The sequence below is a fragment of the Rhododendron vialii genome, chromosome 7a, assembly GCF_030253575.1.
Source record: "Rhododendron vialii isolate Sample 1 chromosome 7a, ASM3025357v1".
Classification (NCBI taxonomy): domain Eukaryota; kingdom Viridiplantae; phylum Streptophyta; class Magnoliopsida; order Ericales; family Ericaceae; genus Rhododendron; species Rhododendron vialii.
This window is the reverse complement of record NC_080563.1, coordinates 33139041-33262851: the sequence shown is the minus strand read 5'-3', so window position 1 is coordinate 33262851 and position 123811 is coordinate 33139041. Positions and strand designations below refer to the sequence as shown.

General features: G+C 38.0%; 7 protein-coding genes across 14 annotated transcripts; 4 read left to right on the top strand and 3 right to left on the bottom strand.

Moving 5' to 3' along the window:
* Window positions 1–21351: 21351 nt before the first annotated feature.
* LOC131333042 (diacylglycerol kinase 7-like) lies at window positions 21352–34304 on the top strand. Its single transcript, XM_058367350.1, has 12 exons — window positions 21352–21921; window positions 23554–23676; window positions 24049–24186; window positions 24279–24364; window positions 25441–25528; window positions 26575–26650; window positions 27923–28005; window positions 31055–31125; window positions 31840–31917; window positions 32260–32347; window positions 32919–33035; window positions 33878–34304. The coding sequence occupies exons 1-12, from the start codon at window positions 21613–21615 to the stop codon at window positions 34034–34036; spliced, it is 1416 nt and encodes a 471-aa protein (XP_058223333.1). The 5' UTR covers window positions 21352–21612; the 3' UTR covers window positions 34037–34304.
* A 1550-nt stretch (window positions 34305–35854) lies between these two features.
* On the bottom strand, window positions 35855–36823 carry LOC131333445 (VQ motif-containing protein 8, chloroplastic-like). The gene has a single exon (XM_058367974.1). It carries the CDS (start codon window positions 36720–36722, stop codon window positions 36105–36107), a length of 618 nt encoding a protein of 205 aa, XP_058223957.1. The 5' UTR covers window positions 36723–36823; the 3' UTR covers window positions 35855–36104.
* A 20100-nt stretch (window positions 36824–56923) lies between these two features.
* On the top strand, window positions 56924–62186 carry LOC131334408 (agamous-like MADS-box protein AGL66). Of its 2 annotated transcripts, none has more exons than XM_058369397.1 (9): window positions 56924–57249; window positions 57634–57684; window positions 57805–57823; window positions 57910–57971; window positions 58292–58319; window positions 58424–58485; window positions 58905–59001; window positions 61147–61203; window positions 61437–62186. In XM_058369397.1, the coding sequence occupies exons 1-9, from the start codon at window positions 57038–57040 to the stop codon at window positions 61521–61523; spliced, it is 675 nt and encodes a 224-aa protein (XP_058225380.1). In that variant the 5' UTR covers window positions 56924–57037; the 3' UTR covers window positions 61524–62186. The 2 variants fall into 2 exon arrangements, with proteins under 2 accessions (XP_058225380.1, XP_058225379.1); XM_058369396.1 differs by having other exon boundaries at window positions 56937–57249; window positions 61431–62122.
* Window positions 62187–63149: 963 nt separating this feature from the next.
* LOC131333052 (probable methyltransferase At1g29790) lies at window positions 63150–65871 on the bottom strand. The gene is made up of 2 exons (XM_058367368.1): window positions 65435–65871; window positions 63150–64898 (listed from the first exon to the last, which is right to left on the bottom strand). Exon 2 carries the CDS (start codon window positions 64717–64719, stop codon window positions 63310–63312), a length of 1410 nt encoding a protein of 469 aa, XP_058223351.1. The 5' UTR covers window positions 64720–64898; window positions 65435–65871; the 3' UTR covers window positions 63150–63309.
* Window positions 65872–71809: 5938 nt separating this feature from the next.
* Window positions 71810–80822, top strand: LOC131333981 (uncharacterized). Of its 7 annotated transcripts, none has more exons than XR_009201981.1 (6): window positions 71810–71967; window positions 72125–72178; window positions 75353–76147; window positions 76898–78926; window positions 79014–79151; window positions 79741–80822. XR_009201981.1 is itself a non-coding variant. In XM_058368844.1 (4 exons), exons 3-4 carry the CDS (start codon window positions 75353–75355, stop codon window positions 78479–78481), a joined length of 2379 nt encoding a protein of 792 aa, XP_058224827.1. In that variant the 5' UTR covers window positions 71810–71967; window positions 72125–72178; the 3' UTR covers window positions 78482–79722. The 7 variants fall into 7 exon arrangements, 1 of the variants encoding a protein (XP_058224827.1); XR_009201984.1 differs by having other exon boundaries at window positions 80154–80259; XR_009201985.1 differs by lacking the exon at window positions 79741–80822 and adding an exon at window positions 79246–79722.
* A 1867-nt stretch (window positions 80823–82689) lies between these two features.
* Window positions 82690–103600, bottom strand: LOC131332471 (E3 ubiquitin-protein ligase JMJ24). Its single transcript, XM_058366732.1, has 14 exons — window positions 103350–103600; window positions 100066–100603; window positions 98825–98967; window positions 98652–98751; window positions 98371–98503; window positions 96559–96613; window positions 94354–95038; window positions 91200–91529; window positions 90086–90505; window positions 89906–89978; window positions 89309–89394; window positions 86026–86145; window positions 85160–85230; window positions 82690–82970 (listed from the first exon to the last, which is right to left on the bottom strand). The coding sequence occupies exons 2-14, from the start codon at window positions 100582–100584 to the stop codon at window positions 82871–82873; spliced, it is 2835 nt and encodes a 944-aa protein (XP_058222715.1). The 5' UTR covers window positions 100585–100603; window positions 103350–103600; the 3' UTR covers window positions 82690–82870.
* Window positions 103601–106707: 3107 nt separating this feature from the next.
* On the top strand, window positions 106708–122351 carry LOC131332055 (acyl-CoA-binding domain-containing protein 4-like). Its single transcript, XM_058366092.1, has 18 exons — window positions 106708–107041; window positions 108512–108582; window positions 109908–109971; window positions 110062–110133; window positions 111958–112170; window positions 112280–112357; window positions 112737–112847; window positions 112940–113009; window positions 113684–113745; window positions 114183–114322; window positions 114874–115000; window positions 115081–115195; window positions 116934–117022; window positions 119501–119584; window positions 119668–119844; window positions 120497–120640; window positions 121019–121078; window positions 121825–122351. Exons 1-18 carry the CDS (start codon window positions 106877–106879, stop codon window positions 122014–122016), a joined length of 2034 nt encoding a protein of 677 aa, XP_058222075.1. The 5' UTR covers window positions 106708–106876; the 3' UTR covers window positions 122017–122351.
* The last annotated feature ends 1460 nt before the right edge of the window (window positions 122352–123811 follow it).

Sequence of the window (123811 nt, the reverse complement as noted above, 5' to 3'; positions counted from 1 at the left end):
TAGAGCAAGAGGGAAAAGTTGATCAATGGTATCTATCTCATGCACGTAAGTTGAGAGAACACTTTAGGTTTCTCAAGGGCGGTCGTGGAGGCGGAGGGGGCTTCAGCGGAGGCACGTCTATGAAAATGAGTGGCAGCGGAGGTGGAGGAGGAGGCACAGGAGGAAAGCAATCTGCTGCGTTCAAGGCAGAAGTACCGACATTGACATTGTTCTTACCCTGCATGAGTCTTGTTGTTCTGACTCTAATTCATCTTATTTAATTTGCTGCCATAATTCTTGATTTTTGGAGGCTAAAATTTTCGAGGAACGACATATTTTGTATGCCTCATTGAAATGGTTCATATATGTATGAAGTTTATAATCGATATGGTGACTGGACAGAGCGGCAACTCAACTATTTATGCGATTTTACATTTTTACGCGATTTCACATTTTTTTGGAGATGGAAAAAGATATGACCTCAAATTTTTCGAAACACTTGTTTAAATGTCTGATGGATATCAGATACAAGTAAAAAATAATACAAAGAAACCTCATTCACAATTAAGGAGTAACATTTTTGGGGATTATGAAACATACCTTGGATGTTTGGTGAAAAAAAAAAAGAAAAAAGGAAACTATCTAATGCGATCGCCAATTGGAGAATTCACATTTTGAGGCGAAACAATGTTTTTTTTGGGGGGGTTGGAGCGCTCCACGGTAAGAACCTCTCAAGGGTCCAAATGGATTGGACCTGAGTACGGAGGATGAAAAACAACGTAAAACTTGACTAGAACAGCAGTCCACAGAAAATATGAACCATGCTTGTTTTAGTTTGTTATATTATTTGGGTGGCGTAGCTACAGAAATTTGGAGAAATTTTGTCTCCCGCTTTTGAAAAATTGATATTTGCTCATCTTCATCCTCACCATTATAATCTTCACTACAAACCAAGAAAAATCCACGGAAACTGGCGACCTTTTTTTTTTTTTTTTTCCAGCAAAAAAGATTTATTAATTTTTATAAAAGATTACAAAGATTAAACGGATCAAAGACACACCGGTAGAAAATCACCCGAGACCGAAAGAAAAGCAAGACGCCAACCGAAACCCCAAAGAGACAACACAAACAAAATGCCTAACAATACCCAAAAAGACAACGTAACCCAAAGCACCAAACTAACCCAAAGACCAAAAAGCAAACCCCTTGCTGCAACACCAAAAACCAAAACACCAGAAAGAAAAATCGAACAAACTAGAAAGCCAAACACCAAACCATAAAAAACCTAAGCAAAACCCACAAGGCAAACAAAAAACAGAACCTAAAACTCCGGCAAAATGGAAGCATCATCTTCCCCATCAGAAATTTCACCCTCTTCTACCTCAGCGCAATTCTTTAAAGCTTCCTCCCTATCAGCAATCTCCTCTTCTTCCATCTCAACCAAGCGCTTTAAAGTAAATTTCCTCTCCCCTACAAGTTCAATTGTAGAGACCCATATATTTCTAATTATCGAAATGTCTTATTAAGAAAATAGGATTTATGTGGTAGATAATTGAATTGGGATTTAAAGTGAATGAATGAGAATTAGAGGGAGTAAAAGTGTGATTTGCTTTTAAGGTAGTATAAATAGTGTGTGTGTGGTTGTAGGAGATAGAATTATCTCCTTGTATCTCTCTCTCTCTCTCTCTCTTTCTCTCTCTCTCTCTCTCTCTCTCTCTCTCTCTCTCTTGTTCTTTCACACAAAACTCCACCAAAAAACCTCAAGGTTCCATCTTCATTTCACCTCCAGAACGCAACCCCGGGCTTGTATCGTGTTGGGTGGAGCTCGGAGAGAAGATCTCGGTTGATTTCAAGAAGCTTGGAGCTAGGGCTCGTTCAAATCGCTTGAACTTGGTTATGGTCGCGAGGTGGGGACTTCTTTACCTCTTTTATGTGTTTATGTGTTGGTTTGGTGTAAGAATCGAGTTTTGATCGTCTCCCTTTATTCATTTCGAAAGCTGTCGAAATCTGCAGAAAATCGATAAAAATCGCGCAGGGATCGATCCCCCTTTTCATTTCTGGTCCAGCAAGCCCAAGGATCGATCGCTGGTGATGGGGGGATCAATCCCTCCCATCTCTGGAAATTCTGCTTGTCTTTTGGGTTTCAGCCCAACTTTAAACGGCCATAACTTTCTCGTTCGATGTTTGATTCATGCAAACTTTATACCGATTCGAAGGTCTTGAAGTTAGCTTTCCATTGCCAGTTAGCTTTCCATTGCCACCAAAATCACCTTAATACTCTGAGTACACAGAAAGTTATGACCATTCGAGTGAGGGTGTGTTAGTCTGCCAACATTTGTTGGCTACTCCTAAGATCCTCGTTCTTTCGTTTTGACTTCCTATGACTAGTGGATGTTATTCTTGACCCGTTGGCCTTCCATTGGTGAGGAACAAATAAGGAATTACTTAATTAAAACTTCATTTAAATACTTTTTATTGATTGTTGGCACTTGTGAATATTTGTTGCATATTGGTGATAACGTTGGCATGTTGTATGAAATCTCATCTATGAATGTGAACATGAGGGAGTCTTAACTTGCATATCGTGTAAGAAAGTGGTTGTTTGAGTTGGAAGTTGGTTTGGGGAATCTCATAACGCAATAAGTGGTAATACAGAGACTTAGACGGGTCTCGTAACGCAAGTAATAAGTGCCAAAATATATATATTTTAGCCCTCCAATCTACATTTATTAGTCTTTTATATTTGATAACTGATTTTTATTTTATGTTTTTTTTTGTAGGTTGCTTGAGCCCGTTGTTCGAGACTTTGGATAAAAAGAAGATTTAAAGAAGTTTGGGATTCAAACACGTAATGATTCAAAATTGAATCATTCATTTATTATTTCATGAAGTCCAAAGAGCCTTTGTGTGATTAAAGGCTTCAATTCCTATATAAACAATTTACCCTAGTTGTTACAGGGGGCCCCTGCACGAAAAAAGAAAAAAAAGTTGCTGTTGCCGTGGAAAAGAACGGACGAAGAAAAGTACGAAGGGCTACCATTCTTTGTTTTGAATATTGTTTACAGTATTTTTCTTTCGAGTTTTTTCCTTCAAGTTTTTGAAGTTTTGTTCAATTATTCGCACTCTGGTAATTTATTTTAATTTCTGTCCTTTATAAAAGTTATTTACTGGTATTTGATTAGTTTATATTTCTTGTTTGTTTTTCATCTTGCATAATAGAAGCATGTTTCAAGTTAGGGTTTCTTTTATTTCATATGCAATGATTAGTAAGTAGTCGTATAGGTAAGGTCGCAGGGTGATTAGCACACCGTGACCAGTTCGAGCACTGTTCACTGCTCATATTTTCAAATAATGAAAAAGACAATTTTAGATTAAAAAAAATACTTCCTACAGACGAACCCAGGCATTGTCGGAGTCCATGTGAACGGGGGAATGGGGGTCCAAAACTTATTCTCCGCTACGCACTAGTAAACGGCGACCATAGGGTCTCGCATCTTGCAGGGTATCTTTTTCAATCTAAAGTTGAACGTTTTTAAGAACACCAAATGGAGCAGGTTAATCCGGACTGGTTACGAGTGCTTTGAACCCTACGACCGTACCTCTTTTTAATTATTCGAAAAGAACAATCAATTTCTTAGGATTTAGTTCATCTCAATCAATCAACAAGGGGTGGCTACTTAAGAGCCAGTTTAAGTAAGTAACAACCCGAGTTTTTAGTCAGCACATATTACTGTCTCTGTGAATTCGACTCCGGACTTACCGGATATTGTGCTACATCGGTTTCCGCCCTACGCTTGGGGCAACCCATTAATTTAGGACTAGAAAATCGTCAAGCAGCAAGGGGTGGTAATACGGTGACTCGAGTCGTTAGGGATCACTATGACGCAGGGGGTGGTAACACGGTAATCCTCGTGGTGTTATACGGTAAAGCAAGGGGTGAAAATACCAATGGTGGAAATTTGGGATAACAAGTCGTGTTGAAATAGTAGAGTGCATGAGTCTTATGAATTGTGTGGTCATTTGTGATAATGGCATATCCTTGAATGATCGTAAAGAATGTTAACACACCTATGAGTTCATTGTTATCTCCTGATTGAATTATATCTCATTGTCATCTTATTTTGCACCTAGCTTCATATTTATACATAGAATTAGTAAATATTTTCCTACTGGGCTAGTGTAGCTCAACCTAATCTTTCTTTTCAGGATAAAACGCTAGACAATAGCTCGCATGCAATGTGTGTTTGAGAATGAAAGACTTTTTGGAAGCTAACCTATGTAGTTATTTAAGCATCTTTGTATTAACATTATTTTGACTGAGACGTATTTGTAACATATCATTTCAATCCTTTTGACTATACATTTGTAATATTCTAAACAGGTTCGAACTTGTATTTCTGTATATTTGGGGCCGGAGTACCTAAGTTGTAAGACTTTAACCTTGGGGACTTGATTTGTAATTTAAGACATGTGGGAACTATTTTGGCTAATATGTAAGATATGCGAGGCTCTTTTATTAAAATGTATTATTTAATTATGTTAAAAATCAAGGGCGTAACATCAATACCAGCACAGAACCTGTATCCAACATTTTGCGAGCATTCTTGAATAACAAAGAGCTTCTATATATTCTGAATGTCGGTTGAAGATAACAAAGAAGACGAAACCAATCTTAGCTTGGAACCTAAAACTTGCAACGTTTTGAACAAAAAAAATATAACACGAAACACCTCTGTTTTTTCCCTCGATGTACCCCTTTTGAGTTATATATAAAATGTTTCATTTGCCGAGTAAAAAAATTACGAAAGTTTTCAAAATATCATCTAAACATCTATCTTGTGATCTTTGTGTATCATGTAACCCTTAACTATGACGTCTTCAGTAATGTGTTGTCTCGTGTTATGTTTATGTTCTCATATTTGTAGCTTTAGAATCCGGTCATATCGTCGAGAGAACTTTGGCTTTGTGGCATCACCGTACAGTACTTAAGTGTCGAGAGAAAGGAGATCAGGAGTTTAACTCCTGTTCCCATATGCTGTTAGTATTCTCTCTCTCTCGCTCTCTCTCTCTCAAAATTCTCTTCGGCTCCCCTTTCCCCTGAGTTTCTAGGGCATGCCACCTCCGCCTAGGGGGAGGTGCCTTCCTCACCCGGGCTTTTCCCCTTGCGCTCTCCCTCTGTCCCATTTTGGTTGTTCATTTTTGTTTTTTGTGTTGTTCTTTGAACACTTATATCTTCCAATTTACAATATTTTTCATAATTTTGAAAACTTTGTATTATAGATCTAATCGAAAACTATCAAATAAAATCTATATTGCATATTTTTGGAGATTCATATTGGAAGATATAAGCGTTAAAAGAACGACACAAAAAACGAAAATGGACAACCAAAATGGACAGAGAGAGTATTTTATTTTCCCTCTTCTCTTTTCCCCTATTTCCCTTGCGATGGCTTTGATTCTCCAGTCGGTTCCTTGCCTTTCTTCCTAGTTTTTCTTCGTCTCTTTTCCCATTGGTCGATCGTCCAGCCGGTTAACTTCTTGTGGTTAACTGGTTTCCTAACTGGTAGGTGCGGTGGCAGCGGTGGGAGGCGGCGTCACGAGTTCTCCCTCCGATCTCAGCTCTTGGGCGGTTTCAGGTAGTCCTAACGGCATGGTGGAGTTCTCATTCAACCTCTGCAATCCTCTATTCTCTGGTTCCTGTTTTTGTAGTTGGTGTTTTGTAGGTGTTTGGTGGTGGTGGTGTTGGCAAGGTTCGGATCTATGGAGGTTTTGGGTGGCAGCTTGATTTGGCCGGTGGAGGTTGGGTCGTTTCGTGGTGGTGTTTCGTTGCTGGTGATGGGTGGTGTTGATGGCTGTGGGTGGGTTGTGGTGGGGTGGTTGGGTCGTTTCTCCGGGTAGCAACATGGGCTTGTTCCCCGTGCTCTAGGGACGATGGTGGTAGCAGTCCGTCTCACTCCAGGTGGCCATGGTTGGTGGTGGGTAAGGTTGCTGTTTAGGCTGGCTCATGTTGTCTATGGATTGGTCTCCGGTTATACCTATGTTTTCTATGGGTTATGCCTTTTAGTTTTTGGATTTCAATATTTTGGACTTAATTGTTGTATTTGGGTTTTGGATTTCTTGTGGGCTTCATTATTATATTTTATACCTATTTAGACCCCTTTGGTGATCTAGGCTTGGCCCATTGTTGCTCTGTTAGTTTCTTGCCAATTTGAGCTTTGCTTTGTAATCATTTTTCTTATCAATAATTTTTTTTGTTTTACTGTTCAAAAAAAAATTATATTAACTAACCAGTGGCGGAGTCAAAAATTTAGATCGAGGGGGGCAGACTTGATAAAGTATTTTCATTCAAAAATATGCTCAGCTTATTGTATAGCTTTTGTACTACATTACACTAGCAGTACTATATTGTATACAACATTGTTTTTTTTTTTTTTTTCCTTCGATCGACAATTGCAACACTCATGTGTGATTATTTTCATCTATTAAACAAAGTGAGAAAATTTTCCATGGCAATGTGGAATAAATATGATTTTTGATAAGATCACATCAAAATTATTTAAATTTTTAGAGATTTGTATACTAATTATATAGTAAATACTAATTAAATTATATATGATATTAATAAAATTCTAAAATTGGGGGTGGCCGGGGCCCGAGGGGCCCTTCCTTCACACCTTCACCAGTGATATTAACAATACTAACTTTCATCGATCAGAAAAAAAATAAAAAATGAATCTGGGCAATTATCTAATGCCCTAATGATCAAGGATGGACGCTGGAGCTTAAGTTAACTATGGTGCCATGGTAGATATATATGGCGAATATAGTTTGAAAAATTTGCATCCAAGGAATGAGTATTTTTTCCGCTTCGTTGAAGAGTAATTATTTGACAGTCCTAGACTACCATGTGGCGTGTCTACGCAACGCAAGGCTAAAAGTTATATCAGAAAGTTGAAAATTGCAACATTAATTAGAATGAAGGATATGTTGGGAGTTTGTTTCATGCATTGATACGCCCTTGCTTGCACAAAGCTGAATCCCATAGGGAGTAACTACAAAGATTCCATCGCATAATATAAATTAAATGAAATAAGACCTACGTTAAAGCTTAAGTTTGTAAGTAATGAGACATACATAATTATACTAAAACCCAAACTTTAATCTGTTTATCCACTCGGGACTCAATTAACATTCACACAAGCTCTAAAAGGATCTCGCGATGTCCGTCGATGTTCTATTGTTAGCTTTAGTAGGGATCTACGCCTTCCTGAGGCAACTTAGTGTCTGGGTTTCTAACTCCACGTTACCGATCCTTGTTGACGGTGTGAAGAGAGCGTGATGCTCGTAATTAATTAGGATCTAGACATTAGAGCATCCGAAGTGGAATAAGCAAAAGTAAATAATCAAAACATGGCACATCAGATTTTGATTATCCGTTTAAAAGTTGCTAAAGTTAGCAATGTCAAGTCTCACATTGGTTATTTTTTGCTCATAATCAAAACCAATGGGACTATTGCTTCCTTCTCTGAGTTTTCTCCAAACTTTTTCCCTTCATTTCACGTAAATCTTTTGAAAAACTAGTTTATGTTAAAAATAGTTTTTATAAAAAAAAAAATTTGTTCTTGAAAAAAACCAATTTATTAAACAGTTTTTGGAAGGAAAAAAATAGTTTAAGTTAAAAATAGTAGGATAAAAAATTGTTTATGAAAAAAAATGTGTAAAAAAACAATTTTGTGTAAATACAATTTTTTTAAAAAATAGTTTTAAAAAAATTGATGAAACAGTTTTAATAAAAAAAAAATTTTAAAGTTCATATAAAGACGTGTTTTTTTTTTTAGAAAAAGTTTTTGAAAAGAATAATAAGAATAGTTTTTTATAATTATTTTTTGAAAACATTGTTGAGAGAGAGAGAAGATTTTTGTGTAATGATGAATGTACTTGATTGAGAAAATGTGGGGATCACTAAATTTGGTTATTGGCAAAAGGTTTCTAGTTTTGATTATTCAAAAGCCAAAATTTGATGAGTTGCTAAGATGTTAAGTTTGGTTATTATAATGTAAGCACTTTTTTAAGAAAACATTGCTAATTTCAGCAACCTTTTGTTTTGCTTATTCCACTGTGGATGCTCTTAGCTTTCGCCTCTCTGTGTTTTCTTGTATATGGTGAGTTTTTTTCGGGCTTGGCTATTGTTTCTTATCTCTGTACATATTCAATTGGATATCATTGTAAGTGCGCAGGATGACTTTTCCATGAATGGAATTCTGCTTAGGATAAAAAGAAAGTTCAAAAAGCATATTCTCTAACTGTTTAAGCTGGCAAGGGCGACCTCCGTTAAAATATAACATGGCAATATCTCAACATCTTGACTGTAGGTAAAAAATATAGTCATTAAAATGGATGGTTCTCCGCGAAACAAGAAAGCATTTGGCCTATAAGAACTATCGAAATTCTATGAAATTTACGCCAAAATTAAGAATGGGAATCAAATTTGAAAAAGTTTTCTTTCTCGTAATCGTTTTGGTTGCCGCTCAACTCTTCATAAGTTTAGCCGTTGAAAGCTCGTTGGACGGGAAAACCTCCTCCTGTGCTTCTGTGAATGAATGCCTAGTACAGCAAGAGGGAACAGCTGATCAATGGTATCCATCTCATGCGCGTAAGTTCAGAGAACACTATAGGCTTACCAGGGGCAGCGGCCTCGGAGGGGGAGGGCGCAGCTTCAGCGGAGTAGGAATGAAAATGAGTGGCAGCAGAGGCGGAGGAGGAGGAGGCGCTGGAGGAGGAAAGAAATCGGCTGCATCCAAGGCAGAAGAACCGACATTGTTCTTACCCTGCATGATTCTTGTTGTTCTGACTCTAATTCATCTTCTTCTTTTTATAATTTCTTTTTATTTATTTATAAGAACTCTGGAGGCTGAAATTTGCAAGGAACGACATATGAATTTGCATGCCTCATTGGAATGAATGGTTCATATATTTACGAAGTTTACAATCTGTATGATAATTGGAAAATAAATGTGTTGGTCAGATGATTTATGTGAAGAAAAAGCGAAATGATGTATTATTGATTATGTACAAATCATAACCGTAACATGTCTTTATAAAGGTTGCAAGACTTGGTGTCTAAGAAACTAACCAACAAGAAAACATGATCAATAACGAGAAAACATAAATATTAATCTAGCCTAAACAGGAAATATAATATTGAAACCTAAAAAATATGGTAACATAAATATTTTCTAATATTATGTTAACAATTTAAATTGTATTATGGTGAGTACTGGACAGAGTGGCAACTCAGCGAGGTGGGTTAACTATATTTATGTGATTTTACATTTTTTTGGAGATGGGAGAAGTTATGAGCTCAATTTTTTTGAAACACTTGTTTAAATGTCCGATGGATATCAAGTACAAATAAAAAATTATGACTGGTTTCTATCTCAAAAATATTCTCTCCAAAATTTTGACTGTTTCACCATCTATGTTTTTTTGCTTTTAGTGATTTTTTTAATCAAATTTTCTATTTAATTTTTACTTTTTGGATGTATATAGCGTACTCTTATTCAAAAAATAAAAAAGTTTATTAAAATGTTAATTTTTTTTGACTAAAGACGTAAAAATACATGTAAACCTATATTAAAGCATTTTTATCTCAAAAATATATCTTAAATATATCTCAGAACTGACAACCAAATAAATGCGACTTAATAGAAACCTCAATTACAATTAAGGAGTAACATTTTTGGAATTATGAAACATGCCTTTTTTTTTAAACGGCGAAGCAAAAAATTTTATTAATGAAAAAGGATTACAAAACAAGCCCTTGTTGGCAACAAGGGAGGAAACTATCTAAATGCAATCGCCAATTGGTGAATTCATATTTTGAGGTGAAAGTCAAAACAATGTTTTATTATTTTATTTATTTATTTATTTATTATTATTATTATTTATGATTTTTTTTTTTTTTTGTTGGTTGGGGGGGATGTTAGAACCTCTACGGGGTCCAAATGGATTGGACTTGATCAGTATGCGCGCAGGATGAAAAACAACGTAGAACTTGGCGAGAATGACATTCCACATAAAATATGAACCATGCTTGTTTTAATTTGTTATAATATGTGGCCATGCGGGTGGCGTAACTATCGAGCTTAACTCAATCAATTACATCTCTCATAGAAGTTGGTTAGTTACCTCTTATTTTGTTAGGTATCCAGAATGCTATAATCAAAAATTGATAACCAAAAGTTGTCACATCAGTTTTTAATTATTCATTTAAGATATTGCTGAGGTTAGTAATGTAGATGTCTACAATGACATAATCAAAATTTGTCACATCAGCTTTTCAAACTACAAAAAATTAAAAACTGTAAATGTAACGCCCCGAATTTTGGGAACGTTAAATAAGACATTTTATTACAAAAACAAAGTGAGTCTGGCTCAATATTACATCATAATTCTCATAAGAGTACTTTATTAAACAAAAGGAGGGAAACTAGGATTCTTATCTACAGCTCTACCTGCTTCTCCATCCTAGCCAGCTCCAAAAACCTCCAAGATGTACTGTTCATCTTGATCATTTACAAGGTCTGACACATTATACCAGCGTCGCCACCGATATAATATGTCAGGGTTACCGAAGATAACATCGTGAGCCACAAGAGCTCAGCAGAATAATCCTATACCCACCAACCTTTAATTTACAAATAGCAGGTCATAGATATAGCACACAAACTCATGCATAAATGAATAACAATGACACATCCACATTCGCTATCTTCCTAGCGTTGGTGTCCATGACTTTCTGAGTTTCTCCTATGTGACTCATCGTAAACTGTGTCTCATTTTCATATACCATTCAACATTTCCAAAATCCGTTTTTACACACCCAACCTTGGTTCCGCCGTTTTGGGTTCCCGAGTATCCTCACAATGGTTCCGCCGCACCGGGTTCCCATTGGCACACAATTTGCATTGGCTCCTCTCCGTGGATAACCAAGCCATATCTCACCATGATTCCGCCGCTCCGGGTTCTCATGGGAACGCACACAACCTCACAATGGTTCCGCTATTCCGGATTCCCAATTGAACACACACAAAACTCACACCACACAATGGGCTACCACGTCCGGCCACATTGCAGTTTCCAAAACATTTCACCATTTTCAAACACGCATTTTCATTAACCACACCCTAGGTGCCATGTTTCTACTTTCTCAATTTCCGTGTCTCGTTTTCATGCATAGACTCCGCGGTAGGACTTTTCACAAACATAAATCATTCATTGTAATCTTGAAACTAAACTAGTAAGATCATCCAACTCTATATTAGTAATCAAGCTCATAACCATCCTAAAGATCAAAATACGAATACTTCTATTAACGATAGTCTTATCTTTCGAAAACCGTTCTTTCTGCCTTTGTGGGAAATTCAAAACAACACATGTTTATTAGAGTAAAAATTGATTATTCCAACATGCTCATACTTTCATTAGCGAAAACAAGTTTGTTAATTATCATGCATTCCAAACCTTATAGGTGAAAGATAACCTTATATACTTAAAGAAAACGATTAGGGACATTCTACGTATACTTAGAGATAGGGGATAAGGATAATCTACCGTTCTTCTTGGCTGTAGGGCAGCTATGGAAAGGTAAGTCGGCGGTCGAACGGAGTAACTTCCTACGGTAAGCTTCCGGTAGCTTCGAAAGAGAAAGGTTTCTCTCGAAACTTGATCTTGACTAAACTACTTAAACTTTTTGGATCGAAAGGGTGGTCGAGTGGTGGTTTAGTGGCGGCCTAGGATGAGTTTCTTGAAGAACTTAGGAAGAACTCAAGAACAAGAAAGAACTAGGAAAAACAAAGTAAGAACACAAGGATTCTAGAGAGAGAAGTTGAATGAGTGAAAGTGTGAGTTGAATGGCAAAGATGGGGTGCTATTTATAGCCAAACTAACTTGTATTACCCAATGAATAAAATTTTCCCTAGCAAATATTGTCCAATGGTTAAAAGGGCAAATCATGATTGAAAGCCTTCTATGACTTGTCAAATCCAATCTTTAGGCATAAGGCTATAAAATCAAGTAGGATCTTAGGCTTTCTAGGTAAATCTAGGTGATCATAGTCTAGGTTGGCAAGTCTTACAAGTCTAGGGTAGAGTTTGATTAGGCTAAGGCATAGCCTTCCATGTTTAGTCATTCATAGGTCTAGGTTGTAGTCAATTTCTAGGATGATTAAAGGCTACTTTGGAATCAAATCTAGGATGATTAGGGCTAGGATTCTATACTAGAAATTGACTAGAATGAGTTATCTAGTCAATTGGACTTAAGGCTAAAACAGGGCTAAAGAGGTAGCTTGTGCAAGTGTACAAACACATGCACACACTCCACCCTCTCTCTCACTCTCTCTCGGCCTCTCTCTCCTCTCCCCCTCTCGTCTCTCTCTCTCTCTCTCTCTCTCTCTCTCTCTCTCTCTCTCTCTCTCTCTCTCGTTCAATGAATATATATATATGACTACATATATGGTTATATATATGTATATATGTACATCTAGGAAAATCTAGGAAAGTAAAACCTAAAAATAATTAGGCTTAAGGCTAAAATCTAGGTGTGCATGCATGGCATAGCTAGACTTGCTTCTTTTGAAAGCAAAATAATGACTATGACTTGTCTTGTCTTGTCCAAGTCATACACACATGGGCAAGTCAAAGGTCCAAAAACAAAGGGATAATAATCTCCCTAACATTTGTTACCCAATGGGTAAAGAAAAAATAAGGTTGACATGACATGACATGACCCAAGATTCTTTTCTTGACTTGTCACATCTAGCTTTATTGGCCAAGCCTAATATTTATTGTCCAATGGATAATATTTCCCCTTACATTTATTGACCAAAGTGTAAAGGGATTTTGGATATAATTAGGGTTTGAAATGACTAGTCATGGGGTAATAATGATTACCTCTATGGTTTAATGGTTCAATAGGGTTTTGCGGGGTTCATAAGGTTCAAAGATGTCAAAAAGGTCCAATTAGGGTTAAAGTATTGTAACTAGGTGGATTGGTGGTCCGGTTCTTCCAACTAATCGGTTAGAAACTAACCTTACTTGCCATGTAGGACTTCTTGCCAAGAAATATAATTTTAAAGGGCTAAAATCTAATTATGACGGATTATTAGAAATTAAAAAGAAATTTTAAAAGCAATCCAAGTAATTTAAAAATAAAATTCAAATATTTAACGAAATTTTTATTTATCGAAAATCAAGGTCGTTACAGTAAACAGTAGAACATAGTTTTTTTAAAAATAGATTTGAAACTAATAAAACTATTTACTTGAAATAGAAAATAGAACTTTTTTTTGAAAAAAAAAACTATTTTAGAGGAAAATGGCAAAGAGATAGAACATTTTTGTATAATAATTCGTGTATTTGATTTAGAATATGTAGGGTCTATTAAATTTGGTTATTGTCAAAAGGTTGATAGTTTTAGTTATCCAAATTTCAATATTTGATTATTTCTAAGGAGGTTGTTAAGTTTGATTATAGCATTATGAGCCATATTTTGCATCAGCATTGTTAACTTTTAAAATCTTTTACTTTGATCATAGCAATGTGATACTCTCATAGTATTCTTCTCGATTGTTTACCCTTCAAGAACAGAAGGGTAGCAATGTAGCATATATGTTGTGTTTGGATCGTGGATTTGTAAACAAGTAAAGGCAAAAGAATATATTGTAAGAGAAAACATAGTTCTCAGTCTTCCTCCATTAATTCGTTTCAAAATCTATGATTCAAACAAAGCCTCCTATTTATAGGGAGTTTATTTTCGGAGAGAATGACGTTCTAGCCTAACTAGGAATATTGGGCTTAGAATTAGAAACTCCTTCCAAAACCCATTTCCATTGGTCTTCAAAAGCTTTTCACTGTTTCACCATCAAAGGTGAATATTATGGGAAAACGTTCAAACAATTGAAAAGTAACCATCAGGAGAAATTGTATTCTTTCATGATTTGTTCAACCTCTAAATAGAATGGGGGATGCTGCCTAGCAGCCCCCTGCAAAGCACGTGCAGAGTAGCTGATCCGACCGTTCATCTCGACAACCGACGGTCAATGACTCAGATTCAATCCGAGCCATCTGTGCCAAGATGAGTGGCCGAATCGGCCGCTTGGCACCACTTTGCAAAGATGCCGCTCTGTAGCATCCCTTTGTCCACAAATATGACATCAGTTAGGTAGGTTAAATTAAGACTTTATTTCGGTTGAAAAGATAGTGGCGAGAATAATTTTAAGACCTTTAATTGATTCAATAGCTACAAATGTTCATATTGTCTAGATACAATCTCGCAACCCTGTGTGAATTTGTTGGCATTAATATAATTTGAAATGCGAATATGCCGCTATGAAGCTTTCACTAGCACATATCGAAATCTATCAACTTTAGCATAAGAAAAATTAGTTTTAGTAACTGGAATAGATGTTACAACAAGTTAAAGAGAATGGAGAACAGCTCTATTGTTAAGAAGAAATTTGGAAAATGTAGAAAGGCTCTATTAGAACAAATCTTGTCTCCCAGAGGCGGCTCCATTCATTACCTTTCATGGTTAACTGACTACCCAAATTTTTTTTCCTTAGAATACAGGTAAAATTTTTGGACTAATCTTATTTTGAACACCAAATCTAAATGTCAATGAACACCCAACCCAATTGTTTGAACACCCAACCCAAATGTTAACGAACACCCATCCCAAAAATAGCCCACAAATTAATCCACTTGAAATTGAAAGCCCAAATTTCAGCCCACTAAGTTTCAATAGCATTACAAAAGAAGTTGCAAGATATTGCAAATGCCATGGCACTTGTTGAAATGTCTAAGCGACGGTTGCAAGTGATGAGAGATGATGGGTGTGATTCTTTGTTGGCCGTAGTGTCTTAGTTTTGTAGCAGCAATTATGGCATTCCTTTTCCTAACATGAGTGAAATGTTTGTATCTAGTGATTGGCCAAAACGCAAAGCCTCACAAATAACGATTTCTCATCATTATCGTGCTGAGCTATTCTGTACAGTCTTGGATTTGCAATTTCATGAGCTGAACAATTGCTTCATAGAGGCAAATACGGAGTTGCTACTTTTTATGAGTTGCTTGAATCCTAGAAATTCATTTTCTACTTTTGAAAGGAAAAAGTTGATTCGTCTTGCGAAACTCTACCCGTGTGACTTTTCTAAGGTGGACCTAATAGCATTGGACATTCAACTTCAAAATTACATTGTTGAAGTTATATACTTTGCTATTTTGGGGGCATTTTAGATGTTATGTATGACTTTTTGTTTATATATAGTTGTGGTTTCTTGAGATAGTATAGTGCATTTTCTGAACACCCTTAGAAAAATTTCTGGAGTTGTCACTAACCACCTTAAAAATTGCTAGTTGCTCGTCTTCACCCGCACCATCATAATCTTCACAGACTTCACTACAAACTAAGAAAAATCCAGAGATTGGTGACGTTTTCTACAAATAAAATAGAACACAAAACATCTCTGAATAAGAGCAGACAAATTTTTTCCAAAAGAGGAAACTTTCGAGATTTGGAGACTTCAAAAAAAATTCGTAAATGGAATTTGAAGATGTATTGATAGGTGCAACATGGACAAAAGTCGCGTGTATAATAGGTAGCCTTCCTCCCTGCCTCAGGATACCCCTTCTAGTACTTCTACCTCCGCTCTTTTACTTTGAGAAGGCTCTTAAAGAATCTCTCATAAAAATATTCCTATGCTAAGCCCTCCAAAAGTCCAAGAAGTTATTGGAAAAAGTGATTGAAATACTTATAATAGCATGACAGTGTCCCTACACTGGCAATGCGGCGCCGTCAAAACGATATCCTAGCAATTGAGTTTGAAGGAAGTATACCACCCCATGTCTAAGTGTGCTGGGGTGTGTGTTACAGAAGTGTGCGTTCGTGAGTAGCATGTATGTGTGTGTGTGTGTGTTGCAGAAAGGTGTGCGTGAGTAGCAGGTGTATATGTGTTTATTTTGTGGCATAGGTATGTGTGTCTGTGTGAGGTGCTAGTGTGTGTGTGTCATTTCTATCCACTACAACATTTGATTATGTTGTTAATGCTGGTGAAACCAGCAAATGAAGAGACTTATACTGATTACGGTCCTGGTGTGTTGTTGCTACTCCCAGAGGCTCATTTCTTGTTGCGGTTATTAACACGGCTCCTATGGTTGCGTTAATTGCAGTTGTGTTGCAAGGTAGGGGCACTTTCTGTTAGGGAAGAGAATCTGGTCATGAGGAAAAGTTATGATCTTGAGGAAAGGCTTTGATAAAATTGTGACTAGTTCGGTGCTCAATTAGTTCCTACAAAATTTGGGCAGTTGTTGCTGATGTTGAAGATTCATGCAGTAATCTGCTTTTAGTCTAGCTTCTTGCGTTCCTATCAAGGTGGCGTGGTCATGGTCTTCTGCTGCTGGAATTTCTGCCATGCATGTTGTTACATAATGTTCCTTAGTTGAGATGCTACTACTACTGATGTAAGGATGCTGCTGCTACTAATTGATGATTCATGCCACTCTTAGAGCATGTGACAGAGACTCCATCACATCACTTGAGCCTAATCTAAATTGAATGAAGTCAGACCAACATTAAATCTTAAGTTTATAAGTAATGAGACATCCATATTATACTAAAACACAAACTTATTCTCTTTATCCGGTTGGGACTTAATTAACATTCACACAACCTATAAAAGGATCTCGTTTTGATGTCCATCGGTGTTCTATTGTTAGCTTTGGTAGGGATCTATGCCTTCCTGAGGCGACTTAGTGTCTAGGTCTCTAACTCCATGTTACTGATCCTTGTTGGCGGTGTGAAGAGAGCATGAGGCTCGTGCTTAATTAGGATCTAGACATTCTGTGTTTTCTTGTATATCATGAGTTTTTTCGGGCTTGGCTGATGTTTTTTATCTCTGTATTCGGATGGATATCATTATAAGTGCGCCAGATGACTTTTCCAATCTAGGCATTAGCTTTAATCCGTCTCTTTGTGTTTTCTTGTATATGGTGAGTTTTTTCGGGCTTGGTTGTAGATCTTTATCTCAGTATTCGAACGGATATCATTGTAAGGGCAATATTGCAACATCTTGCCTGTAGGTACAAAATATAGTCATAAAATTGGATGGTTCTCCGCGAAACAAGAAAGCATTTGGCCTATAAGAACTAGCGAAATTCTATGAGATTTAATTTACACCAAAATTAAGAATGGGAATCAAATTTGAAAAAGTTTTCTTTCTCGTTATCGTTTTGGTTGCCTCTCAACTCTTCATAAGTTTAGCCAATGAAAGCTCGTTGAGGATAACCTTCTCCAGTGCTTCTGTGAACGAAGGCCTAATAGAGCAAGAGGGAAAAGCTGATCAATGGAATTTATCTCATGCACGTAAGTTGAGAGAACACTTTAGATTTCTCAAGGGCGGCCGCGGAGGAGGCGGAGGCGGCTTTAGCGGAGGCACGTCTATGAAAATGAGTGGAAGCGGAGGCGGAGGAGGAGGCACGGGAGGACAGAAATCAGCTGCGTTCAAGGCAAAAGTACCGACATTACTCTTACCCTACATGAGTCTTGTTGTTCTGACTCTAATTCATCTTATTTAATTTGCAGCCATGATTCTTGATTTCTGGAGGCTAAAATTTGCGAGGAACGACTCATTGAAATGAATGGTTCATATATGTACGAAGTTCACATTCAATATGATAATTGGAAAATAAATGTGTTGGTCTTATGATTTAAATTGTATTATAGTGACTTGAAAGAGCGGCAACTCAGCGAGGTGAGTTAACTATTTACGCGATTTTACATTTTTTGGGGATGGGAGAAGTTATGACCTCAAATTTTTTGAAACGCTTGTTTGAATGTCCAATGGATATCAAGTACAAATAGAAAATACAAAGAAACCTCATTCACAATTACTTAAAGGAGCAACATTTTTGGGATTAGAAACATACCTTAGATGTTTTGGTGCAAAAAAAAGGAAACTATCTAATGCGAATTGGAGAATTCATATATTGAGGCGAAACAATGTTTTTTGGTTTGGGTTGGAGTGCTCCGTGGTAAGAACCTCTAAGGGGTCCAAATGGATTGGACCTGAGTACGTACATAGGATGAAAATCAAGATAGAACTTGGCTAGAACGGCAGTCCACAGAAAATGTGGACCATTCTCGTTTTAGTTTGTTATATTATGTGGGTGGCGTAGCTACCGAGCTTAATCCAATCAATTACGTCTCTCTCAGAAGTTGGTTAGCTACCTCTCATTTTGCCGTAGTATTCTTCTCGTTTGCCCTTCAAGAACGGTAGCATATAGGTGTTGATTGTGGATATGTTAACGAGTAAAGGCGAAGGAATTGTAAGAGATAACGCAGTTCTCAGTCTTCCTCCATTAGTTCGTTTCAAAATCTATGATTCAAACAGAGCCTCCTATTTATAGGGAGTTTTTCTTCGGAGAGATTGACGTTCCAATTAAAAAAGCAGCCTAGCTAGGAATTAATGTTGGGCTTAGAATTAGAAACTCCTTCTAAAACCCATTTCCATTGGTCTTCAAAATTAAGCTCTTCACTGTTTCATCATCACAGGTGATTATTATGGGAAAACATTCAAAAAATTGAAAAGTAACCACCAAGAGAAATTGTATTCTTCATGATTTGTTCAACCTCCAAATAGAATGGGGGATGCTGCCAAGCAGCCCCCTGCAAAGCGGGTGTAGAGCGGCTGATCCGACTGTTCATCTCGACAACCGACGGTCAACAACTCAAGTTCAATCCGAGCCATCCGTGCCAAGATGAACGGCCGAATCAGCCACTTGGCACCGCTTTGCAGGGATGCCGCTCAGCAGCATCCCCTGTCCGCAAATATGACATCAGTTAAGGTAGGTCAAATTAAGACTTTGTTTCGATTGAAAAGACAGTGGCTAGAATAATTTTAAGACCTTTAATTGATTCATAGCTACAAATGTTAATATTGTCTAGATACAATCTCGCAATCATGTGTGAATTTGTTGGCATCAATATAATTTGAAATGTGAATATGCCACTATGAAGCTTTCACTAGCACATATCGAAATCTATCAGCTTTTAGTATAAGAAAAATCAGTTTTAGTAACTTGAATAAATATTACAAGAAGGTAAAGAGAATGGAGAATGGCTCTATTGTTAAGAAGAAATTTGGAAAATGGAGAGTGGCTCTATTATAACAAATCTTGTCTCCCGCCTTAAAAATCGCTATTTGCTCATCTTCACCCACACCATCATAATCTTGACTACAAACTAAGAAAAATCCTGTAGAACTGGCGAAAATATAACACGAAACATCTCTGAATTAGAGCAGACAAATTTTATAGAAAAGAGGAAACTTTCAAGATTTTAAATGGAATTTGAAGATACTTTGATTGGTGCAACATGTACAAAAGTCTTGTCTATAAAAGGTAGCCCTCCTCCCTGCCGCAGGATACCCTTCTAATGCTTCTCCCTCTGTTTTGACTTTGAGAAGGCTCTTGAAGAATTTCTCACAAAAGTCCAAGAAATTATTTGCAAAAGTGATTAAATCACTTGTAGTAGTGTGACAGTGTCCCTACACTGGCAATAAGTCGCCGTCAAAACACTATCCTAGCAAAAAGAGCAAGAAGCAATGGAGTTTGAAGGAAGTACCACCCATGTCTAAGTGTGTGGGTGCGTGTATTCCAAAAGTGTGTTCGTGAGTAGCGTATGTGTGTGTGTTGCAGAAAGGTGTGTGTGAGTAGCAGGTGTACATGTGTTCGTTACTTCGTTTCGTGGCAGGGGTATGTGCGTGTCTGTGTGAGGTGCAGGTGTATATGTGTGTCATTTATATCCACTGCAACATTTGATTATGTTGTTAATGCTGCTGAAACCGCGAAATGAAGAGACTTTTCCTGCTGTCTATGACGGTCCTGGTGTGTTGTTGCTACTGCCAGAGGCTCATTTCTTGTTGCGGTTATCAACATGGCTCCTATGGTTTCTTTAACTGAAGTTGCATTGCAAGATTAGGGCACTTTCTGTTAGGAAGGAGAATCTGGTCATGAGGAAAAGTAATGATCCTCAAGAAAGGCTTTGATCGCAAAGTTGTAACTGGTTCGGTGCTCAATTATTTCCTACAAAATTTGGGTAGCTGATGTAGAAGATTTATTCAGTTATCTGCTTTAGGTCTAGCTTCTTGCGTTCCTATCGAGGTGGTGTGGTTCATGGTCTTCTGCTTCTGGAATTTCTGCCCATGTTGCTACATAATGTTACTTAGCTGAGATGCTACTGCTACTGCTACTGATGTGAGGATGCTGCTACTACTAATTGATGATTTATGCCACTCTTGGAGCAATGTGATGCGCTACTGCTGGGTTGTTTATGTTTGTGCGATTGATATAAGGTGTGTTGGGGCCACTAACAATTAATTTGGCTCAAATGCTGCTGCTGCTGCTAAGGATGCCTATGATGATCTGTTGATGTTAATGTTTTTCTCTTTGTTTTGTTGTATTGGTGTATTTGGCCTTAGTACCTGGTTTTCACCTTTTTCTATCATCGGGTTTGTGTCGGTTTTTTTCCTCATTGGGTTGGCTCCTTACCAACTTTGTCTTCAAGGTTTGCGAGTGGTATATGATTGTCCGAGCAAATATGTCACCTTCGTTATGGTGTTTGGTTTTGGTTGTAATGTCGTAGTGCCCCTAGTCCTCTCTTGAAGCCATCCTGTTTTGCAACGCCAACCAAAGCAATTCCTTTCCAAACCATGCTCCCGCTGATCTAGGGTGCATATCCAAAATGACAAATTGATTGGCCATTGGCTTTGTTATTATTATTCGAAATTGCTCGCCTTTTTTGGGAACCATGTATTTTACATTCAAAATAATGTTCTTATGAGATTTTTTTTGATTATTCTCAATGAGATCTTTAAATTGGTATAAAAAAAATTCATGCTAGTTAATTATTCTTTGTGTGCAAAATACACAATCCGCAGAAAAAGGTTGGCAATTTAGGACGAAGGAAGTTTCTCTTAATGAACCAACAAAAAATTAAAATTTTGTTGGCATCCTTTTGTAAGTTCTCATTTTTTGTTTTGGATCTATCTTATAGTGACCACTACCACATTTTGGGTACTATGTGGTTTATCAGTTATCACTATTACATTAGTGGAATGTGTTGCACTATGCGACGTATGAATTACATTCTATCTATATATTGGTGAGACGTTTCATAGTATCCATAATGTAGTACCTAAATATGACCGCCGAGGCATTAAGCTTTGTTTGTTTTGAGTTTGGAGAAAGATTTTTGGATAAGTAGATAAAATTTACTATTAGGTACTGTGCATTAGACAGATGGTTTTAGGCCCAAAGTGAGACAATCCGCCATTCATTTGAAAATTTCCCCAGGAAAAACGGTTATGCCAACAGAATTCGCCTTCGGATACCGATCCTTCCTCATACCACGTTAAAACCTTCGTCTGAACCTTCTCTCCCCATTGGGAAAACATCGGTTTTCCCTCTTAAATCCCTCTCTGTACGCATACATTACGTTATACACAAATTAATTTAGAGAGAGAGAGAGAGAGAGAGAGAAAAACAGAGGGAGGTAGGACAGAGAAGGAGAGGAACATCGATGGACTCGCCGGGGTCGTCGGGCCGGTCGTCGGTGCTGGAGTCGCTGAGGGGGATGGGTCGGATTCGGAGGGACGACCTGAGGCGGAGGATCACGATGCCTCAGTACCAGCGCATGGCCATGCGAGACGCCATTGACTCCAGCGACGTCGTCGCCACCGGAAACCGGTACATCGCCTTCAAGTACGGCGGAGAATCCGCCCGCCCCCCGGAGGAGGCTCCCGTCGTGGTTTTCATCAACTCGAGGAGCGGCGGGCGGAACGGACCCGAGCTCAAGGCTAGGCTTCAGGAATTGATGGGCCAAGAGCAGGTGCGTGCTTTCATTTCCCTTAAGGCCCCGTTCTTCCTAAATGTTTGATACTCCGTACTTTTTCGTAATTTATTGTTAAAGCTTTTCGTCGTATTTTTTAGATTGATCGTACGTCCCAACGGAAGGATAGAAATATACTACGTATAAACATGTGGATTAAAGTTAAAAATTCAAAGACGATTGTTTCAAACCTCTTTCGCCATTAGTGAATTTTTTTTTCTCTTTTGTTCATAATTTTTTACTAGTACCTTTCGGACTAAGCGTGTAGTGAATTTTTTCCAAACTTTTGGTCGAAATGTTTTACCGGTACTTTTTAGACGCCTCTCGCTGACACCAAAGACTAACCCAAAAAATATAAGGTGTATCTAAAAAAATTCAAAAGGAAATAACAAACAAAATAAACAAAATAAAATTTTTGAAAGAACAGGGCTAAGTCAGAAAATGTACGAGGGTGAGCGGGAACGAAAGGGCGAGTGTGTGAAGTGTATTTCGAGAATATTCAAACTACCAAAATTAAGATCATAGATTTAAATATTGGCCGCTAGGTGTAGCTGTTTTCTGACATTCCGATACCGGTGCCACCCAAAGTTAACACATGGACGTCTCTGACACATATGGCTTCAAATTTGATGTTTTGCCCTCTTTGGAGCCGCTAAAGCCGCTTCAAGTGCTTTGGTGCAAAAAACAATTGAAGAACTTCATGGCCCCTACACCCAATTCCTAGTACAAATCATTTGATACTCCCACTAGGCCACTACCATTACACAGCTACCGATATGCAGTCTGCTACTTTTGTTTAAACCTTGGCGAAGATTGAGAGCAGAATAAGCGAGGATTGAGCGCGGGAGTGAAAGATCATGTGACCCCAATTTCACCACCCCCCACCCCCCCCCCCCCCCCCCCCCCCCCCGCTCTCTCTCGGCATAACCATATATTATGAAGTGGTTTTTGTGTATTTATGTCAAATACGTGTTTATGTACAGGGGTGGAGTCGCCTAAACTGAGGGGGAGAAAATTAGACAAGTGCAATAATCCATTTTCTATATTGTTTGCTTCCCTATTGCCAAATACGGGCAAATGTACATAAATCTTGGCAATTGTGATGTGCATTGGGGTTGAATTGTGCTGGTTCTGCTGAACATGCCATTTTTGTTTATAAGGATTCATTTTTCTGCTAGTTTATTCTATAATTGTTACGAAAACACTGGGTAGGGTCCGGACACCTAAGTTGTTGAAAAAACATTGGGTAGCTGCATCTATGCACTTGAAGTTTTAGTCCCACGAAAAAGAATGTTAGAATTAAGCTATTCATTTGCATTTTCAATTATTTTGCAACACCATCACCTATTAAGAACAAAGAACTACAAAATTCCAATTGTCTGATTGGGTTTTAGTAACATTTACTTGGGCTGCCTACATATCTTTTCTTCTGGATGGTTATTTGGCTCAGGCATTTAACATTTGCGGAACACAATTGCCTGTATGTTGGCTGTCACGTATTTTCTATTTTTTGAAAACCTTTTCTCAACTCAGTGTAAAAGTCACACTATTTAAAATAGAAGTTTTTACTTCACTTCGGTGACACAATTGTAACTGTAAATTCTGGTTTTCTTTTCCCTTTCTTCATGCTAGGTTTTTGACCTTCAATCTGTGAAGCCTCATGAATTTGTTCAATATGGGTTGGGATGCTTGGAAAAGTTGGCTGAACTTGGGGACTCGTGCGCCAAAGAGACTCGTGAAAAGCTGAGGGTTGTGGTACGCATGCAGGCAGATGAAATGCTCAGTTTCTTGTTGACGTACAAATATTTGTGATCTTCCATTTTATTTCCTCCGCAGATGGAATTAATTAGAAAAGGGTAGTGTCGTAGTGATTTCTGATTCCGTTTTTATATCTGCAGCCCTTTTTTTGGTCCTTATGCATGTTCATATTTCCACGGATAAGAGGACATTGTTGTAAACTCACATGAATAAAAACAGAAAGGTGACTAGTGGTAAAGACGAGTGGGAAAATCACTTACCAATCAGAACAGTGCAACTAGTCAAATTAATCAATTACATGCAAAGATTTTGCGTGACTGAAAATAACATGAATTCTACACGTTCTGGGTTACTAGTTTGGTTTGACAGGTTGCAGGAGGAGATGGCACTGTGGGTTGGCTCCTAGGAAGCCTTGGAGAGCTTCACAAACAAGGGCGCGGGCCTGTTCCTCCAACAGCTATCATTCCCCTCGGGACAGGAAATGACTTGTCTAGGAGTTTTGGTTGGGTAAGCTTCTCAGTTTATTTGGGGGACAACTTCTCAATTTTTCCACTTCTTTCTGGTCATTTTGAGGACTGGTTCCTTAATTTTCTTTCCAGGGTGGTTCCCTTCCTTTTAACTGGAGATCAGCAACCAAAAGAACTCTTGACAAGGCAAGTACAGCTCCAACTTGCCGTCTAGATAGGTGAGTATTCTTTTCCCTGGAGTTGCATTTACTCGTTCTTGTTCACATTGGATGATGCTGGTAATGTCAACATCTGGTTATGGAACCATACAGTAATTAAAGGGTTCTCTGGCTTCTCTCTCATAGACATTTGTTTCCATCATGTACATATAAGGTGTAAAGATATTGTATATCCAATCGTTACATCTTCAAATACTTGTTGGGTAAAAATCAACATTACTAGTCCCAGTCGGACATCTGAGGTGGCATGAAGGCCACACCCAAAACCTGTAGGCTCTTGTTTGAGCCATGACCTCGTTGCTTTATCACTGTTAGTGTATCAAGTTCTTATTTAGTCCTAAAATCTTATTACATTGCTGGTTTTTTGAGTTCTTAAGTGTTGAATTAATTTGATACGGAAAAAATGAATCTTGTTACCAAGTTTCTACGCCGATGGACTTGCATATATTGCTCAATGGGTAGCCAAAAAGCACAAGTATTTGGAGTGTTTTGCTCGATGCCAAAAGAGGAAAGTGATTAAGATAGAATGGACTGAAACAGAGTAGGATTGCTGAAGTGGTTGATTATTCCAAGAATGATGATTTATACTCAACAATTTTGGTTTTCTATATCTATCAAATAGTATTTTTCCAATTAATATTGGATTTGCTTGTTGGCATTTGAGCATCACTCTAAGTAAGGGTAGCACATGGCTAATAGCATTGCCTAGTCGCTAGATGGGTCTGGTGGTTTTCTCATTTTCAATGTTGGATTCAACTTGGTACACTTAGTTCAAACATGTATGGTATATAAACGTAATGATTTATTCACCTTCTGATTGTCAACCATTGCAATTGTCACATGCTTTCTAGACATTAGCATTCTCATGGTAAATATTATGCTTGGCTATCGGCAGGAAGCATCTGGATTCATGTATATGCATTCTGTGTGGGTATATAACATGTTACCATGACAATCACCAATTTCTAGAAGATTTAGTAAACCACATACTCCAATTGAATATTCATGATTGTTTCTGGTCACAAATTCTTTTAAATGCTTAGCAGTTCTACAGAACACAACTTTGTTTTCTGCAGTTGGAATGTTTCAATATCCATGCCAGCACAGGAAGTTGTGGATCCACCCCATTCTCTGAAGTCTGTGGAGGGGTGCTCCCTTGATCTGGTAACGATTGAGTATGTCTAATTACATCTTGTTTCAGTTGGTTGTTTTTGCAGGACTGCTTTTGGTTTGTTCATGAGTATCCTTGTGAGCATCATGATCATTGGCATGGAGTTCTCTCGTAGTTGGCTAGGAGCTCATTTTTTAATGACCCCAGGATTCCTATAAATAACTGTTACGTCTAGACTGTTTATTTTGAGACTGTTGTCCATTTTTTGTTCTACTTTACATCATCACATCTTATTGTTACACAGTCTAGGGTAGAACTCAACCTCAAAAGCTAGCTGTTGAAGTGAGGTGCCCTCACGCTTATATACTTCATAGTACCTTGGTACCCAGGTGATGTGAGATTTCGCTTCACACCCACCCTCACGCGAAGCTGGCATCCTCACTCGGCAGCACTTGCTGCATGCAGGCCAGAGACATGCACCCTACCCATCTTTGGTACCTAGCTCTGATACCATGTTACACGGTCTTGGGTATAACTCAAGCCCAAAAGCTAGCTATTGAAGTGAGGATGCCCTCACACTTATATACTTAATATTATTTTAGTACCCAGACGTTCCCTCACCCAAACACATGCCAAGATGCACCGTCCATGTGGGCTTGAGAGTCCCATGGACGGTGCGTCTTGGCATGTGTTTTTGGCACCCCAGATGTCAACCCTTTGTGTTATTGTCCTAGCTGAATGGAGTATCGAGGCCACCACCTTAAGACCTCATGTGCCAACCTATGGGAATTGGCTTGTGCCTGCCATCTTTATGGGGATCTGTGACTTAAGCCTTGGGCAAGGAGACAGCGCTATACTTGCAGATAATGCATGAAGTCATGCTACAAGTCTCGTACCATGTACTTGGCAAGTGGCATGGTGCAATGATACTTGTGGGCTTCGGATTGACACGTTGCCTTACTCGAGCAGCACTTTACTACAACACGGACGAACATTATTTATATTTTGACACATATCAATACAAGACCCAACGTACCGATGTGGTACAACAAATAAACAATATTCTAACAAATGTTTTGAACATTGATGGATTGAGCAGGCAGGAGAAATAGAAGGGCAGTTGCCTGAGAACCGGTCTTGTTATGAAGGCGTTTTTTATAATTACTTCAGCATAGGTATGTAATTTTGATCTTACGAAATGCATGATGCATTTCACCTGTTTCATGTTTGCCTAATATAGTTCTTGTATAAAAAATATTGACCTTTGAACTTGTTGGTTTTGGTGTTGTGAAACCTTGAACCTTCAATAGTGAGCCTTAGCCTTTTGTTTTTGTTAAAGCATCCAACTCAAAATCAATTGGCAATGAGTGGAGAGGCTGCCCAATCTCATATACTAGTTTTCAAGATGATAATTAGCCGATGTGGGACAAATTCCAACACTCCCCTGCACGTGCAACCCCCGACTCGCACGTGGAGAGGTCAACAAAGGATCTAAAACGTATCACAACGAAATAAGGTGCAACTATGGCATAAACAAAGGAGAAAAAACTCTGAAAACCTAACTCGGATACCATGTTAAAGCATCCAACTCAAAACCAATTGGCAATGAGTGGAGCCCAGGCTCATATACTAGTTTTCGAGATGATAATTAACCGATGTGGGACAAATTGCAATAGTTTCTTATGGAAGAGACCAAAATATAGCTTATGATTTTCAAATCATTGGCTATTGCAAGTGATTTGGATTTCATGTTTGTTTGCTTATCATCTTCATAGACCCATATCTTCTTGTTCTTTACGACTATGTCAGATGAACTCTGGTAAGAGTGTCAGGTGCAAGTGCAGGTCTGTTTGTCTGATTTATCGTATTCCCACATTAAGGTTTCATATCTTAACATACTACTACTGTTTTCCAGGATAAAACAGTGTTTATAAGGTGCCATTGAGTGTTTCATGCATAAGATGGGGTCCTCATACATGTTTTCTTAGTAAACTACAATTAGTAATCACTGGTTTGTCTTTTTTGGGTGAGTAGTCAACTACAATTTTTGGGCATGCATCCCATTATTCCCATACTTTTATCCTAGTGTTCACTGTCCAACATGGGTACTATATATGCTTAGATAAGTTCTTGTAATATACTCGATTGTAAGAGATCTGTGCTTTCACTGAACAAAACACACCCAACACTGAAGTGGTTCAGTTAGAAGTTTGCCTACCATGTAACTTTTAGTCCATCCGTCCAATATTCATCTTTGGACTGTAATTTTGTTATGCAAGAAGCAACTCTTACAAATGGCAAAAACAAAAGACGGAAGATAGTTAAGTGATGAGTAAGAGAAAGTTTGTCATCGCAAGATTGTCTCTAGATTTAAGCACAACCTCTTGTGATTGGCTTGCTCTCCTTAATATGTTGTTCAGTCTCTTACCTCTAATGTCTGGATGCAGGAATGGATGCACAAGTTGCCTATGGCTTTCACAATTTACGCAATGAGAAGCCTTACCTCGCACAAGGACCTATTTCAAACAAGGTGATCTCTCTCTCTCTCTCTCTCTCTCTCTCTCTCTCTCTCTCTCTCTCTCTCTAACAAGACATAGCTTTAATCCTTGGTTGTAGTTAAGTACATATATCTATGATTATATCATACTGCTTCGTTTGTGAGACAAGTGAAAGAAGCTCCCCTTCCTAAAGATTTGGTCCGCTAGTGTGATCTACCTAGGCTTCTGATTTAACATGCATTGGCATATCTTTAACAAGTTGAGTTGGTTTACAATCCCCCTTATCACTTTATCATATTGTTTACACCCATTTTTGGCCAAATTCTAAAAAGGAATTTGTTAATGGATTAATGGCCCAAAATTAACATTTTGGGCATTGCTTGAATTAGGCCTTGATTGATTTAGGCCTTTGGTCGAATTTATAGTGGGCCATAATTGGATTTGGAAAGGCTAAAAGGGATTAATGGGCTGCATTAATATTGGGAGCATGGCTTAATTAGTCCAGGCCCAAATTAGTTTTCGGATCTGGGCCCATTCTTAGGCTTATTCGGCCCAATTGAGTTAAAGCGTAGATTAGGTTCAAGCCTTGGCCCAACTAATCAAAGCTCGGGCTAGTTTTTCGGGCCTATTTAGCCCAATTAGGCCAAAATTCATTTTCAGGTCTTGGCCCAGTTTTTCAGATTTATTCGCCTGAAAATGAAGAAGTCAAGAAGACCATAAGTTGCTTAGTCATGCTTGGGAAGCAAGATGCTCACAAGCAGCTCAAAGGCCTAGAAGGTTCTCTCTAGCAGGTCTAAGCAAGCAGCTCAAGGCCTGCAGCAGTTTTCCTTCAGCATGAAGCAAGGACACATGGCATTCATGCAGCCCATGTGGCCTAAGCAACTCAATCAAGCCTGCACAATCTGCTCACAAGCAGCTTACTTAGGCTTGCTTGGTCTTTTATTACAAGAAAAATAGGGCACAAGTTCCTTTCCTTTTGTCTTGAGTCTTCTTGCTTAAGGAACCAACTTAGAGCCTTCAAGGGCCCACAAGGGACGAAAAGTGGCTAAAAAGTCTTCTCCTTTACAGAAAAGTTTCAGCCTTTAGCCTTAAAAGGTCCCAAAACCCTCCTTTTCTCAAGTACCTATGCAAAAAGAGAGAATAAAGGCCTGAAATAGTTGATTTCAGGCCTCAAGCAGAGCTTGTAGCCGAAGTCTTGGAGTAGGAAGCAAGGTCAAAGGTTGGGACAGAGGCAGCATAGTTGGTGGTGAGTTAAGTTGTTTACCTTTCGCTACTAGAAATGTTGCAGAGTAGGGAACGGATCTGGTTGCTTACTTACTGGAGCACTAGAGAATACCCTAACTAGCAGCATGGACACATGGCAGCCATGCAAGAAGACACGTGGAGGTCATGCAAGAACCTCAAAGCCATGCAAGACCTATGTTACTGCCTATAAATACCAGAATTGAAGGCCTTAGCAGAGGTCCACGACCTCAAGAGTCCATGGCTTATGCAACTACATTTACATTCCTTTTATGTTCAAACGCTGCTTATACTCACTTCAAAGTAGTTTAAGTTTTTATCGTATTCCTTGTACCCAACTTCGTTAAACCGTTAATGGAGTTCTTTTGATCCAAATTCAGCTTTGTTTTATCTTTCTTTCTATTTTCTAACAACGGTTAGGAAATATTAAGTCTTTATCCTGCAAAGGCAAACAACAAACCATCTCACGGCCTTACCCCTTAGGCCGAGCCCAATCATTAAAAGAAGTCAGATTCAGGCATTCAGGCCTTGATATCGAGTTTGGACTGCCATTCGGTCCTAGCACGCCCGCAACACTAGCCAACTTGGTTTTGCACTTTTTGTGGAAAACACATATCCTTCTCATATTATGATTCAAGCTTTTGGGCAATTGGTGCCAGGATGTATTAACGATTGTTCATCAATCTGTGTGGCTATGAATACACGCCCAGTTAGCGGGTGGTAACATGAAAGAACAATGCTTCTTCAGTTGTTTGTTAACTGAAAGTGACAAACAAACACTAGTAGAGTCCATCTCAATTATAGATCTAGTCCATTGGTTCTCTTCCTCTTGGAAATGGACTTGATAGCACATCTTCGTGTGGTGTTACTAAACCTGACCATTCCTACTTTGAATTAGGTAATGATACAGTGGCAGTTTTCAATGGCATTGGGTGAAAATTTGATATATGATTCTGGAAATAATATGCAGATGACTTGACTTTTTAAGCAATAATATTTTTTCCGCTTTCTCCCTTTACTTCCAAATCAATTTTTTTCTTTCTTCTCTGCTTTCATCATATACAGGCTACAGCCAACAACTCATCCCAGTTATCAGTCCCTCCATCAAATTGTGACTGAAGTACGAGGGGGTACATGCGTGAACCATCTTGTTTGTTAGCTTGTGAGCTTTTTGGAAGACTACCACTAGACAATCTCACTAGTTTTCGGGTAGCATGGGGAATCTTTGAGCACAAGCCCGACAGGGTCCACAAGACGCCAGTTTCACTTATCAACCCCATACTACCAATAAGATATCTTCCTGTTCCTTTCAAACCAAAACAATTGACGACGGTCACAAATATGTAAAGCTGGAAAAAACTGCAATGACTGCTTGAACGTATTTTTAGCTTTTCCTTATGCACCAAATTTGAATCTGTGTTTAAGGTAAACTATTACCACGAGAGAAGCTAGAGTGCTAGACTTTCACATCCATACAAAAATTCAGATAAAGAAAACATGATTACTGGATTTCAGAGGCTTCAAATGCCATGATTTGGGAATGTAAGTAAAGTACTGAGGGAGGTTGTAAATACATCTAATAAACATAGTACTAAGGGACAGTTTCTGCCTTGTCCTTGGGTTGCTTCATACTATTTTTCTAGGTCGAGTTGTTACACTAGTGCAAAAATTGTCTCAAGCCACCTATATTTGTGTGGCCGCAACTGCTCTCGATTGGTTAGATGTGAGAATTTGCAATTTGGGTGTTAATTTCTTTATTTAATACTCTCTTTCAATATATGTTTTGTCATGCAAATAAAGCATTTACTTACTTGACCATTTGTGGTCCTGTTTTTACAGGTGATTTACTCTGGCTACAGTTGCAAACAAGGTTGGTTCCTCACACCGTGCATTACTGATCCAAGTTTAAGGTCAGAACACCCCAAGCAAAGAGTTTGTTAGTGTTTCTTTATCTAAGTTATATGCCTTTTGACGTTTTTTCATCTATTATTAAATTTTTAAATGTGACTGATGTCAACATGATATCTTTTCTGCTCCCTAGGATTGTTTCATATTTTTATCAACTGTTAAGCACTGGCAAATGATATATAGGCAAAATGAAGCATATTAATTAGCGAGGACCGTGAAAGCCTACAAGGTAATCACTTGTACAGTACAGAGATTGGGTTGGTGTAGATAGAGCTCAGCACCAATATTCAGGATGGTGTTTTCTGGAGTGAAATCAAATTGTTGTAGAGCCTGATTTGCATTTCTTCGATGTGTTGTGAATAGTAGCCTTTGTGGTTTTTGATTCTCTTACAAGGTAGGGTGCTGAGAGTTTGGAGAACATGATGTTTGGGGGTTTGATTGAGCCTAATGCGGAAATATTCATAGGGTTGTAAGAAAATAAAAGTGTCGAACAAATTGAAAGAAGAAGAAAACTCTACAGAGTATCTTGTCTGCAATATATCGATTATTATTTCTTGCTTACTTTAATATATGGGCACATTACTTTTGTCCTTTTCTGTATTTTATTTTCTTTTGTCCTTACTCTTACTATACGTTGAGTTTTCATGGTGAAACTTTTTACATTCATACCTACCCTGTCATTATTCAGAGCTTTCTCAACAATTTATGAAATGCAGGGGACTAAGGAACATAGTAAGGTTGTATATTAAGAAGGCCAACTACTCAGAATGGGAACAAGTTTCAATCCCTTCATGGTTAGTTCCATTATGTTGCTATTTGTCTGGTTACATGTATCCCAATCAGAGTGATGATTTGTTGCTAGGTTCTATTACTGAAGAAAGTAAATGCCTCCAATCTTGCAAGAAACTTTTGAATTTGAGTATTGGATTGGATTCTCCAAATATTATGTCGTCAACTTATTCGCCGAAGCATATTGCTATAGTAACATTACACATTCAGCTCGTTAGTAGTACTTTTCTTCTTGCAGCATATTGCTATAGTAACATTACACATTCAGCTTGTTAGTAGTACTTTTCTTCTTGCCATATTTCTATTTCTCTATAGTTAATTTGCCCTGACAGTTTCTTTTTCTCCAGTGTCAGGTCAATTGTTGTTTTGAATCTTAATAGTTATGCGAGTGGAAGAAATCCATGGGGTAATCTGAAGCCAGAGTATTTGGAGAAGGTAAGTTTTGCAGTTGCATTTCGGCAATACTTGCATTATGGACACTTTCCCTTTTCATAGTTAATAAAAAGCGCTCATATTGCTTTGAAGAAATAAAGCATTGAATTGTTATTTGGTTACTCATGAGAGTGTACGGTGAGTTTAGTTGATGTCAAGTGTTCTTCTATTGATAATGCTGTTTTGTCCTCTGACACCTCTCGTTCAGGAGTTTAGCATCTTGGGTATTGTTTTCATGATTCTAGGCCTCGTTAGAATAGTTCACTTGCGCTGGATTTAATGTCATGTATGGTGTAAAAATATTGTTGCCCATTTGACAGAGAAAACAGAAAATTAAGGAAAAATAAATTTTACCAACCTGCTTTGCCTCCTGTTTATTCTCTGACAGATAACAAGTTTAAAATTCAATTTTGCCCAATTTTTTATGTATTGAGGAATTTTCAAACATATTCATCAGTTTGTTGTTCTCTTCTGGTTTTTCTCTATTGGCTTTCTTGTATACTCTTAATCTTAACTGAAACTATTTTGAATTGAGCTAAAATTGAATTTTGAATTTTTTTTTCTTGCCTCGCAGAGAGGCTTTGTTGAGGCTCGTGTTGATGACGGTCTCCTAGAAATTTTTGGCTTAAAACAGGGATGGCATGCTTCCATGGTCATGACTGAACTTATTTCTGGTATACACATTGCCCAGGTACTACGATTGTAACTTATTACCTTTTTATTAGTGTTGATCCTTCAATCAACTAGCCTTTTTGAGCTCTCGTCCGAATTACTTAGGAATTTGAAGTGCACGATGTTTAACCCCGGGAAACCATAGAGCTCTAAGTTAAGATGCTATAGATTATGTTTTCCAATATGAGGAAATTAAAATTATATGGCATTAATTAAAAAAAAGTCATTAAAGAACTCAAATTTCGGTATATAATGGGTGAGGATTGTAGTCTACGGAAATGAAACTAATTTCATGTTACATACTGTATTGGTTGGGCTATTAGGCTTCATATATAGCAACTCTGATAAGCACTTGACAGAAGTGTGGGGCTTGAGGCCTTCAAACTTTTCCTTCTATGGTGCAAATGAAATGGGCCATTAATTCAGAAATCAAACCATTTCCTAGAAAACATAGAACGTAGTGTAAGGTGTTGCGGAATATGATCCCATTTCTACGTCTCGGATCCATTTACTTTAAGATAACTGGGGTTTGATCCAGTATGTCAACATGTTTTCTTCCCAAGGTAAATGGATTCTGAAACTATGTTAATTGATATCCGATCGATATATTTTTGGTATGGCTCATTTTTTTGATGAGATGTAAAAAGTGAATGGTTTTGATAAGCTTTGTGGCTGTGCCACAGAAGGGTTCAACCTGGGGTGAAAGTAATTTTTTAGGAACTGCAAACTAGCCATGTTCATCTTAAAAAAGGCGCATAGTTATGATTTCTACTTTGGGAAAGAAGCTTGTGATTTTCTTGAATACTAGTAAAACTTTGATATTGCTGCTCTATGCATATGATTGTATCGGGCATTTCATAGGGTGCGGCAATACAATTCGAGTTCAGAGGCGGGGAGTGGAAAGAAGGGTTTCTGCAGATGGATGGGGAGCCATGGAAACAGCCAATGAGTAAGGATCATTCCACGTTTGTAGATATTAAGAAAGTTCCATTTCAGTCTGTTATGGTCAATGGAGAGTAAGATGGACACACACCCCTTTCACCAATTGGTGTCAATATAAATCACATTCATTTCCTTGTGGATTGTATATTATTAGCACAAACCGTTGTATTTAATCCTTTCCTTGCTTGTATAACTTGATTCATTTTACGAAACTATGGCATTATTGGCGTAGAATTCAACTCATCTGTGTTTCTCTGGTGACTCATGGTTTCGCATGGGCACTTGCAATTGTTTACATGGTGTTGGCTTTCTTTTATAATACACCGAAGGCTTATTTGTTTGGGCAGATATGAACATCAGAAAGGGAATTATGTTATTGGTGTTTGGTTAAAATATTTATGGGCCGGATTTAATTTACATTTGATAGATAAATATATAATGTCACAAATGTGAGCATTTAGGGTTGTGCATGGCCATCCTTGCTAGGGTGCTCTGAGTTGGTTGGAACAAGTACAATTCTAGACAATCTGCATAACGACTTCTCTAATTCCGAAGCATACAATTGGTGAACCAAAAAGCTACGGGTACCGACCATTTCAGCACCGATGGTGCACAGACACCACACGGGTCCCCTTTGAGGTCTCACGCAAGTGATCCAAACTGCTCATTAATTTTTTACTTTTTTGATTGCGCTGCAAAAAAATCGTTTTAGCAAGACCTCAAAGTGAGTCCGCATGCTTTCTGTGCACTATCGTTGCTGAAATGTCGGTACCCGTAGTTGGATTTGGTGAACTCTATAGGTCAGAGATTGTTTCTCTCTTTAGAATCAAATTGCCTTCATATAGCATGGCCATCACCAACAAACTTTTAGACCATGTTTTGTTCTTGGATTTGTCAATAGAATGCAAAATGAAAGGCTCTAAAACTATTTGGAGAGATATCTGGAGGTTTCTAGAATAGATTTACGTACGATCAGCCGCTACATAGCAGGTTTTCGGTCCTCCAATACCGCTATTTCCAAAACTTCATATCTGTATCGCCCAATTCCCGATCAGTATCTCTTTGAATCCGATTTACTAGCTTCACGGCCACGATGGTCGCAACAACCACGGCGGCCGCTTCAGGTGCTCTGGCTTCAAAAATAAATTTATACACCCTATTCCCGCTACGTATCATTTGATACTTCCGCTATCACTGCACCATTACAACTTCCGCCATGCAGTCCGCTACCGCTATTTAAAAACCTTGGTTTAATTGGAAACTGATTTGGTCTTACAACTTCAAACATAGGAAAATATTTCATTTTGGTACAACTTTTACATCTGTTGTACGTAGAAATTAACAACACTACTCCTCAATTCCGTTATGTTTGGACCATGCCAATGTACATTTTGGACCATCTAAACTAAAAATCTAAAACAAAGAGGCTATATTTGGAGCATGCCAATGTACTAGCTTTTTTAATTTTTATTGGATATCTATTTTTTATTTTTTACAAACGGCTTTTGTTTTGTTTTGGTTTTATATCTTTTTTACTTTTTAAGATTTGTCTCGATTAGAGGAAACTGAAACATTTAATTGACAAAAAATTGGAAAAGGATCAATAAAGACGATAACAACCATTTTTTTTTTTTTTGCCTTTGTAAACCATCCTTAAAATTGGTCCATTATCTTCTTAATTTTCTAATTCGTCTCGTCGAGAGAGTTAGCAAAGTAAAACACCTTTAACATCTTAAAAAATTATTAATGCTAAAAATAATGTAAATTAAGGAATATAATCTAAGATAGTCCAAACTGTACTCTAGAATTGGAGCTAGGGTAAAAGCAAAAACATTAAACAATCACATCCACAGAAGAGAAAAACAAATTAAGTAACCATCTAGTGTTTCCTCTCTCTTTTTGTTCAAATTGTTATAAAGCCAACCAATCTTCTTATACAATAATAAACACATAACCAAAAGAGAAAAATAAAATAAAAAATAAAAAGGAACGAAACAATGAAAATCAAATAAATAAGGAAATTATAAAATCAAATTATCTGGGGACCAACTCTTCCTGTTTCAATCTCTGAATCCCTTCATCTCTTCCATAATAAGCAAATTCCATCTTTTACCCTTGAGCACACCAGGCCAACACTCTCTGTCGTTCAAAGTCCGAATCCATTATTTATCGTTCCAATATCTAGAAATTCATTCCTAACAGGCGATATCGAGCTTCCAATGTTTGGCAATGCGGAGAAAGAGATTGTCTCAGCATATGTATACACAGGCAGAGGAGATAAGGACAAATACGTCGAATTTGGTGTAAGACTCAAGGACAAATCCGTCAAATAATTTGGTATGTCGTGACCCAAATATGGATAGGGCATGTCAGCCAAATACGGATGAGAAGTCAAATAACACTCATGGATTGGATTGAAAGATGATGAGGACCCTTTACAACGGTGATCAACGACGTTGTTCATAGGCCTTTTCCCATTATCAATTACTTCATTGGGCCGCGAAAGACCCGTCAATCTTTGAACCAGGGTCTTGAATTCCCGGGCATTGGCATGGATGATTTTGGGAGGAGGGGCATTAGTGAATAGGTCACAAAGCTTTGGCGACTGGGTTATTTTTTGCGAGGAAAATGATGATTTTTTTATAACATGGGAGTCCTCTTTGATCCTCAATAGAGTTGGATGCAGATCGTTGATCGGTCTTTTTCTCTTTTCCTGGACATGAATTGTTGTTGTGCTCATGGCAATCTCCCCACCAGCTAGCATGCACAACAAAAAAAAATGCAGAGAGAGACAGTACTAGATTTGCCCAATAAACTATGAAGAAGATTTGCTAGATATGCGCACATACACACAAACAGGGAGAGAGAGAGAGAGAGAGAGAGAGAGAGTTGAAATTTCGTACCGTTAAAGTATGGTAGGCTATAAAACGATTGGTTTCACTAAATCTTTGGCTTTTTTGTTGGCTTTTTTTAAAAAAAAAATTCATTGTGATATATGGGTCAAATTTTCCTTGAATAATTCGTCTCAGTGAGACAATAAAAAGCACAATGACAAGTACATTTTAAAATTTAGTACAATACCGATGCAAGTTTCTAGCTTATTTTGGCTTATTCGATCAGTACTTCGAGAACTTTTTAAATTAAGTTATCATTTTATTATTCTGGATTTCTCTCATTAAAACTAATGGATTCTCCTGAAATATTGACCAGATGCTAAAAGAACCTCACTAGAGATGAACAATAAGTTCCAGAAAAGGTCAAAAAAAATTAAGACATCCAAGGGCGGAACCAAGAATTGATTCTAGCCCGGGCTAACCCAAAACCATTATTTTCAATTATATAGATCGTATCGGGATATATATCACATATCTTAATATACGTTTATAATTGGAAGGGTAGGAATTTCTATTGTTCACTTGAACAAAAAAATTTGAAAAGAGAGAATACTAAAGACAAGAGTGGGGAATTAGACACTTGAACTCAACCTTTTTTTTTTTGGTTGATACAAAATAGCTAGAACTCATCCCTATTTATACTACTCCTTGGAAGACTCTAGTACAAAGATATTTTCATGCACGATAAACTTTGAGGTAATTCTAGAATGACTAATTCTCACAAAAATTCTAGATATTTCACAAGGATATTCTAGAGTTTCTAAAGCTAGATATTTTAGAATTTTTAAAAACTAGATACCATTTATATCTTCTTCAATAATATCTTCTATCTTTGGGTTTTGTCAATTGGACTCGTTTGGACTTAACTTTCTTGTGTCAAATACTAAATTTAGTTTATGCTTCAACAATGTTAATCATAATTAATAGACAATATATTAAAAAGTAGATACACCTAATACCACCAACGTTATGCTTACATTTAAAAAAAATTAAGATGCAAAATATCAAGTCTCTCAATTGGGACCTATTACATTAAGGTTTTCTATACCCTTTGTTAAGGAAAGAAAAGTCAAGCAAAATTCAATCAAAGTATGGTTCTTTCTTCTACACAAGTCATACATTGAGGTTGAATATCTATCAAATGGTTTGAATGATTCCATAATTAGATCAAATGACTTAGATTAATGCATTCGGGGTTCCGCTTCTTGAAATAAGGTCCAATTTTTTCCAAATAAAAAACCAGATGATACGTAGTGAATTAAGATACGCAGCCGTATAATGTAATTTTTATACAAAAAGGATACAGGGTGGATACGTATCATTCTCCGAATGAGATGATACAAATCATAGGTACGTATCATGTATTGTAGGTATTTAACAACTATAGGCAAAATAGTGTATATAATATGCAATCTCTAATAAATAAGATTTGTAATCTAATTTGTAGAGACCTGTATTTATTTTATCAATATTAATATTTTATAAATGCGTGATTATTGGAAAAGAAAATTGAAATAATGGTGTTTATACGATTTGAGGCTAAAGTGGTAGAATTGAATGTGAAAGGGTGCAAGTGGAATTTGTGGATTTGTGTGTATATATACCTCCGTCCCTCTCTCCCTCTCGTGGCGTCTCTCTCTCCCTCTCTTGCTCTCACTCAAACTCCACCCAAATCACTCAAAACCTTCATAAAACTACCTCCAATCTTTCATTCCTACGGGTATTGGAGCTCGTTTCTAATCGGGTTGAGCTCGGTAGAGGCGTATTCCATCCAGTTTCAAGATTTGGGGCTGGGGCTTGGAAAACCTTTGATTTTGTTCTTCAATTTTGAGGTAGGGAGTTCTAACTCTCAATATATGTAAATGACTTGTTTCCTGTACCTTGAATCTTGCCATTTTTTGTTGTTGTTGTTGTTGTTGTTGTTGTTGTTGAGGTTGATTCAATTCAGAAACCCATGAAATTCAGCAGAAAATCTGCTCGAACAGCCCAGGTATCGATACCATTTTCCTTGGGTATCAATACCCTTGCATTACCAAACCCAGAAAACACACTGGTATCAATACCATTCTTCATGGGTATCGATACCCTTGCGTTTGGAACGCTTCTTAACCCAATGGTATTGATACCATTTTGCTAGGTATCGATACCTATTGCTTATTGACAATTTTTGTTGTTTTGCTTCGTACTTCACCGTTTTGGTTTCCACTCACTTCTAACCTACTCAAACACCTCCCAAATAACTCTTAACTTGATTTCTCGTATTTTAATGACTTCATTGAACGTCTACGTAACTTTAATGCTCGTTTGAGCTTGACTTCATGAAAATCACTTTATACATCAAAGTTGGGTTTGAACGGTATGAACATGACGGACAAATGAATTTGAAACTTTACGGACACAACGAGAACATTCAGGACTCATCGATGGGGTGAGTGTCTAGCAGAGGACATCGGATCCTTTAATTGGCCTGGGAGGAGCTATATGCTCGTATTGGATATTTCAGGACCTCCCACTCGGTAAGGTGCATGGTAGAGGACATCGGGGTCCTTTAATTGGCCCGGCAGGAGTTTCGGCTCAAGACACTTGGACGAGACACAAATGGACACGAGGTATTTTCAAAGGTTACTCATGAGTCATATGGTTGGTTTTGAAATCGAAGTGTTGGTTTATTGGTTGATGTTATCGTCCTTTCTTCGAACCTTGCTATCATTGTTTATCATGAGATTATCCCTGCATTTCATGGCATACATTGTTAGATTAGATCTTCCTATTGGGTTAGTGTAGCTACATCATTTTTAGGTTCTAACTCAGGGCAATAGCTGCATGTTTGGAGTGTTTGGACGTGGACACTAGTTTGAAAGCTAACATAGAGGAGTTTACTTTGTCATCTTTGTAAATTTCTTTTGGAAGATGTATCCGTAACTTCATTTGATAATTCTTTAACTTAAGAGTATTGTAAACCCTTAACTTTTGAATACTTGGGACTTATGTTGATTTGGCCCTTAGAACCAAAGCTGTAATCTTTTGGAAACTGTTGAAGGTTGAAGTGTGACAATGGGAATGGAAACGTCTAACTCTTTTGGGGTATCGTATGTATTAATTTGAGGTTTTATTTATGAAAATCATTTTATATTTACGTTGAAAATCGAGAACGTGACATAATCCATGCACCGCGCGTTTGGCTAGTATCTGATAAGTGCCAAAATATGTATATTTTGGCCCTCCAATCTATATTTTCTAGTCTTTTATATTTGTTAATTGGTATTTATTATGTGTTTTTAAGTTTACAGGTTACTCGAGCTTGATTTTCATTATTTTCGGTAAAGATGGAAGTTAGCAAAATTTTTGGATCAAAGTGCAAAGAGCAGTGGAATTTTGGATGGCCAATTTAATATTAGACAAATCTCAAAAGACTACCATGTGATTAATACCATAAATTCCTATAAAACCAACACCAATGTTTTAACCTACTGGAACTTCGGCAGCTTTTAAAAAAGAGGATTTATTCCCACAGAGAAAACAACAGACGTGGCTGCCGAGAGGAACAAACGGGGCTGCCATCAATATTGTTTAATTTTCTTCGAGCTCTCTTTCTTTCATGTTATTTGAAGTTTTGTTCAATTATTCGCACTCTGGCAACTCGTTTTAATTTATGTTCTTAATAAAAGTTATTCGCTGGTATTTGATTAGTTTATACTTCTTGTTTGTTTTTCATCTCGCGTAATAGAAGCATGTTTCAATTTAGGATTTCTTTTGTTTATTGTTTAATGATGAGTGAGTAGTCGTCGGGGTAGGGTCGCAGGGTGATTAGCATGCTGTGGCCGGATTGGATGCATTCTGCTCCTATTTTGAAATAAAGAATGTTTAAAAAATAATTTTAGATTGGTAAAATACTTCCCGTAGACGAATCTGGGCATTGTTGGAGCCTATGTGAGTGGGGGAATGGGGGTCCAAAACTCATTCTCCGTTGCGCATGGATAAACGGCGACCATAAGGGTTCGCAACTTGCGGGATATCTTTTTCAGTCTAAAATCAAACGTTTTAAAGAACACCGATTGGAGCAGATGAGTCTAAACCGGTTGCGAGTGTTATGAACCCTACGACCGTACCTTTCTCTTAATTATTTGAAAAATACCAATCAATTTCTAAGTTTTAGTTAATCTCAAACAACCGACAAGGGGAAGCTACCTAAGTGCCTGTTTTTATTAGTAACAACCCGAGTTTTTAGTTAACACACATCACCGTCTCTGTGGATTCGACTCCGGTCTTACCGGATATTGTGCTACGTCGGTCTCCACCCTACGCTTGGGGCAACCCATTATTTTAGGTCTAGAAAATCGTCAATCAGTAACATCATACCATTGACCTTGCATATTGTGAATGTTCATATTGTAACTAGTCTGAACATTGGATATCTATTTCTAAGGAGTTAATATAGTTGTGTCTTTAAATACACAATATGAAAATGTCGCTCCCACAAAAATTCTTGGACATTAACAAATCTCAAAAAATGCTTCAAATTTTTTGTTGTTATTACATTATAATTTAAACCTAAAAAATAAGATTGTAAGAACCAAAAATTTAAAATTTAAGCACACTAGCCAGCATTTTGGATGACTGCATCAACTAAATTAGTTAAAATCTAAGCACATCGGCTAGTGCTCTGCATTTAACAATATAAGAGCAAATTTAAGCATACCAACCAGTGCTTTCCATAATAATGGAATACTTACAGATTTGAAGCCTCGTAATTCAACGTACTTGAATAGTATTTCTGCTCAAACGTAAAAATAAATAGACTAGATAAGAGATTAAAGAAATTCTAGTTTTCCTCATCAATGAGATATTCATGGATTTTAATAGTAGCATGTTTACTTTGTTGGAGACCAAGATAATGTTCCAGCTTTATTAAGAGTGATGGACTCTAAGATTGAAGAATGAAAGCCCAATTTTTTGGTTTAGCATAAACCCTAGATATCAGTCATTCGCCCGATTTGGAAGATGGTAGTGTAATGAACCCATTTTGATCGACATCTTGACCAATGGGTAGCTTGAAGTAGCTTTTTAGGGCTTTCTGTGTGGCATCCGAATCAAAAGATTGAGCACCATAAGGTTTCATGAAATTCCTTGAGTTAATTTAACTGGGTTTTCAGCTATGAACAATCAACAAGAACCCCAACCCTTGACGGTAGTAGAGAGGGAGAGTACGAGAGAGAAAGTAGAAGGAAAGAGGGAGAGAAAATAGGTTGGTGGAATGGGTTGGACTAAAAAACAATAAATTGAACAAAATTTGTACATATAATTTTTTATTTTCTTCAAAGTGACCTAGACTATAGCTCCACCTTAGCCCTCAAGTACTTCCGCCCCTGAAGACATCTCAAACACAGAAAGTTGAATGGCCCACATTTTTCTTTCCATGGTTTTTTGTCAGCTGCAAGTGACTGCACAGTTGGCAGTGAACGAGGAGGAACTGCTCAATTCATTAATGGTTAAAATAATCTCTATATTCTTAAGGTTTCTAATATAGAGCAATGTAAGGGTGATTTTCGGTGAATTGTGTATTATACAAGAACAATTTTAAGAAAATATCTAAATTAAAAAATAAAAATAAAAACCTTTGGGTTAGTGAAGTCTGGTGGGGGCTGGAGAGGTTAGTCATGTGGTGCGCGTAAGTTGACCCAAAGACCACTCTTCATTATCAAGTATTCATAACTGGCAGGGGCGGACCGAGTAAGGGGCACGTGAGGTCACGTGCCCCCACCCCATCCCCCCTTTTTTTTTTTAAATTTATAGTTTATTTTTATGCAAAAATGAGTATTTTTTTTTTTTTGGAAAAAATGAGTGGGAGAACGAGAAACCTACACAGAAAACTCGACGGGGAAAACTTGATCGACGCTTGGTTTACTTTGTCGTTATCAGTCGCTCGTCTCTGTGGTCGTCACCCGTCACCTCATCGTTTTCCTCACCAATCATCAATTAAATTTGGAGCTACAGAGCAAAAGTAATATTTTATTGCAAGGACTTTTAATTTTGGACTACATAATTTAGGACTTTTTATTCTTTTCTTTTAAGGTTCGTAATATATATCTTGATTGTTTGGAAAAATTAGGTCATTTCTTTACTTGGTTTTCACTCAATAAATGAAATTTACTATTCAATTTTTCATAATTTGTGCCTCTGCGCTTAATTTCGATTTTCACTTAAAGTTATTAGTATAATGTGCCCCCACGTAAGGCAAATCCTGGATCTGCCACTGGTAACAGATAATTGTTTGCTTTACCTTCTGCGTTTGGTTGTGGAACGAACTGGAACCAGGGTCCAGTCCAGTCCAATCTGTTATCATTAAATTTGGTTCAACTTGGGGCCGCCATGAGACCATTCCTACTACGACAAATGTCGTCTTTTATATGTAGAATGCAATATTGAATGCTCTGTAACTTAGTCGTCTTTTATATGTAGAATGCAATATTGCATGCCCTGCAAAGTTACAGATAACGTTTATAAGAATGCTACGTTAGCCAACATCTATGTACTGTAGTCGTTCTTAGACCAACATTTTAGAAAAGAATGAAAATGGACAAGTGTGTATAGTTACAGAAATTGATCATAACAGACAAGTAGATCAAGTTTCTTCACTTCAAGGTTCAAAACTTATACTAGAAAATGGAATATAAATATGGAAAAATGTAAGCCTTGATCGATTCCAGCACAAAGCTTGTTCAAAATGAGAGTTGTCGATGCAATTCACTTTCAACATCTTCTGCAACATATCAGTAAAAGTGTTGAAGTCGATCTCTCCAGCGCTCCGATAGTTGTTGCAGTTGGCAAAGTTGGTGCGACCAACTCTTCTAGTAACAGCTCCATCTCCTTGGCATAAGTTATGTTGAAGCATAAGTTTCATTTAGTTTTTTGCCACAGTCCATGTACGAAGCCCATATGGAGATATTCAAGTCCAACCCCATGTTCTAGAATAATCTCTAGAAGACTTTAAAATTATCTCTGTGTAGAAGAACTAAAGACCAGTTCAAAATATCTAGATATTTTATTTGGAAGAGTCTAGATACTTGTCACTTGTTGAATTACCAAAAAACTAAAAAAATCTTTGTATGATATATCTAGAGTCTAAAACCATTCATATGAGTTGTATAAATAGGAATGTTGTCTAGTCATTTTGTTTGAGAGAAAAGGCTTAACTGTTCAATATAAAGTTTCAACGTTCCATTCACCTCTCCTACTTCGTAATCTCTTTTGCCCCCTTACAAGTTTATCTTTAACATTCTTCATCCAACATCTCCAACAAGTCTCTCCATCATCTAATTTTGACACTATCTTTGATGTTCTTACTTCTCCTATATATATTATAGTTCAACTTCCTTCTGTCCCTTTCTCTTTCCCTCAGCATTCTACTTCTACTACTATTTCAGTTACAGTTTCTAGTTCAATTCCAACTACTGATTCACATGTTCCTACTTCTATTTCTACTTCTACTTCCTATACTCTTCCTTATCCCATGACTACCAAGTCCAAGTCTGGAATTTACAAAACAAGACATCTTCTGTCCTTCTAATTTTACCTTCTACTAAACCTAAACACTTTACTGAAGCAGTAAAACACGTAGAAAGCCATGGCAGAGGAACACAAAGCTCTTGTTGATCAAGGGACATGGACTCTTGTTCTTCCACCTGAACATGGTCATGTGATTGGTTGTCAATGGATATATAAAATAAAAAGAAACTCAGATGGAACCATGGCTAGGTACAAGGCTAGATTAGTAGCCAATGTTTATCAACAATCTGAAGGAATTGACTATTTTGAGACTTTTAGTCCAATAGTTAAGTAACCTACAATAGGGTGGTCTTAAGTATTGATGTTCATCATAATTGGCCTCTCAAATAACTTGATGTCTCTAATGCCTTTCTTCAAAGTTTGTTGGATGAAAAAAGGCTTATCTACTATTCTAGTCCTTATAAGGTGTTTGGTTAGGGCATTTTTGCATTCTCATTTTTACATTTTGGTTGTTTGGCTACCCAATTAGGAAAACTCATTTTATAAACCCACTCTTAGATTTTGACAAAAGAAGCAAAAACCCAGAATGAGCTCTGGAGCTCCCTTTCACAGTTCCCCAATTTTTCCATTTTTCGTGCAATTACCAAAATACCCATACTATTATTACCTATTTACCACTTTTACCCTACCTGAAGAAGCTAGACGAGGAGAAGGGAAGAAGCCAAACAAGAAGGGTGTAAAATATGTAAAATATTTTTACATATTTTAACACCATAATAAAGGCCAAAGGCAAAAAGAAATAAATATGTGTACACAACACAATAATAAATGCCGAGGGCAACTTGGTAAAAAGTCAATCCATAATTCATTTTCATCAATCATCTACCAAACACTACTATTATTCCAAAATACGTTCTACACATATATCTCAAACACTCCTTCATTCTCCAAAACACATTTTGACCATAATCCAAAAAGCTGAAAAGCTGAAAATGAAAAACCAAAAAGTAGGCTCCCAAACACCCCCTTAAATATGACCAGGTTTCATTTTCGTCCCTACAAATTTAATGATGTCAATTTCGTCCTTATAATATTAATTTTAGTTCAATGTTAACTTTGCCATTAACCAAGTGACAGAATGAGGTGACATGTGTAACGAAAAATGATGTGGCGATGATGTGTATGATCTAAAATTAACTTAATACTCCCTCCGTCCCATAAAGTTTAGCATTTTTAGGAATGCGTGCCATTTTTAAATTGCATGTATCTTTCAATCCATAATGTTTTAGGCAAATTTTTGAACTTTGTTTAATAAAACAAATTAAATTCTACCAAACAAAATCCATATTGCTCATAAAAAATATTATGGATTAAAAGATATAGTTAATTTCTTCATAGGGCTGGAATAGTGAAAGTGTCAAACTTTATAGGACAGAGAGAGTACAAAATAGGGATGATGTGGAAGGAAAAAGATTCAGTATGACCCAAACCCCTATCCAAACCTTTAAACCATACCACAACCATTGTTCACAGCACAACCCTCTGCACCAAACCCCAACCACTTGTCGTCTCACGTCCATCATACCCTCCCCAAGTTAATTTGAAACTCTTGGTAATTCTCTTTTTGAACCATGAATACTTCAATTTAATGACAAACTATGCAGGATTCGATGGTGACCAGAGTGACCTATTTTTTGACATTGTGTAGCCGAGGAAAGAGAGAGAGTAGAATGGCATTCATGAAAATAAAAGAGAATCCGGACAGTCCACTATGACAGGCTCATCCAATCTGGATACAATTTAAACTCTTCCTTCGAAGCCCTCAAGATCCAGGGAGGCTTGCTGTGAATTCATTTGTTCGGCATTGAAAACCAAAACTTTATCAAGTTCTACACTTGTTGGGAATTGGGTTGGTCATCATCTTCTAATACTGTTTATCAAGTAGGGAATAATTGAGAGAGAGAGAGAGAGTGTGTGTGTGTGTGCGCGCGCGTGCGAGCGATGAAGACTGGATGGAGAGTGGACGCTTGATAGAAGAAACAATTGACGAAGTTGTAATACCCGTAATTTGAATAACATGATTATTGGTGCACAAAGTGGACATGCCGTGTACACGTGTATGTGTGTGTGTTGCATGGGTATTACATATGAAAGATGGATCAAAAATTAATCCCTTTTGATAAAAGAAAAGGACAAAAATGGAGAGAACGGTCCATTAGTTTTTTTTTTTTGTTAATTTCTAGCAGTGGGGCAATGAATTGGGTGGATATATATGTTTGTTGCATGGAAAGCATAAGGTGGCTAATAAGTGTGCGTGTGTGCCCACGTGAAGTGCCAAGGGAATTGTGCATGGCCTATATATATTTGAGAAATAAGACAAATAGAAGGGGAGGCTAGGAGAGCCTATATATATTTGAGAAACAAGACAAATAGAAGGGGGGAGGCTAGGAGAGCCGGGGGTGTTCTCTTAGGCAGTAGGGTCATGGGTTGGAAAGGGTATGTAACAAGGTGGATATGCAAATTTATGTAAACTATAAAAGAAAGTGGGGGAAAAGCCTTTCTTGATTTGAATTACTGGCGTAAATCTTTCGATTTGTTCTTTGGGTTCATTAGATAAGTAGAGGTGTTTGAGAATCCGAGTTGTTACAAGAAGTGGTGGGCCAGATAAGAGGAGCTAGTTAGACATTCTAGGAGAGTTTGAGTCGGGTGGGTCATGTCCTTGCATATGGGGTCAGTATGTTTGGTGGTTAGGTGGCAAAAGTAAGCTCCAAGTCATGCCCCTATTTTACACATCAGCAAGATCTGTTAGTCAATTACAAGTTCTCTTAGTCAATTAATGGTAAGGTTAACATTGAACCAACATCAATATTAAAAGGACAAAATTGACATCGTTAAAATTGTAGGGATGAAAATGAAACCTGATCATATTTATAAGGACCAAAATAGTAGATAAGCCATGAAAAAGTGTATATGAAACAAGGGTATAAAGATTTAGCATATCCAGATCATGTATACAAGTTAACCAAAGCTCTATATGATCTCAAACAAACACTTAGGGCCTGGTTTACAATGCTCTCCAGTTTCTTGCTTAGCAATGGTTTTACCAATAGTTTTGCAGATTCTTCCTTATTCATTCTATCCAAAGACACCATTGTTATCTACTTGCTTGTTTATGTGGATGATATCATACTCACTGGAAATAATTCAGAGTCACTTACTGATCTCATTAAGGTTCTTAGGTCTAGATTTGCATGAAGGATTTAGGCTCTCTTAACTACTTTCTTGAACTTGAGTTTCAAAGAGATGCCTCTGGTTTGGTCTTGACATAAACCAAGTTTTCCACTGACCTTCTTCACAAAGTAGGGATGGCTGAGTGCAAACCTAGTCCATCACCTTCATCTATCAAGCCTACTCATCTAAATCCAGATCCTTTGTTTCAAGATGTGACTTTGTTTAGAACTTTGGTGGGAAGTTTATAGTATTTGACACTAACAAGACCTGAGATTTCCTATCCTGTTAATCAGGAGTGCCAGCACATGCATACTCCACATTTGAGTCATTTTGTGGCAATTAAAAAAATCTTGAGCTATATTAAGGGCACACTTCATTATGGGTTTCATTCCACTTCTTGTCCTTTATCTTTGGTTGCATTTTCTTATGCCAATTGGGCAGGTGATCAACTTAACAGGCGTTCTACTACAGGTTATGGGGTTTTTCTTGGTTCCAATTTAGTATCTTGGTTCTAATGTCATCAATGTGTGATGACATTGATGGTAAGTTAAAACTAATTATAGCTAGTGAATTATGTGTATTGTATACTATTCTAATAATTTCCTTAACTGTTCTTGCAGTACTAGCTTTGTGAACACACGAATGTGCTTCAACACCCAAGCAGCTAAACTGGGACACCTCAGAGCTAGAAACAAGATTGGAAGATGTTCAAGATTTGACTTAGATCGATATTTTAACCTAAAACACTACTCATAGGACTTAACATGGACCAACGCATAGTTCACATAGATCAACACACAGTTCACATAGATAGTTCACATATAAGTCACATATACATTTCCTAACAAATCATTTTCCCAGGTAAATGACAATGAATTTCAACAAACACGTGAAGAGACTAATATCTACAACATAACACACCCTGAAGTTGTAAATGAAGACGACCAGGTGACTCTAGTGTATATGCTGCAGTCTCTAAGGTATACACCAGCTTCTCAAACTTTGCCACCTAAAATGCCAGTAAAAGGACTCGACGACATACAACAAAATGAACAAGACCAAATACCTCCCGGTCTCCCAATCTCCTGTTCTGAACAACAAACACCATTTGAATCACAATCAGGATTAGGAGAGACACTGGTTCCAAATACCTACCTTGCTCTAGATTATATGAATTTCAGTGAAGGAATAATTGCAGAACACGAAGATGGGTGAACTCCGTGATTTCTTGCAGACAATGATGAAGCTGTGATTAATGAACTCCAGCAACAAATCCAAGAGATTCAAAGCGAAAGGGATCAATTGAAAGACAAGCTTCATCACACACAAGAAACCCAAAAAAAAAAAACAATGAAGATGCAATCAAAGACCTCTAAATAAAATAACATTTCCTTCACCAACAAAACCAAGAATTTCAAATGGACAAGGGATGCACTGAAAGACCAGCTTTGAAATCCAAAAAGAATGGATGCATTTAAAAAGCAGCTGCAACAAAGGATACTATGTCCTTCATATCATATGTAACAACCTGCTCCCACCCTGTACAATATTCTCCACTTTGAACGCCAAACCCCATCAGACTTCCCAATAAGGTCAGCCATCCCAGGATTATTCCAGGGTGAGCACGTTTAACTGTGAAGTTCCAATGAGTTTTGGTGTCCTCACGGCTTTAAAAGGCCTTGTACAAGTTAGGATGACGATTTATTAGTTATAGCACACAACTTACACTTTACCAAGCGATGTGGGACCACCCGCGGCTGACCTCTCTAGTCCTTGGTCAGATAGCCCCCGCACGGGTCCCAACAACCCTCAAGCCAATCGACCACTACCTGAAACTCCCCAGGGGCGGGGCATCACAATCTCCCAAAGGATACTATGCACTCTGAAAAGACTAGCTGCAACAAATCATTCACCAATTATTCCTCTTTGTAATACTTTTACCCTCCATTTTAAAATGCACTGACTACTTTTTAGGCTCTAATACATTTTCAGTTTCAATTTTGTGTTTAAATTTGAATATGGGAAGTAAAGGGCAAAAAAGAAAAGAGATCAATCTTTCCTCATTGACTTGTCAAAATGGATTATAATTTTAGGACATCCAAAAAAGAAAAGATGGACCAATATTTTGGGACGGATGGAATAATTAACTAACTGAGGGTTTCCAATTTGAAGAGGTTAAACCCGCTGGCAAAGTGTAGACACTCCATTTGATAATCCGTAATGCTTAGGCCTCCCGCCAAACGGCCGTCCAATGATGAGAATGTTGCTTTCGATTATGGTTATCCTAGAGAAGTAATCTTAATGCATTGGTGTTCAAAGATAGCCTTTCGTCGTTTCTTTCAAAATGTTTTTATTAAAATTCCAAACTTTCTTTTAAATAACGTTGCATTCCATTTTAAATTATTCTTTTGAAAATGTTTGAGTCTTTTTAATCCATAGAACAATTCATTTTAGTCCATAAAAGTCCTATTTTTAGTACAAATCGTCGCTTTTTTTACCCAAAAAGCCCGAAACGCATCAAAACAAACCCGAACGAGACCCGGACTGAGGGAGGCCTGCCCGAGCCCATAAGCATGGGCCAAGGCCGGGCCGGCCTTCGTGTGGTGCCACAACGCCATTTTGTTATTTTTCCTCGGTGTTCGCATTTTTCAGTATTTTTCATAGTCCCACATCAAAATTTTAACTCATTTTTCCCCACGGACAAGCCTATAAACTCCTTACCTCCATAAGTTTCAACTCATTTAGAAAGTTCAAAATCGTTTGGTTCATTCACTGCTTGAGAGCAAGATAAGGTTTCTTAGCTAGTATTCGGGCACAGTAAAGTCTTTCCTACACCGTTAGGCTGCCGAAGGCATCTTGCATCAAGGTTGCTCCCCTACAGGCAATCTAGTTCACATAATCGCTCAGTTTCTAAGGGCAATCCGCTTGATCTTGTGGAATCAAGGTAGGTCGTTCTTTTTTATTTTCTTTATTCTTTAGTCTAGTGTAGCTACTAGTTAATTGTTGCTTAGTTTAATTAGCTAGTCGCATGTTTCGGATTTATTTTATATTCTTGTTTAGTTTATGCAAGTTTAGGTTTTTCGATTTGTTTTAATATTGCATGCTAGCGTAGCTTTCATGAATGATAAGTTAGGGTTTAGATAGTTCATGCATAATGACTATTTTGCCCTTCGTGCATGTTTAGTCGTAGTGTTGCTCGTTTTAGTTCTTTAATAGATTATCCTGCTATTATTCGATCTGTATTCACCTGCACGTGTATCCACGTAGTCGTTACTCTGCCCGCATGCACATTTATCATTTTACCCCTGTCGTTATGTTGTCCGCATGCACCTTGATCTGTTAGCCCATACCGTTATGCTGCTCGATTACGGTTGTTACTCTATCCGATTACAGTAGTTATGCTACCAATTTCACCCCAGCATGCCAAATTACCTTTTTACCCTTGCATGTCACATATTAGTATGATGTTCGTTTAATTAGCTGTTTTGCCCTCATGGTCTATCCATGAGTAGCCTGTCGATGCATATAGTTTTCTAATCGGGTTACTTTCCTAATTTGACCCGACTTCCTAATTTGGAAAGTTTCCTAATCCAGTCAGATTTCCTAATTGAGTTACTTTCCTAACTTGGTTGGGTTTCTTAATTTGGAAAGTCTTCTAATTCGGTCAGGTTTTCAGTTTTAGCTAGTTTTCTAATGTGTTCTTGTTGCATGCTAATTCAACGTAGTTCAATTATATCATACATGTTTTCTATTTCTATGTAGTTGAATGTCTAGTTTAATATCACATGTTGCATGCACCCATTTAATTCAGACCTTTGTTATGCTCGTTAGCTTTAGGGTAACTTCCCCTATAAGCAGGGGCGGACCCATTCAAAGGCACGTGGGATCACATGCCCCCACAGCTGCAAGTTTTTTTCCTTCTTCTATTATGCTTTCACGCATTGTAAAACAAGTTTGGCAGTTTCTATTACGCTGATACCCATCTTTGATTCTCAAGAGGTCTGCTGACATTTGGGGAGACTGTGGTGACAAATAGAGGTCTTGCCTTACGTGCTAAGGTGTCTTCTATTGTTGGTCAAGGTGGATGGAACTGGCCAAGGCAACGAAACAGAGCTGTGTTGAACATTATACGGAATACTCCTGATACCTTTTTGCCTACCGTCTCTGAGTGTGATAAGGTTGCCTGGACCTTAACTGCTGATGGTTCTTTCTCTGTAAAATCTGCTTGGGAGGCATGTAGACATCGGTCTCCTATCCAACCTTGGCATCCCTTGGTATGGTTTAGTCAAGGTGTGCCACGGTGGAGCTTTATTGAGTGGCTTGCTATCCTGGGCAGGCTGTCCACTAGGGACAGATTGGTCAGTTGGGGTGTAACTGCGAGTTCCCTGTGTGTGTTGTGTTTGAATGGTATGGAGTCTCATAATCATTTATTTTTTGAGTGTGACTTTTCTGCTGCTACTTGGGGGCAAATTATGATACGTAATGGCATTTGTAAGGCTGTTGTGCCTCTATCTCAAGAGCTTGAATGGGCTGGGCAGAATCGTGCGGGTAAGGGTTTCCGGAATTACATTTATAAGCTGTCTTTGGCTGCTTCAGTTTATTTTCTATGGGGTGAACGGAATTCCAGGATCTTTCAAGGTAGTTCCAAAGGTATCCCTGAGGTTGTTCGTGCCATTTTTGATGCCATTCGAGCCAGGTTAAGTTCTTGGACTACTGTGAAGTTTACAGCCCAAAATAGGGGGTTGTGTGATGATTGGCTTCTAGATTCTCGAATTTTTGGGATCAATACGTGTAGATAGGAATCTGTATTTTTTCATTTTTGAAACTGCTGTATAGGTTTGCTAGGGGTATGCCCCTATGAGGTTTTGTAGCTTCTTGCGGTTTTTGGTGTTATAAAAATTTTTACTTACCAAAAAAAAAAAAAAAAAAAAGAGGTTTGCTGACACACTATCCATGTACCCCACGCATCTCCCACCACACCATCTACTCTCTCTCTCTCTCCAAGGGCTTTTGATTGGCTTTTTTCTATAGATTGAATATTGCAACTTCAAATTGAAGATTTAAACTTGAGAAACTGCATCCAAAATACTTTGCATCTAAACAGTTAAATTAGATCTAGATAAATTAGGACTTTTTATTAATTTTTCCATTAGAGTTTGGGATATAGCTTTTGATTGTTCGAAAAAATTAGTCCTTAATTTGTTTGGTTGTTTTTTGCTCTATCACGGATAGTTACATTCTGTTTTATACAATTTTAATTTTTTGTTAAGGTTGTTAATGTTATATATGTGCCTCCATTTGGCACAAATCCTAGGTCCGCCACTGCCTAGAAGTAAAGACCCTTCCCGCATTCGCAACGGCGGATTAATCTTTCTTGTGTGCTAGTTTAGATCTAAGGACCGTATGAGGACCTAAGGATGGCTGTCAATCATCACATGTGGATACAGGATGATAATAGGTTGTTCATCTCTAGGCCTTCATCCATAAGTTGTATGCTTTTGTTTTCTTTTTTGTGTATTGCATTCGACGGAGGTAGTTTTTCAAATGATTTTTCCCTTTTACAAAAGACTCCTTTTTCAAAAACATGTTTACTAAAACCTACCTATCTGTTTGCTTAAGTCTCATGCATTTAGGATAGAGATGATTTAAACCAATGGTGATGAGTAGAGGCCAATTGTCAGATTTGGCAGAGTGGGTGCCTAACACCTTCTCACTCGGTACCTTAGCCCCCGGACCCGTCTGTGGTGATGCAAGGATCAAGCCTTTCTATAAGAGTCATTCATGGTTCTTGGACCTAAACCAAGTACGACTCTGAGTTTTGTCAAGTACTTGTTTAATTGCAAGTCTTTGACAGTGTTTTATGCCAAAAATCGTATTTTCAATAAAGTCTACCCACACGTGCAACGGTCACACGAGTGCCGGGTGGTTGCGCTCTCACAAAGCTTAGCGATATAATTGAAATTTAAGGAAAGTGACAGAAAAGAACAAAAAGAAAATGGGTAGAAATGCAAAATGCTACGTAATGTGCACAAATATTGAATTCGCTATTTTCTCCCCTTTTTCTCTCCCAACCGAACAATGGAAGAGCAAATTTTTTACGTTCCCTTTCTTTTCTTTTCTTCTTCATAACTACCAAACAAAGTGTTGTCCGAGTAATTAAGATGCCAAAGAGTGACAGATCAAGCATAAATCATCTTTCTTGCATCTAGAGAAACAAACACTCAAATTCGAGATGAGATGCATCACCTGTAACACCCCGTTCCACATCGGAAGTCTACATGGATGATCTTGGGCATATAACAAACCTTGTGGGCTACTACTAGTACCTTGTGCTTAAGCTTTTGGGCCATGTGGTGTGGCTTGTGGATCAAAATCAAGGTACTGGGCCAGTGGTATGCTCGGGGCGTTACAGGTGGTATCAAAGCCATCCATGTACACGGCCATGTGGGCCTTGGAGTTTGGTTTGATTTGGTTGTTGGTTTGATTTGTATTGGTGATTATAGTGCTCAACCCCTCGCGAGGGTATGAGGCTATAAAGTTGGGGAGATTGTAACACCCCGTCCCACATCGAAAGTCTACATGGATGATCTTGGGCATATAACAAATCTTGTGGGCTACTACTGGTACCTTGTGCTTAAGCTTTTGGGCCATGTGGTCTGCTTGAGGCGTTACATCACCAACCTAATGAGATTCTAATGCCTAAGTTGTCTTTGTGACATCCCACTTTTTCAGTTTAAAAAAAAAAGAAAGTATTTTGACGCAAATAATTAAATCTTTCATTTTTCTTTTTCAAACTTCGTCATAATAAATAAAAAGAAGTAGGTTGTCATTTACTACACTTATTTTGAAAATTCATCTAAACTCGAGTAGCTTATATTTTATTTTTATATGTAATATTGGGCTGATTTGGATGTGTATATTATACTGTTGGGCTGCTTAGTTTTATTTGGGTCGGACTTAGCTTTTAGTACTTGAGTCGGGCCGGTTAGTAGAGTATTTAATTAGCTGGAGAGAGAGCGCCTTTGATTCTTAATACATATTTTACCCTATACAAAACTACGGTTCTTTTATTCTAAGCACTGAGGTAACGAGAGAGCGCTGCGGCAGTCGAAGACAATACGGTGGTTTTACAACTCTTCTAGTATTGGCTTCTTGAAGTGGTACTTTATTATTTCATTAATCCCCTTTTTCCTTTTGTCGTTATAGGGTTATCTGGAAACAATTTTGGTTGGGTTTTTGTTTGGTACTTCAGAGAGAGAGAGAGTGTGGTGCGTGTCGGCTGATGGTGTGCATGGGTGATGGTGGGTAGAATTATGAGCATATAACTGTTGGTGCCATGGTAATTTAGTAGTATAGTGTTGGCAGACATTAAATGTAAATACTTATAGTTATTCATTTACTTCCATTGTGATTCAGATTAGGAGGTCTTATCATCCGTTACATTGGCTATCGTATTTCGACTTAAGGTGAGTGGTTAAGCATGTGATCCCTTTCTTTGGAATTCTCTTGAGCCAATCTATTCTTGACAATTCGCTGTTTGTTGTGATCCGATGATTATTATTCTTATTCGTTGCTCTCATAATTATTGACAATTGACGTACCCTTCGGCATACAAGGTTAATTGAGAATATTTGTGATTGATCGATTGTCCGGACTTTTATTGTCGTCTATTCGTTGACTCCATAATATTATTGTGACTCTGCAACAGTACAGGGAATAATTCTGGTGCAGGTGCCTCCGGCTCACCGTTGTTCTATTTGTGTTTGGGACCATGGACTATATTTGTATTTATTAAAGTCCAAGGAAAAGACCCATGACATATCGTGGTGACTTTGGCCGTTAGGGAAAAGACTTGAGAAATACCCTGTGACTCTAGTGCTCAACGGATAGGGAAAAGACTTGTGGAATACCCTGTGACCCTATTCCGGATCGGCTTGGGGAAAAGGTCCCAGGCGCCATCCTGTGGTGACTCTAAGTACGGTATTGGATCCAACGGGCTAAGCCCTGAGAAAATATTTGGCAGTTGATGATTTGGTAATTGGTTAATATGGTTCCCACTCCGGTTTATACTTCCGTTTATCGTTGTTCAACTTTTGGATATTATTGGACGACTCATTGTTTGGTATAATTATTGTGGTGATTCGATTATTGTTGTTGCTATTCATTAATCCGTTATTCATCATATGGATACTATTTGTTGAGCTGTTGATCTCTTTGTTCAATATTTGGTTTGCTATTAGTATTCGTTGAACTATCTATCTCCCTTATTAATTTGAAACCACTTTTTGGAACCCTCATTATCGTTTGTTCAAAAGTATGCCACTTTGTATTATCACCCTTAGCATGCTTAACTACTCACTGAGCTCGTCAGCTGACGAATTTATTCCACATTTTTTTTCAGGTTAGTTCATGGAGCGTTATAGTGGACTCTGTGGCTTTGTCAGGACCTTCTGTTTGGACCTCTAGGACGTCTGCATTTTTATTTCTTTTCTATTGTCACAAAGCTTCCGCACTTTTATTTATTAGCTTCCACACTTTTATTTATTGGCAGTTCATTGTGGAATTTTGAGATTGAAATATCGCATATCGTGTCATTTGCTTAAGAAAAAAATTGGTTTCGTGTCGCACATTTATTGTAATAAAATATCCAGTTTTTTCTTTATTTGTTTCAAGTTGCTAAAAATATTTTTAATTAGGCTTCGTGTCCCATGATTGCTTCATGGTACACGGCCGGTCATGCTCCCGGATTTGGGGCGTGATAGTCTCAGTGTGAGCAAATAATTTTTGTAAAATTTCCTGTAGGTTTCAGTGTGAGCAAAATTTTTGTAACCACCTCTCATATTGGAATATTCTGGCGCCCGTTTTTTGGAGAACCAGGTAAAAACTTGTGTCTCTGTGTTTGTGTGTATTTTGGTGTGTTTGGTTTTGATCATTAGGGCACAACAACACTATGGAAAGCTTCAAATCAAAGGGTAATGGAAAGCTTTAAAATTGTTCAAGCTTGTCTTGTTATGTAACGAACCATTAAACAAGCTTTTAACAAACGAACACGAGCTTGAATTGTAGCAACTTGGTTTTAGTAGCCTTTCTCAAACCAGAGAGATTACTCAGTGCTCCTAGAGCACCACTAGAGGTCTTTTCACCACACATTGGCATGTGAGCCACACACGTTGTGGTGAAGCTCATACTAATGTGTGGCAGAAAAAGCTTCTGGAGCACCACATTGCGTTACTCCAGGAGCAAATAATAATTTTCCCCCGAAACCAAAATATTGCATAATGTTTCAAAGCGAAAGGGGGAAGAGAGAATCTTGCACATTCACCACTTCTAAAGACCAACTTTTCCTCTCTTTTAGGGGCTAAAAATACCAGAACTCCCCAACACCAACCCTCAACTCCTCATTTCTAAAAAATCTCCCTTCCTCTCCCCTTATTCCCTTATCGATCGAATGGGAGACGATGTAAATAAACGAAAAACGGATCGTGTTAAACATCAAGTCGTAAAGATTGAGAACGATGCCAAGAGACAACTAACCTTCTCAAGACGAAGAAATGGACTCATCAAGAAGGCCTACGAGCTATCAGTTCTATGCAACATTGACGTCGCTCTTGTCTTCCACTCTCCTAACGGCCATTTCAGTCATTTCTCAGCCAAGAGCAGGTCTCTCTCTCTCTCTCTCTCTCTCTCTCTCTCTCTCTCTCTCTCTCTCTCTCTCTCTCTCTCTCTCTCTCTCTCTCTCTCTCTCTCTCTCTCTCTCTCTCTCTCTCTCTCTCTCTCTCTCTACAGAAGTATATGTATACACATCTATAGGTAAATGTATATTCTCTTCCTGATTACCGCATTGACAGACCTGCGATAGACAAATCAAAATTTCTTTACTATATTATCTTCATCTTATCTTCTATCGATGCTACGCATCATACCATCCCACGAAAATTTTCATTATGACATAAATCCGATTAGGAACGCAATGGTTCTTTCATTATACTAATTTGTTTTGGTTCCCATTATAAAGCTGAAGATAATTACTCCATTTTTCTGCAGGATAGAAGATGTTCTTTATCGTTTCGTATCTCTTGATCATGACAAAAGGCGGTACGGTCTTTTTAATTTTATGTTGGTTTTGATATTCCTTCAGCTGTGTTGATAGCCCAATTAATTAGTTATTTTCACATTTACACATAAATTAATTTAATCCATTGTTTTGATTTGCAGCGCTCTTGAAAACCAAGAGGTATATATGATTGTAGTTGCCCTTGAAATGAATTTTTTTAAAATTGAATGATAGGATTTTGTTTATTTCTTTACAATTATATGCAGTATTTGATAAGAACGATAGACGAAATAAGAAATGAAGATGACATTGCCCTCAAAACATTTAGGTACCTCTCTCTCTCTCTCTCTCTCTCTCTCAAATTCATAACATTTACACATGAATTCGTAACAACCTTGTTGTCTCCATCCGGATTGTCCATTTCGGCGATAGACAGCTCAAATTTCATCTCGGCTGAATAGTTCATCTGTCCATCCATGCACAGTCGAGATGAAATCCAAGCCGTCCACTGCCGAAATTGGACGGCCCAGATGGGGACAACACTCATGTTGTCCCAGGTTCGACTGATCTCCCACCATTGGTAAAACGTCAATCCCTAAGTTGAAGTTAGTTTCTAACTACATAATTCTCTTTTTCCCTATTCAACAGTCCAACGGATTCTAACTCCATTGCAAAGGTACAAAACAATTTCGCCCCCTGGATTAATGACGGCGTAAATTAAACAACCCTTTTGAATTAATTTGTTGATGATTATATTTATTTCTCCATTTTGTGTTTCAGAAACTCCATGAGGAAATCATTACTTTGGAACAACAGATACAAATGGCTCAGGAACAACTGAGGTTAGAGACAGTACGTGTATTAATTTTCACGAAAATGCTACTAATATACATAATTTCGATTTCATGTAACGTTTTACGTAGAAATTGATAATGTTTTGTATAAAAAGCTTTACAATATTTATTTAAAGATTCATAATATTTTTATAGAATTCCATTACATCTGTTTAAAAATTCAAAAAATCAACACAAAATCTCATAATGCACCAATGTTATGAATTTAAAGTTGATTTTATGAATGTACTTCCTAATGTTTATGAATTTTTATACAAAAGATATGAATTGAAGACTGATATTCTAAATTTATGTAAAATACGAATTCGTATCGCGCGATTCTGAGGTGAATATCAAATAAATGTGGATTATAGCAATTTCCAAGCAAAAAGAAATGAACCATCAACTTGGTTAATTGTTTGGTGAAGTATATATGAGCCCAACATTTCATATGCATCTGCGGAGGAACTTGAGTCATGCGAAAAGGCGCTGTTGAAGACGATGATCCGTCTCATACAACGAAAGGTACGCAATCACTTACAAGCCTTTCAATGAGCAATCACAAGAAAAATACAATGGCATTTGGGAATCCCTTGTTATTCACTGGCACTCTCTTTTTTTAACCGTATTCATGTACATATTAATTAGTTTTGTGATTTCATATGAATAAAGAGAAAAACAGAAGTGCAAACGGATAAAAGGGAAGTAAATTCTCAAACTACAATACAATTGTTACTACTCCCTCCGTCCTTTTTTTTGTGTCCAGTATTCCATTTTGGGCTGTCCCTTAATAAGTGTCCATTTTGTAAAGTTAGGGGGGTAAAAGTTGGTGCATTGTCTATTTTGTCCCTAAAAGTAGATTTCATTTTGAAAAGTTAGTGAATAAAAGTGTAATAATGATGGGTAAGTAGGGAAAGTGGAGGAAAAAGTTGATGTGAAAGGTGTAATGATGATGTCTTTTTAATAAGTTGAAATTACGAAACAGGACACTTAAAAAAGGAAGGGACGGAGGGAGTACTATTTTAAAGTGGATCTCATTTCAACTTAGCACACATTTTTAGCCATTTTATAGGAACTTCTTTTTACTCTACGGCGTAGCAACTAAATAAAACTCAATAAATATAGAGTAATAATTTTGGCACTCCACTTTTTGTAACCACATTCCAATGTTTATCCTTTAGTATTCTTGTTAAGCGTATTTTAAACACTGAAAGACAAATATTGGAGTGCGGTTATCAAAAAATAGATTGTCAAAATCTATTACCTAAATAAATCTCATTTTTTGTTGAAAATTACACTTTAGTCATCCCATTGGGGATATGTATGTTGCTGTTAGAGAACTACTAAACTGAAAGTCTAACTACACAGATTCTGTGCATAAATTATGGTGTGAGGCCCACTACAGATTCTGTGTCTAAAGTGTCCCTTAACAGAACGAGTGTTGCTACAGGTACCGAAATTGGGGGACCGAAATCGGACCGACGGCCTCCGGCGGGCCGTCTCCGGCCACCGGACGGCCGATCCGAGCCGTCCAAAAATTCTAAAAAAAAAAACCGAGGGATTTTTACATATACACACGAAAAGGGGTGCTCCGATCAAGCACCCTACACACCTCGGATGACGTTGATTCCCGCGGGGGGCCCCTCGGTTTTTTTTTTTAGAATTTTTGGACGGCTCGGATCGGCCGTCCGGTGGCCGGAGACGGCCCGCCGGAGGCCGTCGGTCCGATTTCGGTCCCCCAATTTCGGTACCTGTAGCATTTTTGTAACAGAACAGTGGTCTTGTAGGGGGAAACCAATTCCAATGGCTGCCCAAAAAAACAGAGCAAGTGTGAGAGAGATGAGTGATGCAAACCCCAAAACACCCAAGTATTTAAACGCTAAAAAGACCAAAAAGAAAAATGGAAGAAAGAAGATTTGGGGCTTGAATTTCCCTTTCTTATGGTGGAAGTTCAATTATCAAATTCAGAAGAAACAACTCACTAACAAACTAAAAAGCAAAAGGGCAGCTAGGAATTCCCAATCCCAGCAATAAAATCCAGAGAGAAACAATCTGAAGTAGGCTTGCTACTAGACTTGCGAATTTTCTCATCTGGGTTTTGAGAAAGTCTCCTATGTAACGGGTATGTATCTCTTCCTCTCGCGAAAAGAAGGGGGGATAGATACCCGTAACATGAATGGGGTATACATCCGTTATGTGAAATTGGAGTGATAGGATGGAGAAACACGAGCAAATACATGGCCTGTTGCGTAAGGTACAGAGGTGTCGTCGTTCCAAAGATGATGTCAATGCCGGTGAGGCCCAAAACCAAAACAAAAAGAACAATCCCATGTGTACACAATACGAATAGTTTTGGTAGTATTTTTACAACTTATATTGGCAAAATGAATATCCCCATTTATACGTTACAATTTTTTAATGGTCGCCCACCCAACTTTGAAATCCTACATGCGCGAATAGGACGTTGGGGCATTGGTATGTGGGTTTGCTTCACTCTTCTCTGCCTCCACAGTTGCTCTGTTTTCATGGAAAGGTTCCAAAGGCTTATATAGATGGAGTTTGTCTTGTAATTTTTCCTTTAAAAATAGATGGATTAGTAGGAGAAATATTTCCAACTCGTAGCCATTTTAACATCTTTTCCCCTCTCCACTGCCTTCTTTCCTATTTCAGAATGATGTTATCAAAAAAGAGCAAGAACTACTGACACATGATCCACGAGGGGAAAAGGTATGCAAGTACTTTTGGATCCTGTCCGTTCCTTAATTTGGACAGGAAAAGACAGTCTAAATCTATAACATCCACCGTTGCCATCAATGGTTTTGGTTTACTTGGAGACTCTCACAAGAATGGTCATGTTTTGGAATGTTTTGTCCGGTCCAAGTTTTCGACTTCAGAGAATCCGAACCCATTGATTTACTTATAGAGTTGTAAATTTATGACAGTTTCGGTTTTAGATGCAGATGGATCGAATGGGACAAATCATCTCTGAGGGAGGAGTGGAGATGCCGTCCAGCTCATTCTTTGAGGGTCTGCCTGATTACGATTAATGCAAAAAATGGTAGAAAATGCAAGGAGGAGAAAGAAAACAAAAAAAAAAAATCATTATCTGGTGAGCATGAAAATAGTAAAAAGAGCTAAGAGATTATCTTTCTTGTACAGCTTATATATTCGCCGTTCACAACCTATATGTATGAAAGACAATAACACAAAGCATAATGGCGGGAAATCAATTGCGATATAAGACTCAGTTTAGGTTGGTTTACACTCGGACTCAGCTGCCAGAAAAAATGGCAGCCAGTTAACTTCGGCCTGAACAGCATCATCTTCAAAATCGGAACCTTAGAAAAGAACCACTATGCGAATTCAATTCAGAAAGTCAACATCTATGGATCACCAGCATCAATAGCATAAAATTTGCAACTCAGAAACCAAAAAGACCATCATCAGCATTAAACAGCAGACATCACACTACAAGAGAGTCCCCCATTGCTTGGGTATAAACAACTGGGTTATGGCGTTAATCTAATGTCGACTCTCCACCTAATAGTCTCAAGCTTTCAGATTGCATACAGCATTTCTCCATAGTATCAGAGCCAAGCCCATTTCGGCCTACATCTAAAACTCTACCCTCTTTTTCCATTTTTCTGATGTAGTAAAATGTTCGTTTGATTAGACAAGTCAAAAAACCAAAATTTGTGAAACCCCTTACTACCCTTTTTGTTTTCAATTAAGTAACAATTCGAAAAGGTCAAACGTCAAGGAAAACACCTTGTTGAGTATTCGTTTTGTTTTATGTTTTCATTATGCAGAGAACACCCAAAACTTGTTCGGTAAATTCTCGGACAAAATCATCACTGTAACGATCATGTACATTTCATTGTTTTTGTGAACTAAAGCACGATAAACAAATCAGACCCTACCCAGTTCCTGTTGCGCTGCTACAAATGATCAACCATAACCTGCACAACTCCAGCAACCTGATTAAATGCAGAAGCCTAAAGAGTGCTCACTTAACTACCTAACCTAATACCTTGAACACTTCAAAGGCAAACAGTATGGCACATCACTCCATAATATTCCATCTACAATGTTTTCTCCACTTTATGCAAATATTTTTAGGTAAACTGCATGCTCTCGAGAAGAAACTTCTTGTTGAGTAGCACTGATACCAGTAGAACTTGAATTTTCACTGAATTCTTAATTCTGGTTTCATAAATGGTATTCTTATAGTACATATTTATATGTCCATGCATATGTTCTGCTATTTCTTTAAGCCGTGATTTATAATTCAAGATCAGTTCAAATCATAGATATTTTTTGTATGTTCTGCTAAAATGCTTTCTCCACTTGATGGGAAATCTTAACAAGAAAATTCCAAGCTCTCAGGGAGAAAATGGTTTTGTAACCGGTAGTAGACCTCGATACTGAATTCTTAATTTGGGTTCATGCACATGTTCTGCTATTTCTTTCATACTGACTTAAGACCAATTCAAATCCAACATATTGGTACATATTCTGCTACCAATAAGTCTACTGACCTTGATTTTCTTCTTCTTCCAGAGGAGCTTACCTTCTAATCTACAACACCTCTAACTATTCATCACAAGTACATGCTTTTCAGTGAAAAAATATAAACACCACAAAAGAAAAAACTCTCAAGGAAGCACTATCAATTGGCAGGTCATTAACTGAATCATTCGCCATAAGAATATCACTTTATCAGTTAATCAGAAAAAGAAAAACATAGGAATTGTCACATCAAGCAAGAAGACATGGCATGCTAATGTATTGTTAACAGCATGGAATTTAAACAATATAGGCCTCATGCAGCGATCATAAAGATCTAGGAGGTTTCTCCAACACTGCAGAAAGAAAGACTTCATCCTTAGATTTAGGAGAAAGAGCCCACTTGTGTTTCTTGTACCTGAACTGCAGGAACATGTACATGTAATCATCTAGATCCTTTCTGCTGCAGAAGAAGCGGTCAACCCATAACAACCCTCCTGGCCTTAAAACCCGGTCCCAATCAAATAAGATAAAATCCATCAATTGCAAGTCAATCCACCCATCCATAAACCCCGTTGTATGAATCAAATCCAATGTGTTGTCAAAAAACGGGAGACGTTGATTCAGTGTCATATACAGAGGAACCAAGCCTCTAAGCGCAATCGTCTCACTGAAAGGAGCCCCTAGGTTTAAAGCGGTTGAGACGATTGTAACATTTTGTTCTCTCATCCGCGCAGCAAATGTCCCCGTTCCAATACCAAAATCCAGCCCTATCCTTATCTCCCCAGGCTTAATTGCCAAAACATCTTTGATTAGGACATCAACTGGCAAGGTAGCATTTCCCACCCATTTGAGCTTTTCTTTATCCATTTCAAAACATCCGGTGCACTTGGAAAACCCCCTCTTTGGGTTCTTACTGGATAAGCACTCGAAATTTCTGCACTTGTAATTGGCCCACCGGACATTTCCTCCATCCGGAAGCTTCCATAGGGACTCATTTATGGGGTAAGGCTTTTTGTAAAGCTTAGAAGCCCTGGTCAAGCACCGCCTTCTGGGCACTGGATCACACCCGTTAATCATAAGCTTCTGGGCAAGGGGCCAGTCATCTTTACAGTAAGATCCAATATCGTAGTCCATGTACTCTTCCAATTCTTTCTTCAACAAGACGCACGAATGCCCTATTGTGTTGTATACCCTTTCCATTCCATATATATTGACATTCCCATTTTTGTTCTCTTTTGGAGTTATATACTTCCGAATCTCCTCAACCACAAAAGAATTAATCAAAGGCTCCTCCTTAAGCGTCGAATTTCTAATTCCTTCAACTTTAGGCAGCCGAATTTGTCTAAGACCAATATGAGCACTGTAAAGAGGTTGAATCACCTCCTCCTCTAGAAACTTCTTGTACTCTGATCTAGGAATGTTAGCTTTAGCCAAATCCTTGTTCTTTTCCATTTGTCGCACAACTAATTCAAGCTTTTCTTGCAAATTAGCCATCTTATCAAGTACTTCCCCAACCCGAGCAGACAGTGCATTTATATCAAAACCACTAACATCCTTCATGCCATAAAAATGGCGGCAAATATCACCGTTGTTTGACAAAAAACCCGCAGAGTAGAATCTAAAGAGACTCAAAGTGCTTACAATTATAACAAGCACTCCCAACACAAGCTGAAGGCAGCCCATTGTCTTCCCTATTCTACCTTTTGGGACACTGGGACGAGGACGACTCATCATTTAGAACTTGAATCTTACCCAATTTTCTCTTCTTTTTGTCTCCAAATCCTCAAGATTCCAACTTAATCGAACTCAAACTCCCACGGGTTCCCCAAAACAAATCATAAAAGATTTCTACTTGAGTCTTGGCAACAGCTCACGTCGCCCCAATTCCCACGAAATTGATATTCTTGCTGAATCTGAAGTAATAAAACATAAAACAACTCTATATTTAATATTATTAATAAACCTAGAGATTCAAGTCAATAAAAATAAACTCTTATGGGTTTCCCCCTGATAGCAAATAAGGCAGGTAATACAAAATAGGGATTACACAATATGAATGATCGAAAGATTGCTTTTCGAGCTCCTACCAATAGGAGTCCTGCACTAGTTTTTGTAAAAAAATCTAGATTCTTGACTCAAAAACACTCAACCTGCACAATTGCACAACATAGAGAGATTTTTATTTTTATTTTTTTGGTAAGTAATTTAAAATCAAGATTCCTACAAAATCTTGTGTTTTTTGCACGATGAGTGTATAGGGAAAAAATTTTCAAGTGAAAAAGTTAGAGACGTAGGTCCCACAACTTATGCACACCAAGAAAATATAGCAACATAGAGATTCAGTATGAATCTAAAGTAATTCAACAGATGCGAGCAACTCTGAAGATAAGTTAAAGTAATTCAACAGATGCGAGCAACTCTGAAGATAAGTAGAAGATTTGAAGCTTACCCATTTGAGAAAATCCCCCAATATCTTGAAATCATGATTTGGGACTCCAAAATCAGCCACAGATAAAGCTCAAAACAAGGGTTCGATTTACATATGAAATTTTGGAACATCCCAAATGGGTATTTGAAACCTTAACAATGTGACGAGGCCTTGCTTGAAACTGCTGAAAGTATGAAGCTTTAGAGCTGGAAAAACGTGAACTTGAATCCCTGTTGCAAAAAACTTCTGAAATCCCAAGTGGGATAACAAGTTGAAGAGACGGAGAAAGGCGAGAACCTCGTGAAGGAAACCCAGAAACAGCTCGAGAATGGAGCACTAGTGGAGTTGTATTATATTCATGCAAGCGTTGACTCTGAGGATGGTGGTTGGTTGGGTTCTCCATGGCAGCAGCACGAAGTGCGGCGGGTTTTTGAAAGGATTGACCGTTAAAGACGCATTTTGGAAGGAATCGGAGAAGAGTAGAATTATTAAACATTGGGGGGGGGGGGAATGAATTATTTACTCCGTACGTGGCATTTCCAAATTAAATGACCATTTTACCCTTGTTATGGGTGCAAGTCTCGCAAAAATAAGAAGCAACTTCGTAAAGTTTTTAGACGTACAAGGGGCAACTCCATATCGAACAAAAAGCAAGTCCGAAAAGGGACACCCAAAGTGAACCCATGAAATGATTACTCTTTAATGTGTCATTTCTAATTATGGACAAAACGGTTTCAATTAAAAGGGTAAAACAATATGAGAATTTCATGTTTTCGTCATTTTAAAGGGACTTACCATGTTTATGTGATTTTGATACTTGGGACCATAAAAGTGGTAAATAAAGCCAATGAGCCACTGACTACTACGATTTTCTCTTCTTGGAATTTATCATTCTTCCTTTTAATTATATACAAAAAAAAAAAAAAAAATCAATCAGTCTATAATCAGGCACAGATTTATATATATGTGGAACAATGCTCCGGGCACACATATATCGAACGATTCTTGATCCAAATCATCCAATTTAATCAGGATTTGTGTTTTAGTTGAAGTTGTCTTTCCAAATTTTTTGTTATATGTGTGCACTTGTATATGACACTACTAACTAGCACATATCAGTGTTTGAATCTGTGCATAATGTATCTGTGTCCATAGTGTTTTTGTTTTTCATTTTGAACTGACATGTCACGTTGACCTCATCCACAGTGGATGTGGGGGTGGATAACTTATTTAAGTTGATTTATTTTGATTTTTTTAATAGATCTTGTTAATTTGATGCTAGTTTTTTTAAAAGTATTTCTTTGTCTCAATTAAAGAAATTGGACAAGTAATATGAAATTTAAAAGTATTATGTTTCTTAGGTCCTAAAATCCGGACCTAGAATATAATCACAAACCGATAAAACCATTCCCAAGACTGTTATACTTCAAACAAAAGGATGGCCTTTTTTTTAGATTTATACATTCTAAGGCTGCGTTCTTTTAAACTTATAAGTTTGGAACTTATTTCAATATTTTTTATTTTTCGTAACTTTTTGTTTAGCTTTTTGACGTAATTTTAGGAGTTAATGGGATCATATATTTTTTCAAAATTATAGGAGCCTGAAGTGATTGCTTCTTCAACTGAACTAGCTCGGATCGAGCCTAAGAGTATCCCAATGGCATAACCAAAAGTAAATTTAATAGGTATCACACACTCTCTCTTTTCTTTCTCTCTTCCTCTCTCCTCATATCACCATCAATGAACCTCACACACTTACATTATTCCCAACTATCCCTATCTCTCTCTGTAACGACCCAAATTTTCAAGTCATTTTTTAATTAAATATTGCATTATAATTCTTTTACTAAAAAATTATTTTATCATTTATTAAAGTGATTGTATTATAATTTAACCTTAGGAACTAGCCATTAAAAACCCTTTGATATCATAGGATTTTATTTTCATATCTTGAACCATGACATCCTTGTACCCAACAATTATAGAACCCTAGCCCTACTTCATAATTCTAAAAATCTAGGATAAGATTAGATTGGATTTTATTAAGATGTGAATGGATAAGATTGGACTAGATTAGATTTTATTAGATATGATAAGATTTGATTGAGATTTTATTAGATATGATAAGATTTGATTGATTTTATTAGATATTGTATAGATTTTGTTGGATATTATTAGATTATATTAGATAATTCTAGAAGATATGGTGAGATTTTGTGAAAGATAATGTTAGATATGGTTAGATTTGTGAAAGATAATGTTAGATTTCATCTTGATATACCTAGATTTTGAAAGATTATTCTAGATATTCTTAGATATACTTGGATTCTCTCTAGATTTTATTAGATTATGTTAGATTATCCTAGATATTAAAAGATACGGATAGTTATCATTAGATGATTCTAGATTTTATTAGCCTCCTATAAATAGGCCTTCCCTCCACTCCACTCTCCACCACACACCTCACTTCTCATTGTTAGCTTAAAGAGAGAGAGAGAGAGAGAGAGAGAGAGAGAGAGAAGTTTGAGAATTTATAAATAGCTAATGATGTTTTGGATTGGTGGGCTAGTGGTGTATTTAGTCGGAAGATGGAAAAAAAATGTTTTAGGGCATTGATTCGTAGACGTAACGGCCAGCATAGTTGAGGTAATCCGGGGAGTATACGATATGCTTCCTACTTCCGGAATTTTTTCTTCACTCTCATATTTGTACTCCTTTTGATTATCTCGTGAATTTCGTTCAATCCTGTGGAATATTGTTGAAAAGTGGAATAGTTGGTATTGAATATGATGTTATTGATTGAGTACTATGGAATTTTTTCGTACATGGATCGAGTGAACTCATGCACCAATAGCCTATCCAATAGCTAGAATGGGTCGAGGATGACCCGGTGAGGAAGGAGTTGGGTGAGGATCACAGGTCATGTACTGAGGAGGACATGGTATAAGGTTCCTTGTGATTGTTGCTTCGATTTGGTCGATTATCGTTTCTTGATTCCACTTATGAGCTTTGTTATTCTGTTATATCGTATACTTCCCAGATAATTTCTTTTTCAGGTGTGGAGTCGGATTAGTCGAAATTGAATCGGAGCATTTAAGGATTAATTTGGAGATGTCTTAGAAGAGTTGATAATATTGGAGCATCCAGAAGATTATTTAGAAGGCGGCTTAAGTTTATTTTGATGATGTAATTTATTTATGGAGAAAATAGGGGCCTAGAAGCATTTGAAAATACAATGTATTTTGGAGTTTATTTATAGAAAATAGCGGGGCGTTACACTCTCTACTTAAAATGAGTTTTGAATTATGGATCATTATTGTGAGACTTAACTCCTTAAATGGACCAAAAGATGAGAGGTGGTAAATTTTAATTATGCCACTGGAGATACCCTAATACGGCTAACACTCTCCTCACGTGTGACCCCTAATTTGGCAAAGTAGAAATTTTAACGTATGTAGATTTCATTTTTTAAAGTAATAAAAATGTGAATGCATGATTTAAGTTCTTATCATTGCCTTTGCAAAATTGTGAATAGTCAGTCTATGAGTCTATCACTCAATATTTTATTTTAATCATTTGTTTTTATCATTTTTTTTTTCTGGAAATGTGTTTTTATTATGTAACACATTAAATCTCCTACCTTCATTGGAGACAGAGTATGCTCCATCACATGTCAAATGCAAAAGATATAAATTAAAAAAAAAAAAACAAGGGCAATATAGCTTTATTCATTCCCTGTAGAGTGGCGCACAGTAGCCGGATCGGCCACTCATTCAATCGACAGCTCAGGATCTTAACCGAGTAATGAACTGTTCAGATTTGTATGCAATTCGTATGTGCTCAGATTCGATCTGAGCCGTCCGTACCAAGATTAACGGCTAGATCAACTGCTCTTGCACCTGCTCGACAACATCCCCGGATCCTGTCACACATCCTACACGACTGTTATGCGATTCAATCGTAATATGCGGCTGAGAAAATACACAGTGACGTTCAAAGACTTTTTTGGGTAAACAAAAAAGACACCTTCCTTTTCTATCTCCTATTCACTTCCAATGATTTAATAGTTTGTACGTAAGTAATGTCAGATTACTAGATTATAACAATTAGTCTAACCCTCTTGGAGAAGTACTTGTAAAACTTAACCCCGAGAGGTTTGGCCAAGTAGGTATTAGAAAAATAAAATTTGTTCTTCTTCTATGAGGTCGACTGTTCGAATTTTACGTAGGCCTAACATTTCAAATCTTAGGGCCACTGCCGGATTTGGCCTACTATTAACTTCAAAGTTCCGAAATTAATCGAGGTGCGCACAAGCCAAATATTTCAAATCTTAGGGCCACTACCGGGTTTGGCCGGCTATTAACTTCAAAACCCCTAAATTAGTTGAAGTGTGCAAAAGCTAGTCAGACTTTCGATTGTAAAAAAAAAGTACTTTAAAAATCTTCTTGCTAAATTATAATTGTAAATTATAACCCAAAAATGCAACTAAAGACAGAACCCTCCGTGAGCAAGTGGTTGACTTTCAAGTTAGAAGGCACCATATACCCACATGTACAAAATCAAGGGTCAAGTCTCACTAACAACTAATCCTTCTAGCACTTCTAACACTTCTGGCATGTTTTCAAAGGAAGAGGAAAAAAAAAAAACTCTGTGGTCCCATCCTCATCTCCACCATTGAGGTATCTTAAAATGTGGAAAAAAAATCCAGTGCAATAACTCTAATCTATATGACCAAACTACCATTTATATAGGAGTATATAATAATTCCACGTCATAGACCCTGAAATTCTATTGCTCAAGAAGACTCTTGATTCATTCATAACTAAAAGCCTAAACAAGCCATGACTTTGGAGTGTAAGAGCATCTCCAATTGGCCCCTAACACCTCTCGTTACCATGCATTGACATTGTGTTTATACTCTATCTTGGTATTCCCAGATATATAAAATGAAAAAGAGAGTCAGAACACCACGCTGCAGTGCCCCATTAGCACACAAAAATTACTCTTGAAAAAGCCATCAATATGGTCGTATAGTGATATTATAAAAAGAAGGCAATAAAACAAGGAACTCGCCTTAAGAGAGTAATTATTTCATAGTCGTGATACCCAAGTACTCTTATCTACCACACAACATCACGTGTCGATGTCTCAAGACTTTGAAATAATTTTTCTCTTAAAAACAAGGGAAAATGACGGCCCAAGACATGTTTTGATAATTAATATCCGCTAATAACATTTTCAACATTAACAAATGTTCTTAACTTATTTTTGACGGGTATTAATTATCAAAACACGTCATTGGCCGCCATTTTCTGTAAAAACAACTTTGGGAATTGTGGTCCCATCCTATCTCATCTTAAAGGTGAATAACCTTTTTTTTCTTCTCATTGAAGTTCAATGTGAACAAGTATCCTATGGAGTAACACATACCTCCATACATATGTTCATGACCCAACCACCACATATATGGTTCCACGTAAGCAGTCCTGAATTCTTTTGTACAAAAATGCCCTTCACTCACAACTAAATGCCTAAACAGCCCGTATTTAGTTTGACCCGCGACTCTATGATCCATGGCTTGGATGTACTCCATTTGTTCCCATTTTTCAGTCACACGTTCTATCCTAATCGGCTAGAAAATTAATTGGTAATATTTTACCTATGTAAATATGAATTTTGTTTGATAAATTTCAATTAATTTTTTTAAACAAAGTTCTAAAATCATCTTAAATATTATAGATTACAAGATATAATTAATTAAAAAATAACACGAATTTAAAAAAAAACTAAAAATTGAGACGGATAGAGTATATTACTAGAAGTGGAGCCCACCTCAGCTTGAATATGGATACACATTTTTGGTAAAATAAGGGTTATCTCCACTAGCCGGAGGATTACTCCGACACTGAAAGTGTGAGTTTGATTATTGGGGATAAACCAATGGTCTAGAGGTGAAAGTCCATGTTTGTAATTTTATAGGCGCGTCCAATGGTCCCCCTCCTATCTGTTTTCAAATGCTTTACATGGGTGTTGATTGCCTGCAGCTGACCTTGGATGGATTAGTTTTATCCCATTTGGGTGTGGGGATGCCTCCATGTAAAAAAATTATTTTGTACACTGGATTGTGTGAATTCATTTCGAAGTTTCATGCAAATGATTTGGGCCGTTCAATTTGTTTTACAGAAATTTTTTAATGATCCATGTGAAAACATCAGGTTAATATATGACCGGTAAAAAATTGATTTCTTGTCCTTGCGAGTTCAAGAGCCAAATATTAAATAAATTGGTGAAACTTTTACCAATATTACATTAAACTAATTTTTTTACAAAAATACTTAAAAATATATTTAAAGACTTGAATCATATGACATGGGACTTCCAGATGAGAGTACATGACATTGTGAGACGAATTATCTCTCTCTATAGAAAAGCGACTTCTGTTTTTGATTTTCTGATTTTCTCTTCGTCTCTCTCATTCTTTCTCCCTGTGAAGCCCCGCGGAATTCAAGCATTCTAAGCATAGGAAGCCGCACTCTTTAACTCTTGTAAACCCGGTAAGTCGATAACCACGGTTTCACAAGCTCTCTCTCTCTCTCTGATATTACAAATTATGCTCTTGGGTTCTCTCTCTTTCCTTCTTGTTTTCCGAACTGTACAGCAAAAAAGATTGAGAATTGAATAGTCATAACCAAGGGTAACCCATTTGTTCAGGTTCAGGCTTTGTCTTTGACGTGGGTTTGGTTTCTTTAGAGCGATTCTTTGGAGGTGAGGTTGGCCAACTCTTTATTTATTCCCCATTTCATTTAGTAGCATTTGTTTGTTTTGAACGTGAAATGACTCAATGTATTGTAGCTCATCCCCTGCACTGCTTTCGTATCCTGCTTTTGCTCTGCATTCGTCGAGTTACGAATTTGATATGATGATCATAGGGCAAAATTGGGTGATAAATACGCTGCATTCTTGATTGAGTGAGTTGGTTTAGATTATTCTCTTTCAAAGAAACTTGGGTACCGACCCATAGCGTACCGATGGTGTAGAGATGGGCAGGGCCCCTCTCCTAGACCCCACACTAATGAATCAAGTCATTCATTGTTTATATAATAGTTATACAATTGAAAGTACTTGATCTAATTGTCTAACTTCTCTAAACAATTCATTTAGAATTTATGATCCTTGATTCTGAATGAAAATTGAAAGACTGGACCAAATACTTACCATTATCCGTTTGAGCTGTTTTTTTTCATAAGCTACACGAAAAATTATTTTAAAATATATGAACGACTTGGGTCATTTGTGTGCGGCCTCATACACCAATCTGTGCACAATCGGTACATTGTGGGTTGGTGCCCATAGTCGAGTTCATTTTCTTCTCTGTCTTGTTATGACAAGGTCTAGGATTTGGCCAACAATCCCTCTCGTACCTTGTGTCTCTCATCTCATATCGTAGGTAATTACAGGGCCTCCACCTGGGATGGCAACCTCAAGCAGGAGTGAGGAATGAAGTTCCTCTCCTTTCTTCTTCTTCTTCTTCTTCTTCTTCTTCTTCTTCTTCTTCTTTTGTTTTGTTTGTTGTGTGTGGTGATATCACGTTTGGCAAGGTGAGCATAACACAGCAAGGTGCGCTCTTAAAAAGAAATAGTTTTTGCAACTTGAAACATGCACTTTTTCTTCTTCTTCTTCTTCTTCTTCTTTTGTTTTGTTTGTTGTGTGTGGTGATATCACGTTTGGCAAGGTGAGCATAACACAGCAAGGTGCGCTCTTAAAAAGAAATAGTTTTTGCAACTTGAAACATGCACTTTTTACGACAATTAGAAAATTGAAAGGAAAATTTAATTAAATGGCTTGCTTGAATAAGGATCTAGCATAGTAACCACAGTTAGAGGCTACAAGTAAGGTACAATGTCAATAGGTAAAGAACCTACAAAATAAAGCTTAATTCAAAAAGCATGATAAGCATAATAGCAAGTATCATCAAGCTAACTTGTACAAGCTCCATTCTGCTTTGGTATGTTCTGGATAATACCTCCAGGGAGCAGCACTAACTAGGAAAACAATTAGGCACATACGTAGAAGTACCAGGTACCCAACAGTACCTGGTATGGGTATGACATGGTTTTGATGCAACCATGCTTCACATAGGTGGTCGTCAATCTTGGTTTCTGGGTTGGTGATCTTTGAGTCTTTGCTTGGATGTGTTTGTCATTCATCCTGTATTGCACGCAACAGTGGCATGTGGGCTTTGTTTCTGGGTTGGTGATCTTTGAGTGTTTGAGTCTTTGCTTGGATGTGGGGTGTCGCAAAGGATGAGAATATGAATGAAAGGTCGAAATATTTCTTTGAGAAACTATTAGATGAAAAGCATTTAGAAAGCTGAAAGCTGAGGAGGAGAGGAATACAATAATCTTGGCGAAACTACCTAGTACAAGTTTTATCGCCAAATAAGAAAGTTTTGTCCAAAAAAAAAAACAAATTTAGAACTTATATTTGGCTTGTTCAAAACCTTCAAGGAGTAAAAAGACGCTGGCTCTGTTAAAGCATCCAACTCAAAATCAATTGTCAATTAGGAGTAGTAGCACTAGTTTTGAAGGCTATAATTAACTAATGCAGGACAACTTCTCAATGTGACCCATAATTCAAATGTGAAGAGATAAACAAACGAAGGGTCCATAATTTATGGACTAATACTAAACAAAGTGCACTAATAGCATAAACAATGTGGCAATCAATCTATTGAATATTGTCCAAAACTATTTATTCAAGAACAAAGCATCCGCGAAAGTTTTGACCCTAATCCTAAGTTTTAGCATTGCGTTTTTTACTCCTTACAGCCCCTAATGCGTCCCCGGGTTTTCGGATTAAAAAATACAACAAAAAGGAGAACGTTTCCGAACGTTTTCTTTTTTACATTTGACACTGGTCGAACATGCGTGCGGGAGGCTGGTAGATGTGTTTGTGCTTTAACATAATAATAAAGCACATATCTAGCTGTAACCACTATAGATGTATTTAATTAATGACTCGTATATTGAATTTGTGGGAGAGAGAGAATCGTCTAATCATGGTAATAAGAGTGTTAGAGAATCAGTTAGGTTTCATGTAGGGTAGATCAACTAAGGATGCACTTTACTTGCAAAGGATACTAATAGAACAGTACAGAGAAAGAAGAAGAGTGTCTCTGCAAAGAACAAATGACTTCAGAATTCAAATAACCATTGAGGTCTTGTAGAGTGCGAAACCTCTGTCAGTGCTAATTCCCCACTCAGCTAAGACAGATATATTACGTTGTTGGCAGTATTTAAATTATGGGTGTAGTTTTTAGGACAGCTGTACCCTCCTCTTGTGATATCTAGAGCTTGACATTATTCAACACCTAGGCTCTAGAGTTGTTCCATATTACATTTTCACTAAGGTCATGAGATCTTGTGTATGATCAAAAGAGTAGGCATATTCACGTATGCACAAAGGGGAGGTCGTTTGCTGATCACCATTGTTTGCCAATGTTGCAGCATGAACCTCTGCCATTCCGTACCCAGTATTCTTTTAGCTTCTTGGTTCTTATTTGGCAGAATTCTGTCTAATTTTGCTCTTTAATTAGCATATTTTTTCTTGGGCGAGCCGTTCCATTTTTCGTCAAGTCCTTTTATCATACCTAACAATTTTTTGCTGGTCCAACTAGATATTTTTATGTATTGAAACCATCTTGAATAATAGGGATGGCAATTGAAATAATGCTTACGGTTCCATCCATCAGAAAATAAACCAAGTTTGTTTCCTCTTTTTCTTGTACGTCGCTATGCAATATACTTCTTGTTTCCTTATTTGTAGTTTGACTAGATTTGTTGGTTATTAAGCGATTAAGTTGAAACTTCATGACCCTAATTTTGGATAAGTTGTTGTCATTGTCTCGTGTCTTTGATATGGAGTTCTCTCTTTTGGCAGATGAACTCCGGGCAGCTGGATCCCATTGGAAAGTGTGTTGATGGATTTTCATCCGAGCACTTATTCTCTCCAGATTATCCAGGTATAAGTGGCAAATTTGCAGATCCACAGGTGCTCCCGCGAGTTGGTTCTGCTTACCAGGTGGAAATTCCGCCCATTTTAACAGAATCTGAGAGGCTTCGGCTTCTACAGGACCCAGCTGATACTGAGACGAAGTTAGATGTCTCTCATAATTTTCTGATGGGACTACCCATTCCAGTTATGTGGGTTGATAATGAAAGAAATACCCATGAAAATGGAAAAATTGGAGCTATTAGAAGACCTGATGATTCCATCAGTGCAAATGGGTCATTGGGATCTAAAAGGACAAAAAAGCGTCGACTTATTCGAAACAAGAAGGGTTTGAAATCCAAACCATTGGATATTGCATCTGACAATGGTAAAACAAGAAAGTCAGCAAGCAAAAGCTGCTGTTTAGTTCCTGGTTTGCATGGTGATGTATCATGGACTGACGTTGAAGTCAGTGGTTTCCTCCTTTCCATTTACATATTTGAGAAGAATCTTGTTCAGGTGAAGAGATTTGTGGAAACAAAGGAGATGGGGGACATCCTATCCTTCTACTATGGGAAGTTCTATGGATCTTATGAACATAAGAGATATTCAGGTTGTCGGAGGATGATGAAAAGCAGGAAGTGCAAGATTGGGCAGAGAATTTGTACAGGATGGAGGCAACAGGAGCTGTTATCTCGTTTGCTTCCCCACGTCTCTGAGGAGGCAAAAAGTAACTTGGTTCAGGTATTTTATGCTTAAGCTACACATGTGACATCTTAGCTATTTGGAACTATGCTTATTTGATCAATGCTGGTGTATGTTTCCCATACCTTGCTGGAATTCAGTCCTGTTTAGTTTGTTATGGGATCCGGACAAGGATGTAATGCCATTAATGTTATATGCTAAAATGTGTCATTATACTCTTATTTAGCTATCTAAGGATGTTCTGTTACTCTTATGTTGCTTCGTCGTTCTAAACTCCAAATGTTCTCACATCCCATCCCAGATGCTATATTATCCCCAGCCCTGCAGTTAGTGCCCTTCTTATGTACTTCGGTAGCCTATTTCAAAAGAAAAAGGAGAAATTTCTGTCATAGCCTAGGTTTCCACGAATGGTATTTTCCTGAAGATGAAATTTAACTTCTCATATCACTCCTCGTTTCAGGTACTGTACCATCTCTTTTCTAAAATTGTTGGCATATCTCTCCCATTTTATCGTAGGAAGGAAAATAAAGGTGCACCAACTTTGAATGTTCAAATCCTTCTGCAGACCCATTATATGCAGTTTTCTCAGGATGAAGTTTAGTCTGATTGCCTTCCAGACTATATTTAATTCAATGCTAGCAACTAAAGTCTCTGGACCTTTTTTGAAAATGAAGTTCTCCCTAACTACAGTATTCTCAATTTAATGCATGCAAATGGATATGTGTTATGAAGAAGTATTAACTTCAGTGTTATGCCTGCTGTTCTGGTTTTTATATTGCTTATTCTCAGGTCTCTAAGGCATTTGCAGAAGGAAGAATTTCACTTGAAGATTACATACATACTTTAAAGACTCTTGTGGGTACTCCCACGCTCATAGAAGCTGTAAGAATCGGGAAGGGGAAGGACGATCTCACAAACCTTTCGATGGAGCCCACTAGAAACGACCAACTGTTTAGCATCCAGCCTGAAATACCAGCTGGCAAAGCATGGTCCTCCCTAACTTCTAGTGACATAATTAAGTTTCTAACCGGAGACTTCCGATTGAGCAAAGCTCGATCAAATGACATCTTCTGGGAAGCCGTTTGGCCTCGTTTGCTAGGGAGAGGATGGCATTCTGAGCAGCCGAAGAATCATTTTTGCTATGGTTCTAAACATCAGCTGGTTTTTCTTACACCTGGTGTTAAGAAATTCTCAAGAAGAAAACTCGTTAAAGGAAACCACTACTTCGATTCCGTGAGTGATATTTTGAGCAAAGTTGCATCAGATCCAGTACTTATAGAGCTTGAGGCTGAAACAGAGTCCATAGTGGAAAACAACACAGATGATCGTCAACCACCTTGTTACCTTAAACCCAGAGTTTCTTCTTGCAGTTCAAATCCTGCAACATATACAATTGTTGATACAAGTTTGAGCTGTGCAGTAAAATCACTCAAGGTGACGGGGTTGCTAATTATACCTGATGACACTAAAAACACTTCGAGCTTGAATATTCACTCAAAAGAAGCAGAGGGTAATTGCTCAGGGAATTTTTCGATGGACGAGCCACAATCTGCTGATATGTTACCTAAGGGACACAAGCAATTTTTTTGCGATCAGGGTAAGTGTATAGTTGAGTATAGCAATGCAAACCAAAGGATGCCAATCAATGATACCGAATATGCCAAACATTGGATACAAGACCACCATTATCAAGACACTGATTTGTCTAATTTTGAGCAGTTAAATAAATTCAACAGGAGAGTGAGACCCGGATGTTTGAATTTGTTCCCCCCTCTTATGAAGCGGCGGAAGTTGGCTTCTTGCTTAGAGGACAAATCAAGAAAAAACAAAGAGAAGCTCCTAGTGACCAATGAATGTAAAGAAGTGAAGCCCAATCTCATGTCAAATTCATCATGTTTGTCTGAAGCTGTTCCTGCCCATGAGAAGGTACAATTGGCTAGGTCTTCACCACAATGCAGTCCAAAAAAGGAGAGCAGTGATGATACAGACTTGTTTCCCAGTAAACGTGAGAAACCTCAATCACCGTCCTTGTTTGATCTAAATGAGCCCCCGATTCCAGTAGATGGTGAAAACGGCAAATTTTGCATGATGAAGTTGAACGACAGCTTGCAAAACCCTAATGTACATGTTTTAGGCACTTCCTCTGACAAATACAACCTTGTGGAACCTGAAGTTTTGAGTAAATCCACTGATGTCAATGTTGAGGAAAAGCTGCCAGTTGTGAATCCCAGGCGACAAAGCACAAGAAGCCGGCCCTTGACCATGAGAGCATTGGAAGCTCTCGCAAGTGGGTTCCTAGGTACTAAACAGAAGAGAAAAGGCAGAGATAGTGAGATGCAAAGTAAACGAGTATCAACAAGACCTTCCAAGTAGAACTCATATCAGAGCCAGTTTAACTTTAAATCCTGGCAGCTGTTGTGCATAATAAGGAAAGAAATGGGGTGGATGAAGTTTGGAATGGCACCAAAAATAGGGTTGGAGATCCTCTTCTTGAAATTGAAAGAAAAGAAGCCCAAGAGCTAGTGGAGGACTATAACTGCTGGAGTCATTTTAAAATAATGAATCTGCAGAAGACGTGAATTCACGTCTTTCGGCAAATCCGATCGTACCTCTGCCTGCTCCTCAAGCTCCAGTACCAGAACCGGGGGCCATTTCAAAGGAAGTCTAATATCTAATATGTGGGTCATTTGCCTTCTTGCCTATAACTTCCCCTCGAGTGATGTCAACACCCAGTTCCCTAATGAAGAGCTAACGGTGATTGCATTCAGGACTTGGGAGATTTTTTTTGGATGGTGCCAATAATTATCTTTCTGGTTAGGTGCTGATTGCACCATTTTTTAGTCGATGATTTAATTCCGGTATTGTCTATGAAGAGTTTCTAAAGCAGCTCCTATCTTCATGGCAGGGCTCACAGCATGCGAGAGGGTGTTGGCTGATCAAGGCTTTAGCTGACTCCACAGGAGCGCAATGATCTTTTTGTCAAACCTTTGCAACTTTAAGGCATCACATTGCAGAATTGACCTCCATTTTTTAAGAAACATAGGTATCTTTTACCTTTTCTCTGTCTTCACCTTCCTTTTCTACCATTTTTTCCAAGTAGGAAGTGGCTTTCCGTTTCATGATGTTGCCTGTTACAGAAGCGGTTAGACAATTGGCACTTGCTGACCACTTCTGAGGTAAAAGTATGTAGACGAGACAAGATTGCTTTACCCAGCTAATAAGAAGCACGGACAAGTCCATGGGGTCACGTATCCATGTTCAACATGCGTCGGAGATGCCCAAATATGTGTGTAGTTTTTCGGTTATACATTAGTCTCAGACAAGCTGGGGACATGTGGGGGACACGCTAGAAATGTACTGGTGATAGGACTAAGGTTTTGGTTTTCTATCTGTTCATATTATGCCAACAACTTATAGTACTTGTACGTTTCCCCACTGTGTCCGGGTCCTAATGTTTGAATTATGACGTCTCCTCATCTGCCGGTCGTGTTCATGTCCCCATGTCTTTTTTTGTGCTTCTTAGTTACCAAGTATGCATCAATCTTCATTTTTGAAATCCTGGTGGTGGAAACTGATATATTTTTTCTTCTTTAATGTCACTTTGCTCCTCTTGTTTAACTTTTCTTTAACAGTTACATAAGAGCATTGGAAGCTCTCGCAAGTGGGTTCCTCCTACGTACTGAACCAAAGCAAAAAGACACAGAATGAGATTCAGAGTATACAACTTTCTGTTGTGCGCACCAGGACCTCAAACCAAACACATGTGCGCACACGCACACGAATCAATCACGAGAGAAAATTTCATCTACTATTGAATCAAACACAATACTTGATCACAAAAAACTCTCCCGAGGAGGAGCTCCAAAACCAGAGCTCAAGACTCAACTCTCTCTATTCTCTCTCTCTCCCTCACAACGCTCCGTTTGCCACTCCGACAAGCATAAGACGCAGCTGAATTTATGAGCCAAACATTGATTTAAGCAATAGCCAAGAATAACAGAAGAATTGAAGATGATGGGTAACTTTTCTTTACAAATGTGTTCAGTATGGGAAATTGGGCTTGCACACATCCAAACCAAGGCTCCTCGCCAAAGCCTCTGCAACTGAGCTTCTGATTTCTCTGCTCCTAGACCGCCGACCTTGTAGAAGCAACTCTCACACTGTCAACACCACCTTCCTGTAGAGCTCCTATCAAAGCCGGGTTAACCACAAATCTGGACAGAAGCACTGCTATTGTGCATGATAAGGAAAGAATTGGGGTGGTTGAAGCTTGGGGTGGCAACAAAAACAGGGTTGGAGATCCTCTTCTTGAAACTGAAAGAAAAGAAGCTCAAGAGCTAGTGCAGAACTTTAAAGCTGCTACAACGGATCCCTTAGCAATGCGCTTTGGAAGGAAGAGGGGAAAAAAATGATTTATTGCTTCATGAAGGGGAAAAGAATGAACAGAGGAAGCAAATGCAAGATGTGATTGTTCTTATCCTTGGAGTTTCAAGAGGAATTTCTAATTTGGAATGCCAGCGTATGGGAAACAATAACTTGAGGTACTTATTATAGTTATTAATACTTCCAATGTTTTGATTTTTTTCAAAAATCCTAATGAACCACAAAAATTCGTTAAGGGAATGGTATTTCTCGTGGTAGTATAACTCTGAAATCTTCGTGTAATCTTCGAATAATTCTGGAATATTCGTAAAGGGGATGGTATTTCTCATTGTAGTATAACATTCGTCACGTGTGAGTGATTATGTATGCTGATTAACTAAAGAATATTGGTTTTAGATCTTAAACCAATAAGCAATTAAACCCCAAGGATTATTGAGAGAGAGAGAGAGAGAGAGAGAGAGAGAGAGAGAGAGAAGGGCTTGGTATTGAATCAGAAAACAAAAACACAGCCAATGGGGTCTAGATCTATGAAACTGCCCGAAGGAAATGACTCCAAGAGGACCTCGACTAGTTGTAATTCTGGTTACCCTACCGAAGAAATATCATGCAGCGATGTTCGTGTCCGGGAGACATCTACTACCTATGAGTTCACGTTCGATGCTCCTGAAGTGAGGTGCGGTGGCCGAGCGATAGCGCATACATCGTTCATTGCAAACAATTTCAGCCTCCTGCATATAAATGCTGGAGGGCACAAAAGATCCAGGTTCTTACTGGATGACACGCTGTTCGTTCGGAGGCAAGTGATTGTAGAGGATGGTCAGGTCAGAGTTATCGTCCCGAAGAAACGTTGTTAGAAGAAACATGGCTCTGAATAACAAGCTATGGATTCTGTTCTTGGTATCTAGTAAATTGCTTCACACAATATTGGCAAAATTTCCATTTATTTACATCTTCTTAACGGATAGGTTTTGTTTGCCTTTTGAATAGGGGAAAAAAAATTAAGTCCCATTTCTGCTATTTGTTTCTCAATAAAATTTTATAGATAATTATGGGAAATAGTGTTAGGGATTTAACAAGTCACCACCACCTAGCATGGTTGGTTCCTTACTCACCCTTTTAAGGGAGAGCTCTTGAGTTCAAGTCCTAATGGAGAAGGTGCTCGACTCCCGTTGTAACTACTAACAACCAATCGCAGGGGCGGAGGGAAGTAGGTACAAGTGGGGTCACTTGAGCTCACCCTCTTTGATGAAATGTTTGAGAGATTTGTGCATAATGTATTTTGAAATGTAATAGTATTTGGTAGATGATTGTCAAAAATGAATTATAGGTTGGATTTTTACCATATTACCCTGTCTTTATTACGTTGTCGAAAATGAAGGGAGGAAAATGGGGGACCCGGGGACCCTGCCGAGCGGCACCCCTGCCGAGCGGGTGCCGAGCGGCCAATCCGGCCGTTCATCTCGGAATCAACGGCCCGAATCGAAACATCTTTTTCCTTTTCTTTTTCTTTTTTTTTAAATCCGTTCGGTACCTTTACATCCGGGCCATCCAAAACACTTTTGGACGGCCGAGATGCGCTCGGCACCGCTGCCAAGCACCTCTGCTTGGCAGCATCTCCCAATCCGGAAAGAAAAAAAATGGGTATTTTGATAATTGATCACAGAATGAAAAAATGCAAAAATGTGAAAAACACCTCTAGACCTGTTTCTGGGTTTTTGCCTCTAAACCAAAAAACCAAGAATCTATTCTCCAAAAATCCATTCTCGTAATGGAGTGCCAAACACCCAAAATGAAAATATGAAAATGCAAAAATGAGAAAATGGGATTCCCAAACACCTCCTTAATATAAATAGGTTTGAAGTAAAATTTTGGTACTTAGACCCCATAAATATTTCGAGCATTCTATTCTCTTCCAGAGTAGATGGCATTACGAAAAAGACTGCATATTTTATAAATATATATAAATAAGTTGGGACCAATTGTAAAGGAAACTTATTTCTACTTTCTAGCCTAATCATGCTACGGACATGCCTCTCAACCACTCTCCAGACACTCCTCTCTCACAAGCAGTGGAGCCCGCAAATGTGTGGAGCCTATTACTTGTGAGAGAGGAGTGTTTGGGAAGTGACCGAGAGGCGTGTCACCAAAATTTCTGTTTCTAGCCAACTTCTTAATTTAGTTAGTCCTGTTTCTTTGGATTAGCAAATAGAAAAAAATAATTGCATTTGGATCTAATTTCCACTAACGAAAAGCTTTGGAAGAAAAAATAATGACTATTACTCCTACTAGGACGACATTTTAAACACCTTTATGTCCAAAAAAACAACCGTAAATGAGTAAAAGCATTTTACAGACAGTTTACGCGATGGAGCCTAGAACTCAAACACAAGTAATACGTCTTTGCTTAACCATCTTCTCCAAGTTCTCCGAAACCATGGAAGTCAAATTAGGATCCTCAAACCCGAGCTCTGCTCCAAGCCTGCAGCAGAAATGTTAACAAAGAAGCCTTTTACTAATAACACAACAAACAAAAGGGGGAGACTCACGGCCAGCCCAAGGTATTTGGGGGCGCTAGGCCAAATAGTTAAGTTGTGCCCTATATTTGAACAGTAATAAAGGATAATTTTTATCTGATCAAAAAAAAAAAAAAAAGGATAATTTTTATATATAATAATTTTAGTCCACAATATACATAGAAGACACTTCGGTTCTAGTGGCTTTGGTGTTTGGTTGTGTTCTCTTAGATGCAAGTTCGAAACACAGCAACCACAAATTCCCACACAGAATCCTTTTTTGAAAAATAATTACGAAAAAAAGTGACTTTTAGGACAGGACTCGAACTCGACCATGGAGCGTGCACAGAGATCAATCATACCACTGAACCAACAAAGGTTAATACATTCATGTTGCGAACTACTAAGACTTATACCTATTCTAACGGAGGCCCCTTTTTGTCGGGGCCCTACGCGGCGGCCTCTTGGGCCTTGCCCTAGGGTCGGCCCTGCTTAAGACTAGTCAGCTTCAATCCTTCACACAGAGAAAAGCAAAGAGCAAAATGAAAGAATTCCTTAACACCGTCGTTGGATTAACGAGTTGTCAAGGTAAGTACCAAGGGACCAAAAACCGACGGAAACCCAAAGTAATAAGTGTTAGTGCTCAAGTTCATCCTCTCCTTTTTCCTTTTCGGGGGTGTCGTTTACCTTTTCTATTCGCTCTATAAATCTCTTCAAACAAATCCATGATCCTAAAACATCCTTAATGGTTCTAATGGTTTTCTAGCCTTTAAGCTTGACTCCTAAACCCTGTCACTGGGACGCGAGATCAGTTGTCAAAAGACCATTTCACATGTTCACGTCTCAAGTACAATAAATCGTATCAACAAAAAATCTTGAAAAATAACAGAGCATAGAATTAATGTTCTGTTAGATCCTCGGATTCCAAAAGAGATTAGTGAAGGGAGAAGAAAAGGAAGCGGAAAAACAGGAACAGAAAAGCAGTTGTAGTACTCCCTTTGCTCCATATTGGTAATCAACTGTTCTGTATTGGGATGTCCCAAATTATTAGTCCTCATTAAGAAGTCAAACAAGTATTTTGACCTCCACAAACTAACCTTCACAAATGATTCAAAATAATTTCGAAAGAAGAGAATCAATGTCTATGTTAGAAATCTAATCAACTTACAAAAATAAGAAAAAAGCGATCAAAAAAGTTGTCAATGATAATACTTTATTGTTAGATTACCCTTCAAATCTAACATGAATTAGTTTTCTAATTCAGCAGCTGTTGCAGCTCAACGGAAGGAAATCTATTTCCCTTACCAAATGACCCGGGATTATCTAAGAGTCTTGAGGGCCTTATTTGCTACCCAATCAAAAAGTGTCTACTCCTATTTCTTACTTCGGGTCAATTTGCAAGTTTCTTTTCCCGGATTAATCTGAAATTGAGGTTCAAGTTCTTTTTCCCAAAGAAATCCCTCTCCGACGGCCCAACGAGCCACCTACTTAAAAGGTAAATAAATGGAATACACTAAGCAAGAGATCAACTAACCAAGAGAATGACCTAATCATAATTTTCCACAAAGACTTCACTCCGAGTTTAGAGCCTAGCTATCCTTTCGCAGTGAACACTTTTCACTTCAGTTTCGCAGTGAACACTTTTCACTTCAGTCTCGACCCAACAAAGTCATTCGTAGTCTCTTTCGCCTTTGAGTGGGTACCTCACCTTAATGAGAAGGCTGACCCAAAACCACTTTTTCCTCCCTATGAAGTGGACAGGGATGAAGTGCTAGTCTTGATGACACCGATAGCATGATGAGCCAAGGGCTAGCTTGAACATGCCTGGATGGGAGGTGGAACCCCGGCAGGAGTAACGGGTTCGGAAAACAAGGGTGCCTACCCACTTAGAGTGAAGAGTTCAGAGTAGCCTCGGCTCAAGAACCAGTGGAACTCGTCCGCCTTATAATAGGATAGGTGGCTGATTATGTGTGGCCTATTTGATCTCATCCGTATTCCGATGGAATTGAAGTTCTGTGAGGTTTGAGTGTAAAGGAAGTGAACTAATAGTTCTTTGTACCTCCTGTTCTATACAGTCTCCGTACCCCCAACCCCCCCCCCCCCCCCCCCCCCCCCCCCCCACCTCAATAAAAAGATTAAGGTTTTATTTGCTTACTTTGGATCCAGCACTAACTTCTGTACTTCCTTGATTGCTGAACTTGCAGCGTAGAGTGACATCTTTCCGACCTGCATCAAAAACCAATCTAAAGATTTAGTAAATTCATTGCTATTAACCTAAGAAGCACGGATACGGATACAGAATACGGACACGATACGATACGGATACACAGATACATGATTTTTCCAAAAAGAAGGATACGATACGTTGAATATAAAAGTAATTAAAAAATATATTATATATAATTTTTAATTCCATTAATAATTAAAGTTTTCCATTACACAAGTTCACCATTTCACATTCCGAGAGAGATATATTTACATCTAGTTATATATAACTGTATCTATATAGTTATATATATACATACACACAACAAGAGAGAGAGAGACTTACAAGTTTGTCAAGAAAGATGAGAGAGGATATCGTCTGTGTGTTTTTAGTGTCGATTGGTGAGGGAAAAAGAAAAATATAGTTCTAATTGCAATTCGAACCCATATATTTTTAAGTAATAACATATTAACTCTCGCACGTATCCAAAATGTATCCGAGCGTATCCAACTCCGCGCGTATCTGAAACGTATCGGGATACCAAAAAATAATTCTAAAAGCAGGATACTTTTAAAAAAATGTATCGGATACGTATCCGGAGAGTATCCGAGAGTATCGGTATCCGATACGGATACGATACGTGATACGGAGGCCAAAATAGAGTATCCGTGCTTCATAGCTATTAACAGACCCCTGATGGCAACCGAAGCGGAGAAATGGAAGGAAAGAAAAGGGGATATAGAGGAAGAAAAATCATTGGCAAGAAGAATAATAAAGGCTCTGAATACTTCTAAGGGAAATTTCCTTCGCCTCACCTCCAACATTTGAAGCTTCGCATCATGGTCGTTGGGAAAACTGCGAATTTCTTCAGCTAGCCTTACAGCCTCATCCAGACTTTCAGGAGATAAGAAGTCCAGCCCCAACTGAACTGTGGACTGCAAATTTTCAAAGGACACAGAAATATTTAACAGAAAGATCTACCAACTACCTTTCACAAGGATAAAGTTTAACACAAACTAATGGACGTGGATTGCTTTTATTCTCTCTTCCTTTTTTGTACTCCAAACTCCGCAAAGCCAACCCCTTATAGAATGTTTGGTGAACTTCCACGTAACATATATGTATGCATGTGTGTGGATTTCATATGCAAATACATGTACAGCATACACAAGTTGAGGAGCCATCTTGCATCCTGTATTCGAATTTCAAGCAAGTTTAACAGAGAAATTTTGTATCATTGGCTGATGCAACATCGGGGGGTAACCAAACCCATAATTCAACAACCCCCCAAATTCTTTACTTTGAATAGATTTGTATCTTCTATGGTATTTCTTTCTTTTACCACGGCGGTACCATTCAGCAACCATGGTGGAGAAAAACCGTAAGAGGGAGACTATACAAGTTTGGTAGAGACGAATATATAGAAAAAAGAGGAGATATTATCTCGGAGAAGAGGAGGGCATCTATATAATTCGAGCTCAATATTGGAGGTCAGTATTTCCAGCATACCATTAATTGACAGCTTTTAGGGAAATATTGTCATTTTGCTTGGTCAACTCAGTGAAACTAAAGTCTTTCCAACATAATGTAGAGGGGCAGGGAGGTACCTACAATTCGTCAAACCATGGATTTCTTTCCTAAAAGTAGAAAAGTCAGAGGGGTTAGAGTAATACCAATTGTAAAGGGCAATTGAAGCCCTGCTAAAATCTACTAGTTTTTTGGCAGATAGTACCTGGAATATCCTAGCGTTAGTTTACGAAGCCCCTTCTAAATATCCTGGAAAAAAAGAATTCAAGGCGTACAATTCCTTCAGAATCTTCCACAGCCCCAATGTACAACATTTCCATCTCCAATCCAACCTCCTGTGAAGGCCAAAATTTCCTATTCGTACCAAGGAAGCCACCTAGACCCAATGGCTCCCTTCGTAAAAAAAGAAATCAAGTGCCGAAAAGTAATGCAGGGATGGGGATCACAACTTATTATTGGACCTGCTGAAAAGCATTGTATTTTCCTGTAAGACATTTACATGTAAAATATATTACACCAGAAACAAAATTACATTGAAATAAAGGGAGGCTAAAATCTAAGTGAAGGATCTCACAGCATCATTATTATCCTGGCATTTAGGTTCAGGTTGTAAGAAAAACACTTGTTCACCTTAAGAGTGAAAATACCTTTTCCCTTCTTGAAAAGTCCATTCAAGTAGACAAGTGCATATTTGCTGTTAGGGTTAAAAGCGGAGTGGCGAGCCGTGTTAGACTGTCAGGTGACATGGATTTCTAGGAAGATGGACGGAGCAATTCTTCGGCTGTTGTGATCAAATGAACATTTTGTTCTCTCTCTATAAAAAAAGCTCTCCCCTTCTCTCTCAAAAAATCTCAGCCGGTTAGGGTTTCAGCTCTCTCCTCGGCTCCATCTCCATTTTCCATTGATCCCATTCCATTCCGGCGGGGTCCCGCCGGATACACTGCTGGCTGTATCCGGTTTCGGGCCTAACGGCGAAGTGGTTCTTTGCTGGGTTGCGGTGATCAAGTCGGTGATGCAGTTCCTGTTCGTTGCGCCTCCCGATCTGCTGTGTTTCTTCCGTTTCTGCTGCTCTCTGGTCCGCCATGTTGGCGGTGGTTGGTGGTGGCATGGGGTTTGGGTTGTGGCAGCCAAGCTAGGGAGAAGGCGGCGAATCTGTGGCTGTAGTCGACGATGGTGGCGGTTTCGGACAGTTCACTTCAGCCACCGCTGGTTTTCATTGTCGGGTGAATCTGGTTTTGGGCCTAACGGTGAGAGGTGGTTGTGGCCGCCAGAGGTGGTCGTGCTGGGTGGAGCTGCTTGCGGTTTTGTGGCGGTCGTGGGTCAGTGTACGGCAGTTCAGGTGGTGGGAATCAAGGTTGACGCTCGTCTTCTAGGCTCTGGGCTCCGATCTTCTCCAATGGTTCGGTGCTCCAATCAGTTCCTCATCGAGGTTGCCGATTTGGTGCTGTAGGCCGATGGCGTGGTGGCTACAGTTAGAGGAGTTTGTGGCGCGGAGGCTGGGTTGTGGCGGGTCTGGAAAGGGGCGGCGCTTTAGGGTTTCTTTTTTATTTGTCTTTTAGGTTCTAGGCTTGGCCCAATAGGTGTTCTGGGCTTGGCCCAATAGGCGTTGGCTTGTCCCAATGGGTGTTCCTTGGTTGGTTTCTTGCCAATCTCAGATTTGGGTCTCGGATTCTCAAATGCTCCATTAGTCTTTGTAACAATTTCAAAGATTATAAAAAAAATATTCGCTGATCAAAAAAAAAGAAGGAAGCTCAGTGTGAGAGAGAGTGGCAATGGGAAGAGAAAGTAAGGGAGAAGTCCCAAAAGCATCAAGGTGTCCCTTTAACTTTAAGGATACAGCGCTGCGCTTCATAAAATACGGACCAGACTCCTACTGTACACAATTGTCAGGATCTGTGCAAACCACTGACCCTGGTAGCAGGTAGAAGATCGTGCCCTCCATTGGTGCCTTGGGAGATCCTCATAGTCCCCATGTGGACTGAGATAGCACCTCATTTTGAGTTTCTGACTCATATAGAAATACCTTTAAAAAGTCACTACCAGATACAATGCCTGAATTGGTCCCCGATTGCAGCTCAACGTACGAAAGGGAGGGATTGGATGTAATTAGGGTAGGGGTTCCCCATGTCTCTGACTCTCCCATATGCTGGCCAGCATGACTGTTCTGGGTAACATGTCACAGGCACATCATAACACATATGAATACCATGTGCAGCAAGAAGCACTCTTTGTGAAATATGATCTTTTACATGAATAGCGTTGACAGCATATGGCATCCTTTTCCAGCAATGCAACCAATACTACTTGTCACATAAATGATCAACTAGCATTCGTCTTTCTATTACCAGGAAAATAGAGAACAAAAAAAGGAACCTTGAAGCAAAGTGCAAGAAAAATAATTCAGTAAAATTCCATGATACTGTGCTCCCAAGTCCTGGCATGTACAAATAATCCCCAAGAATTTACTGCATATACCTCCCGCCAAAGTAATTAAATGTGTCAAACTTTAACGTTCAGTTCACAATCATCTATAGAAGTTACTATGTCATTACACTACAATACTGCACTCACCTGAAGGTTCCTAACTTGAAAAGGACATCCAGCAGGGATGAATACAGCTTGCCCTAAATGCTGTTCAAATGACCATGGCTCTACTCCTGAAAAGGAGGACAAACTTTACTTGATATTGTCTCGTCAAAAAACACATTCCAGGAATCACATTTCTATTATCTTTAGTAAAAATCCAGTATCTCTGATTTAATCCACTGATCCTCGGCCATGTGGACATCAATTAGCTAATGTCATTTTATTCAATATCTTTTACAAGAGACCAAAGAATTGCAGAACTAACTATTTACGGACTGCAACAGGAATTAAAAAACAAACCATTATTTTTGTAATAAATGCCTAGATCTCAGGGCCCATAGTTCTCTGTGTCACAGCCATACGATGCCCTTAAGACTTCTAGAATTCTAAAAACAGGGGCAGCAGTCCAACATGAAGAATCAAAAATATCCAAATTCTACCTTTTAAACAAAATCTAGAATTTTGCCAACAAAAAAAAAAAAAGATCCAACAGAATATTGGATACATGCTGCCTAAATAAAGCAGGTCAGAAAATTAACCCTCCAACTTACTGAAAATGCAAGAATCGCTAGTTCCACTTACCGAATTCTTCCTTCAATTGCCTTTTATGATTCCTTGTCAGGAATATTTCTGCATTATGTAAAGAACGTGTTGCCTGGGTCCAAAGAGCACAATCATTGATATGCACCACTACACAAATCTATAACATGGAGGGAGAAGAATTCAGAATTTATGATCATGGAAAAAGTTAATCAAACTCACAAATTCATCTATTGAAGTCTCACTCTTCCCAAAGTCCTTCCAGTGAGCTTTCAAATACTCAATCAGCTTTGAAACATCCTGTCGACGGAAGACATCCCAAACAGCGCCTAGATGAGTCTTTTCGAAGATATCTCCACTAGCTTGGTTCAAGTCTTCACAATTAATAGTTTTCTCTACAAGGGTTTTAGTAGTTTTAATTCCTTCATCGTCGTCGCTTGCATCTAACTTAGCCTCATATTCATTCTCTCTATCTCGAACACCAAGTGATAGTAAAGGTGACCCTGCTTTATCCAAGCCAATTTGTGGATTTCCTGGTGATTCTTTTGCCCCAACATCCTCAAAGGCTTTCTCTGTGTTCTCAATCTTAGCCCTCTGCCAACCTTTTAGCTTTACTTCACATGTATGCACCAACAGGTATACCTAATCAAAGGAGCAGAGATGGTTATTGAAATTATTCCAAAGGCATATATCAAGATGCCACATCAGAGGGCGAAGTAGACAAACATTCCGTAACTGGACTCTGGAGTACTTGGTTAGAGATGGCACGTTTTCAGAGTGTTGCATCCCACTACACAACTTCCAATTTTGTTTTGTGGTACAAACCAAGGTAGCACTACAATAATTCTTTCCAATATATATAGTTCATATGCAAAATGGAGATAGTTCATCAAGTACAAAATTCAGCTCCTTGGTGCAATTCCTGTTAGAATTTGTAAGTTTGAAATCCATCACTAGGATAAAACTTCCGTAGTTCCGTTAATTCATAGAATTCAAATTTTGTCCCCAAAAAATACATGACATTCCATTTGCAACCCATTCCTTGTTACCTAAAAATTGTGAATGCTCTGGAACAATTGCAACCCATTCCTTGTTACCTAAAAATTGAGAATGCTCTGGAACAATGGCAACCCATTTATGTGGCGCTACTACTGCTTTAATTTACTGAATAACTCAGAAGAATAAACGCAGACTGCCATCAGGAAGCATATCAAATGTAACAGTATAATTTCGAAACTAACAAACATACTGGTTTATATGATGCAATTATCAAGGGGAGATATTTCTTCAAGGACGATGGAGATAGGTCACACAGAAAGGAGGACAACGAGCTCACCATGTCACGCATGCTGAAATGGAGATGATTCACAGAATCACCTCTACCACGTTCATCGTACATCCCATAAGACATAAAAATCTTAGGGCCGACATCATTCTGCAGGGAATAATGAGGCAGTTTCGCAGCAACATTCAGTAGACCCCACTTGGAATGAATGTACTCAAGTAATGGCAATTTGCTACTGAAGTCAGGTCTCTGGTACAACAAAAACTCTTCAGAAGCACTGGGAGAAGGCCAATCTTTTAGCTTTAACATTTGTGGCCAACCATTTTGATGAAATCGACCCTCTGAGTATCCTTTGATGAACTGACCTAGCTCAATACTAATCTGCAGCCATATGAAACCACAATAGGCAGATATCAAGGTAATAAGTAAAGAAGACATTGAGGCTCCGTTTGTTTGTATTTTTTTGATAAGTAAGCAATTATATTACCAAAAAGCCATAAAGGGAATGCCGCCCGAATGCAAAAGGCCACAAAACAAAAGGGCCCTATACACTTCCATAAGAGTGGAAAAGCTCCAACCAATCTAAAAATTGGTAAGAGAGGGATAGGGGTTTATTGTAAGAACTGGGTTTTTAGGCCCTCAGGTGTTATGGGCTTTGCCCTATAGGGTGTTTGGCCTTTGTCCCATTTGGCTGTACTTTCCAACCTTTGGTTGGAATCCCCTTTCCCCTTCAATAAAATGTTACTTTTGCCGATGAAAAAAAAAAGAAGAGAGAGGGATGCCAACTATACAAGCTATTCACCAAAAAAACTTTTGACCTTAAACAAAGGCTTTTCGACCCCTTTAAAACATCTAGAATTTCTTTCACGCCAAATAACCCACATCAAGAAAAGAGGAATCATGGCCCAAACTCGTTTCCTTCTCTTTCCCACTCTAGTACCTCTCCAAACAATTAAGAGTTCCATCACACTCCTTGACAGCGCCCACTTGATACCGAACCAAGAGAACACCAAAGACCACAACTCCCAAGCAAACAGGCAATGAATAAGGAGGTGATCAACCGTCTCCGAATCCCTCTTGCACATACAATAACAATTCACAATGATTCTCAATCTTTTAATCAAATTATCAATAATAAGAATCTTGCCTTGAGCCGCGCACCAAACAAAAAAAACTCACTTTTATCGGTGTTGGAGTTTTCCATATAGCTTGCCAAGGAAAGGATGGAAAGATTTCACCTGAAAGAAACCTGAAGTAAAAGGTAATCCTGAACTTTAGCTTCTTTGTCACAAGCCAAACGATAGATATTTGGCATTTGGGAAAGCATCCCTCAAACTCACATCCCCACACCACATGTGTTCCCAAAATTTAACCCTTCTTCCATTGCCAACCACCATACTAGTGTTCCTTACAAAAACATCCCACCCCTTCATGATACCTCTCCAAAGCGCCACCCCACAAGGCAATCTCACACGAAGGGAAGACCAACAGCCCCATCCGCACCGCAACCATACTTTGCCACTGTAACCTTCCTCCACTATCTCTCCCTTGCGAATCTCCAAAGCCATTTCCGCAACAACGCTTGGTTAAACAATTTTAATCTCTCACACCCAAGCCACCTTTTCTAATGGGAACACAAACCATATCCCAATTGACTAGATGGTATTTGAATTCTTCCCCCGATCCTTTCCAAAGAAACTCTCTTTGGATTTTCTCTAACCTCTTAGCCACTGAACTCGGAATGACAAACAATGGCATGAAGTGGGCAAATTAGAAAGCAACCTTTTGATTAAAGTCAAACCGCCACCTTTAGTAATCTGTTGCCGCTTCAAACCCGCCAACCTTTTTCTGAAATCTTTCCATAATTGGGTCTCATACTGCCTTTGATTTAAAAGAGGAGCCCAACGGTAGGCCCAAATACATTGCTGGAAGCAACGCCACCCTACAACCCAAAATCTAAGCAAGAGCACCAATATCATCAACCGCCCCAACCGGGATCATCTCGGACTTTCCCAAGTTCACCTTGAGGTCGGACACTGCTTTGAAGCACAAAAAAACACGCCGAAGATAGCCCACTTGCGTTGGATCCGCATCGCAAAACAATAAAGTATGTGAGAAACCATCCCCGAACAATCACCCCTTCCCACCTCAAAACCTTGCAAGAATCCACCTAGAACAGTATTTCAAATCAACCTGCAAAGAACCTCCATAACTAGAATGAAAAGAAGCGGAGAAAAAGGATCGCCCTGACGCAAACCTCTCGAGGTCTGAAAAGGATCTGCCATCAACGAAACCCTCTAAACGTTTCCAACCACAAAACGCCCAGAATTTTTAGGAAATGTCCACCCACCCACCAGCTCCACACAACTCTGGAAGCAAAACATACCTAAACCTCCCTGGAGGTGGACCCTTCTTGCAAGGCAAGATATCCGCTTTTGGTTGTCAAACGCCTGATCACTATCCAATCTGATGAAACATTTATTTGTGTAAAACAAAATAAGATGAAAAATATTCTCCACGCAGAACTCTGTTTACGTGAAAATGTTTACATACTTCTCACTTTCAATGTTTGGCTTGGAAAATAATTTTTCCAAAAAAAATTTCGCAGATTGTGGCTTCTGACCATTGGTTGCACTCGCGCCTCCTAGTAGAGCAGATACAAACTTAGAGTCATTCTATTATCATGCCGTAGAGCAGATACAAACTTAGAGTCATTCTATTATCATGCCACATGCACATAACACAACACGTTTTCTCTCTACTAGTGCTTTCATCCTTAAGTCCTCAGGTCATCACCAAATGTTCTCAGGAACCAAATGCTATCTGAGCTATTAAAGTGCTTGAAGGTGGGAGAGATCTAAACAGCAACTGTTGGAATTTGTCCCATATTGGTTAATTATCACCTCAAAAACTAGTATATGAACCTCAGCGGCCTCTCCACTCATACCAATTAGTTTTGAGTTGGATGCTTTAACAACAACAAATGTTGGTAATAAACAACTTCCCCAAAATAAGCTCCTCAATTTGCTGAAAACAATTTACATGTAAAACGATTTCGTAAAGTTATTCGCAAACAAACAACAAGAAATAGGTCAATTGTTTTTAGAAAAGAAAAAAAAAAATTTATGTTAGAACAAACGGAGCCTGCATATGAACCACAAATAATTGATGAACCATATAAAACGATAACGAACTAGAACCCTACCTCAGACCGGTCTAAGCAATCTATAGCCTTCACAGTTCGGTTATCGTCCTTCATTTTCTCTTCAGTGGTCTCTCGAATTCCTTTCCATATAACCATAGGGTCCCACCCCGACATGCCATCACAAACCTCCTTGACAATAACAGGTTCTCCTTGGCTCCAATGCTTTCTAAACTCTCTAATCCCTTTGGCTTTTATATCATCAGACGTTGAACAGTATAAGAAATTGTCATCGCTGTCCTCTCTATGTGTATATAGGCATAGCCCAGAGTTTAACCCGGTAGTTTCTTGTGGACTAACAACATCATCATTAACCTTACATCCACTAACCATTTCCTCAGAATTTTTCACCAGTTTTGCAACCCAATTCATTTTAAAGATTCTTTTTAAGGTCAACGACAAGCAACCACAACCACCATACTCCTTTGGGGGGCAAGGAATACTGGCATTGCTGTTGGCTTTCCAATTTGGAAACTTATCTGATGACTTCAACGTAAGTTTGGATGGATTAACTTGCTCTGTCACGGTTGTTTTCTGATCAGTTTTCCCATCAATATGATTTTCTGACTCTCCTTTGACACCAAGAATAGATGCTTCCCTAAGATCTTTGCAGCAACTGAGGCACAAATCATAAGAACAATTTGCACAGTGCCGATGATAATCAATAATGGATACCCTACAGCAATCACTGGGAAAAACAAAGAAAAAACCATTAGGGTCAGTTGGATTAGAAAGAAAAAGTTTATAGAAGTTGAAATAAAGTGAAAGAAAGGAAAAAGAAAACAAAAGTTATTTTATTTTGAACATTTAATTAATATGAAAAATTTCCGATAGAAGGATAGGAAAATTGAGTTTTCTTGTTTGAAAAGCATGAAAGTCGCAAGAGACTTGTGTATTTTACCTAAATTGCCCTGGTTTAATTACAACAAAATTGTAGAAATAATGAAGACTTGATGGAAGAAATGAATGCACTTAACGGTGCAGCTAGGATACTTGCTGAGGTTTTCGAGGATTCTATCAATAGGTTCGATGGGTGAAAATTGACAATGTTTTAGGCTTTTAGCTTAATCCAATCTGGGATTTGGCGAATACAACTAGGGAAGGAATTGTGGAATCAATAGATTTAATGGCCAATAGAATAAGGATGCAACAGGGGAAAAAATGACTAAGGAAGGGAGCACGGATAAAAATGGAGCCGATTCATTAGTTCCTCATTTTCACGGGAAAGAATAATTTCCTTGCATATTTTGTGGCAAAAAAAGCTACTCCCTCTGGTCCACTTTCCCTTAATGTTTTTTATATGCAAATTATGCAATATGGATCCTGATAGATCTCAATTAGTTCTATTAGACAAAATCTTCGAAATCATATAAAACATTATAGATTGTAAGATAGAGATAATTTTTGAAGGGCACGTGTGTCGAAAATGGACCGTGATCAATATTGAATGGATGGAGTAAGTTACAAGGCTTAAGAGAATTGTACAGGAAAAATTACTTTATTGCTAAGTGACAACCAAAAAATTGTCTTAAATTTTCTATAATTTTCTTACTAATCAAACCGACCCTTAGTACAAACATTAGATCCTAAATGCACATGGTTGTTCTATACCTCTAACAACTTAGCCCCACTAACAAGACATGAATCAACTGGATCCTAACTATTAGAACTTGTCCCACATTGGGTAAATATAACATCCAAAACTAGTATATGAGCCTGGGCGGCCTCTCCACTCATAGCCAACTGATTTTGAGTTGGATGTTTTAACATAGTATCAAAGCTAGTCTTTCAGAGGCTTTGAAGAAAACTCTCTCGATTGATTGCCGTTGTTTGTGTCTTAAGTGCACCTTGATTCGTTGTTAGTAGTGATCCCTATGTCATGGGTCCGTCGTTCACGTTTCCATGCGCAAGTACGGGGTCGCACGTGCATGGGAGTGTTATAACTTGTCCCACATTGAGTAATTATAACATTCAAAACTAGTATATGAGCCTGGGCGGCCTCTTCACTCGTTGCCCATTGGTTTTGAGTTGGATGCTTTAATGTTAATTCATCGTGAAGAGTCAAGATCAAAAGAAACCAAAACAAAACAAAATTTAAGATCATACTGATCAAGAAAACCAAGAGCTCATAGGTAAACACACATACTATGTCTTAGATTCAGATTGTATAAAAAAAACAAAAAAATAAATTCAAATTATCAAGCGTACCAGCACATCTGTTCATCTGCATTCAACTTGGTCCTGGGAAGGTCTATTTCATTTCCTGGAGAAGCAAGTAAAAGGTCACTTCACTATACATCTCAAATGTTAAAAACTTTAGGGCCCGTTTGTTTGACTGGAGTAATAGTGAAGGGATATAAAATCCCATATGATATGTAACCCACCGGCCTAAACATTGATGAGATTAATAATAATGCATTCTCCATAGTGTATTATACTAGAGGCCGGGGCACACGCATCGCGTGCAAGTCAAATTTTGACACAAATGCTTCCCACATATTATTTGATCGAATTTTACAAATTTTGTCAAAATTCGACTTTGCACACACAATGTGTGTGGCCCAGCCTTTAGTTAAAGTAAAAAAAGAACAGTTTTGCCTAAATCTCTACTACTTTTTCTAATTTTTGCTATGTGAAAAAGTGGGGAAAAAATCTTTGAGAGTGACTTTAGGAGTACATGTTTCAATTGTGACGGTAAACTACATCTTTGAGATTGATTTTTTGTTTTAATTTCCTGTTTTTGCTCTTATGTGTGGGCTCTGCAATTTGTACAAAAATAGATGGACTGTTTTACTCCGCATTTAGAAATAGTCAGACGAATAACGAATACGCATTTTCTGTGGAAGCGGATTACTGATATTTTGGAGTATATATCCATGAGGTGGTCAATATCAGTGCATCACGTGACATGGGATTTTTGTATCAGTTTGATTTTGACTTCCTCTGTTACTGGTAGAAAGGGAAAATTAATTCTCATAACTCTTAAAAATCCAAGTCTCCTATGTGAATTAGGATTGCAAGGCTTATAACTTACAAGGAAAAAAAAAATTCAAAGTTGTTTTAAAATGGGGAGTGATTTTCGAACTCCTCAAATTGTTAACCGCACTCCCAAAGGGAGTACGAAAATCAATATGTTGTGTTTTTGGAGTTGATTTTCACACTCCCCAAATTGTTAACTTTGGGGAGTGCAAAAATCACTCCACAAAAATTACTAAAAATTCATCTCCAAAAACACAACATACCATGACACAACCTTAATTTTAGAGAAAGAGAGGGATTAAGAGAGAAGGAGAGAGATTTGTTCTTACTACTTGTCATTAAAATTGGTAGAAGGGAGGAAAATAGAAGAGAAAGTGTAGAAGAACAATAGCTATAAACATATCATGATGATGCCTACATAGACAGGATGATGAATGCCTATCAATGCTATAAAGTAATTAAAAAAACTAATTGAATAAAAAATGTGAAGGGGAACAAAGGGTAATGCTTACTTGCATTCTTGTACTAATAGATTCACTTGGATTTTTTTTGATAGACTAGAGGTAATAGATCATCTCTTCGATTTTATTTTTTTGGGGACTGGATGTACAAAACTTTTGGCAGCCATGGATTTGCATGGTTTGCTTTCTAGAAGACAGAAAACTTATTAGAGCAGTGTAACTGCGGTACTGCACAACATGTATACATGGGGCATTGTGTCCGGCTATTATACCTTTTTGGCCTTGTAGTTACTTAGGTGGAGAAGTTTATTTATTTTATGGGTGGCAATTTAGGAAGATGAAAGTGTGAGCCAGCCTCAAAGGGGAGTCCCCAAAAGGGGCTCTCCCTTTATATATTAGAATTAGAATAGATAGATATTCCTTTCTTGGAGGAGTTCTACACCCCAATGCATATTTAACCCTAACCGTCAAAGTCTCAACCAAATCTGATTGTTTGCTTGAATTAATAGTTCAATCTGATGCTCAAATCTAGGCAAACATTAATTCTTATATGCCATCAAAAAATTCAAAAGCTTCTTACCTCGAAGCTTTCTTTCCAGCTCTACTTCAAAGCACTGTTGATGATGAATCTGCTTCACAACAGGAAGGACCGATGACAAAAGGCAATGAAGATATTGTAACTTGTCCTGGACAGGTATCTCCCTTATACGTGCCTGTTACAGAGCACAATTTTACGATGCTACTTCAAAAAAATAATAATAATTCAAGGATGCATCAAACAAGTTAGATATGCTTATATTCGCAACATTAAAGAGGTTAGCAATGAATTTACGCGAATACCGTGGCAGAATAAAAGAATACCTTGACCAAATTATCTCCTCGTAAGCAAACCTTGCAATTACATGTACCACGACATGCAGGACAAATCCTCTGGATCTCTTCTAACGGAATATCGGAGTACCTGCCAAAAGAATCACATGGTCACCAAACAAGCAATTCAAGAATTATGTTTTTGCCAGCGTTGTCAATCTCACCAAGTAGAGATGCAGTTGCTACAGTATCCTCTCCTATCACATCTGAGGCACCAAATAACTCCTTCTCTGTCATTCCGTCTACACTGATGGCAAGTTTGTCCACCAGAATCGTCAGAGGAATCAGAGCTTTCATCTGAGGTATCCTGAAATGAAAGGGAAAAAATCAATTTGGGAGGCAGCAAACACGAACAGATGAGGAGATTACCTATCAGAGTACTGACATGGCAACTATGAGCAAGACCCACATAAATTTTGCTGAAACTAGAAGGAATCTAAATGGTCAAAGTAATTTAATCCAAGGATTGGATATTTCTCTATAATAAGTACAGATGCCCCAACCTGTTGAACAGAACGACTTAAAAATCAAAACGTTCAGACTCCGCAACCTAATGAATTGAGACGTTTCTAGTAATTACCTCACATGCATGACCAACATAAAGAAAACTATATGCAACTTCTACAAATTAAAAGTCATACAGAAGGCTTTTAATTAAAAACGGAAAAATAAACGAAAACAAGTAAGTGTAAGCTCTTTATTGATGATATCTGGCGAACCATATGCCGCAAATAATCAACTTTTTGTAGAAATACAAGAAACAAATAAGATTATGTTGTTTTCTTGTGCATTGAATATCAAAACTAAATTGTAGAACTTTCCACAACTTGCCATCTTATATATTGAATATTTCTTGACACATAAATACTTTTATATATATATATATATATATATATATATATACCGGCGCATCCAGGTGTCTGACTCTTTTCATATCTGCTGTATAGCCTGTCCAAAACTCAAAATCATGTTGTTTAAGTCCCATGTGTGTCTATTAGAACATTAGATCTTACTATCATTAGATTACTGAAACTAAAATACACAACTACCCCAGAATTGAAAGAAATATAGCTTATTCCAAGTTTCTCTAACTACGTAAACTGTGAGAAGGACAAATGTAGTAAAAAGATGCATGTGTCTGCCCAAGTGCAACACTAACTCACCAAGAACATAAGAATCTAGTACAATGTTTTCTAAGTGACCGAATCTCGTTAGCAAAAATTCTTCCAGAAATGGCTCTTCTTAAATGCAATTTTCTTTTAGGAGCCCCTTGGTTCTTTGATAGTTTTGCACTTCACTCCTGTTCTCGACAGAATAACTTATACTGGACATGATGGTGTATTTATTTGGTAACGAAATAATAGCACTTGCTAACAGAAATCTGATGACAGAGGGTTCAACTCACCGACATAACACTATGATCGAAGCCTTTTTGCAATCTATCTTTAGGTGGGTTGTAAGACCTGTGATTCTCCTCATACTGCATGCCATCTCTTTGCAGATCATCATTTTGCTTAAGTGGGTTGCGTGCCGCCAAACTCCTCATCGAAAGTGTGTCAGGCGAATAATGAACCTTATTTTTGTGGAGTTTTTCCTTATACTTTTTCCCTGAGGATGAAACAGGGTAATCGTCAACTTGTTCATCAGCGATTGGTGTATCCATATCCATATCATCACTCTTACTCTCCAAGTAGATGTCACTTTCACCCAGAGATTTTCTCTTAGCTTTCTTCAGACTGGCTCGTAATGCTGAATTCGCAGCCCTCTTCTTTGCTTGGACATAGTGCTTCTCACACACCGTTTTGTCCGGCATAGACATGGCAGTGCATCTCCATTGTTTCCCATCCGACCTTTTACAACGCAAATCATCAGGAATCCCAACATTATCATCACCAGCCCCAGAGGTAGATCGAGAATGATCCATTTGTAAGAGTGACAGGAATCTAAAACGTCCAAAAATATACACAAATATCAACGAGCAAGTAAGCAACCCTCGAACATTAATAGCCTGTACACGTAAAAGAAGGTTATAATCAACCACTAGAAAGTGCTTTAGAAATCAAAAGGCAAAACCACGGGAAAAAAAAAATTTGCTTGCTATTCTCCAAGGAACAAGCGCACAAGTAGGAGATTTCAGCATAAATATGTACACAACAATATAAGCTTAATCAACCCAATAGCAATTCAATTGCAGGGGCAGGCTACCCTTTATCAGTTCAATGAAGCCCAATAAACCAATGGGTTAGCCAAGTGGTAAGTTAAGCAACAAGAAGCACCTCATGAAGCGTACATCATGTCTACAAACTCAAAGATTCAACTGAGGTAGATTCAACCCCTCGGAGCCACCCAGGGCTTACACCTGCTAATTATCAGGTATGGGTGGGATGGGACTACATCTAACTGAGACTAGTCGGTGGGAAAAAAAAACCTTGTTACAAATATACATAGAATCTAAATGGTTTCATATACAACTATGCACTTTGAGACTGTTCATTCAACAAGAATATATTACATTACGTAGCCACACACTTGCAATTCCTCTTAAACCTGCTGCTATCTTTTTTACAAATAGATGACATTATCCTGACCCTTTGAAGCCATTAGCGACCCTTCTGAAGATTAGCAACCCCTACGGCCACCGCTATTTTGGACCTTGTGGCTGTGTGCGACTTTTGGCCCTGCATGACAATGCGGCCATTAGCACATTCAATAACTCACACTCAACTAAAAATATAACTTAATGCTTGTAAAACCATACTTGAAATTATGAAACTAGTCCCTGGCTCCCGGATTTTAAAGTGCAGCATTAGCAATTACTTCAGGGCCCAATGACAGTCCTACCACGGTTTCTTTGCTAAGTGGAGCTGCCATACATGTTTTCGTCTCTGAACCTTGTAACTGGAACGTCATTATATTTGCAAAAGAACTCAAGCATTAAATTAAATGCTCATTATAATTCTAGTTCCAGCCTCCATCTAGTTCAAGTTATTCCTTCGTCCAGAACCCTATGTGAGTCCCACATTTAGAATTAGGGCAGCATGACATGGTCTAAGAAAACCAACACCATACAAAACAGGGGCTGCTAGAGTATTTCCCCCTTCATACAATTCCTTCTCAATTTCAGCAAATAAATGAAATTTTGAACTTGACATGTATGTATGTGCTTTTAAACATCTTTACAGTTTTAAGTTTCAACTTCAGAGCTCACCATTTGAAGACGTGGTTCCAGCTTTAAATAGCACTAAGTTTTTGCAACTAAACATCAAATGCAGCGGTATGAGAAGCTACTTCAGCTTCTAATCACTTAACTCCGGCAGTCAATTGCAACATGTGGAATGATTTTCAGCAATTTGGCGCATTATTCCTTTGTCTTACCATACATTCCCAGCAACTCAAACATATAATCTCAGTTTTAGACAGCATGTTTACTAATCTAAACATAAAACCATAGAAAGTATATCTGATGGTATTACAACTTAATCTTCCAACTTCAGGTTCTAACAAATCTAAATTCAAAGAACTCTTACTGATTAAAGGAACCAATTTGGCTCCATATTTTCAAGCGAAAATCTCTCATTCTGTTTTACTTACAGAAGTGGGCAACTAAAAAAGATATGGCCCTCCCTAATCCGATAGCAAAGAATTCAAAATTTGCCGCCAATAAGATATTCTAGGAGAAGTTAGCTGATTAATTTTTCCATTTTGCACTTTTGCAGCAGGTCCTTCATGAATTCAGTCCAAGACTCCCAAGGATTTCAAAAATTATGTTCATTCTCTTTAAATTCAGCCACAGGAAACTTAAAGTAAGATAGAGAAAAATTCCGAAGGACCTTATGAATTGAATATAAAAAAAAATGAGCCCCCAAAAATTCCAATGTTATGGAATGCGGGGATTGGTTATATATGTATCATGTATGCATGCAAACCGCTTTAATAAACCCAACACACTTCCAATCAGCAACAAACCCTAGAACCGTACACAAATGCACTGCAGCTTTCTACCACCAAAAGAAAAGAAATTTCAGAATGAAAAAAGAAAATGCAGTTCAACTAAACCCTATAGGACATAATAGTACCAAGCTTAAATCACATAATCCTTCAGACTTCCCTTCACTTTCGCTCTCAATCCTCGCCCTCACGTATTTTAGTACTCCTTCCGTACAACATTTTTTGAGTTTCTTCACACCAAATTAAAGATCCCAATTAGTTCTTTAATTTTGTGCGAAGAAAATTAAATAATTATGAACGGAAGTATTTTATTTTTTGAATCAAAAATAGCACGTCTTTTGGGAGGGGACTATCAAACTGAGACGGAGGGAGTAGTTTGGAATGTTTTTCATAGACGCTTTCACGCTCCCACACGCGAAGTATGTGACTGGGATCCTACCAGGAAATTCAACTATCACCGAATCCAAAAAAAAAAAACGTGGAAAAACACAAAGAAACTACTACGCGAAAGGAGTTCGATATCCGTGGCCAGTTAGCGTAGTGATTATGTAGCAGCACTAAAATGCTGTGAGGTTGCGGGTTCAACTCTTATCAAGAGTAGTTTGATGCACATTGCGATTGGTTTGAATGGGGTTAGGGTCAAAAGTAGGTTCTTCTATCGTACTGACCAAAAAAATTCAGACAAACACCGAACGCAAGCAATGAAAAACAGAAACGCAATACGGTTAGAAGCAACCCAACCTGCACAATTTTCGATGAGTAAAATCAGCAACGATTCTTCGATTTCTTCCGCAGAGAGGTGCCGGATTGGGGTTTCTTGAATTATTTCGGGGGAGAAAGCGGTAGAGAGAGAGAGAGAGAGAGAGATGGGAAACGGGAAGAACTGAGGTCTATCCCAAAAAAAATGGGGGAAGAACTGAGAAGAGGTAAAACAAAGGGAAACGTTGTTTTGGTGTTTCCAAGGGTTTTTAACCAAGTCGAAGGTTGCAAAGAATCTGCAAATTTTTCCCCAAGTTCAAAAATGATAGTCAATATGTGTGCAGGCTTTCTTCCAAAACTTTTTTTTTAAAAAAAGAATGTAATTTTAAAATTAAATATAATGAAAATAAAAAATAATTTTTTAAATTTTTTTATACTTTTTCAAATATCTCAATGAGATCTATCAAACAAAATCTATATTGATAGAAAATTTATTCACATAAACACATGATTTTTGAACTTAAAATTACTTTCTTTTAAAAAAAAGGTTTTTCAAGAAAGTGGAACACCACCTTAGAGCATCTCTAACACTTGACCTTCAAATTAGATATGTCATTTTTTTTTAAGACTTATGTGGCATTTGACATTTTCAATTTGACATCAAAGCCTACTCTTCAACCCTTATGCCAAGTTCTATTTATTTAACATCAAGTTATCTCTCCCCACCACCGAAGGTGGTAGCCTAGTGGGTAGCTAGGGTGCCCTTCATCCTCAAGTGAGACTCGGTTTTGAGTCTTGCCAGTGGCAAGAGGATGTGGGGGTAAACAGTTATGTCCACTTGTATCAAGTTATCTCTCCCCACCACCGAAGGTGGTAGCCTAGTGGGTAGCTAGGGTGCCCTTCATCCTCAAGTGAGACTCGATTTTGAGTCTTGCCAGTGGCAAGGGGATGTGGGGGTAAACAGTTATATCCACTTGTACCTATATGGTGTTGTGGTGACGGCATGTCCTCTCAGACAATAGCTATGGCTCAAACTAGATATTCTACGGCGGATATGGAGCCCCTATAGTCACGTGCCAGTGGGGGTTGTCACGCTGGTCTTCTTCTCTCCACCCTTTTTTGTTATAAAAAATAAATTATTTCTCTTTAACCCTTATGCCAACTCTTGTGTCTATCTTTGAGAGAGGCCAAAAAAATCGGGCACATTTTTTAAATTTCACATGCGTGTAGATGGCTGTCAAAAATGATGTGTTTTCACCTCCCTTCAAAGTCATGTCATTCTATGTCATATTTTGCGTGATAGAAAGCATCTGGATTGGATTGTAAACTGGTGTCAATGGTTACCGTTACAATCTCCAATTTTGGCATCTCCCATTAGAGATACTCTAGGGATGGCCATTTCAACCAATCCATCCATATTCGATCCGTTATCCATTCCGAACAGATCGAATATTTTTTTGGAGATCGGGGCGGATTCGGATTTATTTTTCAACAAAATTTGGAGATCGGATCGAATTCGGAGGTAAGTCTGTTCCTGCCCCGATCTGTCTCCGAATACCCAACTATATATATGTATATTGTACACATATACACTCCCACAACAGCCGCACACCACTTCCACTTCTCTATCATCACACTTTTCTCCCAATTCCTCCATCTCTCTCCAACCCCACTCCCCACGCTTGTCATGAAAATCACAAGCAGATTTGTTGAGGGCGTCTGTTCTTGAGTTTGACTGAAAATCGAAAATCATTTTTCAAGCGTGCTCTCTCTCGATTTTGTTGTGTTCTCATCTGATCTGGACTGACTCTGCGTTTACCAAATACGTGTTATATATGGGTTTTTTGGGTTTAAACAAGAATCTGTTTTTGTTTATGATCGAAAATCTATTTTTTACTCTGTTTGATCGAAAATTTTACTCTGTCTGATCAAATTTTTTTTTCCAAATTTGGATATTCGAATCTTCGATCGAAAATCTTTACTCTATTTGATCAATTTTTTTCCCCCCCAAATTTGGATATTCGAATCTCCGATTGGATCTCCGTTCGAGGCGGGGATGGATGATCGAAAATATATCCAATCGGACATCGGGGCGGATTCGAAGGATGGGTTGAGTGTTCGGATTCGAATTCAAATATGTCAATATTCGCCTCTGATCCGCCTCGTTGTCATCCTTAAAATGCTCTTAGAAATATGATTCTTCTTTATTTTGGTTTTGGTTTGTTTTCCGGAGCTGCTACTTGCAACCCATAATATTCTCCATACAACTCATTTGAATTAGAAAGTCTAAAACATAAATATCCTCATATGTAATGACAAAAATGCCCCAATGAGCAATAAAAATCTCCTCTTCATCTTTCTCCCTCGTCGCTTTCCTCGCCTAAGGCCCTCCATCTATTTTCAAACTCATATTTAAATGCTCAAATACTCATATTTAAATGCTCAAACTCATTCCACAACTACCTATTGATCAAACCCATCTTCAACTAGAGATGGGTGTGATTTGAGTCCAAGGAAACAACAAACAAAGATATTTGGAACAGAATTCCAGTGTAGTAACCTCCAATTTGGAACAACTATTTTAAAAGGGGAATGCTAGGTACAAAGAAAACTTATCCCGAAAGTACCCCGAAAACAGCAATCAATGGTTGAGAATCACTTTGATGATTATGTCACACACATCAAAGTGAATCTCAACCACTAGTTGATCTTTTCGGGGTAAATTTTTTTTGTCCCTAGCATTTCTGGCATGGAAAGGGGACAACAAACGAAGATTAATGAGAGAGAATTTAGGAAATTAAAAATTCCAAACAAAGCCCAATAATTCAGAAGTTAACTCTCGATTTCAGCCCCATAATTATGAGCTTTAACATCCGAAAAAGTTTCGAAACTCAACTTCCGCATTATTTTGATGATTTCGTTCGTTAACTTCCAATTTTGGCAGCGGTTTTCGGAATTAGATATCCGATTTAAGATTTCAAATTTATAACTCAAAGTCGTCGGAACTCAACTTCGAAATTCTTTCATTTATTTTAATAGTTGACTTCTGAATTCTTTCAATAATTTCGAAAATTAAATTTTGAGGTGTATCGTTTTTCAAGACTAGATCTTTGATTCGTTTTTCTTCATTTTGTTTTCACATTTTTAGAATATTTTTCCTCAACCTTGGATAAACGATGACCATAAATAGGGGAGAGAGATGAAGGGTTTCTATGATCCGAAATAGCATCCCATACATGTTTTTTGTCTTCACTTAATTTTGGACCATAATTTTACTTTTCCTGAAGCTCAAAAAGAACGACGTAGGACAGTAGTTACGATACGTCCCCACTCTCGTCTCTCTCCGCTACGAAGGACTAGGCGTAGTAAAAAAATACTACTAGTACGCACAAACACACGCATCTATAAATAGTCGCCCCCTTGGGCTTGGCCCCCATTCAATTCAATTCAAAACCTCCGTTTTGGTTTTCCTTTGCGTTTTCCAAGTAGCATAATTTATTGGACATACTCCAAACTTCAATTGATTATCGATCTGATTGGTCTCTCTCTGATCCGATCTGGTCTGCGAAATGAAGGAGATGGCTCGGGCGAGCTCCGGCCTCGCCTACCCGGAGAGGTTCTACGCCGCCGCCTCCTACGTCGGCTTCGGCGGATCTCCGAATCCTTCCTCCAAGAGCGTCACCTCCAAGTTCTCCAACGACGTCGCTTTGCTCCTCTACGCCCTCTACCAGCAGGTCACAGCTTTCCTCAATTTCTTGATTTGGTCTTGATTTGTGATGTACTAGCTGTTTTCTCCAACGACGACGTTGCTTTGCGCATTTTGGTATCTGGGTTTTGACTTAGATTTGTGTTAGATCTATGGTTGTGGGAACGGTTTGATTCTTGTTAAAGGGTGATTTGGGAACGTTTGGACTGTTTGAGTACTTGTTTCATGTTTTGTGATTTGGGTTTCCTTATAAATTCTGGGGTAACCAAACAAGGAATAGTAGTCACAATGATGCGATTTGTGGTTTGGGATTGATATTGTGGTGTGCGAGATAGTTTGTAGTAGTCGTAGTTGTGTGTCGTTTAGGATTTCGTGTTGGAGGAATTTGAAGATTGATGTGTAGTGGGCCAAGGATGGCGTCTGTCCCCTCATAGGCCAAACCTGGGGAAGGCCTATGCGGCCCAGAATCAAGCTTCCCAAACGATGAGTGGGCCAGACATGATGTTATGGGTGGGGCAGGACGTCGGGTTGGGCCATGCGCCCCGTAGGGTGACGCGTACCGCAAGAGAAGCCATATTAGTGCCGAATCACCTGGATCGGCCACGGCTCTAATCATGTTACGGCCACTTGCTATCCACCAGCATGGCATTTGGCCATCGTCATGCATGGCGTCCAACCAAGGAGCTGTTTTGCATGCTGTGCATTTTTGATATTTGGGTTTTGGCTTCATTTGTATTGGATCTAAGGTTTTGGGATTGAGAAAAAAATTAAGAAAGGCTAGGTATTCGAGTTTTGATTCTTGTTGAATGGTGATTTGGGAACGTTTGAACTGTTTCGGTATTTTTTGTTTGACCGTTTGAAGGGTGCTAGGTATTGGTTTCTATTTTGTGATTTTGGGTAACCAAACAAGGTCGAGTTGTCATAAATGATAAATTATGGGGTTGGGATTGAAATTTTGGTGTGAGTTAGTTTGTACTAGTCATATTTGTGTATGATATAAGATCGGGTGTTGGAAGATTTGAGATTAATATGGAAAACTTGTTATCTTTTGCATGTGAAGTGTGTGAAATGCATGTTTGATTAGGTTTAGCTGTTGTACATTGTGTTGAATTATTTGAGGATGGAACTATCACATTCGAATAGCTTGACACAGAACATAGAAAGGCAAGATTTGTTTCCCAACCCATTGATTCAACTACCTTATGAAGTCCGCCAGGGTTTGCCTTGTAGAGTGGTTCGGTACTCATGTTCTAAGTAGACTAGGTTTTTGTCATTTTGGTCTTTTTTCGACTGTGTTTTCATTTAGTTTCCAAATATTGAGAAATTCCAAAAAATTTTTGCCTCTGTTGTGTGGTAATGTGGGTTTGATATTCCTTGATAGCTCACAAAAAAAATGCTATCATACTTGAAATGCATGTGTGCGTATACCTTAGTATTTTGCATCTTTTATGTTAAACGATGATTCTTTTGTTTATAAATGGCTTTTGATTGATTACAGGCAACTTTAGGCCCCTGTACGATACCGAAACCTAGAGGTTGGAGTCCTATTGAACAAGGCAAATGGACAAGGTTTGTATTACTGAGTTCTATGATTGAATTTTCTTACCATGGATGAACTTTGAGTTCGATACTAGTACTAGAACCCTCTTTTATGGCTAGCTAAAAGCCTAGCTATTGTAAAAGACTCAAAATATAGTTTCCAAAATCTCAACGACATAGACTACAGCTTTTACTTGGCATTAACAAAATCCTAGAGACTAGATCAATAGCTATAGTCTATAGAATCTTTTGTTTCTTAAGTTCTGAATTACTTTTGTCAAATATAAAATTCATATACTATAACTTTTGCAGGCCCGGGTGGAATTGGGTTTGAAGAAATATTCCCAAGTCTATACCATTTATTAAACGAGCTTAAAAGTTCTGCCCAGCCCAGTCCAATGGATCTAATAATCATCCCAAACCTTTGGGGACCCTCTAGATCACTTTGGGGACCCTCTAGAATACACTTGGGAACAAGTTAGGATACTCTTGTGGAACACTCTATGGACAGTCAGAGGACATTCCAAGGGAGTTTCCACCCAACTAGTAGGTTCTAATCAAAGCTTAATCTTCTATCTTTCCTGTCAGAGCACTTTGGTGAATTACGTAACGACGAATGTTAACAAAGGCTTACATAATTTGTTACATATAATTAGAGACTTACATACATTAAAATATTTTCTCAAAAATCCCCAACCTGTCGAAGCATCCGGTTGGTACCTGCTTTGGTGGTAGCATGTGCTACCCCTACTCTAGCATTTCGCTTTGTGTATCGTCACTCTTTGTCCTTGATTCAAGATTTATTCTTGTTGTGCATGATTATGCCATCATGTTTTCTACTCTCACAGTATCCCTAATGTCTCATCTAACCTGTTTGCTAAATTTGTCTAACTTCATCAAATTTTGTCTTATACTATAGATTCGTTGTAACATTTGCATTTCGGCTATGGTTTTAATGATTCTAGATAACTGGGACATGCTTCTTCTTTTTCTTTCTTTCTTTCTTTTTCTTTTTTTCTTTTTTTTTTTTTTTTGGGGGGGGGGGGGGGGGGGGGGGGGGCGGGCGGGGTGGGGGTGTTAGATAGACATTATGCTCTAGACACTTCGTACCTTGTTTGATGGAATAGCGTTTGCATCTTTGATGGGGCAGACTATATTCTTAAATCAAGTGAAGAGAATGAGTGAAAATCAAACCTCCTATGGGATCGTCGTCCTTGAGCGTTTCCCTCCTCGTGCATCAAAAATTGCTTAAAAATTGACTGCTATTTGATACAAGGTCTGAATTATTGTGCATCTGATGCCTACTCTTTTGAGAGTTGAGTTTGCTGTTTTACAAGGTATTACTCTTTATGCAGCTGGCAGGGACTTGGAACCATGGCTTCCACAGAAGCAATGCGTCTCTTTGTAAAGATACTGGAGGTTTGAGCAAACTGATCTTTCCAGTTAATGTTATGTTTGTAAAATTTATTGGAAGCTAGTTATTGATATATGTTACATTTTTCTCAACAGGAAGAAGATCCAGGGTGGTATTCAAGGGTATCGAATTTTGTTGCAGAGCCTGTTTTAGATGTGGAAGTAAATGTGAGTGTCTCAGAAATCACTCGATATTTTATGAGCTCTGTTCTGATATGAGTGCGAATGTGCGAAGTGAAATTAAAGTAAGTTCATTTTTAAACAACAATTCATAAGAAAGTAGCAAAAGATATGGTCAACTACAATTAAATGAAGTGCCTGTGAAAAGTAGGCTGAAAGGTAAGAAATATTAGCCTAACTGGGGGAATTTCTTACTAATGCTGACTAACTAGGTAAATTGTAAATATTTTATATCCAAGCATCGATGTGCACTTCTATGACCCTACCTCCGGTGTCGCCACCATCAATATCGCTCCTCCTCCACCATTACCTCGGGAACATTACCACCACCATCATCCCTTCACCAACCTTGACAACCTCTACGGTACCACAAATGCAATCAGCACTGCCACCACCATAGCTGTGTTAGAATCATGTGATTCACGATTTGATTCTATATTTCTTTTCAATTCCGGTTTCAACAAATTCGATTGGGATCTTGTTGTTGAATTGGAAATAGAGGAAACTTGCAATTCGATTTGATTCTCCGATTCAGTTTTTTGTGTGTTTCTTTTGCTTAATGCATAAAAGGATGTCATTTTCACCTTTCTATCTAGAGAAACCAAGAAATCCTAATTTTTATTGAATTATCATTGAGTGCATATATGGTACATACAAATATACAGTTCATTTGCATTGATGTTGTTGTATCGTACAGAGTATGTATATCTCTAACGCATAGAAGTTTTTAGGACGAGATATTTTAACAAATGAAGTGAATCTTATGATTTACGATTTGATAGGATGAATTCACTTTCATCTATGTGACAGATGATTCGATTTTTGCTATGGCAGCAATGGACCATACACGACTGCCACATGACCACCACAACATAAACTAATTTCAATAAGTTCCCTATTGTAACTTGTATTAGTCTTGTTGTCTTAGTTTATCTCTCCCATGCTATCAAACAGTTTTTCAGCTTAAAGAATTTAGCATTCAACACCTAAATTTTCAGGTGTCATCCACCGCACTTCAGAGTTGAGATGTTGTATGTTGTTCTCGGTGGTGTAGTTGTATCAACTTACTATTATTGTCCTTTTAAATCCAAAGTGTTGAGTAAATCAAAATTTGGATTAATTATGTTTTGGAGGTGAGGGTTTCACCTTATATAGGCTTTGCATATGTAGAGACACCATTTCATATTCCGCAAGTGCAAACACATGTTTTCTGATACCTAATTTGATAGTTGGTGTGCATCTTCTGCATTGGAATTTTATGGAGAGAAGCAAAATTGTTCTTGAAGTAGGAATATTCTGGTCTAGAATGTATTACTTTGAAGGCATATGGTGATTTATATGTTATCGCTGGAAGTCTTGAAAGAAAGATATGATAAATTCTTCACTTTTGAGTTTTTGTTTTGACCTATTAAACAGTTTATTAGCATTGCACAACACATAAATCCGTCCATAGCGTGGGAAGAATAATAATCAGTCCTTGGTGGTATTTTCGAATTTATGGATAGCATGTGTACAATTTATTATGCATGGCTTTCTGTGTTCTGGCTGCCCATGTTGGCTGGAAACTCCGGATGGAGATTGAAGTCCTTAATAAGTTCTAGAATCTTAATTTCTTTAGGAAGTAACAGGGGATAAACCGAACAAATAAAGTTTGTGATGAGGCCCAAGAAATTCAGTTATTGCCTTTGAGGCCCAAGAAATTCAGTTATTGCCTTTATCGCCATATTTTTTGTGATTTTTATGGGATTATTCCATCAGTTTCTGCACCACTTTTTCCTTACCTGTGTACCTTTTTGGGTTTAAATTGTATAGCACAATCCAAAAGTTGAGGCAGTTATGCAGAATGGAAACGCTCATCCTGAGACAAAGACTAATCCTGAGACAAAAACTATTCCCATTGAAAACGGAAGCATGTTGCAAAGTCAAGATAAAGGTGTTGCATTGGATTGTCTTGGTTCTATTAGTCTCTATGATCAATGGGTTGGACCTCCAGTGAATGGTCCACGCCCAAAAGCACGATACGAGGTATTGCCTTGCTTCCAATTCTAAATGATCTGTTGGTCCTAAGACCCGCATCCCATCTGCACTCCCCCTTCTTCTTGCTTTCTGTAAACATAAGTTCGTGAATTGACAGCATGGAGCTGCAGTTATTGATGACAAGATGTATGTATTTGGCGGAAATCACAATGGACGTTACCTTAATGATCTTCAGGTATGGGAACTATTTTCTGGTGGGCATATGGTCCGTGGACAAATCATCTGGTTGAATGCTTTTTATTCCTATAGCCATATGGAACTGTTTGGCTACTTGCTTCTCTCTTTTACATATGTACAGTTGCAATTTTCTCCAAGTATGGCCTGGAAAATCTTGATACTGTACTCAGTGCTTTAGTGATCTGTGATCCTCTTGATTTATTTCTTTTTTGTGCTTCTCCTTTTGTGTTTGCGTTCTTTCCCTCCTCCCTTCTATGTTTTCCACTTTCATTAGCTGGACAGCAAGGCTTGTACAGAAAATAATGAAGTTCTTACATCTTAGGTTTTGTTTCTTTGTAGCTGCAGATATGAATTTTCTTTGATCTGGGATATTGCAGGTTCTAGATTTGAGAAGTTTTACTTGGTCCAGGGTAGAAGTTAAATCTGGAGCGGAGTCTCTAGAATCACCTTCTTCCTTACCAGTGCCTCCCTGTGCTGGCCATTCCCTGGTGAGCGTGGAACTCGTTTCTTACTTTTTAGATGTTGGCTGCAATGACTATTGCCCGTGTGCTATCGTACCTTATTATTTCGTTGTCCGTAGATACCGTGGGGCACAGATAAGCTTCTTTCAGTAGCTGGACATACGAAAGATCAGTCCGAAGCTATCCAAGGCAAGAATCAGATACTATGTACTGTGTTTTGATTAGAGATTATTTTCTCGTTGTTGAATAGGGCACAAAAGGTTTACAGTGTCACTAGCTGGGAAAAATTGGCGAAACATTGAATATTACCTATCGATCATATTCACCCAGCAGAAAACAGCGAAAATGTGTAAACAAAACAGCGAATTTTGCATATGGACACTCTTGGCAGTGGTAAAAACTAATAAACTGATGTTGAAACTAATTCCATTGTATGAGACATCATTTTTGAAAACTTTCAATCTCGTTGTAATATCTAATACGATATAAAAATCACGTTAAAAGTTATTCAATATTTCATGAAGAATCCAACGCTTGCGCGTCTACTCACAAGGTGGTGAATCTGGTGTCTCTTTTTGATCTGCTTGATCCTGAACTCAGTGTAGTTATTACTGTTGGACCTGGATGTCAAGGTATTGGCTTAAACATGGAAAGGGTAATAGGAGTATAAGTGATGAAATTTGTCAGAAACACATGTTAAGAACCATTCCAAAGAATTGCAATAATTGATTGGCAAGTGAAACTTTATTTATGTGGTATCTGCTTTGTGTTTCCTAGTGGATGCTTTCTGATGCTATGATACGAGCTTCTAACTTATCAATAAAATTTATCTGACATACTATTCTTGTTTTTTCTTGTGACAGTAAAGGTCTTCGATCTTCAAACTGGTACTTGGTCAACCTTGAAGACTTACGGGAAGCCACCGGTATTTGTTCATTTACATCTTAACAAGGACATCTGTTTCTTCCCGATGACTATTGAGTTCCCATGAAAGCAATTTCCATTTGAAATGAGATGGTTAAATTAGAATCAGATACTATGAATTTGCTTATGGTAAAATGGTCAGAAGCTTATCGCTCTTTTCCACTAGAAGTAAGAGCTTCAGGTTTCTTTGTAATACTATGAGTCTATAAGTCTGTCATATTGTCCCAGAAATAAGATATGATAATTTCTACTTTACACTTATGAAAAAGATAGCAGGTTGTTGAAAATTGGCTTATGCTTTATTTGGTTTATAATTTAAGGGCATAAATTCATAAATAGGTTGAGTTTCCTGCTTTATTATTATTCTTTTTAAGGAGGAATGTGTTTATGATGTTGTCTCTTGCTTAACGGATTTTAATGTCTATGAATGCTCGTCAGGTTTCACGCGGAGGCCAATCTGTGACCGTTGTTGGCTCAAGTTTAATCATATTTGGTGGACAAGACGCAAAGAGATCCCTTCTGAATGACCTGCACCTTCTTGACTTGGAAACCTTGACATGGGATGAAATAGATGCGGTGTAAGTTGCTTTTTCTAAAATTTCCGAAGCAATTTTTGTGTCCATTTCATGTTCTTGGTTGTTTGGTGTCGTATGGGAACAATGATGTATGTAAGGCAGAGGTTGTCATGTAATGACCATTTGCTACCATATTGACATAGGGTGATGGAAGAGTCTTTTTGGTTTTGGGGTTATGTTTTTCTGCTCATATAAGTATCACTAGTTCAAAAAAGAGACGTTTCAGTAGTTTTCTGTTTTCCTTTCTTTGTAGACGTAAAAAAGGTACTGCCGTCGCACAATTGTTGTTAATCTGGTGATTCTGGCCATTGCATTCAACTTCCATGTGCTGCAGCCTGCAAATGTGATTTTGCCACGATGTTGTTGCAGCACAGCAATATGGAAAAATATGTAGTTTTGTTTTGATTGTTGAAAAAAGATGTAGTTGAAACGCGAAAAAAAAAATGTATGAAGTTGCTTGTAATTATATTTTTTAATTTCTAATTACTTTCTCAATCTATAGTTGTGGGTTTTGTTCGTGGTCTTTACAGCAATATTGTCTTCACTGTTTGTAGGGGGGTGCCGCCTTCCCCAAGGTCCGATCATGCTGCTGCAGTACATGCAGAACGTTACCTTCTTATTTTTGGTGGGGGTTCACATGCTACTTGCTTCAACGATCTGCATGTTCTTGATTTACAAGCGGTGGGATAACTTTCCTTTGTCGTTTCTTATGGTAATACTTAGGCTGTTACTTATATCGATGTTGTATTTTGATTTTGAAGATGGAATGGTCAAGACCAAAACAACAGGGTGAGATACCAAGTCCTCGGGCCGGCCATGCAGGTGTCACAGTTGGGGAGAACTGGTTTATTGTTGGTGGTGGTGACAATACAACTGGTATGTATTTGAGAACTTGGTATTCCGGAGAGACATTAGGTGTGTGGAATCTTTCTATCTCAGTAGTGTGTTGGCACATGCTTGGTAGTGACGTGCTGAGGAGTACAGACACGTCCACCAGCCACAAGTATGCATTTACACGCTCCGGACACATGTTGGACTCAGCTTAAATACGTGTTCCATGTTTTTGTTAAAACTTTCTAATCACATAGGTTAGGACACATTTCAGACACATCAGGAGGTCATAATCCATTGTACTGAAACTTTGGCCGGAGTCAAATTGCCATGGAAATATGGATGCTTAGTCCTTGAACAGTTATTGATTTTCTGTTCGTATTATATTATATGTTTTATGTCCAATGGGGCCCATGTCCTATTTTTTTTATAAAAATCTCGTGTTTGTGTATCTGGTCGTGCCTAATGAGCAAGAAAGCGGAAGAACGGAATTGGATGTGGGTAAGTTAAGTTAGAAATGGAAACTTGTTGAGGGGCACGTTCCACTGCCTTTGATTTTGGAGATCTGAACCTCATTATTGTTGCCTTTTGGTTGCACGACATTTATATCTGGTTCTGATATTCCTTTTTGTAATTGCTGATGGTTGTTGAACTCTTTTTATGAATACGAATAAGTGAGAAACTTCTGAATGTTTATATGGAGACCTATTTTAGTCTTTGAAAGATCATTAGAGTGTTCTAGGAGCAATTAGGGTCAAGCGTTCCTTGGGTCATGCCCAAACTTGTGGTACTAATTGTTATTCCCCCTGGTTGATGTTAATTCTGCATGCTGGGTTGAGCTGGCATCAGATAACATTGGAAGGTTCATTCTGGAAGCTGAAAGTGGAATGCTGCAATCATCACTTCTTTTGCGATCATCTATGTTTTCTAGTTGATATTTCCTTATTACAAATGTGAAGTATCTTCTAGGTGAGGTGATGCTTTCTTTTTATTGTATAATCTTCAAATTGGGTTCACCCTGGATATTCCTATCACACTGCTATTAGAGGCCTTTGCCCGCGGGATCTAGAAAAACTTAATGATTTTCTGCTCTATCATGTCACAAGCTTGTCTTGTCTGGAGTGACATTGGTTGTTAATAGAATAAGGGAATGCCTGATTTCATTCACTTGAATACCCATTTGGATTTAGAAGCCAGATGAGGTGGGATGAACAAAAAATATTTACTTGGAGAGTTCAGATGCATGCATGCAATGCAACAATATTCTTCCTTCATGATGGTGAAAAAGACATACCTCTGAGCTTGTGCTTTGTAGAGCTTTGTATTTGGTTATGCAAGATTGTCATTGCATGTATTTTTAAACTATTTCTAATGGTACACGAAAATATTTTGCTTGATATTCATGGTCATCTTCCAAAATTATTGGCTTGGTGAAAGAAGAAAAATGATTTGGGTTGTTTGGGTAAATGCTCTATTAATACTATGACATCTGTTGGAGGTGTTAGTAAGGAGAGTATAGTTGTCATTGTACTTGCTCACTCTGCTTTATAAATATAATGTACGTGTTAGGGTTAATCAACATAAACACATTTCTCTTCTCTAAACAACATGGTACCAGAGCCATGAATAAGGAGGGTATAGTTGTCATTGTACTCGCTCATTCTCTGTTATATAACTAGAATTTGTGCGTAAGGGCTAATTAACAAACCCGAAACACTTTTCTCCTCTCTAAACAACTTCTATTTTGGTGATCATCATCTTTTTCTTTTCAAACTTCTTGCAGGGGCCTCAGAAACCGTTGTCCTCAACATGTCTACACTTGTTTGGTCTGTTGTAACTACTATTCCAGGACGCGTTCCTCTTGCTAGTGAGGTATTTTGATTTGAGGGTCTCTTTTAAATGAGCTATCTGTAAAGTGGAAACTAAAAACTTGTAAGGTATATGGAATGTCAATTTGGTTAATCGGTCTTTGAATATCTTAAGTGTTGGTAAGGATGCCAAAGCTGAGTTTACCCTTAAACCTGATAACAACTCTACAACAACATCTTAACTTATGCTTTCTGAACAGTCTTAACTGTGCACCAGTGAGTTTCAGTCATGCACAAGAAACTGATCCGTTGTTCTCTGATTAGCTTCTTAAGCATTTGCCAACTTCTCATTGGATCATACTGGAAGGTGTCATGAATACCACAATAGACTAAACTTACCAAGCCCATAAGATCTTGGAGCTCTGAGGACAGGCATGTCCACATTTTGTGAGTTGCTTGTTTGCACTCTGTCGTCATCTACCCTTTAACTTTTACATGTGCATATTTTGGAGCTATAACCAAATACCCTTTACACGGGTGCATGCTTCAATCTATTGTAACATGCATTTGTTTCTGCTCGAATTGACACACTCTATCAGTGGCTGATTTGAAATAGCTTTCAGTCCAATGTTGTCTTTACTTGTATGTGCATGATTAGACCTGTAGTGGCATTACTTTTTTAGTTTTCCTCTTATCACCATAACATATAAAGTTGCCTGCACTGTCAGCTGCAAGTAAGCATAGTCAAACAACTATCTAGTAAGCATAATGAAACTAATGTACTAGGGAAGTTATGGCTAGCTTGCATTTTTTATATGAATCTGCATAGTTCACTGACTATTTAACATTTCACAGACTATTTAATCATTTTTTGAACTTGACTGGTTTGGCAGTTCAACCTCTTTGTTGATGGGGTGAACCATGATAATTGGCAGTCACTCATAATTCATAATAGATGTGTGGTCACTGTGATTAGGAACCATTTATGTTCTATGCAAAAATATACTTCTTGGTAGTTAGGAACACTTCCAAGGCAAGGTTACTTTGGACTCACCACTACATGGTAAACCCCGGATACTTGCAACCCCCCACAAGCATTTTTATCAGTTAAGTCATCATGTTTAACTTTAACCCCCGTCTTCGGATTTACAGTTGGTCCAGTGACAGCCTTAAACTTCTGGATACCTTAGCGGGTTTAGTAAGTAAAACTTAATTGCTCGGAATCTGAACCTGTAAGAATGACCCGAGCATTTTCTGGAAGGAAAAAATTCATGTTGGTTGAATTCGGAAAAAGTAAAATAATAGTCAGCTGCGCAAGCATTTTATCTTTGGATTTCAACTTTATAAAGCTATATAAGTAAAGATGTTCAGATCCATGGTGAGCAAAAATTCTGAGAGGTGCAATTCACTTGGACCGGGAACCCTGCTTCGGTTACTAATTGGCTGCATCAACCACTGAGGGTTTGGTGATTTTGGTCTTTTCACACCTTATCAGCGGGGTTGATCTGTTAATGACACTACAAGCACTTCATGAAGAGCTGACTGTATCTAAATGTTATGCAATGCTGAAGTGTTTATGTTGTAAGGTGGGTGGTTTATTGAGGCCTTGCGAGTAAGGGATATTTATTCCGAAGTACCGAAAAAAAAAGAAAGAGAGAGAGAGAGTAAGGGATACACTATATTCTGAACTTCTTTGTTAACAGAGCAAATGTTATTGTCCCCTCCAACTGGACCAGGCTTCAATGCTTCATACACCATCTTTCAGATTCGGTGGATAACTGGTTGGCTGGTGGTACAACTGAAGAACGACCTACTCAGGAAGTACATAATTATTGGACATATCTTTTCAGGGTTTCAACGAGTTCGTATAATGACCTGTAATCACGCTTCTATTGAGGATATATTAATTAAGAGTTGTTTTTCTCTGAAAGTTTCATCTCTAGATAGTCACAGATGTAGTTGTTTCTGTTCTGTTTCTGATTGATGTGCGTTACTTGTCAGTAATCATCATATTACTTTGAATGTATATCAATACAACTGCTTAGATTTTCTTAATGAACTAAGAGATCGAAACTGATGACCTTCCATGACAAAGTAAATTTACATTAATGAGCTATGGAACACTGGCGAAGGCAAAGAAATTTATTGTCTTTTGCATTTTGATGTTGTACTGCATGAATGTTGGTGCTTCATTCTTCAAATTACTGGACATATGGGCAGCGAGGAATCAAGCTGCCATGAAGAACTGTCGTCCAAAGTTTTACTCATGTTATTATATAATACATGGGCTTAATAATTAAATCGCCATCAAGCTAGGTATTAGATGACCTGGATACACCATAAACTCTCGAAAGGTTTCATGGTTCCCTTGTCTTGTAAAATAATTGATGGATTGTAGTCAGGTGTTGCACATGACTAGGAGCAGAGGATTGGTTGCGGAAAATTATCAAAGCTAGAGTGTTTTCTTTCATATTATCCTACATTGCCCTCATATCTTGGATAAAAAATATTAAAAAGAAACTCATTAATATTTTTCCTACAGGGCTTGAGTTTGGTCTTGAGCTCGTACAATGGTGAAGATATCCTAATATCTTTTGGAGGTTACAACGGGCGTTACAACAACGAGGTCAATAGTAACCTTTTGCTGCTTTAGCGTAGCTTTTCATGCTTCGTTCCTCTTCTCAATTTGGTTATATTTACTGCTGTCAGGCTCATGTCCTTAAACCGAGTCATAAATCAACCTTGCAATCAAAGAAGGTGGAGACTGTACCTGACAGTGTATTGGCTGTTCAAAATGCAACAAATGCCACCAGAGACATGGAGTCGGAGGGCCAAGAAGGGAAAATAAGGGAGATCGTCATGGACAATGTTGATTCAGAGCCCAAGGTATTGATTGTGTTGATATGTTATCAAACTTCTCATTGGGTTACACTCCTATGATGCAACGCGTCCGGTTGGACATAAACTCTTAACTCCATATTTGTCTTTGTTAAGGGAAATTGATTCATCTTTTCCTGTGATGTTTTCATAAGCAAGAGTCTATGATATGCCATTACTGAGTAGTATACTGATATTAAATGTCTTGGAGAACAGTGCCTTTTTGTTTGCTTGGAAACTGTTGTACGATCTTTCTTAGGCACAATGCCAGACAGATTATAAGTTGTGCCTAAAAAGTTGAAATCCACGTATTATGCCCTCCCCTTCCCCTACCGCTTATAATTCTAGACGAAGTTGCTAGTATTTAAAAATTTTATACCATTTCCAATTATTTTAGACTATCCATCATTTATCCAAGTTTAGAATGCCAATGTAAGCTGTATTTTATGAATAAAATTCAATTTGCCCTTACCATTTAAGTTTGGTCATTATGCCAGTTTTCTTAGTTATGAATTTTCGGTTTTATGTTCGTGACGATAATTTAGGCTTGCTACTGTATTTACATTCTACGGTATTCTGATATATTAACTTTCGAATCTTGTAGATCTTATATTTCTGTCATTCTGCGCCTTTCTGGTGATATCTATTATGTATCATGCAGATAACCAATGAAGAAAGTCTTTTATCAGCACTCAAGTCAGAGAAGGAGGAATTAGAATCATCACTCAACAAGGAGAAGATGCTGTCGCTCCAGCTAAAGCAAGAGTTAACTGAAGCTGAGACACGAAACACAGATCTTTATAAGGTAAGCTCTTATGGGTGCGTAATCAATAAGGTCTTTCGGGATGTGATTGCTATAAGATGAGTGTCCTTGCTGATTTTCGGGCTTGTCTTAGAACAAATTGAATGAAAAGCTGCACTAAATTGATGGACAATTGACCGTACGAGAGAAATTTCAATGAGGTCTTGATAATTTTTCTTTGACCAGAAATACTGGCAAATGATATTTACTCTTTTCCATGAGAAAATCATAAAATATTTTCAATGATAAATTGCCTTTCCGATTTGGTAAATATACCAGAGCAAATTACTTACATTCTACTGAATGTTGGACATCTCGAATGCATCGAGTGGTAGTCTCTTTGTTATGTCCCTACTACAAATGTCAAAATTTCTGTTTCAGGAGCTCCAATCTGTTCGTGGTCAGCTTGCTACTGAGCAGTCTAGATGTTTCAAACTCGAGGTATATGCTTACAATATTAAGCTTGTGTTGATTTTCAAATGATGCAGTATTGCTTGACCAGTAAAACTAGAAAAATCTTTGCTGTGAAAGAGGATCAAAAAAACAATTTCGCAAATGATTAGCGTCTCCCAGATCCACAAATAGAGAACCAAATTTGCTCACTGTGAAGCAAGTATAAAATCCACGATGACTGCATTCATGTTTCAAATTTTTTTTTTTTTGACTTTTCAGTTTGTTTTCCCTCTCTCTGCAACCTAGTAGTAAATGATAAGTAGAAGTATTTGAAGATACTTCTACATTTCCGTGCCTCTTTTCCTTTTTCTTCCCTTGTTTGGACAAATGATGATTCAACTTCAAACTTCAAAATTCTATTGTTCTATTGCTCTGCTAAAGGTAAATTTGGCGAGTTTCATTGTAAAATGTGATTGCTTGCGATATTTGTTCCCACACACATTTTGTTACGACTCCAAAAGGCAACTGCCAATAAGTCAGGAGATCACAAAAACCTCTTCTTTTTTTCTTTTTTTTAAACTTCCTTTTGCTTGTTTTCAAAGCTTGATGATCTTTAAGTGAAAGTCAGAAGGGTATAAGTAGTTTCTTTTTCATCTTCTGCTTATTATGTTTAGCTCAGAAGCTGTAAGCAGAATCTGCACGAAACAAACTTCTAAATGCCATGTTAAAAATGAAAAAGTTGGTAGCAGTGCAAAACAAATACTATAACAACCCTAATCGCTTTCAATTTCCAGGTTGATGTAGCAGAACTACGACAAAAGCTGCAAACAATGGAGACATTACAAAAAGAACTTGAACTTCTCCAACGACAGAAAGCTGCTTCCGAACAAGCTGCTGCCTTAAATGCAAAACAGAGGCAGAGCTCAGGCGGTGTGTGGGGTTGGCTTGCTGGAGCCCCTCCGAGCCAAAAATCCGACGATGACTGAAAATATAGAACCCCAAAATACATGATAAGTGCTATTTTTGGGACTCATTCATCCATTTTTTTCCTGGTTCTTAAAGTAATTTCATTGGCAAGTCTTTAACCCTGTTCTTTTGAGATGTGGAAATAAGATGTTCAGTTTCTCTCTCGGCTAAAGGAAACATATAGTGCCCTGTACACCAATACATGTTTGTAATTTCAGCTGTGTAATTAAACTTTTCTGTTCAGATTTTCATCAGTCATTTTGTATTTATTGCAAAGAAAATACCAAGTGGACGGATAGAATACCATTATTTGCAGATTTACTTGATGATTATAACATTTTCGCAAGTTTCTTTTGCTGCCTTGTTTGTCAATTGTTCGAGCCCTGCTGCCAACAAGTTGGGAATTTCAAATGAAGCGTCGGGATTGGCATTTCAGCAATGAATATAAAAGAGGAATGCTACTAACACAACAATATGCACAATATGCTTAGGTGACATTGTATCATTGGGCAATGGATGAGATGTTATTTTACATTATCCAATGGTACGGTGTCCACATAAGCATTGGAATATATTGTTGTGTTAATAGACTTTCCAATATGAAATTGTAGATGCAGTGGTGGTACTGGCAAGTCATTCGGATGGCATAGTTTATAAAGTTCGTAACTCGATTAAGTGACCAAAAAACCTTGTAATATATATTTCATTTTAAATTCGATTAATTTTTTTAGAAAAATACAAGAGTAATAAAAACAATTAAAGTTCCAAAAAACAAAAATATTTGAGTGCACTTTAAAAGCTCACCTAAAATATATGAGATATGAATCAAAGTACAATTTTGATACTACTATATGTTGAAGTATATGGTAGTTCAGCAATGCACAATCTTTTTTCAAAAGGGCGGATAGAGAAAAAATAAAATAAAAATAATCTTAGGTCAAAGGGTAAAATTGTTTTTCCGCCTATTGAGTCCTTGGAGCAGTTACCGATTTTTCAATTTGGAAAATCTCAACTAACTGGCCACTATCTTAGACCTAGGGTGTACACCGTCCGAGATGATCCTGTTCCATGGGAATCTGACGACCGAAGTTACTCACGATTCCAAGAAATGGAAGACTAGGTTTGAACTAAAATTGAACTAAACCAATTCGCGAACCACAGTTCAGTTTACAGTTCCACCCCTAGGTTGTTGGACTACACAAAATAACTTCTACTACATTTTTTTCTTGTTATCCGAACTTTCTTCTACTACATTGCTCTCAGATAATTTGAAAAAAGGTGCAAATCAGGGATCTATCGACCAAAATTTTACTATCTTGCAGTTTACCAATACTTGATAGAATGAAAATTATGCAAAGAAGGGAGGTGCTTTGTAGCAAGTAGTTCGAATTAGACTATAGGCCCAAATGAATTCGGATAGAAAATACCACTATTCAAAATAAAACAACTGTTGGAATCAAGACATGAACTTTCAAGTTGGAAGCGAGAGTCGTCATCGACTCTTGGAAAGTCTCCGGATGGTTCTAGAGTATTTTGGATTGCATTAGAGTCTTTCAGACTCTTTTGGAACACTCCGGATTCTACTAGCTAGAACCTTTCAAACACCATAAGAAATTTTTTGGCCGTGCTAGAACTCTCCATAATTTTTTGAAAATTTTATGGACTATGACAATCTTTCGGATTTCTCTCAAGCTCCTAGAACACTTGTTCCATAGTAGCCTTTTTTAGAAATTCTTTTGCTCCCTATAAATAAGAAAGGGGAGCCACGTAACTCTAGTGTGAGAGCAAAGTGTTGTTTTGTGTATTGTGCACATG

What these genes read in the sequence shown, in the direction of transcription:
- LOC131333042 (XM_058367350.1), top strand. Translation starts at nt 21,613, where the DNA reads ATGGACTCGCCGGGGTCGTCGGGCCGGTCGTCGGTGCTGGAGTCGCTG. An exon ending in AGGGGTGCTCCCTTGATCTG is followed by an intron (nt 25,529 to 26,574) that starts GTAACGATTGAG and finishes TGGATTGAGCAG; the next exon opens with GCAGGAGAAATAGAAGGGCA. An exon ending in CAAGTTTCAATCCCTTCATG is followed by an intron (nt 31,918 to 32,259) that starts GTTAGTTCCATT and finishes CTTTTTCTCCAG; the next exon opens with TGTCAGGTCAATTGTTGTTT.
- LOC131333445 (XM_058367974.1), bottom strand. Translation starts at nt 36,722, where the DNA reads ATGCTAGCTGGTGGGGAGATTGCCATGAGCACAACAACAATTCATGTC.
- LOC131334408 (XM_058369396.1), top strand. Translation starts at nt 57,038, where the DNA reads ATGGGAGACGATGTAAATAAACGAAAAACGGATCGTGTTAAACATCAA. An exon ending in CATTTCTCAGCCAAGAGCAG is followed by an intron (nt 57,250 to 57,633) that starts GTCTCTCTCTCT and finishes ATTTTTCTGCAG; the next exon opens with GATAGAAGATGTTCTTTATC. An exon ending in ATGATCCACGAGGGGAAAAG is followed by an intron (nt 61,204 to 61,430) that starts GTATGCAAGTAC and finishes TTTCGGTTTTAG; the next exon opens with ATGCAGATGGATCGAATGGG.
- LOC131333052 (XM_058367368.1), bottom strand. Translation starts at nt 64,719, where the DNA reads ATGATGAGTCGTCCTCGTCCCAGTGTCCCAAAAGGTAGAATAGGGAAG.
- LOC131333981 (XM_058368844.1), top strand. Translation starts at nt 75,353, where the DNA reads ATGAACTCCGGGCAGCTGGATCCCATTGGAAAGTGTGTTGATGGATTT. An exon ending in CAAAAAGTAACTTGGTTCAG is followed by an intron (nt 76,148 to 76,897) that starts GTATTTTATGCT and finishes GCTTATTCTCAG; the next exon opens with GTCTCTAAGGCATTTGCAGA.
- LOC131332471 (XM_058366732.1), bottom strand. Translation starts at nt 100,584, where the DNA reads ATGGATCATTCTCGATCTACCTCTGGGGCTGGTGATGATAATGTTGGG. An exon ending in GCAGATGAACAGATGTGCTG is followed by an intron (nt 95,039 to 96,558) that starts GTACGCTTGATA and finishes TGTTTTTCCCAG; the next exon opens with TGATTGCTGTAGGGTATCCA. An exon ending in GCAATTGAAGGAAGAATTCG is followed by an intron (nt 89,395 to 89,905) that starts GTAAGTGGAACT and finishes CCTCCTTTTCAG; the next exon opens with GAGTAGAGCCATGGTCATTT.
- LOC131332055 (XM_058366092.1), top strand. Translation starts at nt 106,877, where the DNA reads ATGAAGGAGATGGCTCGGGCGAGCTCCGGCCTCGCCTACCCGGAGAGG. An exon ending in AGACTTACGGGAAGCCACCG is followed by an intron (nt 113,746 to 114,182) that starts GTATTTGTTCAT and finishes AATGCTCGTCAG; the next exon opens with GTTTCACGCGGAGGCCAATC. An exon ending in GAAACACAGATCTTTATAAG is followed by an intron (nt 120,641 to 121,018) that starts GTAAGCTCTTAT and finishes TTTCTGTTTCAG; the next exon opens with GAGCTCCAATCTGTTCGTGG.